The sequence below is a fragment of the Patiria miniata genome, unplaced genomic scaffold (genome assembly GCF_015706575.1).
Source record: "Patiria miniata isolate m_02_andy unplaced genomic scaffold, ASM1570657v1 HiC_scaffold_2, whole genome shotgun sequence".
In the NCBI taxonomy this organism is placed as follows: Eukaryota; Metazoa; Echinodermata; class Asteroidea; order Valvatida; family Asterinidae; genus Patiria; species Patiria miniata.
In genome coordinates, this window is record NW_024037058.1 from 6,510,936 (window position 1) to 6,655,114 (window position 144,179).

Here is a 144,179-nt window from a genome sequence, read left to right on the forward strand (position 1 = left end):
GTTGGTGTCAGAACCCCAGGAGCTAGAATCGTCTCACCATGAGCCTAGGACCTGGGGAAGAAGGGAGGGGGAGAATACAACATCAAATTCCACTGATAAAATACTGTAACTATGGTCACCCATGGTTATTTTTGTAAACAGTTTTGCACATATTTCATGTTGTTCGAATGTTTAAACATTTAGTCAACATTATCAGGCTGCTGCTAACAATGCAAAGAATTCATTTTACATTCTCCTGGATCAGAATCTCCTTGTCATTCCTCTGTTGGATAAAATCCTCCTCCTTGGTGACTTCATATAGGGATCTTGTACAGGGACCACATTCAGTCTGGAGTGGTGTCATAAACAAGCATCAGTTGTGACAACAGATTGCATCAAGTCAACCTGCACGCTGACTGAGACCTCACGATCACCAATACATTATGTCAGATGTCTGATAAGTTTATCTTAATTTTTTTTATGAATACCTCATTTTAGCATCCTGAAAAAATCCATCTAGATTTCAAATTCAGAAAAACAACTTCTAAGGAAATTTTGCATGCATGCAGTGTAGCTCACGACGGAAAAAGTCCAGTATTTCAGACATTTATGGGGATACATAACCCCATCAGATTTCTTTAACTCTTTCAGGAATCTGGATGTTAATCTGGCAGAATCCTATTTAATTTCTATTTAAACTAGGTTTTTACCCTTTTTTTCTGCTAGATAATTGGTAAAAAATTCTATTTTTCAAACTGCATACTATTTTTCGTCTATTTTATTTCAATTATCCTTTCTTAAATTTATTCAGTTGTATTTTTTGCTTATTTCATGTATGTAAAGGACTGCTAAAAAATGCTCATTTATCAAATGTAGGCAAATGATTTTGCATTACCGCCATGTGTGCACATTTCCAACATGAGAGATCATATGCCATATGGATTTCTATGCTCTACATGAACATGTATATTAAGTTGTAACCATTGTTTGGATACTACTTTTTTAAATAGCGTCCTTTTTTTTTTTAAAAAGCAACCTATGTTACCACGATATTTTTTTACTATTATGTCCCCCTTTTTTGGGTGGTGGCGAAATATTTGGAAAAAATAGATTAAACAAAATATATCTTATTCAATCGGAATTCAAAGAAAAAAAATTCTCCATTAGTTTTTCAACCCAAGTGAGCAAATAGATTGCTGTAGGAACAAAACTAAATTAACACTTAAACATTATTTTCAGGCTGAAATTTGAAAATCACCAGGGCTGCTTACTGCACAAATAGCATTTGTCTTCTGATTCTATATTTGTGGGGTCACGGGGTCATGGAAACACTGACTGATATTTCTACACAGGAAACCTGCACCGGATGTGAGCAAGAAAGTATCTGGTACAGTACATGTATACACGGACTCCAACAGCTTCTTAAAATAGAACTGGGAGTTTACGCCCTGTGTGCAATGATAGTTCAACATTCATGTTCATGTACAGTGTATTGCATTCACATCAAACTGTGTAAACTACAGATACTGCAACATCTTTCAGAAGGATAATTCTAAATTGCTTTCTAAAACTAACTTCAATTCAGGTAAGTGTATATATTTGTTAAGAATTATGGAATAATATGCCAGTTTGTGCAGCATTGATCTTACCAAAGAGAGAGTCAATGCTCGAATGCATAATACTCTCAGATTTGCACAAAAACTTCCCTGTTCAGTCTACCTTGAGAGGACTAAAAATATCCTTGATCCAAAATTTGAATCTGAATCTGAAATGAAAGTTTATAAGTTGAACAAAGAACTTTAAGTGGGGGTTAACCTATGACTTGCGGATTACCATACTGACACTCTTCTAACTGAGCTATTGCAGACCAGCCCTATGTTGGCGGTTCCCCAATATGAAATTGTCTTTGTTCAACGGGTAAGCCATGAATGTGTTTATGAATGCAGCCAGGGTTCATGCCTGAAGTCAGGATGCTAGCAATATTAGCAATGCTGCAAACCAAGATAACTCAGAGAGGATACGGCTTTTTGTTTCAAACTTTCAGATAATCTAAACGTTTGGGAAACTGTGCAGGTACATTGAAATAAATTTAAATTCTTAACAATTTAAACCAGTGTGGTAATCATAGTACTGTTTTGTGCAAATTAACCAAACTGCAAATAAGAATACTGAGGAAAACACATTCTACACCATTGTCAATTAATTTAGAAGAGAAACTACTATTTTTCCATTGTTGTTTTCCAAAACATACTTTACAAACAAAAAAGATCAATTTTGACAAAATTTACTGAATCTTTGTGTTGGGAGAGAAAGAGGGTTAAAGGGAAAATACAACATTTGCAAACATCAAAAAATAAAACTACCAAATCATTTTGAAATACCTTGCTGGACTGTTAGTGAATGACAGTGTAAAGCATCCTGTTAAATCATGGCACCTGGTATACTGTCATTTTCAAGAAAAGTGGTATTTTTGTATCAATTTCCAACGCTGATCGGCCGATCAGCGTTGGAAAAAACTGGCTTTTTTCAAATACTGGCCCCAGTTGACCATCGCACTTGTTTGCAATCGATTACATACCTATGAACGGGTACAAGCCAGCTAGACTGGTTCCCTAACCTTACAATTCCCCAATATATGTAAACTTCTCTGTTTCTTCTTAAATGGAGTCAGGGAACCAGACTACAGGAAAATGATTGTTTTTCTTGGTTTTTATAGCATTTTCGAACCCAAAACCTCAAAAAAGTCAGTGTAACTATATTTGCTATATATTTCCAACCCCCCAATTCCATTAATTTCTGAAAATTACAGCAAAAGCAAATGATGTATACATGTATTCCCTTTAAAAGAAACAAAAATTATTAACGCTTATTCTTGTGGTTGTGGACTTGTGGTAAAAATGAAGGCTAACTAAATCAAGTTTTCAAGTTTTAATCAATTTTTGATTTGGCAAAATAAATTGAGGGTCAAATCATTTAAATTAACTGATTCCACTTAATTACAAAGTGTTAAATGTTGATAACACATTCAAACACCCCTAAATGTACTTCATCAGCATGGACTCAACTTACATTATGTAGGTTTGCATAATCATTTTTACCCAAAATCATTGTTTTCATTGAAAGTCAAGATCCAAGTTTAAAAGTTTTTCTTCAAAGTTTGAATTTTAAAGACAGCACACTCATGTTTGCTTAGACCATTCATTGATATGTTTACAGTAATATTTTGAATCAACAATATTAAAGTCCTAATTGATAGTCTTATTCCTAACGTTTCTCCATAACACTTTTAGATTGAGATTTATATAATCCCTTTTAAAGGTGCAAGGCCTGATTTCTGTTTTCCAACTTGTATGAAGGATCATCAATCAAACACTATAAGTTACACAAGGATCAGTGCTGCGGGTTTTTATGAAATCAGCAAGCCCATGGAGAGCTGTACTAATATTTTTTTTGTAAGTGTCTTCAGTTTTAACGTACCATTGAACTGATGGAGATTACATGTAGATGAAATCAAGTTAATTTTATTTAATCACTGATTCAATAAAAAAATGAAAATCAAAAGCATTTACCAATTTATTGAGTTTTGTGGATGTTGGGTATTATAAGTGATGGGTGTAAAGGTGCAAGGGGCGATTTAGACACATTTTTAGACATACCAACAATTTGAAAGTTAAACAAATAAAATAAAAATCTGATTCAAATTAACAAAATTTGATTTAATTTTAAAGCAAATAAATCCGATTTTGTTATTTTTTTTTTAATCAAAAAAATAAATAAAAATCGCCAACCCTGGTCTTAACTTTTGTTGTTGCTAACAGCAATATATATATTTCCCAGGATTGGTATTTTATACATAGGTATGCTTGTTAATTGTTTTCTTTGTACTTGATAGCATTCCAGGAAAGCCACCAGATAGTGATTAAGCTCGTTTTTGGCAATCCTTCAGGGGTGTTATCAATATTTTTCTGGGTCTTTTGGTTTTGTTTAGTCTGCGTTACACTGGCCTGTTACCTAAAGTGTTTGTATTGTATTGTGTGTCTGTCTGTGTTCTTACCTTAGAAATGGCAAATAAAATGAAATGAAATACATATTACCCTTAATATACATGCACTGAATTGTGTTTTGGTAAATGGTTGAAACAAATGTTGAATTGAATTGAATGACCACCAAAAGGGGGAGGGCCATGCATCCCACTCTGACCCCGCCCCCTTACCCAACAGGTAAGGAGGTACCGTTAAGAACTAAGTGTCCCCTTCAGAAAGTGGGGCCACCCAATGCACTCTGGATTTATATGTACTGAATATATAAAATAGTGGGCTACAATTGACACCCAAGAACTGAGGAAACAAAACATGTTGACAATGTGGGAGTGGATCATTTCATATTGAAGTCAACTTTTGATACTTTTATCCATTCATATAGGTTCAAGAAAAAACGTGTCTCATCAAGTGGTCAAGATGGCATCCAATGTCACAGCTCAATCAGTGTTGCAGAAGATTAGTGTGGATCATCTAGAATGCTCCATCTGCACCAACCATTTCAGGCAGCCCAAACTGCTGGACTGTTTGCATAGTTTTTGTCTGCAATGCCTCCACGATCTGACACAGAGCCAATATCCTAGTGGTACCGGTACAAAGCTGCAATGTCCTCTATGCAGACGTGAAACCATGTTGAAAGGGTCTGGGGTTGCTGATCTCCCTAATAACTTTGCATTCAGTGCCCTGGTGGAGGAAGTTACAATGCAGAAAAAGCTACTGGAAGGTCAAGGGTCAGAGATCAAATGTCAAGCCTGTGATGAGGAAAATCAGGCAATTTCAAGATGCATGGACTGTGATCATTTCCTCTGTCAAGATTGTCAAAAGGCACATGGACGTATGACTGTCATGAAAACTCATAAAATGTATACAATGGCTCAACTTCGTTCAGGAGAGATTGTCTACAAGAGTAAACTTAGAGAAGAAGTTCCCAAATGTGGCAATCATCCAGATCAGAATCTGAATGTCTACTGCAACTTATGTGAGCAAATCATATGCACAACTTGCTCTGTACTTGATCATGCAAAACACTCACTCATTGGATTAACTGAGGCTGCAGAGAAATGCAAGAAGAAGGTCACAGAAATGGTTCAAAAAAGTGAGAGCAGAAAAACAGAATTGAGCACAACCATAGGAGAGACCTCCAAATCTCAAAAAGAGCTGGACACCATGTTTGCCAACACTCAAAACAAAATCTCCAAAAAGGCTCAACAAGAGATTACAAAGTTCAAGCAGGAGATTGCAAAGATCCAAAAGGAAGAACAGAAATTGTTGAAAGAAACAGACACGATTTATAAAGACAAACGCAAAGCTCTTGAAGCTGCTCAAGCAACCAACAGCAAAGAGGTGTCACAGACAGAGCACAAGCTGGAGGAGGTGAACCAACTCATGAATCAAGCAAGTTGCTACGAGATTCTTGAACTTCAGCAGAAGCTCTTGCATAACCTTAGTGAATTGACAGGGAAACAGCCACAGCAAGTTCCTGACAAGTTGACCTTCATGGACTTTGAAGAAGGTGAGAGGTCACTTGGGAGACTCATTCTGGAGGAGCCACGGGCTGCAGAAAAGCTAAAGCTAAGACCTGCAAGATCATGTGTGAAGGAGAAATGGGAACTGAAGACTGAAATCAAGAACTTTGAATTACCAAATGCATTTATAACACATGTTGAAGCACTCTCTAACAATAAAGTAATGGCACTCTCTATTAAATCAAACATATTATTCCATAAAACCAATATGTCACCTACCATACATCCAATCATCACAGTCTCACTGCCGGGAAGTCAACATGAGAGAACTCCAATTCCACAAAGGCTGCAAATCAATGGCCTCACCAATGTCACGTGTATTGCAGTGAGCAAGGATGACAAGCTCCTTGCTCTAGATGGTCCAGTAGTCAAGGTCTTCAACAAGCAACATCAGCTCCTCCATCAGTTCACACCAGGTAGAGGGTCAGACAGCCAACCAACATGCCTTGCAGTGGATGACAGCAATCTGATAGCAGTGGGTTACAAAGGCAAGAATGAGATATCTCTACACAACCCAGATGGATCCCTCATCAGGAGACTGCCTGCTCCTAGGATAGCGAATTGTCTGACAATGTACAATCAGTGCCTTATCTACTCATGCTACCCAACATGGTTCAACAAAATGTTGTTATGTGTAGACTACTATGGTGCCAGTGTATTCTCAGTGGACATGACCAGTATGCAGAGGGGTTTGTTCCCTACTGGTGTGTGCTGTGACAGTGATGGCAGCATCTATGTTGCTGTGTGCGGACATCCAACAGGTGACATTCTGCATTACAGTCCTGATGGCAAGTACATTGGATGTGTCATCAAGGGATGTGGTTCTCCACGTGGCATCACATTCACATCAGATGGTGATCTGGTAGTGGCTGCAGGACAGTCTGTAAAGGTCTATCACCGAGTGTAAGGACAGATTAATTAAACTGGAGCTATCCAGTGTATCCACCAACCACTTCCATCAGACATTGAATATTGTTAATTATCACTGAAAAGAACCTTGAAGTTCATCCCTCGAATAAGGCATTCAATAATACTCTATATTTGGTTTATTTCTAAGGTATTTGCTCTCCGTACGTGTTGACTCTCATACCTTAACCACTTCCCCTTTAAAAAATCTTGGACTTCAACACCCACTCTACTTGCTACTTCCTATAAAATCACAGATCTGGGGGCCCAATAATGACAGCAAAGAAATGACCCTTCACATTGTTTGCAAATAGGGCAGATTGCACATTTTAAAATTATTAAAAAACGAGAGGGAAAATATTACCACGAGAGGCAATTCAATTTTTTCGGATTCATCTCAGCAAATGCGAAGTCAATGCATGATGTGTTTTAAAAGTATAAGATATAACCCTGCTCCTTTCTGAAATGTAAAGATTTCCTTGGATTTTGTTATTCAATATTTCCAATTAGGGGGAAAATTGTTGAGTTAACAAAAACACAACTTAGTTTCAAATTAGAAAGATTTCGCACCTCCGTGTACATGAGACAAAAGTAAATACTCAAAAGCAACTGAACGAAATATGTGATTTTGAACTAAAGTGATAGTTTCAAAGTAAATCAAATGCAATCCCTTGGTTGTCTCTTTTACAGTGCTTTCCGAGTGCATCATAGGTTCTGTAACATTACAATAATAGTTTAGTTTATTCCATAAAGGATTGAGGCTTTTGCTTCTTTGAATAAGTATTAATTTGCTAAATGCTGATAGACCAAGTAGTCTAAATGAAGCAATGAGCATTTGCTTTAATTACAGAATATTTCTCCAAGAGAACGCAGCTTCCATGACAACAATGACATTTCAGCATAGATCCCAAGTCTGTTATTTTACCAATCAGCATCTGGAACTTTTTAAAGGTACGAGTAGTGCAACTAGGATTAAGCTTCTAGGGGGCACCTGGGGGTTCACCAATTTTTTAAGGGGGGAACTAAAGGTAACATTCTAAAGGTACCAGAGGCGTAAGTAGGGTTGGAAGGTTTTTGTAAGTAAAAGTATAATGTTATTTTTCATTGGCTTTTGTTTTTTCAAAGACTTAAGAATAGTACTTTCTATTAAAAAGGTGGATACAATGAAAATGGAATGCCATCGGCGATTTCTTGTGTGGAAAAGGTCAAGACACACTCAGATTTACAGTATTTTAGGGGGAACACTGGGGTATTGAAAACATCTCAATAGTAAACTGTTTATATTGTGTATGATTGGCCCAATAGATTATAGCAGGCAGCTATTGAAAACGTACATTTGTACATGTACAAACTCAACTACCCAGAATGTAATCAAGTTGTGCGGTTCTTCTAATACGTTGTAGATTAAATGAGATTAAAAACATTGTTAATTTGTGAAATAAATGAATAAGTACAAGTCAAAGGCAGATTGCATAAACATAGGTCATTTTTTTCATATTTCAGGTTTCTTTATACATGTTTTGGAAAATATGCAAACAGATTTACAATTTTTTTCTGTTGAACACGTCAACATCACATCCTTAGCATCACGTAACATATCGTTACAGCCCATGTGACACAGCCCGTTTTTTGCTAACATAATTAATAACATAAAAGCATAATAGATTGTGTTTTGGTTTTACTAGATGTACATGACAAGGGGTTTAAGAACCAATATAGAAGGCGCCTGCTGAATGGTCTCGAGGTCAATTAGACGCAGTCTTGTTTTGCAGAATAATCATCGAATCTCTCGGATATCATAGACCCTTGCTGTACAAGGGGATATTACATAGACTACCTTAGCACCTATCCTCCTACAATTAATAAGAACAAGTCACAATGCAGTGGGTGTGTGCCAACAAGCGTTTGCCTCAAGAGGCCAAAAGTGTAGTAATTTCTACAAATGAACTTACCTGTACATGGAAGTACATTGGGGAATCTGTTCTTGTTTTTGCAGACAGGTTTCTTGGCTTCCTCACAGTTGACTGCCACTGACATTTCATATAGCACCTACATTTCAAAGTGAACAAATTGACAGACAACACACATTACATTGCTTTTTCTCTCTCTAGCTTGGACTTAATTTACGAATCAAGTTATTTTTGGCTGACTTAATCGTTTGCATATTCATTCTTCAGCAAGTGCATGGACAACATAGCCATACACCAGTATGGCAGAAATATAGAACCGAGTCTGTGACTCGGACTTGAGTTTGACTTGAGTTGCAAATTCTCAGACTTAACTTCAAGTTACAATGGATGATGACTCAAACTCGGCTCTCATGACTCAACTCATGACTCAGACTAGACATCGGGGACATGTCACCGGTGACTCAATGAAACATTTTTGGCAAAACTGTCTGGTAAATACCTTTAGCTATTGCTGATCGAGTGCAAAATTTGGGTAAAATAGAGCCCTTGTATTCTGATACATTCTGCTTTGCAGATATGAAAATGGGAAGATCTGATAAACCTCACTTGAAGTTCTATAGACTTCAGAAATTCATGCAATTTGTTTGAGATTTTTAAATTTGTGAGTTCTCGAAATACCGCTGAGCCAAACTTTTACCTCAGATTCGCCTTGAATTCCTTCACAGGGTCTTACTTGTCTATCTGTTTTTGCAGTGTGGTAATGGTGTTCGGTAGTGACTGACCCAATAAGCATCAAGCTTGGCCGGTCTGTTGAGCGTCATGTGTCATATCTCGGCGTCCCTGACCACGCGGTCTTGGTCCTTCTAGAGGGGATGTTGGTGACAGAACCCCAGGAGCTAGAATCGTCATGGTCATGGGCCTGGGACCTGGGGGAGAAGGGAGGGGGAGAATTTTACTAATAAAATACTGTAAAATACTAAAGAATCTGGGACAGAAAAAAAATGCGACAAGACTACGTCTCAATACCCTTAGGATTTTCAGCCTCCCCCCACACCCCGTTTCACATTCAAACACAAGTAAAGAATCATTTCCATAGCACAAAGAAGCTTCATGTGTTTTGTTAGGTTTTCTTCAATCCTATCACAAACTTATGAATGTCAAACTCATTGTTTGATTTTAATATTTTTAAAAATGTCCTTGTGCAATTCGTCTTATAATTCCTTGTGATAATTTTTTAGTGAAATTTGTTTTTTAAGTTTTTTGGATTGAGAAATTATGCACTTGCTCTTGTGTTTAGTAAGGAACATGATAGTTTTCACCAAGTTGTTTTCTATTACCACACCACAAAAAAATGAATAACTGATACACGGTGAAGTGCAGATATACCGTACACTGCTATACCAAACATTTGGCTATAATGAATATCGCCCTTGAATCCTGATTTTGTGTGTGTGTACAAAACGTACCGAACACCGTTGTTGAAAAATATCAACAGAAGAGCGACAAGTGACTATTATTCTCCAAGGAATAGAAGGGAAAAGCCACCCGTTCCTGTAGGTAGTAAACTCAAAACTGTGTAATTACATAATTCAATAGTTGGCACGTGTTCAAAGTCATCTTTCAGTAACTACCAGGGCATGCAGAGTGAAGTTCTGATGGGCGCTATCTTTTGAAAATGGAGTAGGCCTACAGTAGCACTGGCAGCCTCAAATCGCTGTTCCGAATGATCGCTATTACAAACAATTTCTGTAGATCCCGCGATTTTCGTTATAGCGGCACTCCACTGTAATGATCAATTTCTCAAGTACAAGTATCTTGACAGAGTTTTTTGTGGGCCTCAAGAAACTAGGACGGAAAAAATGTGACAGGACCTTTCTTATGCTATGATTTTAAGCCTCGCCCTTTTTGAGCAACGATAGACTGATTCAAAACCACATCATTGCTGAACATACCTGTTTATCAGTCTGTGATGTGTAGAGGTGGGCGTGGCTCTCCCCAATCTCAGCATTCATCTCAGCAATGGACCAATCAGCCTAGGGAAGGCACAAAATATGAATGAATATTCAAAATTAGTGATGCATGAACTGAACCCCAGTTCCATAGAAGAGAAAGCTTTAGAAATGTGAGTTTTGGAAATTTAAAGCACTGCTGATGCTGAAAAACTGAAAGAAATGACAAGTTTATTGTTATGGTGAAAGCAAGCGTAGTGCTGTTGAATGCTATACATGCATGTAAATTGTCAAACACCAACTGCAGAGTAACTAAAATGTATATAAATATAAAGAAAGTGAGAAAAAAAACACCCCAAAAAAACCAGGTTCCAAAACTAATTACAGTCGGTTCATTGTGTACCTCTTTTTTTATTTGTTTATTTTTGTCTACACAACAGACTTGAGTATCCTGACTGGAGACAAATCAAAGGATATTAAAACAGGTGTCATCTGCAATAACAGTCAGTTTAGGTCTGCATCAGGTAATTGACCCTGTGGCTTCTTTATGTTTACCTTTCTGATAAACCTGTCCATAATCTTGCTAATTACAAGCTCTTAGATATAAAACACAGTCAGCATTCTGTATTTGATTTTACTATGAGCATGTTCCAAAGCTCTACAGAAGTGGAATCTGGGGACTGCAAATATTACCAGTCCAGAACCTTTGGATCCATTTGAGATAAAACACTGCATTTGATTTTACTATGAGCACGTACCAAAGTTCTACGTTATCGGAATTGGGGTCCTGGTACTGCAAATATTACCAGCCCAACACCTTTGGATCCATTAGATATAAAACACTGCATTTGATATTACTATGAGCATGTACCAAAGCACTAAAAAAGAGGGATCTGGGGACTGCAAATGACTGTATTCAAAATCAGGTGACATGGTCTGTGTTGATACAGAGGGGCGTATACATAGATCGCCATCTTTGTTCATTTCAACCAGCATATAAGCCGTTTTAGTGTAAGCGACATCAGAATTGGCACAGCAGTGGCTAATTGTATGAATCCATAAGGTAGGGTTTTAAGTTGGTTTATGTGTAAGTCTGTCTTCACAATGGAACTATTAAGCAAACAATTGATTTACATCGCTAACGACACAAAAATATGTATTGGAAATTAAGGCGGATCTGTAATGTAAAACATGTCAGAATTAATGCTACAGTAGAATATGTGAATTTAGTAATTGTATTCATGACAGAAAAAAACAAGTGACAGCTCCTTGTTTGTACTTAGTTTTACAAAAATAATCTTGATGATTTGGCACAAATGCTCCTTACTGATTAAAACAAATATCAAAACCGATGTAAGGATGAGTTTTCATTTAACAAAATAGTACACCTTTCTTTATCAATGTGGACTTGTTCCGGCAATTAAGTGTACGCTTTAAAATACAGGCAAATTATAAGACCTAAAACATTGTTTTATGTTATGTGAACCGTCTGTTTTAATCCGCTTCATTCAGAGCTGTAGCTATGTCTTCATATTCAAGTCAATCACAAGTCATATTTGTAAGGGCAACTCACAAACTAGTTAAACCATGCCAAAGACATTCTTCGTCACTGAAAACCTGTTACTTGTCATCATATGTGGCACTGACTTGTAATGATTATTACTTCAACTCCCCTTAGGTGTGGAAAATGTCAAATACATGTCACAGCTGAAACAATAATGTTGCATTTTTAGGATAAACTGCTCTATCTTACAATAACAATGTAAACCAAACAAACTGCTATTTTCTTGTGAAAAAAATCAGTAAACATCAGGTTGTATCATGCTTATAGTAGGGGAATAATTTTTCAACCTCCTTAATACTCAACTTGACATAATTGTTTCACTTACATATACATGTAACTAATTAATACAACTATGTGATCATTTAGAGTTTAATTACATGTAATTTCAAAAACATTTACTCAACGTGCTTCATTTGCAGGTTCAAGTTCAGTCTACATGTAGGCCTACACCAATCACATCAATTCAACCAGTGAAGATGGCATCTAATGTTACAGTTCAATCAGTGTTGGAGAAGATTAGTGTGGATCATCTGGAATGCTCCATCTGCACCAACCGTTTCAGGAAGCCCAAACTGCTGGACTGTTTGCATAGTTTTTGCCTGCAATGCCTGCAAGGGCTCAGACAGAGCCAAGATCCTAGTGGTACAAAGCTGACATGTCCTCTGTGCAGACGTGAAACCATGTTGAAAGGGTCTGGGGTTGCTGATCTCCCTAATAACTTTGCATTCAGTGCCCTGATGGAGGAAGTTGCAATGCAGGAAAAGCTACTGGAAGGTCAAGGGTCAGACATCAAATGTCAAAACTGTGATGAGGATAATCGGGCCATTTCGAGATGCATGGACTGTGATAATTTTCTGTGCCCAGAATGTCAAAAGGCTCATGAACGTATGACTTTCATGAAATCTCATAAAATCTACACACTGACTCAACTTCGATCAGGAGAAATTGTCTACAAGAGTAAACTAAGAGATGAAGTTCTAAAATGTGGCAAGCATCCAGATCAGAATCTCAATGTCTACTGCAACTCATGTGAGCAAGTCATATGCACAACTTGCTCGGTTCTTGATCATACAAAACACTCACTTACTGGATTACCTGAGGCAGTAAAAAAATGTAAGAAGAAAGTCGCAGAAATGGTCCAAAAAAGTGAGACTAGAACAACAGAATTGAGCACCACCACAAAAGCAATGTGCCAATCTCAAAAAGAGCTGGACATCATGTTTGCCAACACTCAAAAGAAAATCTCCAAAAAGGCTCAACAGAAGATTACAAAGCTGAAACAGGAGATTGCAAAGATCCAAAAGGAGATTGCAAAAATCCAAAAGGAAGAACAGAAACTGTTACAAGAGACAGACATGATTTATAAAGACAAACTCAAAGCTTTTGAAGCTGTTCAAGCAACCAACAGGAAAGAGGTGACACAGACAGAGCACAAGCTGGAGGAGGTCAAACAACTCATGAATCAAGCAAGTTGCTACGAGATTCTTGAACTTCAGCAGAAGCTCTTGCATAACCTCAGTGAATTGACAGGGAAACAGCCACAGCAAGTTCCTGACAAGTTGACCTTCATGGACTTTGAAGAAGGTGAGAGGTCACTGGGGAAGATCATTCTGGAGGAAGAGCCACAGGCTGCAGCAAAGCAATCACCAAGACCTGGAAGATCGTGTGTGAAGGTGAAATGGGAACTGAAGACTGAATTCAAGAACTTTGAATTAGGAAATACACAGATACGACATGTGTCAGCACTCTCTGACAATAACATAGTATTAACCACTTGGATTAATGCATTATTCACAGTGTCACTGACCAATAGTCAACATACACCATCTCCTATCCCACAAAGGCTACACATCAATGGCCTCACTAATGATGTAAGGTGTATTGCAGTGAGCAAGGATGACAAGCTCCTTGCTCTAGATTGTCCAGTAGTCAAGGTCTTCAACAAGCAACATCAGCTCCTCCATCAGTTCACACCAGGTAGAGGGTCAGACAGCCAACCAACATGCCTTGCAGTGGATGACAGCAATCTGATAGCAGTGGGTTATCAAGGCAAGAAGGAGATATCTCTACACAACCCAGATGGATCCCTCATCAGGAGACTGCCTGCTCCAATGATTGGAGGTTATCTGACAATGTACAATCACCGCCTTATCTACACAAACTATGGCAACCAAAGGTTGGTATGTGTAGACTACTATGGTACCAGTGTATTCTCAGTAGACATGACCAGCAACATGCAGGGGGGTTGGGGCCCTACTGGTGTGTGCTGTGACAGTGATGGCAGCATCTATGTTGCTGTGGATGGATATCAAACAGGTGATGTTCTGCATTACAGTCCTGATGGCAAGTACATTGGATGTGTGATCAAGGGATGTGGTCATCCATATGGCATGACATTCACATCAGGTGGTGATCTGGTAGTGGCTGCAGGACAGTCTGTAAAGGTTTATCACCGAGTGTAAGGACAGATTAATTAAACTGGGGCTATCCAGTGTATCCACCAACCACTTCCATCAGACATTGAACATTGTTATCACTGAAAAAGAACTTGAAAGTACACTCCCTCTAATAACATTCTACAATACTGTATATTTGGTTTATTTCTAAGGTCTTTGCTGTCTGTATACATGTACTTTGGAAAATCTTGGACTTCAACACCAAGCCTACTTCCTTCAAAATCTTAGATCTAGTGGCCCAATAATGAGAGCAAAGGAATGACCCTTCACATTGTTTGCAAATAGGGCAGAGTGTACATTTTAAAAATATTACAAACGAGAAGGAAAGTATTACCATGAGAGGCACTTCAATTTTCTCAGATTCGTCTCAGCAAATGCAAAGTCAATGCATGATGTGTTTTCCAAGTATAAGATATATCCCTGCTCCTGTATGCAATGTAAACATTTTGTTAAATTGTTTTATTGGATTTTTCAATTATTTGGAAAATTGTTGGGATTAAATGAATGCAACTTATTTTCGAATGAGAAAGACTGTGCACCTCTGTGTACACAAGACAAAACTAAATACTCAAAAGCAACCGGATGAAATATGTGTGATTTTGAACTCAAGCGATAGTTTAAAAGTAAATCATATGCAATCCCTTGGTTGTCTCTTTCACAGAGCTTTCCGAGTGCCTCATCAAATTAATGTTAGTTTCATCACATTTACAACCAAGTTGAAATGAAAACCTTGTGCATTCTACTGCAATGATACATGGATGTTTGTAGATGAAGTAAGTATGATGGATGTACATTTGTAAAGTTAAATCTTGGTTGTTGTTTTTTCTTAAATGTGATTTTTTTTAAATTCTACAATTCAAGATGCATTTGGAACATTCCATAACTTTGGGGTCCACTTTTCCCTGTCCCTGTGCGTCTGACATCTAAGATTTTGTAATAGAAGATGCACTCCTTTATGTGTGTACTCTTCCTCCAAGAATGCTTCTGTGAATCAAAAGACCTACCCAACAAATATTAATTAGTTTGAAGTCATTTTTAATTGCAGTGAATGGCAAATGATACATTTGGGACGTGCAGACAGAAAAAATGTCCGACTTTGGACCCTAAATGTATAGAATGACCTACTTGTGAGAGGTTCCGTATCACTACAATAATAGTTTAGTTTATTCCATAAATGATTGAGGCTTTTACTTCTTCGACTAATCATTGATTTGCTACATGCTGATAGACCAAGTAGTTTAAATGAAGCAATGAGCATTTGCTTTAATTACAGAATATCTCTCCAAGAGAACGCAGCTTACATGACAACAATGCCATTTCGACAAAGATCCAAAGTCTGTTATTTTACCAATCAGCATCTGGAACTTTCTAAAGGTACCAGTGGCGCAACTAGGGTTGGAAGGTTTTTGTAAGAAAATACAAGGATAATTTTATTTTTTCATGGGCTTTTGTTTTTTCGAACACTTTGGAATAGTAGTTTCTATTGAAAAGGTATATATGATGGAATGTCATCGGTATTTTCTTGCGTGGAAAAGGTCGAGACACACTCAGATTTACAGTAGTTTAGGGGGAACACTGGGGCATTGAAAACATCTCAATAGTAAACTGTTTATATTGTATATGATTGGCCCAATAGATAGCGGGCAGCTATTGAAAACATACATTTGCACATGTACAAACTCAACTACCCAGAATGTGATCAAGTTGTGCAGTTCTTCTAATACTTTGTAGATTAAATGAGATTAAAAACATTGTTAATTTGTGAAATAAATGTATTATGTACAAGTCGAAGGCAGATTGCATAAACGAAGGTCATTTTTTTCATATCAACATGTTTTGGAAAATATGATTTACCAAACGGATTTACGAATTTTTTAGTTTGAACACATAAACATCACATCCTTAGCATCACATAACATATCGTTACAGCCCATGTGACACAGCCTAATTTGCTAATATAATTCACAACGTAAAAGCATTTTAGATGTTGTGTCTAGGTTTTACTAGATGTGCATGACAACAGGTTTAAGAACAAATGTAGAAGGCGCCTGCTGAATGGTCTCGAGGTCAATTAGACGCAGTCTTGCTTTGCACAATAATCGACGAATCTCTCGGATATCATAGATCCTCGCTGTACAAGGGGATATTACATAGACTACCTTAGCACCCATCCCCCTACAATTGAGAACAATTCACAATGCAGTGGGTGTGTACTGTTAAAAAGCGTTTGTCTCAAGAGGCCACTCTTTAGGCAAAAGTATAGTAATTTCTACAAAATGAACTTACCTGTACATGGAAGTACATTGGGAAATCTGTTCTTGTTTCTGCAGACAGGTTTCATGGCTTCCTCACAGTTGACTGCCACTGACATTTCATATAGCACCTACATTTCAAATTGAACAAATTGACAGACAACACACATTACATTGCATTTTGTCTCTCTAGCTCAGACTTCAATTACGAATCAAGTTATCTCTTGCTGACTGAATCGTTCGCGTATTCATTCTTCAGCAAGTGCATGGACAACATAGCCATACACCAGTATGGTAGAAATATAGCATTGAGTTTGTGACTCCGACTTGAGTTTGATTTGCACTGCAAATTTTCAGACTTAAACTTCAAGTTACAATGGATGATGACTCAAACTCGGCTCTCATGACTCAACTCATGACTCGAGACATGTCACTGGTGAGTCACATTTCACCGACTCAAAGAAAGCTTTTTGGGAAAACTGTCTGGTAAATACATTTATCTATTGCTGATCACGTGCAAAATTTGGTTTGTTGTCGGTAACAATTGGTTGAAATAAAGCCCTTGTATTCTGATAAACTCTGCTTTGCAGATACGAAAATGGGAAAATCTGATAACCTCACTTGAAATTCTATAGACTACAGAAATTCATGCCATTTTGTGGAGACTTTTAAAGCTGTGAGTTCGTAAAATAATCACTGAGCCAAATTTTTACCCCAAATCGCCTTGAATTTCTCCACAGGGTCTTGCTTGTCCATCTGTTTTTGCAGTGTGGTAATGGTGCTCTGTAGTGACTGACCCAATAAGCACCAACCTTAGCCGGTCTGGTGAGCGTCATGTGTCACATCTCGGCGTCGCTGACCACGCAGTCTTGGTCCTTCTAGAGGGGATGTTGGTGTCAGAACCCGAGGAGCTGGAATTATCATCATCGCTTTTGGGGACATGGGCCTGGGCTGGGGGAAAGGATAAAACAAATTTCAAATTACGCTAGTATAATACTTGTAATAATGGTCATCCATGTTTATTTTTGTAAGCATGTTTGCAGAGCATTTATGCAGTGTTCACATGTTTAAACATTTAGCCAACACTATACAAAGGCTGATGCTGATAATGCCAAGGACTCATTTTATAATTTATTATCTCCTGGATCAGAATCTCCTTGTCATTCCTCAGCAGAGTTGTAATGAGTCACTGTTTTTCTGTGACTCGAGTCGAGTCAGTCATTTTCAAGAAGTGAATCGACTGAGTCGAGTCAAGTCATTTTAAAGAAGTGACTTGAGTCCAGTCCAGTTATAGGTCCAAAAGGTTGAGTCGAGTCATTTCAAAAAAGTGAGTCAAGTCGAATTGAGTCATTAGGTCAACAAGGTTCAAGTCGAATCGAGTAGAGTCAAGTCAAATACTTAGCCAATTTAGTCAAGTCAATTTGAGTCACGAATATCTGAACACTATTTACAAAGAAAGACAAGAAAGAAAGTCACTTGTCTCAATAACAGTCTCGAGAACTGAAACTTTGATCCTTTCTAGTTTGGTTTCAGGTCTAGAATATTTTTTGCTGATGGCTGACGTCAAAACCAAATTGCATTATTCAAAACTGTTTCTGATAAGATAAGAATGAAGTTTGCATGGTGAGGATAACAGCAAGGTAATTTGCGGTGGCACCATGCATAATAATCTTTTGTGAGTATGCGGTGGTTCTGAGAAGAACCAGTTTAAACTCAACGTTTTGGCCAGCACACTCAGTCTGTCGTCAGGAGACCCTCCCCCAAAAAACCTGCATTCTGATATGTCTATGGCTGTTTGTTCAGAATGTGATACAACAAACAACTAACAAAGTATGATCACATTCGCAACAAAAGAACATCGCAACAAAAGAACAAATCGCAACAAAAGAAAAAAAAAAATGGCTGCTGCGGTAAGAAAACTTCTTCATGTTCTTGCAAGCAACTGCAGACTTTTATCAATGTGTCTTAAAACCAAAAATCTATGTCGTTAACGCAACATCTCTAATGGTTGTTTACAGCAGTGAATTCAACAACATGACAACCATGCTGAAATGGATCTTCTTGTAATGTTATAGTTGGCTTTGCATTTTATGTTTTCCTGAAATTGTATACAGATATTGTGAAACAGAAAGTGGCTCGATATAGTCACTGACTCGGGGTTTTAATCTAAGGCCTGATTTTCATTGTGGATTTTGTTGGAGATATTTTAATCTCTTTGGGTTTGAAGAGTTTAATTAAATCAAATATGGAATCAAGAATTATTTAATCATTCTGTAGTCCAACCTACTCATTTCTTTTGCCCTTCTGTCAATTGGTTGCTCGTCTTTTGTTGTAAAGGGAAACCATGTTTGAATGAATTTTCAACACGTCACTTCTAATCTTTATGTAAAAATTCTATTTTAGGGCAGCTGCAACCCTCTTTAAAAGGCTTTTCTTTTCAATTTTGTGCACAAACAAATACACAATGCAAGGAGACTCCTTCCTAGCATTTACATTATTGATCGCGATAGGGACAGCTAGGAACCAGTTAAACATACGAGGAGCTAGTCATGGTTTGATGGCAAATCATCCAAAATTTCTGTAATTTTTCCAAAACTGAGTGTTGGGGGAGCAATTTTCTCCATTTGATGTATCATTTAGAAGTGAATAAAAAAAAATCCCCCAAAAAGTTTTGTTTCCTTGGTAAAATCTTTGATTTCAAGGTAAAACTTGAAAAGAGCACTCATTTAGTGATGAGTTTCACAAGATCACTTTCAGACCCTAATCTAACACATGAGCTGAAAGTATTTGACCAAAAAGTTGCAATTCTTAAGAACTGTACTCATGTCAAATCTGCACTTTTTTGAGATATTGTGTGTCCGACTAGACAAGTGATGACATAAAGAAATATCCACACGAAAATAGCCCAACCAGCCTTAATATATGAGCAGTAATCTGATTTGAAGGCTTCTTGCTCTGGGAATTTAAGAAAATTTGATATTTTTTTCCTGACTTATTCCAATTTTGTCTATTGTATTCTTAACTCCCACATTGCCCCCCCCCCAAAAAAAATAACCCTACAAACCTTTGATTTTGCATCTGGAACCCTCCTAGGAAAAGTTTTACTTTGGATTACTTTTGTAGCTCTAATAACAGAAAAATAAAATATACATTCTTCCATGCTATCACGAAACTGAATCACTATTGGGCGACAAACAACTGAAAAATATAATATATAATTAAAAACTAGAGGTTCGCGTTTGTTGTTACAAACGCAGAGTGGTCGGGTAGACAACCATTTCATTAGACATTCTCCAATTAAATTATGAATATGTTTATGTCAGAAAAAAAGGACCAAGAACTTCAACATTTCCAGTACCAATTATTTTGTACAAAAAGAATGCGTCTTTTAAGGTGTGATAAATTTCAGTAAACAGTTGGGTACACGTACAAGTTATTTCCGGTTTGATGGCGTCATCAGTCAAACAGGGAAGGGAAAACACTTGTTTTATCATTAAGTAAAAATAACGCATTAAAATGTGGAAATTAAGTGTATGTAATAATAACAGTTAACTTCCAGTTTGATGATGTCACAGTATTTGGAAGCAAAAGGTCAACATTAAGTGTAACAGATGTCATTTTTGGAGGGGGCAAAAAAACAAGGTCATGAGACAGGGATCAAATGATTGATTTAAACTTAAAATAAAATGGTTATTGTTGAATTCTCCCTACAGTAATTTCCGGTCTGATGACGTCATGATTATGAAACCTTGCAAATTCATTTGCGGTTGCTCACGGGATATATAGGGTCAATATATCATAAAAATTTGATTGAGGGTTTTAACATTTTAAAAGATTAAACTGTTTTCTATGTGCCGCTGGAGGGCGCCCTTTTGTGGATGACGTCAAAATAATGTTTTTGTGATTGGCATTCCTCACTTAACACTTCCATAACGTATTTGTCTGTAGTAAAATGCTTCCGTTTTAGAGTTAGATTCAGTTTCTATTTCACTTCCGGTAACACCGGAAGTAAAGGTCAAGCAGTTTTGTGCCCGGGAATAAGAAATGTTGCTCAAGGCACCGTCTACAACCTCACGAAAAAACGAACACGATACCCTATTTAGTTCAAGAGATATAGGTCAAAGTATTTTGTCAAATTGTGCAATCAAAGCGCTTGTAATTTGATACCTGATGATGTCATGATGACGTAACAACAGTTATAACATCTTCGTAACATGGTACAAGTTCACACAAGGTTTTATGATCATACCGTAAACCGTTTGGAAGAAATTGTGCTTTGTTTCGATTTCAGGCTAATGTCTTCATTTTGAATTCACCTAACTTTGACCTTCCGGTAGACCCGGAAGTAAAGGTCAAGTGAGTTCACGTACATGACAAAAAATGTTTATCAATTTATGGTCTATCTGTTTACAAGATTGGAGCATAATTGATTATTTTGTTGAAGAGTTATAGATGAAAGAAGATCGTCATTTTTTCAACGAAAATCGCTTGTAATTTGACACCCGATGACGTCATTATGACGTCAGTGTAATATGCACCACTCTGAGTGAGGGTCAATATATGTTTAAAGTTACAAGTTCATATCATATACTGTTTAGGAGAAAACCCGCGGAAACGTGCTATGCAGAAAAAAAAGAAAGAAAGAAAGAAAGAAAGAAAGAAAGATTAATCGCAACAAATCCAAAGAGTGGTCGGGTTGTGCCCGACCACTCAATAAAGTCAGTCAAGTTCTGAGGGCAGTGCTTTATTCAAAAGTGAACAAAAGATTGCTATTGAAAAAAAAATTGAAAACACTTTTTTTTATTAGGCTGAAATTTAAAAATAACCAGGGCTGCTTAGTCCCAAAATAGCATTGGTGACTTCTGATTCCATTTTTGTGGGCCGGGGCACCAGGGTCATGGAAACACTGACTGCTATTTATGCACAGGAACTGCATTGATGTGTGCATAAAAATCCGCACAGTACAATGTATGTACAAGTGGACTCAGTCCAATAGGTTCTAAATATAGAACTGGGAATTTACACACTGTGTGCAATCATATTTAAGCATTCATGTACATGTACAGTGTATTGCATACACATCAAACGGTGTAAACTGCCTACGTTGTGCGCCATCTTTCAGAAGGATAGTTTCAAATTTTCCTTTTAAACTAACAAAAAGACTTCAATTCAGGTAAGATACTTCATATTGTACCGTGGTTGTACCCATATTACATGGCATTTGTCAAAAATCTTAATTGCCAGTACCGATATGTGCAGCATTGGTCTTACAAGAGGGAGTAGTCAATGCTCAAATACAATACTCTTGACAAAAATGTCCCTGTTGTCAGTCTACCAGCTTGAGAGGACTAAACATATCCTTGATCCTACATTTGAACCTCACTATAAAAGTTTAACAGTTGAACAAAGAACTTGACCCTGTGGCTTCTTTCTGTTTGCTATTCTGATAAACCTGTCTGTCAAATTGTTAATATTAACAGCCTATAGACCTTTGGATTTGTTAGATGTAGAAAACAGTCGCATGCTGTGTTTGATTTTACTTGTACAGCTCGTACCACAGCGCTACATAAGTGGACTCCAGGAACTGCAAATGACTGTACTCAACATCATGTGACATGGTCCGTGTTGATACAGAGGGGCGTATATGTACATAGATCGCCATCTTTGTTCATATCTGCCATTGCCGTAAGTGACATCAGAATGGCAGTGGCTCATTTCATGTATACCTGAAGGTAAGATTTTTATTTAATGGGTCTACCTGTAAGTCTATCTACACATTTGATATAAATCAACAGCATCACATTATCTCGTATGAAGGCCATGTACATTTAAATTCAGTATTTGCCAATTACAACTTTGCGTATTTGATGGAAATTCAGGTGGATCCGTCAAACCTGTTAGAATACAGACATGTGGAATACACAAGTCTTGTATTCATGACAGAAATAAGTGACATGCATTGTTTGTACTTACATGCAGTCTTACAAAACAACTGTTAGGCCTTTAAGAAGATTCGGCACTGGTATTGCTGAGTAAATTACAAAAAAATAATAATAAAACCAAAAATCAAAATGATGGAAGGCAACTCTTTTTTTTTTTTAGGTTAGTGCACTTTTCTTACAGAAAAGTGGACTTTTTTGACACGTCTACAATTGAAATATGGGCCAGTTAAAGTACTTGAAATATTTATATTTTCTGGTGCAGGCAATATTTGGTTGCAGTAACTCCTGCCCACCTCGACTCAAAACACCCAGCTGACCCAGGCAAGCTCAAAAGGTGGAGTGGTAAGACGTTTGCACTAAACAGGAGGTACTGGGTTCGAGTCCAACCTGAGTAATAGTAAGACTGACCTTTTGTATACAAGTGCCCTTTTTACACCAGCATTTACCCCCCCCCCCCCATTTGTAAACCTTTATTTTTAAAAATGAGGGTTTTTTTTAAACCAGTGTCCTTTTTGTTACCAGCACCCTCTTACGAGTGCCCTTTTTTTAAATTTCACGCAATCGGCGTTAATTGTGCCATCCTGATAATTGCCACATATGGTTGCAAACCAGTAAATCGGACCGAAATTGCCTACGCCGGCCAAATTACGATTTGCATGCCCTCAAAATCTTCAGTATTTGAGCATGCTGTGGGTCATGAACTTGAGGGTTTGTAAAAAATATGGGTGGAAGCCGTGCACAGGACTGTGAACTTGTAGTTCTGTTCAATTTGGATGAAATTGGGGCCCTTAAAGCGCTCTATTTTGCATTGGAGTGTAGGCATTGTTTTTCAAAATGGCGATGGGCTTCAGGACTATTTTTAGGGGTGATCATCTTCGGATGGAAATTTCACCTAAAAGTCATCAGTTGACCCCCCAAAAATTGAAAAAGAAATGAAAAATGATGAAATAAGCTTCAATTTGATGTGTGTCTCGAACACCTTGGAGAGTTGTGAGTATTTTTCCTGAATTTCAGAAGTGGGAGCATTTACCATTGGGGTCTATGGAGAAGTTTATTTACTGGTCTGTATCCATGATCATCCGGTTTGAACAGCACCCTCATAGGAAGATAGTACTAGCCCCCACTCCCAATTTTTTATTTTACAAAAAAGATTTTACAGCGAGTGCTCTTTTCATTAACTTTTTACAACACCGAGTATAGTAGTATGTTTATTAAATTACGTCGGTGAAGGGCAAACCCCAGTCTTAGAAAAAAAATGCGACTTTTTGTGAACTGTTTCATTCAAACCGGTAGCCACGTCCTCATCAAGTCAATGAAAAGTCATTTTTTTGTCAGGTCAACTCACAAACTATTTATAAAACAAACTGTGCCAAAGGCATTTTTCTGCCATTGAAAACCTTTTCACATGCGACCTACTTTTATTTTAACTTGTTATGAACTTTATTACAACTTACATTAGGCGTAGAAAATGTCCCAGCTGAAAAACAGCTGAAAAGAATTCTTTGATGTTACATTTTCAGGACAAAGTATGCTCTTTCATGAACATGGTAACCCTACTATACAAGTTGCTATTTTCTTTTGGGAAAAAATAACTAAAATCAGGTTTGAATCAAGCACATAGTACATGTAGTATGTGAATAAACTTCAATTTTATGAATACTCTACTTGACAGAATGTTTTAAACTTTACATGTAGGTTATTTAAACCAAATGATCATTAGAAGTTGAAATACATGTAATTCCAAAACCTTTTACTTAATGTGCTTCATTTGTAGGTTAAAGGTCATACTATCACACCAAGCCCAACAGTGAAGATGGCATCTAATGTTACAGCCCAATCAGTGTTGGAGAAGATCAGTGTGGATCATCTGGAATGCTCCATCTGCACCAACCGTTTCAGGCAGCCCAAACTGCTGGACTGTTTGCATAGTTTTTGCCTCCAATGCCTCCAAGAGCTCAGACAGAGCCAAGATCCTAGTGGTAAAAAGCTGACATGTCCTCTGTGCAGACGTGAAACCATGTTAAAAGGGTCTGGGGCTGCAGATCTGCCTAATAACTTTGCATTCAGTGCCCTGGTGGAGGAAGTTACAATGCAGGAAAAGCTACTGGAAGGTCAAGGGTCAGAGATCAAATGTCAAAACTGTAAAGAGGAGAATCAGGCAATTTCAAGATGCATGGACTGTGATCATTTCCTCTGTCAAGAATGCCAAAACGCTCATGAACGTATGACTGTCATCAATTCGCACAAAATCTGTACACTGGCTCAACTTCGATCAGGAGAGATTGTCTACAAGAGTAAACTAAGAGATGAAGTTCCCAAATGTGGCAAGCATCCAGACCAGAATCTCAATGTCTACTGTAATACATGTGAGCAAGTCATATGTCTCATGTGTACTGTTCTAGATCATGAAAAACCAAAACACTCCTGTATTGGCTTACCTGAGGCTTTTGAGAAATGTAAGAAAAAGGTAGAAGAACTTGTTGCAAAAGTTGGTAAAAGCAAAACAGAACTGAACACCACCATAGAGAAGACTTGCATATCTCGCAAGAAACTCAACATCACGTTTGCAAAGACCAAAAAGAAAATCTCACAAAAAGCTGACCAAGAGGTTGCCAAGATCCGACAGGAGGAGCAGAAACTGTTAACGGAGAGTGACAGGATTTACCAAGAAAGAGTCACAACATTTGAAGCTGCTCAAGCCAATAACAGCAAAGAGGTGACACAGACAGAGCACAAGTTGGAGGAGGTGAAACAACTCATGAATCAAGCAAGCTACTATGAGATTCTTGAACTTCAGCAGAAGCTCATGCATAACCTCAGTGAATTGACAGGGAAACAGCCACAGCAAGTTCCTGACAAGTTGACCTTCATGGACTTTGAAGAAGGTGAGACGTCACTTGGGAAACTCATTCTGGAAGAAGAGCCAAAGGCTGCAGCAAAGCAATCACCAAGACCTGCAAGATCATATGTGAAGGAGAAATGGGAACTGAAGACTGAAATCAAGAACTTTGAATTAGGAAATGCATGGCTACGACATGTGTCAGCACTCTCTGACAATAACATAGTATTAACCAATTGGAATAAAACACTAGTCACAGTATCACTGACCAATAGTCAACATACACCATCTCCTATCCCACAAAGGCTACAAATCAATGGCCTCACTCATGTAAGGTGTATTGCAGTGAGCAAGGATGACAAGCTCCTTGCTCTAGATGGTCCAGTAGTCAAGGTCTTCAACAAGCAACATCAGCTCCTCCATCAGTTCACACCAGGTAGAGGGTCAGACAGCCAACCAACATGCCTTGCAGTGGATGACAGCAATCTGATGGCAGTGGGTTATGGAGGCAAGGATGAGATATCTCTACACAACCCAGATGGATCCCTCATCAAGAGACTGCGTGCTCCAATGATTGGAGATTATCTGACAATGTACAATCACCGGCTTATTTACACAAACCTGCCTAAGAAAAGGTTGGTATGTGTAGACTACATGTACTATGGTGCCAGTGTATTCTCAGTAGACATGACCAGCAACATGCAGGGGCGTTGGTTGCCTACTGGTGTGTGCTGTGACAGTGATAGCAGCATCTATGTTGCTGTGTATGGACATCGAACAGGTGATATTCTGCATTACAGTCCTGATGGCAAGTACATTGGATGTGTGATCAAGGCATGTGATCATCCATGTGGCATCACATTCACATTGGATGGTGATCTGGTAGTGGCTGCAGGACAGTCTGTACAGATCTATCACCGAGTGTAAGGACAGATTAATTAAACTGGAGCTATCCAGTGTATCCACCAACCACTTCCATCAGACATTGAATATTGTTAATTATCACTGAAAAGAACCTTGAAGTTCATCCCTCGAATAAGGCATTCAACAATACTCTATATTTGATTTATTTCTAAGGTATTTGCTCTCTGTACGTGTTGACTCTCGTACCTCAACCACTTCCCCTTTAGAAAATCTTGGACTTTAACACCCAGCCTACTTGCTACTTCCTATAAAATCACAGATCTGGGGGCCCAATAATGAGAGCAAAGAAATGACTCTTCACATTGTTTGCAAATAGGGCAGATTGCACATTTTAAAATTATTAAAAAACGAGAGGGAAAATATTACCACGAGAGGCAATTCATTTTTTTCAGATTCATCTTAGCAAATGCAAAGTCAATGCATGAAGTATAAGATATAACCCTACTCCTTTGTGAAATGTAAAGATTTCCTTAGATTTCGTTATTCAATATTTCCAATTATGGGGAAAATTGTCGAGTTTAAAAAAACACAACTTAGTTTTAAATGAGAAAGATTTTGCACCTCCGTGTACATGAGACAAAAGTAAATACTCAAAAGCAACTGGACAAAATATGAGATTGTGAACTAAAGTGATAGTTTCAAAGTAAATCATATGCAATCCCTTGGTTGTCTCTTTCACAGTGCTTTCTGAGTGCCTCTTCAAACTAATATTAGTTTCATTACATTTACAACCAAGTTGAAATGAAAACCTTGTGCATTCTACTGCAATGATACATGGATGTTTGTAATGGATGTGGTTGGTATGATGGATGTACATTTGTAAATTGATATTTTTTTCTGCCTTTCTCATATGTGATTGTTAACATACTACAATAGAAGGTGCATTTAGAGCATTCTATGAATTTGGGGTTCAGTTTTTCCTGTCCCTATACGTCTAGACTTGGTCAAGGTGCTAGTTGTTTTTTTTATCCGGCCGTAGCGCGGTAATGCATGCAGTCATAATGTCTATGTGCTATGCATGCAGTACAGTGCATTAAAAATACAGCGCGAAAAAGCGACCTCACGCGGCCACTATTTTTATGCAAATCAGTTGGACCCAACAACAACTGGATGAAATATGTGTGATTTTGAACTAAAGCTATAGTTTCAAAGCAGTGGCGTAGCCAGGAATTTTTCAGTGGGGGGGGGGGGGGGGGGGGGGGGGGCTGGAACATTTCATGGGGGGGGCATCATGTAGATCAATGATAATTTTTTTAGAAACTCAAAATCTCAGTGGGGGGGGGCCACTGGGGGGGGGACAAGGCTTCATGGGTGGCAAATGATAATCTAGGAGGTTACAGGGACAAAAAAATGTTCGAATTTGGGCCCTAAATGCATAGAATGGCCTACTTGTGAGAGGTTCCGTATTATTGCAAAAATATTCTAGTTTCTTCCATAAACTATATTGAGGCTTTTGCTTCTTTGAATAAGTATTGGTTTGCTACGTTCTGATAGACCAAGTAGTCTAAATGAAGCAATGAGCATTTCCTTTCATTACAGAATATCTCTCCAAGAGAGCATAATTTCAGTGGTTTCCCCAACATTTATACTTGTACATAATCGTAGAGGGGATTATCAAGTAATCAGATTGGTGAAAACTCCAAATGTCTAGAAATCTTAAGCGAAAAAGTGACACATGAATGATCAAAATTTGTTGGCACCTTAGCAACCACTTTACAAGGGAAATATCACAACATGGAATTGTTTCTCCAAAATGGATTTCTAGCAATAGCATTTTTAGGGCATGCTTATAAAAAAAAGTACAGGCGTAAAAACTGTAAAACTTGACATCTAACAAGTGGAAGAACTGATATCGTATGGTTGCCGAGGGAGCAGTCAAGTACCCATCACACCTATAGATAACTTATAAATATCGCACACGCTATGGGAGTGACATGTACGTGATCTGGAACTTTCTAAAGGTATCAGCGGCGTAACTAGGGTTAAGCTTCTAGGGGGCACCTGGGGGTTCAACACTTTTTTTTGAAGGGGGGGGGGCAAGGAAGGTTACATATACGTTTGTTGTATGCAAATCAAGATTTCAAATGGAGGGGGGGGGGGGGAGAGACATGTGCCCCATAGTTACACCTTTGAAAGATACACAGAAAGATGGATTTATAACATCATATCAGGTTTAACAGTCCCTTACATATTTACAATTAAAACTAGTTACGAACCAATAAAATATTTGGATGGTATCAACCCCCTTTAATTGTCTTATACTGCAGTCCACTCTTTTCTGAATAAATTGAAATACAAAATGGTTTTGTAGGAATGAAGCCTTAACACTAGTCTGAATATCACCCATTGTGTCACCCTCTCTGTCTCTGGCCCAACGTCTGATACATCTAGGCATGCAAATTTATGCGACCCCGTGCGCCAGCCAATCAGAGTCAACATGACATCATTTCATTCCAAAATCAGGACTAAGCTGTTGATTGGTAAATGTTGATACCATGTTTTTGTAATACAACAACTGGCATAGAGACCTAAATAAAACTCGACATTGGCTTTCAAAACTGTTACCATACGAAACTCTCTTTGTGGGCGAGACATAAATGCGCAAGAGGGCATTCACATTACGCGCGTTATTTAAAATATGATGTGATGATAATGCAAGGTCACATTCGCGCATCACGTAATATATCAATACAGGCCGCTTGACACAGGCTGTTTTTGTTAACACAATTCACAATGTAAAAGCAAAATAGATGTCATGTTTGGTTTTATTTAGATGTACATGACAATAACTGGTTACTGATGACCCATAATTATATGCTTGCATATAATAGACCCCTGCTGTGAAAGGGATTTTCCATAGACTACATCAGCACCCGTCCCCCTACAATTAAGAACAATTCACAATGCAGTGTGAGTGTGCCAACAAGTGTTTGCCTCAAGAGGCCACTTTTCAACTTAACGGTATATTTAAAAAGTATACTAACTTCTACAAAATGCACTTACCTGTACATGGAAGTACATTGGGGAATCTGTTCTTGTGTTTGCACACAGGTTTCTTGGCTTCCTCACAGTTGACTGCCACTGACATTTCATATAGCGCCTACATTTCAAAGTGAACAAATTGACAACACATATTACATGACTTTTTCTCTTTCTTGCTCGGACTTCAATTACAATTAACAATTGTTGACTGGTGTTATGTTGGATATGACAACACCCTAGGTGTGTATTTCACCTCTGGTGCTATGCACACCGAGGGGGTTATAAACGGCATATCCCACATCACAGCAGTCAACAATTGTTTTGTTACATCGTATCAGAAAGTCAATATGATAAATGCTTGTAACCTACCCTGCAAGAAATATAAAAAATCAGTGTGGTGTAACCGGTGAAAACTGCAGGCGTACCCGAGACTGAGTGGTTGTGCATATGCATTGCACGCAGCTCAGTCCAGCACGCGTACAGGTCCTACACGCCGTCACGCAACACGCATTGTACATGTTTATGAGCCATTGTACATATGTTTTTATAGACTAGACATGTGGCCGTTTTCGACCAATGACATTACAGTATCCGAGCACACAATATAATAAACATATATCAAGTTATGTTTTGCTGGCTTAAACGTTTAGGCCGTCAGCTGGATGTTAAAATTCATTCGTTTCGCTCCAGCAATCTAGATTTTCTTGACAGTTCTACTGAAATACACAACGAAAGAATGATATTGTAGAAGTTCTCCACATTTTGTCCTGCAGTTTTTGATAATTTGACTAGAAAAGCAAACTATTTGCTCATTGTGAAAGTTCAAAAACGTACCGCACTACGTTAAAACAAATCCGCGTATGACACAATCGTACCATGTGATGTGAACTGTCCAAAAAGACATCAGATAGGAGGTCGTAGGTCATGACACCCAACAAACATGGTGGCGTCCATTGCCGATGGTGCTCAACATTTGACGTAAACATCAACGATGCAAATGTATAAGTGTTTTAATGCATCTGTCAAGTTTGAGGGAAAACCAAAGGATCTAATGTCCGGGGTTATGATAAGTTCACTGCCAAAGGGGGGCTTGCAGAGTTTCGACGTCCGTATAGTTTCAAATTGCACCTCACAAACATAAATTTGTGATGACTACATGTACATGATAATGTCAAGAATCCAACTACAAAAAAGAATTTAGAATTCAGCATGTTCTGTTTGCAAGATATGGCTTTAGGTTTAATAATTCATAAATTCATTACAAATCATATGATCATGTCATAGTGATGTCACATCGATCATGTATCGCCTAAAACATCCCGGTCTACCTACATACCAAATCTGAACCAAATCGGACTTGCAGTTCTCTAGAAATACATATACATGTAGGAACTTAAAATGTGCACCAATAGAGATGATGTCACGTGACCCCTGATGAAGTCATGATTACGTCACTCTTCTGGAGACGAGTTACTATGGAGTCTATACATAAGTTGAGTTTTATGGGAAACAACTTTGTCTTTATTATACCAAAAGTATTTGGTGGAATAAACCATGTACAAAGTATAGATGGTCGGAACATAATTGATAATTTTGTTCACGATTTATAGGTGAAAGAAGATCGTCATTTTTTTCAATCATAATTGCCTGTACATTGTAATTTGACACCCGTTCATGTCATCATGACATCAGAGTAAAAACATGCACCACTAGGGATGAGGGTCGATATGTCGAAAGTTACAAGTTCATACCATAATGCCGTTTAGGAGAAAACCTGAGGTGTGAATTATTGTCCAGAAAGAAAGACAGAAAGTAAGAAGAAGATTGATCAGAACAATAAACAGTGGTCGGGTTGTGCAAAGTCATTTTTTTAACTCGCCACCATGACTGAACTCGGGGAACAACCATGGAGCTATAACATGAACGGATACAGGCACCGGCGGCGGAACCGGGGGGGGGGGGGGGGGGGGGGGGCAGGGCAGGGGCAGTTGCCCCCCCCCCCCCACTTTTGAATAGGTAGCTATTTTGCCCCCCCACTTTTTACCAGGAGTGATTTTTAAAAATGATACAAGAGGTAAAAAATGATACAAGAGGTGAAAAAGATTTTTGAACACGTGTCTCATTTACAGGGCCCTATTAATTAATAGTATTATGTACTACAATGTAATATTGGTTAAAGTGGTCAGAAATTGCCTCAGATCGCACCACAGAGCATCTAGAATCCAAATTTTTTTCGGGGCCCTTAAGCGGGCCTGAACGGCCCGAACCCCACGCCTCAAGGGCTTCGCGCTTCACGCTCGCATCAGTTCTGATCAAGGTATGTTCCCCCACTTTTGAAAAGCGATTAACACCCCTGGTTTGGGTTGAAATTTGACAATAGGCCTCATACATAAGTGAGTATGGTGACACAAAATTAGAAAAATGATGCGAAAAATAGGGATATACCGTAATTTTCGGAATATAAGCCGCGCGGTGTACATAATATAAGCTGCAAAAATCTGCAAATTAAGATCTGAAGTCGGCGTATAAGCCGCACCCACCGCGCGCAGCGGTTTCAATTTTGTAAGGCCTCCAAATTCTAGTCAAAAAGCTCTGAACCAGTTCCAGTTACACTACAGAAGCTGTAAAAAGGGCCACAAAATTTATATCAAATCGTTTTCAATCGATACTCTTACAAACAAAAATGGAAATTGATGATGAGAAATAAACACCAGGAACTGCTGCCGGCTGCCCCGTCCCGGTCCCCAGCCTTAAAAGTTATTGCATGGCCGGCCAGGCAGCCTGCGCTGCGCCGGTGAATGACAACATTTTCCCGCAGTACGTGAGAGAGTATGCAACCCACCGTGTGTTGTCTGACTGGAGTGCTACAAATCTTGCTTTTGTGGCAACAGATGCTGACTTGTTTTGTCCTAAGAATAAACAGGTCCGTTTTTACCTCAAAACTTTTCAAATTTTTGTGATTACTAGCGAATAGTAACGTAAAAAAAATCAAGTTTCGATCGTAACTTTCTTCAAAAATAGTCAAAACCAAAGACCCTTAGCGCCGTGGGAAACGATGCCGACATTTTTATGGACGAATCCATTAATTTTGTAAGGGGTGATTTAGTCCCTGTTTTGAGTTTTACATCGTTTCTTGAATTCGTTTCAAGAAATAAATATATACTGTGACGTTAAACAACTTATTATCTAATGAAGAAATGTTTCGAACACCATAAAAGTATTAGTCGTCTTTTTTCGTTTTTTTTTTAAAAGGGGTGATTTAGTCCCTGTTTTGAGTTTTTCATCGTTTCTTGAATTCGTTTCAAGAAATAAATATATACTGTGACGTTAAACAACTTATTATCTAATGAAGAAATGTTTCGAACACCATAAAAGTATTAGTCGTCTTTTTTCGTTTTTTTTTTAAAAGGGGTGATTTAGTCCCTGTTTTGACTTTTTCATCGTTTCTTGAATTCGTTTCAAGAAAAAATATATACTGTGACGTTAAACAACTTATTATCTAATGAAGAAATGTTTCGAACACCATAAAAAGTATCAGTCGTCTTTTTCCTTTTTTTTTAAATGCAGAAAATATTGGCAATTATTGTTCCCAAGAAAGTACACCCCTTCAATTCCACAAATGGTGTGGTCTGCTGGGGAAGCATGCAGCTAGCTGCACACCACCCATGGTATCACGTACGGCTGGTCACAAGCGTCGAAGACGGCAGTCACCGTACTTTTTACCGCGCCGTACCTTGGTTTCGGTTTGTTAAAGACTTTTTAATTGATCATTCATTTCAGCAACACCTCTCTTCTAGTTATACCAGTACATTAACTACACATGTGAATCTTATTTTTATTCTTCAAGGCTCAGCGTATAAGCCGCCCTGTGTATAAGCCGCAGTAAACATTTTCATGGGCAAAATCAAGCTGCGGCTTATATTCCGAAAATTACGGTAGGAATAGTCCACATGCATAGGTTAGCAGACATTACGTAGGTCACACTTTCGATTCGGACCAACTTCACACTTTTCCCATTTGCTTTGATTTTGCTTTAATTCTGCTCCGGGAACAGTAACTGGACCTTGCCCCCCCCCCCACTTTTAAAAGTGTTCCGCCGCCGATGGATACAGGTCAACTTGTATGCAACAAACTTGTACGCAGGACAACTCGTACGTGACAAACTTGTACCCAGGACAACTCGTACCCGGACCAACACGTTCACGGTCCAATTCCTACACGGGCCAACTCATACGTGTTCATGAGCATAGACTAGCGTAGTACACACTGTCCTGGCCCACACCGTGTGCTATACGACAAGACAATACCACCCGTAGTGAGAATTTAAATCGTGTATCCGGTCTGCTGCATTTGTAGACTTTAACATACGCTGCTAAATACAGTGCACTGCGCTAATGTGTAAATCAAATCATTGTATGTCTGGACAAATTCTCCATGCTAGTCGGTGCTTTTTGCCCAACTCATACTCGGTAGTCATTCAGCCTACACATGGTGTGCCTGATTGTGTATCGCATTCTCCTGCACTCTGGAAACAAACAGTTATGTTTGCTTTTGGAATTCCAAAAATATATTTAACTAAAAATTAAGTGCCAATAAAATTATTTGTGGTCGATGATTCTCGACTCCATCCAATCGGGAAACGGTATCGTTCAATTTATTTCACTTGGCTTATTTCACGTACGAGTTGGCATGCATACGAGTTGACTAATCTGTGTATGAGTTAACTTGCATATGAGTTGACATTTTGTAGTTCCCACACACTCTTTTAAAGTTTAGGTCTTCTTAAAAAAAATGGCACAAGACATCAGATAGCCCCAGTAGTGTGGCCGCGGTATTACTGCGCTGTACCTCATGGCCACACACCAGGTTCCCTAAGCTATCGAGGAGTTTGTCCGAAACAAATCACAAATCTTTTACATACAGTTGTATTCTGTGATGTCTCAGCTTCTTTCCTCCGGGTTGTTTAGTTGTCCTCATATCAAATTTTTTCGAGAAATTAAAGCATCTTTCTGAAACCCATATGCACCCAAAAATTGTCTGTTGATAGCAGCCATTTTTAATGTAAGAAGCAATGACCCAAAAGCTGTGACGTCGCATATATGCAAATCAATCTTGTCACTCAGGCGTGCAAGTTGCGATTCAACAGCTGTTTCTTGTACAATGGATTCGGTTGAGAATGAGGGACTGTACAAGAAACAGCCAGCCGCGGCCTCACTAGTGGGCCTTTGTATCATTTAAATTTCGGTATTGGATTTGGAGTTTATATTTCTGTGGAATTGCCCATAACTGTTTGGTTTAGAGTATTAAATAAACCAAGGTTTCACTCACCTATATTTTTATTCACATGTAGACTGCATGCAGATTTTTCTCAAGTCAAGCAGCAAACCTCCAAATTGTCACAAAAGTCTAAACTCGATCTTTGCAGTTCATTTAAATTCAAGTTCATGATGAAATGAACCCGTGGCAAGCAACTCATGGGGCAACTAAGTTCCAGTTCAAGTGACCAGTCAAAACTCAGTTCATTGGTTTTCCCGTGCATCACTTGATTTGCTGAATTGAAGTGCGGTCTCAGCAGGCTCGTCATGCAGACTCCGCTGGGCCTGCTGTCCCGGGAGGAAGCCGTGCCGATTCGGTGGTCGGTGGTGACTGCCGCTCTTTACCCGGAGTTAATCATTTCGAGACTAGTTTTTGTAAATTGTAGCTCACAACAATTTCCACTCGCCAAGCTGGTGCAGAAGACTCACCCAGCACTCAGTAAGTTGCTGAAAAGGATGTAAACATGTAGCTAGCTGCAGAGAAGTAGAAGTTTGAAGCACAAAGTAAATATATCCACGGCGGCGGCCTGACGGAGGTACAGAAAAAGGCCAGACTGTGTGGGCGAACGGTGCAAGAAGTCCCAGCCAGAGTACAGCGGCGTGTTTGCACGTACATCGTGGTAGTCTGGTTCCCAGGCCAAAATATTCTGACTATTTCTTACGAGTTCTTTCTGATTATTTGTTTATTGTTGATCGAAATATTTACACGACTTGTACTTTTTTATACGTCGCCTAGAAACTTCTACTCAATTCAATAGCGCCCCCTGTTGAGCACTTCGGCATAATTTTGTTGATATAAAGCGCGCGCCACGTGCATATTAAGTAATTTCAAATTACAGGCAACAACCAGTGTACACAACGCCCCCATTCCCTTGATTAGATTTTGTTTTCGGATATAGCGCCCTCTATACGATCTGAAGCGATGGACCCCCAAAAAAGCAATGTAGCGCCCTCTATCTATTGTGTTGAATGAACTTTGCTGACAAGAAGTGAATATCTAATAAAAGTTATAAAGATCATGGAACAAAACCAAACACTGTGAAGTGATTACAATTTTTAGTAATTGGATGAGGTTTTTATATTTCTTTTAAATAAGGCTCATTTTAGCATACTGCTGACGTATTTCAGAGAGAAAAACAAAATCGTTTCTATAGATACGTTTGGCTTATTTTAACCTTATTGAACATCTAGTCAGCCAAGGAATTTCGGTGTTTTTTTTTTCTCTGAGGTGGAGTTCAAAGACTCCGTTTATTCCGATTTATCTTTGCATATCACAACAAAGAACAGATAACAAACAAACATAATTAACAAAGTAAAGCAAAAAAAAAATACAATCATGAGGTAATGGAAAAAATACAAAACAATTAACATATATCAATATAAACCCAATAAACCTGGAAACATATAAACAGGAAACACTTAGGCAAAACATTAATAAGTAAACAAAATTCAAAACAAAACAAAAATTATTTAGCAAATAGAAACATCAAAGGACAATAGACACAGATAAACATGCAAAAATTACATCTAGGTGTGTCACCTTTTTCTGTGGTTGATCCCTATATGTTTGTGTTCTATAAAAAAGTCACATTTTGAGCTTTTTAAAGATCACCTTTGACCTCATTCACATCCAGCAAGAATTGGAGCTATTTCTGGTATAGCAGCTGCATTGTAGCGATAGACACGCCAAGTTTATAATAAACTTATGACGACTAGAATTAAGCCTAAGAGCCAAATCTTCTTGATATTACATTGACATTTTCAGATATTTCTTGAGAAAGGTAAACGATGATTGTGAACATTTAGCCCTATAATACCAACATGTTCTTATCCAGAGTGGCTTAAAAAGCACTTTAACAAAAATAAATAATGAACATTTATAAAGCGCCAAAATCCGCCTAAAAAGACACTTAAAGCACATCACAAAATTAAAAAATAAACCATTATTATAATAATTAAGTAAGAAACAAAATTGTACTTGTAACGTAACAAGGTGTGAAAATATCAATACAAAGAATTAAGATGTCAAAGATAACAATAGTAAACAAAAATTCGTCAGGTGCCTGGAAGAAGGTCGTAATTAGGCAAAGTTGGTCAAAAGATCAAATTCGGGTTTTTCGGGTAATCAATAAAGCTTGGATATATCTTTCATTTGATATACGTATTGTCTCAAGGGGCTACTTCATTCTGACATAATTAACAATAAACAAACGACGGAAGGAGGTTTCCATTATTTGTGCCCAGCAAATGGTCGTTAGCGCGTAATTATAATGTAACCAAGTTCCAAGCAGGCTAACATCCCACTTAAATGGGTACGCAAAGCCAAGTTTCTTCCCCACAAAAGGATCTTAGGATTCAACATGCCGCTTAAGCGCAAGTTGAATGCAGGGTGAGTTCACATTTAAGGCAGATGGAGTTCCTGGTAAAAGGTTGTAAGCAGAACAATTTAAATAACTTCAAAATTAAGTAATATTTTGAAATAAAAATGTTCAATATGATTTTCAATATTAAATACTTTCATGGGCCCAAATTTCAGCCTGATGTGATTTTTCATTTAGAAATGGGAGCACAAAACCTTTCAACTCAATAATCTCCAAAAGTGCGTTTTGCGTGCCTGGGCTGCTTACATCATTTTCCTTGGCACACAACGATTTCAAGATGGCAGCACCCCATGCAGGGGGTCAAGCCAGGTCAACTTATTCCACTTCTCCAGATCACCACCTCCAACTTGGGGTGGGGGAAACTCAAACGAGACCGGATTCAAAGGCGGGGACCAATCGAGCAGGGCTTGTAGACTGGATTGAACAAGTTGATGGTGGACTCTTGCTGCGGCCCCGCCCACTGCCCCGCCCACATCAGCATAACAATTATTATCACTGTCATTGATGGTGGACTCTGCTGTGGCCCCACCCGCTGCCCTGCCCACAGCAGCCTAACAATTGTCATCACTGGCGTCGATGGTAAACTCTGTTATGACCCCACCCACTGCCCCGCCCACAGCAGCGTAACAATTGTTATCACTGGCTTGATGGTGGACTCTGCTGTGGCCCCGCCCACTGCCCCGCCCACATCAGCATAACAATTATTATCACTGACGTCGATGGTAAACTCTGTTATGACCCCACCCACTGCCCCGCCCACAGCAGCGTAACAATTGTTATCACTGGCTTGATGGTGGACTCTGCTGTGGCCCCACCCACTGCCCCGCCCACAGCAGCATAACAATTGTCATCACTGACGTCGATGGTAAACTCTGTTATGACCCCACCCACTGCCCCGCCCACAGCAGCGTAACAATTGTTATCACTGGCTTGATGGTGGACTCTGCTGTGGCCCCGCCCACTGCCCCGCCCACATCAGCATAACAATTATTATCACTGTCATTGATGGTGGACTCTGCTGTGGCCCCACCTGCTGCCCTGCCCACAGCAGCATAACAATTGTCATCACTGGCGTCGATGGTAAACTCTGTTATGACCCCACCCACTGCCCCGCCCACAGCAGTGTAACAATTGTTATCACTGGCTTGATGGTGGACTCTGCTGTGGCCCCACCCGCTGCCCCGCCAACAGCAGCATGTCATTTGTCATCACTGGCATTGATGGTGGACTCTGCTGTGGCCCCGCCCACTGCCCAGCCCACAGCAGCATAACAATTATCACTGTCATTGATGGTGGACTCTGCTGTGGCCCCACCCGCTGCCCCGCCCACAGCAGCATAACAATTGTCATCACTGGCGTCGATGGTAAACTCTGTAATGACCCCACCCACTGGCCCGCCCACAGCAGCGTAACAATTGTTATCACTGGCATTGATAGTGGACTCTGCTGTGGCCCCACCTGCTGCCCCGCCCACAGCAGCATAACAATTGTCATCACTGGCACTGATGGTGGACTCTACTGTGGCCCCGCCCACAGCAGCGTAAAAACTATCATCACTGGCGTTGCCGGGCCGATCCTGGGAGCACCGGTTTGGGGGCGGGGAGGGCGGTAGTCATCTGGTAGGAGGACTGGCTCCTCGTCATCTTACCCTTGACCTTTCTGATGACCAGAGTGATGAGGATGATGACAATAATGAGGAGGACTAAGCAGCGGTAACGGCAATCACTGCAATCATCGGTCCATTTGCCAGGCCTAAAAAAATAACATATTTTATAAATTATATTTTTAGCTTTGCATTTTATACCTTGACAATGTGTTGCTGACGTTTTCATGGTCTTTAAAGCCATCAGATACAGAATTCCAACATTGTATTGCTGCATTGCTGGGGAAGTGTCCAATTCTTGTTTTTTTTTAAAATATAATGTTGCACGGATTACAAATGACCCAGGACTTAGTGCTGCATTCCCCACATAAGTTCATGCACGTCAGTGAAATATGACATCCATGGGAGTGTCACATGTGCACCCAGATGCATAAATGTCAGGTGAATATGAATATTCATTGTCCTGATTCATAGCCAATCAGAGTGCTCCATCCAATTTTGTTAGCTTGCCATGCCGTGTGTACAATGGGGTTGCAGATTATTCAAGTTGGTAATTGGAATCAACGTACACGCATATCGAGTTTTCACGAAGAGACAATTTTGGCAAAATCAGATGAAATCATTGAGATCATGAGAATCAATAAAGGGAAAATTTCACCCAAGTCGTATTTTCAGTTTTCACGAAGAGACAATTGTAGCAAAAATGCACGTTGTTCTAAGGGGACAAAATAACGCGCGTGTGCGATTTTGAGTTTTCACGAAGAGACAATTTTCAAGCGCGCGCAAGCAAAATGATGCGTGCGGGCAAAACGAAGCGTGCGTGGGATTTTGAGTTTTCACGAAGAGACAATTTGGGAGTGTTTGGATAGCGGAGAGTTTGAGTTTACAAGAAGAGACAATTGGATCATTGTCAATTTTCCCTGCAAAACCAATCGCCTGTGGAATTTTGAGTTTTCACGAAGAGACAATTAACTATGAACGTTAATTGCTCCGCAATTAATTGGTCTTTTGACTCGCAATTGGTACAATGTGTAAGTGTGAGATTTCAGCTTACTATCGGTACAAAAAAATAATCAACATGTCCTCTAAAAGAAGCCGAAATCTTCAGTTTAAAAGGGGTTCAACTTAAAAGTCGATTTTCTCAAAACTATGTTTCAACGCCCCGTGGCCACAATTCTCTCTTCGTGAAAACTCTAACGATATGAGGTCAAAGATGTAGGAATCGTTCCTGCGTGTTTTTATACCACGCACTTCACATAACCCCAGGACGTTATGTGGTAGTCAATGCTGCTGGTACAGTACGGTATGCCATGGTGCAGGCGGACCAAACCCGGCCAATTACCGACTTGATTCAAGTCTAGGCTATGAGATTGGCCAATTACCTGAGTGAGTTCTGTTGCCGCATATGGTTCCTTCAATGCTTGAAAGCTCCAAGGCAAAGCGCATGTGTTGCATCCTGGCCATGGCTTCCTGAAATGTTAAGAAAGAAAACCATACATAAAAGATCAACTTCTCTGATAAAGCAACTTTCGCAATCAAACCACCATACTAGCTGCAGCACGCAGACAACTTGTGGCAATTCTTGAAAGGACATTTGTGATGAAATTAGTTCATGAACACATTTTGTGCAACTTTCTACTCCTCTTCAATGAATTATCTATTTCACATCCCTTTTTATTGAAAAATGCACTCCTTATAGGCATTTCACAAAAGAAAACATTTGTGGGAAAGGTTTGCTCAGTTACTGCCATGTCCTGACACAACAAATCACCAACGAAATCACGAAAGAAATGAAAATTTACGCAAGCAAACTTTCCAAAATTCTAGTAACTTTTTGTGCTGAAGTAGACGTAACATTGAGGTCTTCGCCCAGAATGAATCATCACAGTTTTGCTAATGAATATGGAAATTTGCATTTGCATCAAAGCAAAAAGCACCAAAATACCCTTGGAAATATCCTGGCATAATGAAAATGGAAAAAGGTTAAATGGGACACAAATGAAGCTGCATTTTCAATGATTGCATTAAAAAAAATTTAATTGATTGGGCCCTTTAAAAAAAAAATTATTTGCAAAGGATTATGTGCATTGTACTACTACCCCCACAATGATTACACTCATGCTATAAGCCAAGCAGCCAAATGAATCTTATGGACATTCAAATGAAAAGGAGTTAGCATGCTCTGTGTGAGGACCAGTGCGTAAATTTCATACCGTGTGAGGACTACAGACTATGTATTAAAGTCCTCAATCTGTTGTCGAGAACAGTACTCGCATGTACATGTATGTTTGTGTGCTTCGTCTATGGGGGAATTAAAGGTAGAGTAGATCATTTGCAGCTATCCAAACAAGAAACTGACCAAATTATTGTTGAAAGCTTACTTGGTTTAAATATAGTAATGGCAATAAACTCCCTGTGAAAATATTCTTTCTTGCATGCTGTCATTTTCAGAAAAATGACAGCAAAAGAAGGCAATTTCCAAGATACATCAAGTGAGTAGTAAGGTTTGTAATTTGAAGAATCTGTGAACGGGTGCGTGTAAGCACTGACATGACACACAAGCACACGCCATTGCTAACTATCATTTATCGGTTCGTTGCGTGGCATAGTGTAGCTGCAATGGGCTGAATGAGAACATGTCCCGGATGCTGATTTTGGGCGCAATTCAAAACATGACTCTGCAACTTTGGATTTGAAATCGAGATCCCAGTATATTGGGTTCTTGGAATGTACAGCAATTACTGAGCTAAAATGTTTTCAGGTTAGTTGTTAAACATCTGCAGATTTTGAACAGTTTTGTAGCATCAAGCAAAAAAAATGCCTCAATGACAGGACCTCTCTTACCCTTATGACTCTACGCCCCGCCCTTTTTGAGCACCCATATACTGATTTCAAATAGACTGACACCACTTTATTGCTGAACATACCTGTTCATCAGTCTGTGATGTGTAGAGGTAGGTGTGGCTCTCCCCAATCTCAGCATTCATCTCAGCAATGGACCAATCAGCCTATGGAGGGCACAAAAGATGAATGAATATTCAAAAATAGTGCTGCATGAACTGAACTGGGATGCAATAAAAGAGAAAGCCTTAAAAATGTGTGTTTTGAAAGTTGTGTAACAAAGCACTGCTGATGCTGAATCACTGAAAGAAATAACAAGTTTTGTTATGATGAATATAATTTGAATGAACTACACTGTAAGCAAGCGTAGTGCTGTTGAATGCTATACATACATGTAAAATACCAACTGCACACGAGCTAAAATGTAGATAAATAAAAAGAAAGTGACAGAAAATAAAACCCACAACAAAACAAAACTACGTTCCAAAACCAATTACTGTCGGTTCATTTTTTACCTCTTTTTATATGTTTATTTTGTCTACACAACAGACTTGAGTATCCATGGGCATCAATCAGAGGGGATGGGGGGACAAGTCCCCCCTTCCCACTTTTTATTCATTAAAATATATCATTTGTGTCCCCCCCCCCCCACTTTTTTGTCCCCGAATTGAAATTGTTGCCAACATAATGATTCTATAGCTCACAATAGCTGATGACTCCAAACTCAAAAATAGATGATTATTTTGCTCACAACAATTTGAAGTGGTCAGAAATTGCCTCAGATCACACCACAGAGCGTCTAGAATACAACATTTTCCGGGGGCCTTAAGCTGGCTCTAGACCCCATGCTGTTAGGGCTTCGCGCTCGCATTAACTCTGTTGAAGAAATGCCCCTCCCCCTACTTTTGAGAATCTGGAAATTCCACAAGCGATAGACACCTGTGTGAGTATCCCGACTGGAAACATATCAAAGGATATTAAAACAGGTGTCATCTGCAATAAGAGTCAGCTCAGAATAACTGCATCAGGTAATTGACCCTGTGGCTTCTTTATGTTTACCTTTCTGATAAAACTGTCCATAATCTTGCTAATTACAAGCTCTGGACTCTTGGATCCATTAGATATAAAACACAGTCAGCATGCTGTATTTGATTTCACTATGAGCACGTACCAATTAAAGCTCTACGTAAGTGGAAAAGTGGGGACTGCAAATATTACCAGCCAAACACCTTTGGATCCATTTGATATAAAACATTGCATTTGATTTTACTGTGAGCACGTACCAAAGTGCTATGTTATCAGACTTTGGGTACTGGTACTGCAAATATTACCAGCCCAACACCTTTGGATCCATTTGATATAAAACACTGTATTTGATTTTACTATGAGCACGTACCAAAGCTCTACAGAAGTGGAATCCAGGGACTGCAAATGACTGAACTCAAAATCAGGTGACATGGTCTGTGTTGATACAGAGGGGCGTATACATAGAACGCCATCTTTGTTCATTTCAACCATTGCCGTAAGTGACATCAGAATGGGCAGATAGCAGTGGTTCATTTCATGTGTACCTTAAGGTAAGATTTTGTGGGTCTACCTGTAAGTCTGTCTATACATCTGATATAAATCACCAGCATCACATTATCTCATATGAAGTACATGTACGTAATAACTCAGTATTTGCCAATTACAAGTGTATACGTATTTACTGGAAATTCAGGTGGATCCATCAAACCTGTTAGAATACAGACATGTGGAATACATGAATATCCTTATATTTATGACAGAAATAAGTGATGTATTGTTTGTACATTTACATGTAGTCTTACAAAACAAGTGTTGGACCTTTAAGAAGATTCGGCACAGACGTAGCTTAGTGAATCACAAAATAATAATAAAACAAACAAAACAATAAAACTGATGTGAAGGTAAATGTTTTTTTAATGATATTTCTTAACTCTAAAAGGGCTGGGGGGGGGGGGAATCCCTCAACATTTTCAGCGATAGCCTCTAAAAAAGAATTTTTTCAGGACCCGAGCTGTTATGACTTTTAAGCCTCAAGCTTTGTGCATCTTCTGATACCAAAAACATACAAATCAGACCACAGGCTGCTGCGTTGCTATGCGCCATGAAAACTGAATTTTCCCATATACATGATGTACACAGAGCAGAATTGCCATTCCTACATATGAATAATTAATTAGCCATAATACCCTTTGATCTATAGTCATGAAATTTCTTGGGTATGTTTAAGAAGAGTTGCTCTATGCATGTACGGAGTTTCAAAATTTTTCGTCACTCGATGGTTGAGCTGAGTGATGGTCAAAATAACCCACCCCTTTCAGGGTTAAAGGAAAGTGGACTTTGAGTCTACGATTTGAAATATGAGCCAGTTAAAGTACTTGAAATATGTTGGGTTTTTTTTCGGTGCAGACAATATTTGGTTGCAGACTCCTGCCCACCTGGACTCAAACCACCCAGCTGACCCAGGCAAGCTCAGAGGTTGAGTGGTAAGACATTTGCACTGAACAGGAGGTACTTGGTTTGAGCCCCACCTGAGTATTAAACAGTAAGACTGACCAGATTTGATATACAAGTGCCCTTTTACATCATCGTTTATCAACCCCCCCCCCCCCCCCATATTTGTAAAGAGTGCCCTTTGTTTTTCAACAAGGTCCTTTTTTTAAATCAGTGCCTTTTTGGTTACCAGCGGCCATTTACAAGTGCCCTTTTAAAAAAATTCCGCGCGACCGTCGGCATTTGTTTTTCATTGAAAACTTTATTACTGAGACCTACTTTTGTTTGACTTGTTATGAACTTTATTACAACTTACTTGAGACGTAGAAAATGTCCTGTAACAGCTGAAAATAATTCTTTAATATTGCATTTATCAGGACAAAATGTGCTCTTATATGAACAAGGCAACCCTATTACACATTTGTTGTAACTAATTGTTACTTTCTTTTGGAAAAAAAAACATAACATCAGGTTTGAATCAAGCATATACTATGTGAATAAACCTTCAATTTTATGAACACTCTACTTGACAAAAAGTTTTCAACTATAAGCTATGGCTCTAAACTTATTTCAACCAAATTATCATTTGAAGTTGAAATACGTGTTATTCCAAAACCTTTTACTTAATGTGCTTCATTTTCAGGTTAAAGGTCCATCCTATCGCACCAAGCCCAACAGTGAAGATGGCATCTAATGTTACAGCCCAATCAGTGTTGGAGAAGATTAGTGTGGATCATCTGGAATGCTCCATCTGCACCAACCGTTTCAGGCAGCCCAAACTGCTGGACTGTTTGCATAGTTTTTGCCTGCAATGCCTCCACGATCTGAGACAGAGCCAAGATCCTAGTGGTACTGCTACAAAGCTGACATGTCCATTGTGCGGATGTGAAACCATGTTGAAAGGGTCTGGGATTGCTGATCTCCCTAATAACTTTGCCTTAAGTGCCATGGTGGAGGAAGTTACAATGCAGGAAAAGCTACTGGAAGGTCAAGGGTCAGAGATCAAATGTCAAGCCTGTGATGAGGAGAATCAGGCTATTTCACGATGCATGGACTGTGATCATTTCCTCTGTCAAGAATGTCAAAAGGCACATGAAGGTATGACTTTGATGATGAAATCTCACAAAATCTACACACTGGCTCAACTTCGATCAGGAGAGAGAGTGTACAAGAGTAAATTAAGAGACAAAATTCCTAAATGTGGCAAGCATCCAGAGCAGAATCTCAATGTCTACTGCAACTCATGTGAGCAAGTCATATGCACAACATGCTCTGTAATTGAGCATGCAAAACACTCACTCACTGGATTACCTGAGGCAGTAGAAAAATGTAAGAAAAACATAGATGAACTTGTTGCAAGAGTTGGCGAGGGTAAAACAGAATTGAACAACACCACGGAAGAGATGTGCAAATCTCGCAAAGAGCTTGACACCATGTTTGCCAACACTCAAAAGAAAATCTCTAAAAAGGCTCAACAGGAGATTACAAAGATCCAACAGGAGGTTGCAAAGATCCAAAAGGAAGAACATAATTTGATAAAAGAGACAGAAAGGATTTATAAAGGCAGAGTCAGAGCATTTGAAGCTGCTCAAGCCAATAACAGCAAAAGGGTGACAAAGAGAGAGCACAAGCTGGAGGAGGTCAAACAACTCATGGATCAAGCAAGTTGCTATGAGATTCTTGAACTTCAGCAGAAGCTCTTGCATAACCTCAGTGAATTTACAGGAAAAAAGCCACAGCAAGTTCCTGACAAGTTGGCCTTCATGGACTTTGAAGAAGGTGAGAGGTCACTTGGGAGACTCATTCTGAAAGATGAGCCAAAGGCTGCAGAAAAGCCAACGCCAAGACGTGCAAGATCATGTGTGAAGGAGAAATGGGAACTGAAATCTTATTTCAAGAACTTTGGATTAACAAATGCATTGATAACACATTGTGCAACACTCTCTGGCAATAAAATACTTGTACTATCTAAAAAATATTATGGAAACTATGATGCACTATTTACAGCATCCATTCCAAACAGTCATCAGGACAAATCTCCTATCCCACAAAGGCTACAAATCAATGGCCTCACTGATAATGTAAGGTGTATTGCAGTGAGTAAGGATGACAAGCTCCTTGTTCTAGATGGTCCAGTAGTCAAGGTCTTCAGCAAGCAACATCAGCTCCTCCATCAGTTCACACCAGGTAGCGGGCAAGACAGCCAACCAACATGCCTTGCAGTGGATGACTTCAATATGATAGCAGTGGGTTATGAAGGTGATGATGAGATATCTCTACACAACCCAGATGGATCCCTCATCAGGAGACTGCCTGCTCCAATGATTGCAGGTTATCTGACAATGTACAATCACCGCCTTATCTACACAACATACAACAAAAGGTTGGTCTGTGTAGACTACTATGGTGCCAGGGTATTCTCAGTATACACGACCAGGGGTCGTTGCCTTACTGGTGTGTGCTGTGACAGTGATGGCAGCATCTATATTGCTGCGGAGGGATATCTAACAGGTAACATTCTGCATTACAGTCCTGATGACAAGTACATTGGATGTGTGATCAAGGGATGTGGTGATCCACGGGGCATCACATTCACATCGGATGCTGAGCTGGTAGTGGCTGCAGGAGAGTCTGTAAAGATCTATCACCGAGTGTGAGGACAGATTAATTCAACTGGGGCTATCCAGTGTATCCACCAACCACTTCCATCAGACATTGAATATTGTTAATTATCACTGGAAAAGAACCTTAAAGTTCATTCCCTTGAACAACATTCTACAATACTGTATATTTGGTATATTTTTAAGGTCTTAGGTCTCTGTATGTGTTGACTCTAATACCTTTAACCACTTCCCCTTTGGAAAAATCTTGGACTTCAACACCCAGCCTACTTCCTATAAAATCTTAGACCTGGTGGCCCAATAATGAGAGCAAAGAAATGACCCTTCACATTGTTTGCAGAGTGTACATTTTAAAAATATTACAAACAAGAAGGAAAGTATAACCACAATTTTCCAAAAATTCCTCTCAGCAAATGCAAAGTCAATGCATGATGTGTTTTCCAAGTATAAGATATATCCCTGCTCCTGTATAAAATGTAAACATTTACTTAAATCTTTTTATTCGATTTTTCAATTATTGTGAAAATTGTTTAGTTTAAATGAATGGAACTGTTTTTCCAATGAGATCAGATTTTGCACCTCCGTGTACATGTGACAAAAGTAAATTATTCAAAAGCAACTGGATAAAATGTGTGTGATTTTGAACTAAAGCGATAGTTTTAGTTTAAAAGTAAATCATATGCAATCCCTTGGTTGTCTCTTTCACAGTGCTTTCTGAGTGCCTCATCAAATTAATATTAGTTTCATTACATTTACAACCAAGTTGAAAATGAAAACCTTGTGCATTCCACTGCAATGATACATGGATGTTTGTAAATGTGGTTGGTATGATGGATGTACATTTGTAAATTGAAAACTTGTTTGTATGCCTTTTTTAAATGGTGTTTTTAAATAATATAATAGAAAATGCACGGGAACATTCTATGAATTTGGGGTCCACTTTTTCCTGTCCCTTTATGTCGGGCATCTACGATTTTGAAATAGAAGATACAACCCTTTATGTGTACTCTTGGTCCAAGAATGCTTCTGTGAATCAAATGACATGCCCAACAAATATTAATTAGTTTGAAGTCATTTTTAATGCCACTTGAATGACAAATTATACATTTCAGAGGTTACAGGGACAGGAATGTCCGACTTTGGACCCTAAATGTATAGAATGACCTACTTGTGAGAGGTTCCGTATCATTACATGTGGGCCAAGTTTGTCAATCTTGGCTTCTTTGGAAAGGATACATCATAAGAAATCAAAACGTACCATTATTTTTCATGTCGGAGCAATTTCAAGTATGATGAACTTTTGACATTTACTTTGATCTTGAGTAGACCTTGAGATGAAAGTGGATGAAAATTACCGGTATACCCCATCATGCATGTTTTTCTACAAAATATCCAAAAAATTGGGGGTATAACAGTTTTTTGTTTGCTTTCTACCTCATTTCAAAGTTGGCAAACTTGTTGCAAAGTGTACATTAAAAGCAGGCACTGTGTTGGTGTTGGAAATGTGTAGATGTGTATAAAGGTTTATTTCACCATTTCTATTCCACTTGGAAAGTAATTGCCACAAGAAGGCAAATTAATATTCTCAGAACCTCAGCAAACACGTTCAAATGACTGCATGTAACTTTTATTTCAAATAAGAAAGATTTTGTACCTACATGAGACAAAAGTAATTACCAAGAAGTACTTGGATGAAAAATTCATGTATAATCAATTTGAATGTTTAATAACAAATCATATGCAGTCCCTTGGTTGTTTCATTCACACATTTTTTTCTGAGTGTCACATCAAATCAATGTATCATACATTAACATCTCTGTAGCAATGTCAACTATTTGTATTGAAACACAACTTGTATAAAACTTTTAGTAATACATGGATGAATGCAAATGTTGCTTAAATTAATAATAGGGTTGTATATTTGTAAATCCATATTATTCTTTTTGTGGAATGATAAGACAACAGATGATGCATTTGGATCATTCTATACATTCGGGGTCCACTTTTTGCCTGGTCCATACATCTGTCACCTGTTATTTTGTAATTGGGGATGCAATCCTTCATAATTTATGTATTCTTCTTCCAAGAGTACTTATGTGAAGCAAATAACCTGCCCCCAAATATACAATTGTTTGGAAGTAATTTTTTTATGCCACTTGAAAGGAAAATGTTACAGGGACAGAAAAAAGTCATTAGTTGGACTCTACATGTATACAGAATGACCAACTTGTTTTGCATCTTGAATAACTTCATGTATTGGTATCGGGTTGCTAACTAAACCAAGTTACCTTCTCTCTTGGCCTGGCCGGCTTTGGATCAAAGTTTGAAAGAATGGAAGGAATTGCAGATATATATTATGAGGTTGGCGCATGGCCTATAGAAAGCCAGTGTGCAATGTATATTGAGTTAACACATCTGGGGTCAGACTTGTATTTACGCTATTGGTTTTCACATACAATTAATAGCATGAATGTGGCGTACCCTTCAAAGCTTTAAATGTATGTCTATATAAAATTACATGATGACATCATTAATGACGTCACCTCAACTTTTGTATATTGCCCTGGGTTGTATATAACACATCCCTATGCATAAACATACAAAGTTTCAATGCAACATGCTTTTCAGTTCTCTTGAGATAGGACTTTGTCAGAAACAAATTCAGCAACAAAGTAATCACTAATCAGTGATACTCATGCATGCTTTGTTCACAGGGGGATATCCTAAATACTGGAAACATCCTTTTACATGTATATCACAAACAGGACTGGAATTGATAAATATTCCCCTGCATATTAGCTCACACATAAAAATGATTTCATTGTTACTGATAATTGAAGGATTCTGTTCTTATTACTTGGTTACAGTGCAGAAGAGTGCAGGATTACAATAACATGTAAACGCTGTTCAGCACAAACAGTCAATCGGAACTAATCGCATAGACTTCCATTGTTAGTTGCCAGTGCCATAAATTGCAGCACTAGCTCATCTTGGAAGTCAGGTCAAATCTCATTGTACAATTATACATAATCCACTTATGATGTATAACACTTGTAACCAACCATCACTGCCTACCATTTTCATGCCCAAGTTTTCACCCAAAAAAGTGTAATAAAACAAATAATCTTACTCTAAGGAAAGGGAAATATTACGTAGAATATTCTCAATTTTGAGAATCAAACAGTGATAGCAATCTCAAAAATAATGTACATTATGTAAAGAGCATGGTAGTTGTCACATTTATTTGATTTAATTACTGAACTTTTAAATAAAAAAATCATTCAAATTGCAAATTTATTTGAAATAATTTGATAACTGATTATCACTGGTCCACCAATATTCAATAAAGTCTTTGTAAAGAAATGTAGCAATTCATAGAATTTTGTTTTTACTTTCCCTGTAAAGACAGCCCCAGCTTTCTTTAGGGAAAGAAAAAAGCCAAGCTGTTGTTGATTTGGATGCAGTAATACTGTGAACCAATTTATCTGAACATATCGTCACCATTTTGTCAATGTGATGAATCCACTGAAACCCAGATTTTAAGGAATTTCAGATTTTTTGATATTCTAACATTTTATGATACAACTCTACAAAATTCCAAAATTTTGAAACACAAAACTGTATCGTTCATAATATTAAGACTAATTACACCACGAGGTGAATGTGTGACAACTTCATTTTATTTTCGTTTTTGACGAAGTGATGAATCTCTATTTGTCACTGAGTCTCAGTGATCTTACACATGTACAATATTTAAATGTATGAAGCCTGTACAATTTGCATTTTGATAAAGTGAGAAATCTGCCTTTGAAAGTATATAACTTTTGTACTCATGCACACGACAGATCTGTGTACAAACACAATGTGTGTACATGTACATATGATCAGTAACATTTCCGTTTTGAATAAGTGATGAACATCTTTTATGTCTCCTGATTATACTTTTATAAAAACAGAGACAACTGTTTGGATATTTCACTAATGGGCTATTGCATCAGTTACATATGTATATATATATACTTTTCAATTTTAGGGGAGAAATGTACAGTGTGTATCAAAATAAATGCAAACAAAATATACCAGACGTAGAATGTGTAACCAACATAGATAATATATGTATGGTTTGAAAGATATGCCTTTACACTTTAAAATGAGACATCAAACGTTCAAATCTGATAATTTTTGACAGAGTTATGAGTAATTTTCCAAGAGAGGTCAAATTGACCGTGGGACCAACATTTCACTTTTAGGCAATGGGACAAAGGTAACATAACTGCCTCTGTGTGGATATTTGCCTGGCCTACAAAAAAATGTCTTAAGCGAGTTAGCACAGTTTGAAATGCTTTCTTGCTATAACCTCATGCTAAAATGTTTAGCATGTAAACATGTTTACAAACTGATCGCAAGAAAGTGTTTAGAATTGTGTTTACTTGCAAAACACATTTTTTTTTGGCCGGCCAGGCAATTTAAAAATTCTGCAGAACTGCTTTAGATGCAACAGTGTGTTAAAAGTATATATGCATATCAATTTGGGTGATTGTTTGTATTCTTAGAGCTTGCTAATATCATTATCATTTTACTTGGTTGTTATTACGTTTCTACCAATTGTAAGTACTTATTCAATTTGGATCTAGGCGAAGAAATTGATGTGACTATATTGCCTTGCAGTAAGCAATTTCATTAAAAAGGTGCAGCAAACCTTGCACATTTCATATCTAGTAATTTAAAGCTAAAACAACTTTTTGGGCAATTTCTGAAATCAAGGGAAATCATTCATTGTCTTAGAATCCTGTTGGTACAAATGTATATCCTAAATTTCAACTTGGATCCAAGGCTAGTTAAATTTTGGCATTTGGCTCGGCCAATCAAAGGGACCCGTTTCAATTTACAGAGAAGCTTAGAATGTTTATAGAGAGAAATGGAAGTAGCTCAAGCATACTGTATATATACTAATTTTTGTCGAACATTTTTTGCTGCTCTAATTTTTTGTGTGAAATAGAACAGCCATCTTCATGACTTAAGAGGCTTTAGTTAGTTTTGCTAATTTAACAACGTAAAGGTTATTCTTGATAAAGTTTTTGTTTTCCAAAAACTTCAGAAGAATTTGCTATTTCATACAGTTTGAAAGACAATGGTTTTCGTATGTGCATATAATTTCCATCTCCATTTGCGATGTTATCAAGCTAAATAAGTCGTTTGTAGGGAATTGTTATTGGGAGATACAGGCAAAAATAGGACCACTTCATCACATCTCTTGGTCACATCTCTTGGTGTTCCAACTTCCATAATTTTTGATCTAAAGATGGATTAGCATGCGGTTTTCACAGCAGTAATGCTGAGACTGTGCTCTTTTCAAATCTGTATTAAAAAAATGTGACCAGGGTTGACAAACGACTCATGTAGCTTGATGGCATCATGCATATATTTTAATGCATATCTCACTGGTCCCTTATTCACGATGTAAAAGCAAATTATTTTGTCTTCACTTCTATGTAACTTAGACTGGCATAACCATGTGTCCCCTTCATTCTTTGAGCAAATGTTAATAAAGTAGATATCCAAAAATTGGACGTCTGAAGTGTGTACTGCTGGCTTAGTCTATGACATCATTAACAGTTACAGTTAACAGTTACATTTATAGGAATAGGGGTGTCAATATTTTTTATGATACAAATGTATTGGTTCGATCAAAACATGATCAAAACTGTATAGTGAAATTGTAAAAATACGTGAAATTGTAAATATGTATCCCTATTGAATCTGATAGCGTGTACAACAAGTGAGTAATAATCGGCCAAATTGAAAAATTGAGTCTGTTTTTAAATCATCCATAATGAACTCATTTTAGAGGCAAGAAACCTTTAGAAGGATTATTGACAGTTTTTCATTTTCTTTGCAAGGTTGACACCAAAACAATAATGCTCCTTTTGGAGAGTTACTTTTAAAAGTATTTTTCAAAACCCTAAGTTACGTCATCAAAAAAAATATCTCATTTTGTGATTGCATATCAAGTTTCTGCATTGCAATTATTCATGCACTAGTAAAGACACTGTTTGCAGTATTCAAAAAAATCATGAAAATTCCTTTAGAAATGTGAAAAAGGAATATCACTTGAATAAGACACCATACAATGCTGTATTTAGGTTTAAAGATTTCCAAATGGGACTGACAGCAGGAATAACTATAATGTTCTATATGTTGCATTGTAATCTAGTCATTTATATGTCATGCATATATTCCCTTTATTACAAAAATTTCAGCAAAGATCCAAAGTCTGTTATTTTACCAATCAGCATCTGGAACGTTCTAAAGGTACCAGCGGCATAACTGGGTTAAGCTTCTAGGGGGCATCTGGGGGTTCACCAAGTTTTTGAGAGGGCACTGAAAGTAACGTATACATTTTTGTGTGTGCAATTAAAGATTTTTAATGGGATGCACATCCCCCATATTTATGCGACTGAAAGGTACACAGAAATATGGAATTCTAATATCACATCCGGTTTAACAATACAGTTTTACAACTGACACTAGTTACGAACAAAACAAAAAAGTTTGAATGGTATCAACCCCCTTTAATTGCCTAATGTTGCAGTCCACTCTTTTCTGAGTAAAATGAAATAAAAAATGATTTTGTAGGAATAAATCTAGTCCGAGTATCACCCGTTGTATCACCCTCTCTGTCTCTGGGCCAATGTCTGATATATCTACGCATGCACATTTATGCGACCCCATGCGCTAGCCATGAGGTGACATGACATCATTTTATTCCGAAATCTAGACTTAGCTGTTGATTGGTCAATTTTGATGCAATGTTTTTGTAACACAACAACAGGCATAGAGATCTAAAAAACAACAACTGATATTGGCTTTCAAAACTGTTATCATGCGCGAACGCTCACCGTAGGTGAAAGGCGCAAGAGGGCATTCTCCTTACGCCCGTTATTTAGAATGTTTTATGATGATAATTCAAAGTCACAGGATGTTCGTGCATCGCGTAACATATCGATACAGTCCGCTTGACATAGGCTAATTTCGCTCACATAATTTACAACGTCAAAGCATAATAGATGTCGTGTCTAGGTTTCATTATATGCACATGACAATGGGTTACTGAAGACTCGATATAGAAGGCGCCTGCTGAATGGTCAGAATATCGAGGTCAATATGCAGTCTTGTTTTGCATTAATTAATCGCCCAATCTGATGACATATCATAGATCCTCTGTCTTTTTAAATGTATGAACTTACCTGTACATGGAAGTACATTGGGGAATCTGTTCTTGTTTTTGCAGACAGGTTTCTTGGCTTCCTCACAGTTGACTGCCACTGACATTTCATTTAGCACCTGAAGTTTAAAGTAAACAAATTGACAACACATGTTACAATGCTGTTTCCCTTTCTAGCTCGGACTTCAATTACAATTGACAATTGTTGACTAATGTGATGTGGGAGCAGTGGTGTATCCAGAGAGGAGGGGCAGGGGAGGGGAGGGGGCACCTTGTCCCCTGCCCCCAGCGGATTTTTTGAAAGATATTTTTTTAGTAACTATTTCCATAAATGGTTAGAGAGTTCTGACACGAAAAAAAAGAAACCAAGCTCCGAAATCATTACAATGAGCCGTGAAAATTGGCATATATTTTCCAGTATGCATAATAGTGGTCAGTTTTGAAGAGCACCCCCATTTGGAAAATGAGTACCAGCCCGACCCCGCCCCCCCCCCCCTTGGATTTTACGGAGGCCAAGTGTTCGGGAATGTCTGTGTGTGATTGCCCCCTGACATCAAAAGCTGGATATGCCACTGTGTGGGATATGACGTTTTTAACACCCAAGGGCTGCATTTTGCCTCGGGTGCTATGTACATGTATGGCCAACACACTGCACAATGGGGCACAGGCACTGATCTCTATATAAAGACTGGATAGCGGATATGCATACAACATTCACACAGTAGACTTTGCATATTGACCAATTCGCCCCCGGTCTCACGAAGATAGCCGCGTATAGCACGAACGTTCTACGCGTAAATACGCGCGCGTTGTATCAACAGTTGACGCGCATTTTGGTCACGTACACATATTATGATGTTCTAAAAGGGACACATTTCCGTAGTGATTATTATTTCAAAACGCCGAAAAAGTTATATTTGCGGCATTTTAGTAACCACGACGTTAGAAAAATTGTAGTTAACCTTGGTCAGTGGTGGTGGTCAAAATATAAGTCAAGTGAACCGCGACGTTATAAAAGAAATCATGCTGTCTATAAAAACGACAACTTGTCCTTTGTAGATCACCAGCCGGTCTCACCAAATTCGTACATTGTGCGGCTCTTTATTAGCTATCCAGTCTTTATATAGAGATCAGTGGGCACAGGTTGCATTTTGCAGTCCATGTCCAGTACACACATCACCTATAATGAACTCACTTGGGATGCAAGAAACCTTGAAAAGGATAATTTACATGTTTTTTCTTTGAAAGGTTGACACCAGAAGAAACAATGCTTCTTAGGGAAAATCTGTAACTTTAAAAGCATTTTTGAAAAACTTAACTAAAGTCATCACAAATATCTTATATTGTGATCCCATATCAAATGTCTGCATTGTAATTATTCCTGCACAGTATAGACACTGTTCACAGTCTTCAAATAATCATGAAAATTCCTTTAGAAATGTGAAAAGGAATATTATGAGTATAAGATACCATACAATGCTGTATAGGTTTAGATTTCCAAATGGGACTGACAGGAATATTTAACTTACAATGTTCTATATGTTGTTCTGTAATCTAGTGAGTGTCATGCATACATTGGCATATATTCCCTTTGCTACGGATATTTCATACAAATGTACAAACATGTACATAGGCCTACAGTTCAATATATTACATATGTGTTAAATTCACATTTCCGCTTCAGTGTAACACAGTGACTGGAACAGGCCCTTGCTAAATCTATTGTTACCAGAAACTGGGCCTTTGAAGGGTTCACAAAATAACAATACCTGTTGACTAGTCAATAGAAGTTCAACTGTGTGACCTGTGATCCATTGCAGTCTGGTGTATTTATAGAATTGGGAATTTACAGGCAGTGAGCAATGCTACACCCTACAGACATTCAAGTCAATCCAGAGAGTGAGAATCCACCAAATAGTCCACCAGTTTCTTCATCAAACTGCCAAATTGATTGCAGAAATATCTTCCAGAATTGGCATAGGAATCTGTGCAGACATTTGACTAGCAATTTGTACTTCAGTTTCCTTCTCTGATGCACCATGAGCAGTGTGTTAAACCAGTCCCAAGAAGTTAACGAAAGCACAAAATGCAGCAAGCTGAATTTATGCAAACCTACTAACTAGGGTATCAGCAGATTAGTCCTATTTTTCAGTTTATAAATATGTAAACAACTTTTTTGGATTACACATTCACTGATCTTTTCCTATTTTTAATTTCTCTGCCAAAAGAACAAAAGAATCAATGTTTGGCCAATTTGCAATTTTTATATATTTCTGCCAAACGAGATATAATAGCAGTGATGAAAAAAAAGTATGAAATTGACCATTAACAGCATCACCAAACAGCCTGAAAAGCATCAGTTTCTGTATTAAAAGTTTCTCCGGCCACCGACACATTATCTTAAATCTTTTTATTCGATTTTTCAATTATTGTGAAAATTGTTTAGTTTAAATGAATGGAACTGTTTTTACAAAGAGGAAGATTCTGTACCTCTGTGTACATGTGACAAAAGTAAACTATTCAAAAGCAACTGGATAAAATGTGTGTGATTTTGAACTAAAGCAATAGTTGAAAAGTAAATCATATGCTTGGTTGTCTCTTTCACAGTGCTTTCTGAGTGTCTCATCAAATTAATATTAGTTTCATTACATTTACAACCAAGTTGAAAATGAAAACCTTGTGCATTCTACTGCAATGATACATGGATGTTTGTACATGTGGTTAGTATGATGGATGTACATTTGTAAATTGAAATCTTGTTTGTACGCCTTTGTTAAATGGCGTTTTTAAATAATATAATAGAAGATGCATTGGAACATTCTATGAATTTGGGGTCCACTTTTTCCTGTCCCTATTTGTCTGGCATCTACGATTTTGTAATAGAAGATGCACTCCTTTATGTGTGTACTCTTCCTCCAAGAATGCTTCTTTGAATCAAATGACCTACCCAAGAAATATTAATTAGTTTGACGTCATTTTTAATGCCACTTGAATGGCAAATGATAAAATTCAGAGGTTACAGGGACAGGAAAAATGTCCGACTTTGGACCCTAAATGTATAGAATGACCTACTTGTGAGAGGTTCCATACCATTACAATAATAGTTTAGTTTATTCCATAAATGATTGAGTCTTTTGCTTCTTTGAATAAGTATTGGTTTGCTACATGCTGATAGACCAAGTAGTCTAAATGAAGCAATGAGCATCTGCATTAAATTACAGAATATCTCTCCAAGAGAATGCAGCTTCCATGACAACAATGGCATTTCAGCAAAGATCCAAAGTCCGTTATTTTACCAATCAGCACCTTGAACTTTCTAAAGGTACCAGCGGCATAACTAGGGTTAAGCTTCTAGGGGGCACCTGGGGGTTCACCAATTTTTTGAGGGATGCACTGAAGGTGACATATAAGTTTTGGACGCGTAATTCCTTCTAAAAAATATTCTTCAAGAGCCACAGGTTTGTGGGCGCGTAATTCCTTCTAAAAAATATCCTTCAAGAGCCACAGGTTTGTGGGCGCGTAATTCCTTCTAAAAAATATCCTTCATTAGCCACAGGTTTGTGGACGCGTAATTCCTTCTTAAAAATATCCTCCAAGAGCCACAGGTTTGTAGGCGCGTAATTCCTTCTAAAAAATATCCTTCAAGAGCCACAGGTTTGTGGGCGCGTAATTCCTTCTAAAAAATATCCTCCAAGAGCCATAGGTTTGTGGACGCGTAATTCCTTCTAAAAAATATCCTTCAAGAGCCACAGGTTTGTGGGCGCGTAATTCCTTCTAAAAAATATCCTTCAAGAGCCACAGGTTTGTGGGCGCGTAATTCCTTCTAAAAAATATCCTTCAAGAGCCACAGGTTTGTGGGCGCGTAATTCCTTCTAAAAAATATCCTCCAAGAGCCACAGGTTTGTGGACGCGTAATTCCTTCTAAAAAATATCCTTCAAGAGCCACAGGTTTGTGGGCGCGTAATTCCTTCTAAAAAATATCCTTCAAGAGCCACAGGTTTGTGGGCGCGTAATTCCTTTTAAAAAATATCCTTCATTAGGCCAAAAAAAAAAGTCTCCGGTTTCTGGTATGCGCGCGCATTGCCGTAGCCATGCGCGTCGGCAAAATGAAAAAGGTTTTTTTTCAATACAAGATGATGGCTCAAAACCGCCAAACTCACTGGTTTGACTCGAATCCTGCTGTTGCACAATTTTAACGTGTTTTTAGATGGGGTTATGATTGAGAATAAGCTTTATGTGGCCTCTCTGGACTCCCATATATTTGCACTAAGTTTAGTCGGGCACCATTTGCAGTCATCGGCCGACATTTGAAGCCAAAAAAAAAAAAAACAGGTAAAAAAAAAAAAAAAAGCCGCGTCGCCGCACCACTTTTGGGACAAGCTCCATACCAGAAACCGGAGACTTTTTTTGGGGGGGGCCTTAGCCACAGTTTGTTGTTTGAGTGAACCTTAAGTCCACTACAGTCCCTAACGTACCTCATGATACGCCAGACGTTCAGATAGTCGCCGTGGAAGAAAGTGGGTTTTAAAACCGTTCAGGAATGTGCCCGTTGGTGGACTTGACGACCGGTTAAAGATCCAGTAATGTCAAACCCGGCACGAGGGGATAGGTAGTTCAAAGACACAGAGAGCACACAGAGAGGAAACAATAAGAACTCAAAATGCACACGATATACTCACAGTTCTGTGGTTATAATTTATTACATTTCGATACTATTTTAAAATTATTCAGCTAAGGGAATTCCGGTTGTCTTGAAGAAACAAAGGTACCAAATTGAGTTTTTAGTAATATTATAATTTATACTTGAAGGAACAAAAGTACTAAATGGAATTTTTAGAAATATTATAATCTATACAATATTTTACAAATAACCAACAAGGTTAGGAATGTTAAAAATTGTATTCACTTGGAGGTTAGCAGATATGGTGTGAGTATATCATGAGCCTATAATTTTTACAGTTTTTACAGATAAAACTTGAAGGCTGAGTTTCAAAGAAAATTATACAAGACTGTTTACAATTATAATGTCTAATGAGGTTATCGACTGTTTTTAATCGATACGTATCAATCGTTTATAACTATTTATATTTTTGATTTAATACAAAAGAAGGTTGTATGTGTTTAAGGGCGTGTGGTAAATTATAGGAAAAGTGTGAAAACAATAACCGATATGAATGAATTAAAAAAAACTTTATTTGGGTAGAGGTAACACCGTACCATGTTTCACGTAGTGAGCTGCTACCCGTAATTTAGTTGAAAGTTGTTATTTTAATGAGTGAACGCGATCTTTTTCATAGTGAATTACATTCCGGTATAGGAATGGCTGTCGGTGGATATTTTTTTGCTTTTATAGAAGGAATGACGCGCCCACAAACCTGTGGCTCTTGAAGGATATTTTTAAGAAGGAATTACGCGTCCACAAACCTATGGCTCTTGGAGGATATTTTTAAGAAGCAATTACGAGTCCACAACCTGTGGCTTTTGAAGGATTTTTTTTTTTTTTTTTAGAAGGAATTATGCGCCCACAACCTGTGGCTCTTGAAGGATATTTTTTAGAAGGAATTACGCGTCCACGACTTGTCGCTCTTGAAGGATATTTTTTAGAAGGAATTACGCGCCTACAAACCTGTGGCTCTTGGAGGATATTTTTTAGAAGGAATTACGCGCCCACAAACCTGTGGCTCTTGAAGGATATTTTTTAGAAGGAATTACGCGTCCACAAACCTGTGGCTCTTGAAGGATATTTTTTAGAAGGAATTACGCGTCCACAAACCTATGGCTCTTGAAGGATATTTTTAAGAAGGAATTACGCGTCCACAAACCTGTGGCTCTTGGAGGATATTTTTTAGAAGGAATTACGGGTCCACAAACTTGTGGCTCTTTGAGGATATTTTTTAGAAGGAATTATGCGTCCACAAACCTGTGGCTCTTGAAGGATATTTTTTAGAAGGAATTACGCGTCCACAAACCTGTGGCTCTTGAAGTATATTTTTTTAGAAGGAATTACGTGCCCACAACCTGTGGCTCTTGAAGGATATTTTTTTAGAAGGAATTACGCGCCCACAAACCTGTGGCTCTTGGAGGATACTTTTAAGAAGGAATTACGCGTCCACGACCTGTCGCTCTTGAGGGATATTTTTAAGAAGGAATGACGCGCCCATAAACCTGTGGCTCTTGAAGGGAATTCTTAATAAGGATGTATACATCTCAATTATATTAAAATTTAAAATGGGTAGAGGTAATATCACGTCTTATAAACGTGGTGATATTCATGCGTGCTTTGTTCGAACTAAAATTCTCAGGGTATCCAAAATATCCAAAACCTCCTTTCATATCAGAACTAAAATTGGGAAAACAAGTATCCACCTGTATATTAGCTCACATACAAATCTATTTGTTTGTTTGCTGAAAACTGAATGATTCAGTGCTCATTGGTTGGTTACTGCAGAATTTCTTTGCCAATTACAAGTAATAGCTGTTAGCATAGACAGTTAATCGTAAGCATAGACTTACATTGTTATAAGTTGCCAGTGCCATAAATTGCAGCAGTCATCTTGGAAGTCAGGTCAAATCCCATTGTACAATTATACATAATCCACTTACATTGTATAACACTTGTAATGAACTATCATTGCCTACTATTGTTCATACACAAGTTGTCGCAAACAAAACTATATTACAACCAATGATCTTACTCTAAGGAGAGGAAAATGGGAGGTAGAACATTCTCAGTTTTTGAGAAATTAAACCGTGATAGACATTAAGCCATCGTAAACATAGAAAGGATGTACATTGTGTGCAAAACTCGGTAACGCTCACATTTACTTGATTTTATTATTGACCTTTTAACCCAAAATATCATACAAATTGCAGATTTCTTTAAAATACAGTAATTTGATATACTGATAATCACTGGTTCATAAATCTTGGATAAATGCTCAGTAAAAAAAAAATGCAGCAATTCATAGAATGGTTTTACTCTTCCTGTTTCAATTGAGACAGCCAAAGCTTTCTTTTTTTAGGGGAAAAAAAGTCAAGCTATTATTGACACGGCTTTTTTTTTTTCCCTGTTTTTTTTGCTTCAAATGTCGGCTGATGACTGCAAATGGCGCCCGACTGAACTTAGTGCAAATATATGGGAGTCCACAGAGGCCACATAAAGCTTATTCTCGATCATCATCCCCCATCTAAAAACACGTTAAAATAATGCAGCAGCAACCAGTGAGTTTGGCGGTTTTGAGACGTCATCTTTCATTGAAAAAAAAAACTTTTTCATTTTGCCGACGCGCATGGCTACAGAAACCGGAGACTTTTTTTTTTTGGCCTAAGAAACAGAAGACTTTTTGTATTAACTTGAAACCCATTCTGTAAATTATCATACATGTAACTTGACATTTCTTAAGAACTTCTTTGGATGCAACAATGTGTTAAAAGTACATATATATTCAATTTGAGTAAATGATTGTATTTTCAGAGCTTGCTAATGTCATCATCATTTTACTTGTTTGTTATTACGTTTCTACCAATAATAATCCCAAATTCTGACTGGGATCTACACCAAGAAAGTGATGTGACTGTCTCACTCAGTGAGACCTTACATTAATTACCTCACAGTGAGCGATTTCAGTAAAAAAAAATGTGCAGCAAAACTTGAACATTTCTTTTCTTGTAATTTAAGCCAAAAAAACCAAACCTTTTTTTTTGGCAATTCCTGAATTCAAAGAAAATCACTCATTGTCTTAGAATCCTGGTGGCGTATTCTAAATTTGAACTTGGATCCAAGGCTAGTTGAATTTGGACATTTGGCTCGGCAAATCAAAGGGACCCATCTCAATGTACAGAGAAGCTTAGAATGTTTATAGGGAAAAATGGAAGAAGCCAGAGCATACCGTCTGAGAATACTGTCGGAATTTTTTTTTTCGTGAAACATTTTTATTCCTCTCATTTTAAAGTGAAATAAAGCAACTTTCATCATGACTTAGGAGACTTTAGTTAGGACAAGTCAACCTGGATAATTTGACAACATATCCACCTTCTTAATCTGTTACTTCCTAAAAACCAGACGAGTTTGCCATTTCATACAGTGTGAGACAATGGTTTTCGTAAGAGCATATATCTTGTTGTTTCTAAAGAAATAATAATTTTATCACCATATAAATATTCATGTATTATGTATTAATCAGATTTTCATGATGGGAAACTTTTGTCTTCACATTGTTTTTTTTATGATTAGACTGACTTAATCATGTATCCCCTTCATTCCTTGAGAAAACGTTAATAAATTAGATATCCTAACAATTCATGTCTGAAATGTGTACTGCTGGCCTAGTCTATCACATATATTAATGAACGGTTGAATTTGTAGGAACAGGGGTGTAACCATTTGTCATGACACAAATGTATTGGACACTTTTATCACAATATGATCACAAGTAGTATAGTGAAATTTAAAAAAATACTTACAATTCTAAATATTGATTCCTTTTGAATCTGATAGGGTGTACAACAAATGGATAATAATCGGCAAATTGAAAAATTGATTCTGTTTTTAAATCATCCATAATGAACTCATTTAAGACGCGAGAAATACAGGCGCGGTTTTACGGGGGGGGGGGGGGGGGGGGGGGGGCTCGGGGGCTGTAGCGCCCCCCCCCCAAATTTTGTCTAGCCCCCCCCCAAAAAAATAAATTCCGTAAACAAAATTGCATTAGCAAAAACAATGATTGTGATGTACATGCGAACGGTCTCCCCCTAAAGAAGAAATAGCCGTGACAAGGATGCATTAGTTAATATATTGTGAATGATTTAGGATTTTATTGGTGCTCCCCATTGAAAATATGGCATGAGCCCCCCCCCCCCCCCCCCCCCCCCCCCCCTCCCTATTGATTTTCGGAGGCCTATGTGTCTGGAAACAAATAACCGGTCAACATTTCAGCATGCCTCCCTGAAAAAATTCTCGATCCACCGTGCTAGCCCCCCCCCCCAAAAAAAATATTGGTTCTAGAACCGCGCCTGGAGAAATATTTACAAGGATTATTTGCAGTTTTTCATTTTCTTGGCAAGGTAGACAAAAAAACCCAACAATGCTCCTTTTTGGGAGAATTTGTTTCTTCTTAAAAGCATTTGTCAAAAACTTAATTCAAGTCATCACAAATATCCCATATCCCGTATCATATCTGCATTGAAAATATTGATGAACAGTATAAACACTATATGGTCTGCAAATAATCATGAAAATTCCTTTAGAAATGTGAAAATAAATATTACATGTATGGAAGATACCATAAAATGATGTACTTTTGTTTCAAGATTTCCAAATGGCACTGACAGGAATAACCAACTTTTATCTAGTGAGTGTCATGCATATATTTGCACATATTCCCTTTGATACAGAAATTTCATACAAATGCACAAACATGTAGATGTACATGTAGACCTACAGTTCAACATATTACATGTGTTCAATTCATATTTCCGCTTCAGTGTAACACAGTGACTGGAACAGGCCCTTGGTAAAGCTATTGTTACCAGAAACTGGGCCTTTGAAGGGGTTCACAAAATAACAATACCTGTTGACTAGGCAATACAAGTTCAACTGTGTGACCTGTGATCCACTGCAGTCTGGTGTATTTATAGAATTGGGAATTTACAGGCAGTGAGCAATGCCACACCCTACAGACATTCAAGTCAATCCAGAGAGTGAGAATCCACCAAATAGTCCACCAGTTTCTTCAAACAGCCAAATTGATTGCAGAAATTTCTTCTGACATCATTCAGGTACGTTTAGTTGAGAATAAGCTTGACAAATGCAACCACAATTGGCACAGGAATCTGTGCAGACATTTCGACGATGTTTTCACCAAGTGACAAAAACCTGCAAAATTGATTTTGAGTTTTGCCGGCCAATTTATTGCACTTGACAAAAAGAAGAATTTGGCCGAGTTTCAAAGCGAAATATTGTTCACTTTTGTGATTACCGTAAACAAACATTTGACAAAATACCTGAAATCCGTGTTTTTCTGTTTGCACAAAGTGACAAAAAACTTACCTTTTAGCAGGGCCAGGGGAATAATGCATTTCTCTACACACGCGTTAGGGTGGGAGTGGACACGCACGACGTGAACGATGTTGATAAAGAACAGACGCGCGCGCACGCGCTGCAGTGACATCAGACGCGCAAATGTAACAATTTCTTAGAATGTTTCATGTTTTCACAAAGTTACGAAGAGTGTGTACAACTTTATGGGACAAAAAAGTGAGGCCTCCGTGTTTTGCTGTTTTCACTAACTGATAAAAACTTTAATTGATCTTTTTATAAATGAATTACAGTTTAATTAAGAGAGACTTCTGATAAATAACTTTAAATCAGCAAAGAACAAAGCATACATTACTTGACAATGCAAGAATTTTCTCAATCCATAACTAAAAACTAGTCGGAAAGGTGTTTTGAAAAAATGATTAACTTTAAAGGCGATTATCTCGGAATGACCTTTTTGCATGATATTGGGGTTTTTGTCACTTTGTAAAAACACTGTCGATTTGACTACCGATTTGTACTTCATTTTCCTTCTATAATGCACCATGAGCAGTGCATTAAACCAGTCTGAAGAAGTTAACGAAAGCATGAAATGCAGAAAACGGATTAGACCTATTTTTCTGTTTATCAATAAGTAAACAACTTTTTTGGATTACATATCCGCTGATTTTTTCCAATTTTCAATTTCTGTACCAAAAAAAACAAAAGAATCAATGTTTGGCCAATTTTTAATTTTGTATTTCCACCAAACGTGATATAATAGCATTGATGAAAAAAAATGACAGCATGAAATTTACCATTTACAATATCACCAAACAGCCTGAAAAGCATCAGTTTCAGTATTAAAAGTTTCTCCGGCAACACATTATCCGCGTTTTGCTAGAAATACAGCAGGCATATGGGCAACTTCTGTGGCTAGCAATACGGCATAAAGCTGTGCCTGGTGCAGTGGATATTGTGAGTTTATCCTGCTCGCAACCCGTTCAAGATCGGACAACTTTTGTATATGTTTCTCTTCATATTTCTTAGATCAAAAATAAACATTTTCTTTTTGAATTCTGTGCCCCAGAGGATTTTTTTTGAGAAAAAAAAAGAGTTGGAATTTCACTATCAAGTTTGATTCTGCCGGTTTGTGCAGGTGCAGTTTTGTAACTTATCAATGCTTATTACAACTATATCATCATTTGCAGTTTGAATACTCCAAAACCTTTTTTATTAATGTGCTTCATTTTCAGGTTAATCTGCCCCTTTCACATTTAACCAAAAAGTGAAGATGGCATCTAATGTTACAGCTCAATCAGTGTTGGAGAAGATTAGTGTGGATCATCTTGAATGCTCCATCTGCACCAACCGTTTCAGGCAGCCCAAACTGCTGGACTGTTTGCATAGTTTTTGCCTGCCATGCCTCCAAGAGCTCAGACAGAGCCAAGATCCTAGTGGTACAAAGCTGACATGTCCTCTGTGCAGACGTGAAACCACGTTAAAAGGGTCTGGGGTTGCTGATCTCCCTAATAACTTTGCATTCAGCGCTCTGGTGGAGGAAGTTACAATGCAGGAAAAGCTACTGGAAGGTCAAGGGTCAGAGATCAAATGTCAAAACTGTGATGAGGAGAATCAGGCTATTTCAAGATGCATGGACTGTGATCATTTCCTCTGTCAAGAAGCAGAGCAACCACCAAGACCTGCAAGATCATGTGTGAAGGAGAAATGGGAACTGAAGAGAGAAGTCAAGAATTTTGAATTAAGAAATGCACTCATAGCACATGTTGCAGCACTCTCTAACAATAAAATACTTGCACTATCTAGAAAATTAAATGGAAACAGTGATGCACTATTCACAGTTTCATTTCTATATAGTCATCAGAAACAATCTCCTATCACACAAAGGCTACAAATGAATGGCCTTGCTGATGTAAGATGTATTGCAGTGAGCAAGGATGACAAGCTCCTTGTTCTAGATGGTCCAGTTGTTAAGGTCTTCAACAAGCAACATCAGCTTCTCCATCAATTCACACCAGGTAGAGGGTCAGACAGCATACCAACATGCCTTGCAGTGGATGACAGCAATCTGATAGCAGTGGCTGATGAAGACAAGGATGAGATATCTCTACACAACCCAGATGGATCTATCATCAGGAGACTGCCTGCTCCAATGATTGAGAATTATCTAACAATGCACAATCATCGCCTTATCTACACAAACTTGCCTAAGCAAAGGTTGGTATGTGTAGACTACTATGGTGCCAGTGTATTCTCAGTAGAAGTGTCCAGCAACTTGCATGGGGATGGGTTGCCTTCTGGTGTGTGCTGCGACAGTGATGGCAGCATCTATATTGCTGTGAGCAGATATCCAACAGGTGATATTCTGCATTACAGTCCTGATGGCAAGTACATTGGATGTGTGATCAAGGGATGTGGTTATTCACCTGGCATTACATTCACATCAGGTGGTGATCTGGTAGTGGTTGTAGAAAAGTCTGTAAAGGTCTATCACCGAGTGTAAGGACAGATTAATTAAGCTGGGGCTATCCAGCGTATTCACCAACCACTTCCATCAGATATTGAACATTGTTCTGAAAAATAACTTTGAAGTTCATTCCCTCAAATAACATTCATAATACTGTAGCGGTACTGCCTCGGACGACTGCCCCGGCGAGTAGCCTCAACGGTCGGGTACGCAGATCTGTTTCGGCGGAGATTTACCGCCAGGCCCGCAGCAGACTACCAAAACAACACCCTTTCACGCACTCACTCCACTCACTGGGCTGCCAGATATCTCGGGGAAGGAATGGGACACTGGACACGGATTTGCGCCTACCCTTAGCTTTGGTGATTTATTCCTCATTCCAGTTCCAGCCTACCTAGGTGCTTCGCCTACGTGATCTTATACTAAATCACTTGCCTTACAAACTCAGAGATTACTTAATTATCTGGATTATGATGCAGGATTCATTTATCAATTACACTCACACAAAGTTGGAGGCTCCCTCCACTGTGACTATAGATGATTGGTTATTGGTTAATTGTGGAAGATCAGAACTGTGCAAGTACCCTTCCCAAGACCGCGCTCGGGTTACGGCCACAGCAGAAAGAGAGCGAAGCTGAGTGCGCGGCTGCTTATATACACTGGCGCTATTGAATGGTGCCCCCATAAACCTGGGTGAGTGCATGCGCACCTCGCTGGCTACCAGTAAAGAACTAAAGTGCGCCCTCTATAAAATGTATTGCGCTACAATACTGTATATCTGGTTGATTCCTAAGGTCTTTGGTGTCTGTACGTGTTGACTCTAATAATTTAAGCCTATATATACGTCCTATAAAATCCTAGATCTGGTGGCCCAATAATGAGAGCAAAGGAATGACCCTTCACATTGTTTGCAAATAGCGCAGTGCACATTTTTAAAGTATTACAAATGAGAAGGAAAGTATTATCAATGAGATGGAAAGTATTACCACAAAAGGCAATTTAGTTCAATTTTCTCAGATTCGTCTCAGCAAATACAAAGTCAATGCATGATGTGTTTTCCAAGTATAAGATATAACCCTACTCCTGTGTAAAATGTAAACATTTCCTTAAATTTTGTTATTCGATTTTTCAATTATTGGAAAAATTGTTGAGATTAAATGAATAAAACTTATTTTTGAAAGAGCAAGATTTTGCACCTCCGTGAACATGAGACAAAAGTAAATACTCAAAAGCAACTGGATGACATATGTGTGATTTTGAACTAAAGCAATAGTTCAAAAGTAAATCGTATGCAATCCCTTGGTTGTCTCTTTCACCAAACTACCGTACTGCATCATCAAACTGCCTCATCAAACTACTATAAGTTTCATTACATTTACAACCAAGTTGAAAATGAAAACCTTGTGCATTCTTACAATGACACATGGATGTGGTTAGTGTACATTTGTAAATTGAAATCTTGTTTGTTGCCTTTCTTAAATGTGAGTTTATTGAAAACGACAAAATAATATGAATGTGGAATATTCTATAAATTTGGGGTCCACTTTTTCTTGTCCCTATATACGTCTGGCATCTAAGATTTTGTAATTGAAGATGCACTCCTTTATGTGTGTACTCTTCCTCCAAGAATGCTTCTGTGAATCAAATGACCCACCCAACAAATATTAATTAGTTTGAAGTCATTTTTAATGCCACTTGAATGGCAAATTATACATTTCGGAGGTTACAGGGACAGGAAAAATGTCCGACATTGGACCCTAAATGTATAGAATGACCTACTTGTGAGAGGTTCCATATCATTACAGTAATAGTTTAGTTTATTCCATAAATGATTGAGGCTTTTGCTTCTTTGAATGGGTATTGGTTTGCTACATGGTGACAGACCAAGTAGTCTAAATAAAGCAATGAGCATTTGCTTTAATTACAGAATATCTCTCCAAGAGAACACAGCTTCTATGACAACAATGGCAAATATCCAAAGTCTGTTATTTTACCAATCAGCATCTGACGTACATTTCAGCTGCATTTTCCACTGGGCATGTATGACTCCTAGGGTTATTTGCATACATAATGAGGGCTGCCTATTTTACACCGATTATGCGACTCAAAAAGATATCTTTGTATTTTATCATTTATAGACCACTTAATTTGGAAGCCGTTGTTATTGTATCACTAGTTAGTTCATTCACTGTATATTTTGTCAAAGACATTTTTAAAAACGTTTTCTGAGAACATAGCAAAAATGATTTCATGGAACAACCGTCTTTTCTCAGTTGTCGTTTGTTTACATTTAGGACCATTTTGTTTTCGACAAACAACATAATTTCAGAGGTTTCCCCAACATTCATACTTGTACATAACGGTGGAGGGGATTATCAAGTAATCAGATTTGTGAACACATTTTCACTTGATGTCTTTTATCTTTTGATTGACCGCATTTGTATATTGTCCAAATACTCTCAAATATTGAGTAAGTAACTACGATCTAAGAAAACTAGTCAGCTTTGTTGATGTCTGGTACCACGTATCGCGAGCAAAAAAATAAACATTGAAACAACACTGTTTGGTCAGCTTTTAAAAGTGCTCATTTTTTCAAAACAAAAAAATGTAGCCAAAAGAAATCTATTGTATGTTAAAGATTGCCTCGTGGGGTTTCACGTTAAGTATTTTATTGCCCGTGAAAAATTCAAATGTCATGAAAAAAGCCAAACTCAGAATTGTTTTGGATCTTGGCAACCGCTTGTGACAAGGGAAAAACCACCACTTTTTTACCCAAAATGAATTGCTAACAATAGCATTTGTAGGGCAAGCTTAATACAAACGAAATGTTAAAAGTAAATATTTCTTTACATTACGCATGTCAAACAGTTGACAAGACACCTGACATCTAACAAGAGGAAGCCCCTGGATGCCAGGGCCGACATAGTATGGTTGCTGAGGGCGCAGTCAAGTTCCCGCTGCAACTATAGATAAATTATCAATATCACACATTCTATGGGAGTGAAACGTACGTGATCTGGAACTTTCTAAAGGTACCAGCAGCGATACTAGGGTTAAGCTTCTGGGGAGGCACCTGGCGGTTCACTGAAGGTAACTAGTTTGTTGATTGCAATTCAAGATTTCAATGGGGGGGGGGGGGGGGGGGGTGGGAGACACATGCCCCATAGTTACACTTTTAAAAAGTAAACAGAAATAAGGAATTCAAACATCATATCAGGTTTAACAGTCCCTTACATATTTACAATTAAACTAGTTACGAACCAATAAAGGTTTGAATGGTATCAACCCCATTTAATTGCCTAATGTTGCAGTCCACTCTTTTCTGAATAAATTGAAATACAAAATGGTTTTGTAGGAATGAACCCTGAACACTAGTCTGAGTATCACCCATTGTATCACCCTCTCTGTCTCTGGCCCAACGTCTGATATGTCTACGCATGCAAATTAATGCGACCCCGCGCGCCAGCCATGAGTCGACATGACATCATTTCATTCTCAAATCTGGACGTAGCTGTTCATTGGTCAATTTTGATGCCATATTTTTGTAATACAGCAACGGACATAGAGATCCAATAAAACCCGACATTGGGTTTTAATACTGTTAAGTGGGCATTCACATTATGCGGTTTATTTCAAATATTATGTGATGATCATTCGAAGTCACAGAACGTCTTGACACAGGCTGTTTTTTTTTTTACACAATTTATAACATAAAAGTATAGTCGTGTTATTAGATGTACATGACAAAACCAAAGACCCGATATAGAAGGTACCCACTGATGAATGGTCAGAATCTCGAGGTCAAGATGCAGTCTTGTTTTGCATAATAATCACCAAATCTCTCTTGCTGTGCAAGGAGATATTACATAAACTACCTTAGCACCTATTAATCCTACAATTTAGAACAATTCACAATGCAGTGTGAGTATGCCAACAGGTGTTTGCCTCAAGAGGCCACTTTCCAACTTAACAGTCTTTTGAAAAGTATACTAACTTCTACAAAATGAACTTACCTGTACATGGAAGTACATTGGGGAATCTGTTCTTGTTTTTGCAGACAGGTTTCTTGGCTTCCTCACAGTTGACTGCCGCTGACATTTCATTTAGCACCTGAAGTTTAAAGTAAACAAATTGACAACACGTTACAATACTTTTTCTCTTTCTAGCTCGGACTTCAATTACAATTGACAATTGTTGACTAATGTGATGTGGGAGCAGTGGTGTATCCAGAGGGGAGGGGGCAGGGGAGGGGGGCAGGGGAGGGGATGGTGGGCACCTTGTCCCCAACCCCCAGCAGCTTTTTTGAAAGATATTTTTTCAGCAACTATTTCCATAAATGGTTAGAGAGTTCTGAGTTACGGAGGCCAAGTGTTCGGGGATGTGTGAGTACAGTTGCCCTCCTGACATCAAATGCTGGACACGCCACTGTGTGGGATATGTCGTATTTAACACCCAAGGGCTGCATTTGGCCTCGGGTGCTATGTACATGTATGGCCAACACATTACACACTGGGGCACAGGCTGCATTTTGCAGTCCATGTGCAGTACACACATCACCCATAATGAACTCACTTTCGATGCGAGAAACCTTTAAAAGGATTATTTACATGTTTTTGTTTACTTTGAAGGTTGACACCAAAAGAAACAATGCTTCTTTGGGAAAATCTGTTACTTTAAAAGCATTTTTGAAAAACTTAACCTAAGTCATCACAAATATCTCATATTGCGATCCCATATCAAATGTCTGAATTGTAATTATTCATGCACAGTATAGACACTGTTCACAGTCTTCAAATAATCATGAAAAGGAATATTACGTGTATAAGACACCATACATTATGCTGTATTTAGGTTTAAACATTTTCAAATGGGACTGACAGGAATAACTAACTTGTATGTTCTGTACAGTGTCATGCATACATTTGCATACATTCCCTTTGCTACAGAAATTTTATCCAAATGTACAAACATGTACATGTAGGCCTACAGTTCAACATATTACATATGTGTTAAATTCACGTTTCCGCTTCAGTGTAACACAGTGACTGGAACAGGCCCTTGGTAAATCTATTGTTACCAGAAACTGGGCCTTTGAAGGGGTTCAGAAAATAACAATACCTGTTGACTAGGCAATGCAAGTTCAACTGTGTGACCTGTGATCCATTGCAGTCTGGTGTATTTATAGAATTGGGAATTTACAGGCATTGAGCAATGCCACACCCTACAGACGTTCAAGTCAATCCAGAGAGTGAGAATCCACCAAATAGTCCACCAGTTTCTTCATCAAAACTGCCAAATTGATTGCAGAAATATCTTCTGACATCATTCAGGTATGTTTAGTTGAGAATTAAGCTTGACAAATGTAACCACAATTGGCATAGGAATCTATGCAGACATTTGACTACCATGTACTTCAGTTTCCTTCTCTGATGCACCATGAGCAGTGTGTTAAACCAGTCTGAAGAAGTTCTAAAAGCACAAAATGAGAAATCTGAATTGATGCACACCTACCAACTACATCCGGTACCGATAGATTAGTCCTATTTTTCAGTTCATATATGTCAACAAGTTAAACTTTAGGCCATTTTTTGGATTACAGATCCGCTGATTTGTTTTCCTTTTTTAAAGTTCTCTGCCAAATGAAAAAAAAAAAACCAATCATTGTTTGGCCAATTTTTAAGTTCATATTTCAGCCAAACGTGATAGAATGCATTGGCATTGTTAAAAAAAAATAAGAGTATGAAATTGACCATTTCCAATATCACCACACAGCCTAAAAAGTGTCAATGTCTCCAATTCTCCGGCCACACCAGGGCGTAACTGGGGTGAAACATCTGGGGGCACCCGAGGGTGCAAACATTTTTTTAACGGGGGCACTGAAAGTTATTAAACTGCAGCTTGCCTTTTTCAGTTTGGACCGATAGAGGCCTATATGGACGTAAATGCTATAGCTGTTGAAACACAAACCACAGGGAATAAACTACATCTTACCAATAATAACTAAAACAACTGGATTATTCTGTTTTTGTGGAGCCGTTTATTTAGGAGTTAGGGGGTCCGCCATTTTGAACATACAGATACAACATAGTTTGCACTCCAGCATTATAATTATGTCCAATTCCCAATGAGCATGTGCTGGAGTTACTCAAGCTATCTCTAACTAACGTTATTTATACAACACCTGAATAAATCCCAGTCATCTGATTGGTGGTTCTTTGATCACATGTCATTACATTATTCATACCAATGCACAGCGCAATGGAAGTTCTATTGCACTGTGAATAGAACTTCCATTGCACGGTGTCACTGCTGCTTGTGGCGGCGCTGTTTTAAATCGAGATAAATTGAATATGAGTGTTCTTAACCTGTTGAACAGTTTGCATTAAAATAAATATCATCAACTTATGGAACTTTTAAACAGTTTTTAACCTGAATAAATTGGCTATTAAAAGTCAACCAATCAGATGACAAGGAATTATTCAGGTGTTAAATAAAACAAATAATGAATGTTTCACGTTCGTGCAATGGAAAGAATAATTTAATTCGGTGACGGATGAAATGTTCCTTTCCACGAGGCGAAGCATGAAATTATTCTTACCATTGCACTCACAAACATTCATTATTTGTATAATATTAGTTTTGTACGACTGAAACAGTGGATTTTGTTCTCAATAAAGGCCTACTTAGAGCCGGGCCAGTAACTACCTCAAATAGCACACTCCCAAGAATGAATGTATAAATGAAATTATGAACAGCTACAAAAATCAGCTTATATAATTATGATGAACATGCTCACAGGGAGGAAATTTCTCGTGAATACCCGCTCAGTAGTATGGCATTCATTGTTTCAAAACGTACAAATAACCGGCAAAATCGATGTGTTCCTGAAATTTACAGTGCATGCACTCGACAATATACAACCATGCGCAATCATTGCGGACATAGTTTGCCGCACAGTTTTGGCATGACAAAAGTGTAAATACATTGGCGTACGCGTACTAATACAGGTTGATACATTACTTGCCTTTAGGTATGAACACCAGTCCAAGAGCCCATTTCGACAGAGCGGTGTATAATTTTTTTTTTCATTTCAAGATTTTAAATGGGGGGGGGGGGGGGGGCACAACCCAGGGGGCACGGACATCCGCTGGGGGGGGGGGGGGGCAGGGGCATGTGTGACCAAGTTACGTCACTTGGTCACACATTGTCTGCATTTTGCTAGAGATACAGCAGGCATATGGGCAACTTTCAAGGCTAGCAATACGGCTTAAAACTGTGCATGGTACAGTGGATAGTGTGTTTATCCTGTTCACAACCTGTTCAAGAATGGACAACTTTTGTATATTTTTCTCTTCATATTTTTTGGTTCAAGAATAAACATTTTATTTGTACAATTTGTGCCAAAAACGATTTTTTGAGAAGAAACATGAGTTTGAATTTCACTATCAAGTTTGATTTTACCGGTTTGCACAGGGGCAGGTTTGTAACCTATGAATGCTTATTACAACCATATCATCATTTGCAGTTTGAATACATGTAAATCCTAAAGCTTTTAAATAATGTGCTTTATTTTCAGGTTAAAGGTCCATCATATCGCACCAAGCCCAACAGTGAAGATGGCATCTAATGTTACAGCCCAGTCAGTGTTGGAGAAGATTAGTGTGGATCATCTGGAATGCTCCATCTGCACCAACCGTTTCAGGCAGCCCAAACTGCTGGACTGTTTGCATAGTTTTTGCCTGCAATGCCTTCAAGAGCTCAGACAGAGCCAAGATCCTAGTGGTACAAAGCTGACATGTCCTCTGTGTAGACGTGAAACCATGTTGAAAGTGTCTGGGGTTGCTGATCTCCCTAATAACTTTGCATTCAGTGCCCTGGTGGAGGAAGTTACAATGCAGGAAAAGCTACTGGAAGGTCAAGGGTCAGACATCAAATGTCAAAATTGTGATGAGGAGAATCAGGCTATTTCAAGATGCATGGACTGTGATCATTTCCTCTGTCCAGAATGTCAAAAGGCTCATGGACGTATGACTGTTATGAAATCTCATAAAATCTACACACTGGCTCAACTTCAATCAGGAAAAATTGTCTATAAAAGTAAACTAAGAGATGAAGTTCCAAAATGTTGCAAGCATCCAGATCAGAATCTCAATGTCTACTGCAACTCATGTGAGCAAATCATATGCACAACTTGCTCTGTACTTGATCATGCAAAACACTCACTCACTGAATTAGCTGAGGCCGCAGAAAAATGTAAGAAGAAGGTCACAGAAATGGTCCAAAAAAGTGAGAGAAGGAAAACACAATTGAGCACCACCATCGAGGAGACATGCAAATTTCGCAATGAGCTGGACACCATGTTTGCCAACTCCAAAAAGAAACTCTCCAAAAAGGCTCAACAGGAGATTACAAAGGTCAAACAGGAGGTTGCAAAGATCCAAAAGGAAGAACACAAATTGATGAAAGAGATGGACAGGATTTATCAAGAAAGAGTAACAACGTTTGAAGCTGCTCAAGCTAAGAACAAGAAAGAGGTAACACAGACACAGCACAAGCTGGAGGAGGTGAAACAACTCATGAATCAAGCAAGTTGCTATGAGATTCTTGAACTTCAACAGAAGCTCTTGCATAACCTCAGTGAATTGACAGGGAAACAGCCACAGCAAGTTCCTGACAAGTTGACCTTCATGGACTTTGAAGAAGGTGAGAGGTCACTTGGGAGACTCATTCTGGAGAAAGAGCCAAAGGCTACAGCAAAGCAATCACCAAGACCTGCAAGATCATGTGTGAAGGACAAATGGAAACTGAGGACTGAAATCAAATTAATATATTCAATTGCAACACAGGCTGCAGCATGCTCTAACAATAAAATACTTGTTTTAGACGATTGGAATGATGAACTTTTCACAGTTTCACTACCTCCTATCCCACAAAGGCTACAGATCAATGATTTCACTGATGATGTAAGGTGTATTGCAGTGAGCAAGGATGACAAGCTCCATGTTCTAGATGGTCCAGTAGTCAAGATCTGCAACAAGCAACATCAGCTCCTCCATCAGTTCACACCAGGTAGAGGGTCAGACAGCCAACCAACATGCATTGCAGTGGATGACAGCAATCTGATAGCAGTGGGTTATGAAGGCAAGAAGGAGATATCTCTACACAACCCAGATGGATCCCTCATCAGGAGACTGTCTGCTCCAATGATTAGAGGTTATCTGACAATGTACAATCACCGCCTTATCTACACAAACAGGCCTAACACAAGGTTGGTATGTGTAGACTACTATGGTGCCAGTGTATTCTCAGTAGACATGACCAGCAACATGCAGGAGGATGGGGACCCAACTGGTGTGTGCTGTGACAGTGATGGCAGCATCTATGTTGCTGTGAATGGATATCAAACAGGTGACATTCTGCATTACAGTCCTGATGGCAAGTACATTGGATGTGCGATCAAGGGATGTGATGATCCACGTGGCATCACATTCACATCAAGTGGTGATCTGGTAGTGGCTGCAGGAGAGTCTGTACAGGTCTATCACCGAGTGTAAGGACAGAATTAATTAACCTGGGGCTATCCAGCGTATCCACAAAACACTTCCATCAGACATCGAACATTGTTCTGAAAAAGAACATTAAAGTTCATTCCCTCAATAAAACATTCAATAATACTGTATATTTGGTTTATTTCTAAGGTCTTTGGTGCTTGTATGTGTTGACTATTATACTTTAAGCCTACTTCCTATAAAATCCTAGATCTGGTGGCCCAATAATGAGAGCAAAGGAAGTACATTTTGAAAGTATTATCAATGAGAGGGAAGGTATTACCACAAAAGGCAATTTAGTTCAATTTTCTCAGATTTGTCTCAGCAAATACGAAGTCAATGCATGATTTGTTTTCCAAGTATAAAATATAACCCTACTCCTGTAAAAAATGTAAATATTTCCTTAAATTTTGTTTTTCGATTTTTCAATTATTGGGAAAATTGTTGAGTTTAAATTAATGCAACTTATTTTTGAATGAAAAAGATTTTGCACCTCCATGTACTCAAAAGCAACTGAATGAAATATGTGTGCGATTTTGAACTCAAGCGACAGTTTCAAAGTAAATCATTTGCAATCCCTTGGTTGTCTCTTTCACAGTGCTTTCTGAGTGCATCATCAAACTAATATTAGTTTCATTGCATTTACAACCAAGTTGAAAATGAAAACCTTGTATATTCTACTGCAATGATGCATGGATGTATGTAATGTGAATAATATAATGGACGTACATTTTTGTTCTGAAATCTTGGTTGTTTGCCTTTCTTAATTAAATTTTTGTAAAATACTGCAATAGAAGATGTACATTATATGAATTTGGGGTCCACTTTTTCCTGTCCTTTTACCTCTTGCATCTACAATTTTGTAATTGAAGATGCACTCCTTTATGTGTGTACTCTTTTTCCAAGAATGCGTCTGTGAATCAAATGACCTACCCAACAAATATTCATTAGTTTAAAGTAATTTTTGATGGCACTTGAATGGCAAATTATACATTTCTGAGGTTACAGGGACAAGAAAAATGACCGACTTTGGACCCTAAATGTATAGAATGACCTACTTGTGAGAGGTTCCGTATCATTACAATTATAGTTTAGTTTATTCCATAAATGATTGAGGCTTTTGCTTCTTTGAATAAGTATTGGTTTGCTACATGCTGATAGACCAAGTAGTCTAAATGAAGCAATGAGCATTTGCTTTAATTACAGAATATCTCTCCTAGAGAACGCAGCTTCCATGACAACAATGGCATTTCAGCAAAGATCCAAAGTCTGTTATTTTACCAATCAGCATCTTACATACGTTTCAGCTGCATTTTCCACTGGGCATGTGTGACTCCTAGGGTTATTTGCGTATGTAATGAAGTCTGCCTATTTTACATCGATGATGCGACTCAAAAGTATATATTTGTATTTTATCATTTATAGACCACTTAATTTGGAAGCTGTTGTTATTGTATCACTAGTTAGTTCATTCAATGTATATTTTGTCAAAGACATTTAAAAAAAAGTTTTCTGAGAACACAGCAACAGTGATTTCATGAAACAACCATCTTTTCTCAGTTGTCGTTTGTTTACATTTAGGACCATTTTGTTTTTGACAAAAACATAATATCAGTGGTTTCCCCAACATTTATACTTGTACATAATGGTAGAGGGGATTATCAAGTAATCAGATTTGTGAACAGATTTTCCCTTGATTTTTTATCTCCTGATTTACCGCATTTGGATATTGTCTAAATGCTCTCAAAATATATTGAGTATGTAACTATGATCTTAGAAAATTAGTCAGGCTTGTTGGGGTCTAGTACCATGTATTGTGAGCACAAAAAACAAACACTACAACACTGTTTAGTCAGCTTGAAAATTCTTCTTTTTTATCAAAAAAAAAATGTACTAAAAGAAATCTTTTGTATGTTAAAGATCGCCCCATGGGGTTTTATGTTCAGTATTTTATTGTCCTGTGAAAACTTCAAATGTTTAGAAATCCTAAGCGAAAAAGTGACACATGAATGATCAAAATTTGTTGGCACCTTAGCAACCACTTTACAAGGGAAAAATCAGAGCATGGAATTGTTTTTCCAAACTGAATGTCTAGCAATAGCATTTTTAGGGCATGCTTATACAAACAATATTAAAAGTAAATATTTCTTTAAATTATGGGCGTAAAGACAGTTAAACTTGACATCTAAAAGTGGAAGAACTGATATTGTATGGTTGCCGAGGGTGCAGTTCATTGGTCAATTTTGATGCCATGCTTTTGTAATACAACAAACGCGCATCACGTAACACATCGCTACAGGCCGTGTGACAGAGCCTATTTTTGCTGACACAATTCACAATGTAAAAGCATAATGGATGTTGTCTCTAGGTTTCATTAGATGTACATGAAAACAGGTTACCACAGACCCGACATAGAAGGCGCCCGCTGAACGGTCTCGAGGTCAAGACACAGACTTGTTTTGCAAAGTAATCGCCGAATCTGCTCGCATATCATGGACTCTTGCTGCATACGGGGATATTCCATAGACTACCTTAGCACCCATCCCGCCTACAATTAAGAGCGATTCACAATGCAGTGCAAGTGTGCTAACAAGTGTTTGCCTCAAGAGGCCACTTTTCAACTTAACAATCTTTTGAAATGTATATCAACTTCTACAAAATGAACTTACCTGTACATGGAAGTACATTGGGGAATCTGTTCTTGTTTTTGCAGACAGGTTTCTTGGCTTCCTCACAGTTGACTGCCACTGACATTTCATATAGCACCTACATTTCACAGTGAACAAATTGACAGACAACACACATTACATTGCTTGTTCTCTCTCTAGCTCGGACTTCAATTACGAATCAAGTTATCTCTTGCTGACTGAATTGTTCGCGTATTCATTCTTCAGCAAGTGCACGGACAACATAGCCATACACCAGTATGGCAGAAATATAAAACCTAGTCTGTGACTCGGATTTGAGTTTGACTTGAGTTGCAAGTTACAATGGCTGATGACTCAAACTCGGCTCTCATGACTCAACTCATGACTCAGACTAGACATCAGGGACATGTCACTGGTGAGTCACATTTCACTGACTCAACAAAACATTTTTGGCAAAAACTGTTTGGTAATACATTTAGCTATTGCTGATCGAGTGCAAAATTTGGTTTGTTGTTGGTAACAATTGGTTGAAATAAATCCCTTGTATTTTGATACATTCTGCTTTGCAGATACGAAAATGGGAAGATGTGATGACCTCACTTGATATTCTATAGACTACAGAAATTCATGCAATTTTTGTTGAGACTTTCAACGTTGTGAGTTCTCCAAATATCACCGAGCCAAACTTTTACCCAAAAGTCAGCTTGAATTCCTCCACAGGGTCTTGCTTGTCTATCTGTTCTTGCAGTGTGGTAATGGTGTTCGGTAGTGACTGACCCAATAAGCACCAACCTTAGCCGGTCTGGTGGGCGTCATGTGTCACATCTCAGCGTCGCTGACCACGCAGTCTTGGTCCTTCTAGAAAGGATGTTGGTGTCAGAACCCCAGGAGCTAGAATCGTCGTCCCCATGGGCCTGGGACCTGGGGGAGAAGGGAGGGGGAGAATACAACATCAAATTTTACTAATAAAATACTGTAAAAAAAGTCAACCATGTTTATTTTTGTTAACAGTTTTGCACATATATTTCACGCTGTGCCAATGTTTAAACAACAGCCAACATTATCAGGCTGCTGCTGACAATGCCAAGAAATCATTTTACATTCTCCTGGATCAGAATCTCCTTGTCATTCCTCTGTTGGATAAAATCATCCTCCTTGGCGACTTCATATAGGGATCTTGTATAGGGACCACATACACAGTCTGGAGTGGCATCATCAACAAGCATGTAAATTGAATGTGTGATGGCACTACATTCACATCAGGTGGTGATCTGGTAGTGGCTGCAGAACAGTCTGTACAGATCTATCACCGAGTGTGAGGACAGCATATTTACACCAAGGGAATATGGTATAGAAAAGGAATGTTGCCTATGTCTGTTAAATGAACAGAACACAGGCTTTTCTGCACTTTAAAAAAATGTGTGTATATATTAAAGTAATTTTCTGTATTGCTGATCGATGTCATGCGCCACACAAATTTCTCTGAATTTTATCATCTGCCAAAAAAGAAGTTATCTTTAAAATATATATTGATTTCTTCAAGCGGAAAAGCAAAAATCAGCAACAAAGCAATCAGTGATACTCATGCATGCTTTGTTCAATTTAAAATTCTCCAGCGGTTATCAAAACTATCCAAACCTCTTTTCATATCACAGACAGAACTGAAATTGGGAAATATAGTTATCCCCTGCATATCATGTGCGAAGCTCACATCTAAATGTATTTCTTTAGTTGCTGGTAACTAAAGAGTTTTGTGGTAAGTACTTGGTTTCTAGTAAGAATTTCTTTGCCAATACTGTTAGCACAGACTGTAAACATCAGCATAGACTTCAGTGACTATAGTTGCCAGTGACATCAATTTGTGGGTCGTGATCTTGGAAGACAGGTCAAATCCTTTTGTACAATTGGACATAATCCAGTGTTATAGGACTGGAGTCCAAGAGTCAGACTCGAGTCATATTTTTCAAGACTCGGACTCGACTCGCCAGTCACAATGGAAAATGACTCGGACTCGGACTCGACCATGATGACTCGGACTCGAGCTTGGTGATGCGTGACTCGAGTCACACATTTTCATCAAAAGAAAACAAAACATAGGGATTGGAAAAGATCATTGAGGAATAATGTTTGGATGATAAAACATGGAGGGAAGGGAAGGAGAAGGGGTTTTTAGGGATGGGAATTAAAAGGAAAACACATATTGGGTCTAAACAACATGTATACACAAGGTAAACTGTACATGTATACACTGGGATTTACTTAAACGACAGAATGGATGATTGAAAAATAATTTTAAAAAAATGTGATTAGTTTCGTGAACAACTAAGAACAAGTGACTCGAGACTCGGACTCGGACTGGGACTCGAGGCTTGTGACTCGAGACTCAAGGCTTTTGACTCAGGACTCGGACTCGATGTTGGTGACTGGACTACAACACTGACATAATCTACTTATAACCACTGATGCCTGACACTGTCTTGCTATTCATGGCAGGCAGTGGGTATTGGTAATATCTACTTTTTTGTATATTCTTTGCCGACTGTTCTGAAAATACATGTTTTTAGTTTGGAATGCTGGAGCATTATATAAATAAATTTCTATGTCAGAAAATGTTTTTTTGCCACAAACTTTGGAAAATTCCTCACACTAGGAAAATGAACGTGCTGTATACTACACGAATATTATATAATCAACCTGCTAGCATGTGGCCAGTGAGTTTTGGAGCGACCGCAGTATATCTGTACCACAAGACCTATGCCCAGTAGGCCTACTTCTTGACGTACTCACGTTCATATCGCTAACAAGTGTAAGGGTTGAATCGATCACGATGGTGCAATAAAATGATGAAAACAGTCCAATTTCCATAACGAAGCTACAGTTTGAGTTTTAACAAACAAAGCGTTGTTAGCGTGACGTCAGATAGTCAGAGTCTTTTGGTCTGGGAACCACAGACGTCTTTATAGTGCATAATAATTTGGAATCGCACTTATGATCTGGACATAAGGAGTGCCCGGAGCATCAGTGCGATACTAAATTATCCGCAGCATTTATCACATGGCCTCGTGATTGGCCCGTCTGATGCCCGCGATATGAACTACAAAAACGGTGTCTGTGGTCGGTTTTCAACCAAAAGGCTCCGACATCACGCCAACAACCCTTCGCGCGCGTGTACGTTAAAACATTGAAATATAGTAATGGCAATAAACTCCTAACTAATATACTAATAACTTTCTGGCATGCTGTCATTTTCAGAAAACAGTAAAACAAGGCAATTTCCAATGAAACATCAAGTGAGTTGTAAGGTTTGTTCATGTAATTTGAAGAATCTGTGAATGGGTGTGTGCAAGCATTGACATGACGCACAAGCATTCACCATCGCTAACTATTATTTATTGGTTCGTTGCATGGCATCGCGTAGCTGCAATCGGCTGAATGAGAACATGTCCGGGATGCTGATTTTGGGCACAATTCAAAACGTGACTCTGCAACTTTTGAAATCGATTTGAAATCGAGATCCCAGTACATTGGGTTCTTGGAATGTACAGCAATTACTGAGCTAAAATGTTTTCAGGTTAGTTGTTAAACATCTGCAGATTTTGAGCACTTTTGTAGCGTCAAGCAAAAAAAAACTGCCTCAATGACAGGACCTCTCTTACCCTTATGACTCTACGCCCTGCCCTTTTTGAGCACCCATATACTGATTTTAAATAGACTGACACCACATTATTGCTTAACATACCTGTTCATCAGTCTGTGATGTGTAGAGGTAGGCGTGGCTCTCCCCAATCTCAGTGTTCATCTCAGCAATGGACCAATCAGCCTATGGAGGGCACAAAATATGAATGAATATTCAAAAATAGTGCTGAATGAACTGAACTGGGATGCAATAGAAGAGTAAGCTTCAATAATGTGAGTTTTGGAAATTTTGTAACAAAGCACTGCTGATGCTGAATCACTGAAAGAAATACATGTAACAAGTTTTGTTATGATGAATACAATTTAAATGAACTATGCAAGCACAGTGCTGTTGAATGCTATATATATGCATGTAAAACACCAACCGCACACTAGCTAAAAAATGTTGATAAAATATAAAGAAAGTCAAGGAAAATAAAACCCTCAACAAAACAAAACTACGTTCCAAAACTAATTACTGTCGGTTCATTTTTTACCTCTGTTTATTTGTTTATTTTTGTCAACACAACAAAATTGAGTATCCGTGGGCGTCAATCGGTGGGGGATGGGGGGACAAGTCCTCCCTCCCCACTTTTTTAAAGTCGGAGGATATCATATCATTTGTGGTCCCCCCCCCCCCGCCACTTTTTTTGTCCCCGAATTAAAATTGTTGCCAACATAATGATTCTATAGCTCACACCGATTCCCAAACGTCGACAAATGAAAAACGACGCTGCTGAGGATCCAATAAATTACAGGCCAATAACAAACTTGTCCTTCTGCTCCAAAATCTTGGAGAAAGTTGTTGCTCAACAATTGACACAATACATGTCTGATCATCAACTGAACGAGCCCTATCAATCCGCCTACCGTAGATGCCACGGGACGGAGACTGCTCTCACGTGCATCCAGAATGACATTTTACTAAGTGTTGACCAGGGCAAAGTAGCTATCCTGGTCATGCTGGATCTCAGCGCGGCTTTTGATTCACTTGATCACCAGATACTTCTTCAAAGACTTCAGTCGCATATTGGTTTGTCGGAGGATACTCTACGCTGGTTTAGATCGTACCTCTCTGACAGATCCCAAACTGTCAGAATATGCAAAGACAACAAAACAGGTTCTGCAACTTATCAGCTTAAGTACGGTGTCCCACAAGGTTCAGTATTGGGACCACTGTTGTTCAACGTGTACATGCTGCCCATGGGTCAAGTGATCCGCAAGCATGGCCTGACTTGTCACTTTTACGCGGATGACACCATGCTTTACATCTCAAAATCACCGACATCTGATGACGCTGCAGTCAATGTCAATGTCATTGAGAAATGCTGTACCGACATAAAATGGTGGATGGCCTACAACTTCTTGAAACTAAACACTGACAAGACCGAAGTTCTTGTTGTTGGCACGACTACGAACCTGAAGAAAGTTTCTGCTGTAGACATTGATATTGGAGGTCACTGTATAACATCCTCCAAACAGTTGAAAAATCTTGGGGTCATCTTTGATTGTAATTTAAACATGCAAAGTCATATTCGTGAGGTATCTCGCAATGCATATTACCATCTGCATAATATCAGTAAGATAAAACAATACCTGGATTATTCTGTCACTGAGCAGGTTATCACCATGCTAGTCATGTCTAAGATTGATTATTGCAATGCCTTGTTTGCAGGTTTACCCCAGTCCACACTTGCACCATTACAACGAGTACAAAACAGTGCTGCCAGGATTCTCACAGGAACCAGAAAATTTGAGCATATCACCCCTGTACTTATGAAACTGCATTGGCTTCCGGTGAATTATAGAATCATGTATAAAATTTGTCTCTTAGTTCATAAATGTTTAAATGGTCTAGCCCCTGACTATCTCAGTGAATTACTGCATACTACTTGTTCCATTTCACGTAGAAACACACGATTGTCATGTGATAAAACCAGACTACAGCACTGTAACACCAGATTATGCACATTTGGGGATAGAGCTTTTTCCGCCATTGCCCCTAAATTATGGAACCAGCTGAACTCGTGCCTCAGGGAAACAGAAAGTATCGATGTTTTTAAATCCGGGCTGAAAACTTATTTCTTTCGAAAGGCATTTTTATGATCTTATAGACACATGTATTTGTAGTTGTTGTGGTTTTTACTATCCCCTGAAGGTTTATTTTAGCACTTATTTTCCCATTCTTAATTTTCTTTAGGAATTAAGTTTTGGTGTATGTCTCTTTTAACAAACATTTTATTGTATATGCGGTCACAGCTGGTCTGTTTTACATTTACTTACCTTTGTAATTTAAAATATTGTATATTTCTATATTTACTTGTCATTTTTGTTTGTAATTTCATGCTGATTTTAAACTGATTTTTACATTTTTCTTGTTAATTCTAATAATTACTTTGTGTTTAAAGGGATTTTCTATATGTTACTCTGTAAGCGCCCTGGAGCATTGTTTTTTCGATGGATTGGGCGCTATATAAATCTTTGCTTATTAAATCTTTGCTTGCTTTGCTTTGCTTATTATAGCTCACAATAGCTGATGACTCCATGATGATTAGTGATGATTATTTTGCTCACAACAATTTGAAGTGGTCAGAAATTGCCTCAGATCACACCACAAAGCATCTAGAATACAACATTTTCCGGGGCCCTTAAGCGGGCTCTAGACCGCATGCCTGTTAGGGCTTCGCACTCGCATTAACTCTGTTCAAGATGTGCCCCTCCCCCTACTTTCGAGAATCAGTAAATTCCACAAGCGATAGACACCTGTGTGAGTATCCTGACTGGAAACATATCAAAGGATATTAAAACAGGTGTCATCTGCAATAACAGTCAGCTCAGAATAACTGCATCAGGTAATTGACCCTGAGGCTTCTTTATGTTTACCTTTCTGATAAACCTGTCCATAATCTTGCTAATTACAAGCTCTAGACTCTTGGATCCATTAGATGTAAAACACAGTCAGCAGGCTGTATTTGATTTCACTATAAGCACGTACCAAAGCTCTACATAAGTGGAATCTGGGGACTGCAAATATTACCAGCCCAGAACCTTTGGATCCATTTGATATAAAACACTGCATTTGATTTTACTATGAGCACGTACCACAGTGCTACGCTATCGGAATTTGGGTACTGGTACTGCAAATATTACCAGCCCAACACCTTTGAATCCATTTGATATAAAACACTGTATTTGATTTTACTATGAGCACGTACCAAAGCGCTACATAAATGGAACCAGGGACTGCCAATGAGTGTACTCAAAATCAGGTGACATGGTCCGTGTTGATACAGAGGGGCGTATACATACAGTAGATTGCCATCTTTGTTCATTTCAACCATTGCCGTAAATTACACCAGAATGGGTAGATAGCAGTGGCTCATTTCATATGTACCTGAAGGTAAGATTTTGATTTGGTGGATCTACCTGTAAGTCTGTCTGTACATTTGATATGAATCAGCAGCATCACATTATCTCATATGTCATGTACATGTAAACTCAGTATTTGCCATTTACAAGTGTATACGTACATGTATTTACTGGAAATTCAGGTGGATCCGTCAAACCTGTTAGAATACAGACATGTGGATTACATGAATCTCCTTGCATTCATGACAGAAATAAGTGACGTGCATTGTTTGTACTTACATGTAGTCTCTTACAAAATAAGTGTTAGACCTTTAAGAAGATTCGGCACAAGTGTAGCTTAGTAAATCACAAAATAATATAAAACAACAAAAAATAAACCCAATTTGAAGGTAAGCCTTTTTTTTTTTAAATTAGTGCACTTTTCTTGCAGAAAAGTGGACTTTTTTGACAAGTCTACAATTGAAATATGGGCCAGTTAAAGAACTTGAAAAATGTTTTTTTTCGGTGCAGACAATATTTGGTTGCAGACTAATGCCCACCCCGATTCAAACCACCCAGCTGACCCGGGCAAGTTCAGAGGTGGAGTGATAAGACGTCTGCACTAAACAGGAGGTACTGGGTTCGAGTCCCACCTGAGTATTAAACAGTAAGACTGGCCTATTTTAAAACAAGTGCCCTTTTGTTAAACCAGAGTGCCCTTTTGTTACCAGCGGCCTTTTAAGAGTGCCTAGCTGTTTGGAATTTCATGCGACTGTCAGCAATTGTGCCACCCAAAAAGTGCCACATATTGTCCATGATTGCACAAATTTTCAGGAAAAAATACGTTCTTACATTAAAGGGAATATACAACATTTGCAAACATCGAAAAATAAAGCTACCAAGTTTTTGCGAAATACCTTAATAGGATGTTGGTAAATGACAGTCTAAAGCATCCTGTAAAATTATGGCACCTGGTATACTGTCATTTTCAAGAAAAGTGTTATTTTTGTATCAATTTCCAACGCTGATCGGCCGATCAGCGTTGGAAACAACTGGCCTTTTTTTTCAAATACTGGCCCCAATTTACCATTGCACTTGTTTGCAATCGATTACAAACCTATGAACGGGTACGAGCCAGCTAGACTGGTTCCCTGACCTTACAATTCCCCAATGTATGTAAACTGCTCTGTTTCTTCTTATATGGAGTCAGGGAACCAGACTACAGGAAAATGATCGTTTTTCTTGGTTTTTATAGCATTTTCGAACCCAAAACCTCCAAAAATTCAGTGTAGCTATATTTGCTTTATATTTCCAAACCCCCAATTCCATCCATTTCTGAAAATTACAGCAAAAGCAAATGATGTATATTCCCTTTAAAAAGGTAACCCTATTACACATAGGCATAGCCAACAGGGGAGGGGGATTAGTAAGGGTGTTATTAATTCCCCCTCCCCCCAAAAATATTTTGTATTGACTGCCTTTTCCATTGAAATGCCCTTTTTTTCACCAGCGCTTACCCCCCCCCCCCCAATAATTGTGAAGAGTGCCATTATTTTGTTAACAAGTGCCTGTTTGACAAAAAGTCAGGCATTTTGTGTGCCAGGGGCCTTTACGAGTGCCTTTTATCTTTTTAATTTAGCGCGTGTATTGCCCTAAAAAGTGCTTTATGTTGTCCGTTAGTGTGCAACCTCGTTGGTTTTGAACAGCGCCCCCATCGTAAGATGATACCAGGCCCCCCCCCCCCCACCACGTATGGGAGAATTTTTATGGGAGGGGGGGGGGGGGTTAAACATTTCTTTTTAAGAAATGTTTAACACCCCCCCCCCCCCATAAAAATGACCACAAGTTACACATTTTGTTGTCACTAATTGCTATTTTTTTCTGGAAAAAAAATAACATCAAGTTTGAATCAAGCATGTAATAAACCTTCAATTTTATGAATACTCTACTTGACAAAAAAATTTCAACTTTGCATCTAACTTATTTCAACCAAATTATCATATTAAGTTCAAATATATGTAATTACAAACATTTTACTTAATGTGCTTCATTTGTAGATTAAAGGTCTCTCATTTCACATCAAGTGGAGATGGCATCAAATGTTACAGTGCAATCAGTGTTGGAGAAGATTTGTGTGGATCATCTGGAATGCTACATCTGCACCAACCGTTTCAGGCAGCCCAAACTGCTGGACTGTTTGCATAGTTTTTGCCTGCAATGCCTCCAAGAGCTCATACAGAGCCAAGATCCTAGTGGTACAAAGCTGATATGTCCTCTGTGCAGACGTGAAACCATGTTGAAAGGGTCTGGGGTTGCTGATCTCCCTAATAACTTTGCATTCAGTGCCCTGGTGGAGGAAGTTACAATGCAGGAAAAGCTACTGGAAGGTCAAGGGTCAGAGATCAAATGTCAAAACTGTGATGAGGAGAATCAGGCAATTTCAAGATGCATGGACTGTGCTCATTTCTTATGTCATGAATGTCAAAAGGCTCATGGGCGTATGACCCTAATGAAATCTCACAAAATACATACACTGACTGAACTTCGATCAGGAGAGATTGTCTACAAGAGTAAACTAAGAGAAGAAATTCCAAAATGCGGCAAGCATCCAGATCAGAATCTCAATGTCTACTGCAACACATGTGAGCAAGTCATATGCCTTATGTGTACTGTTCTCGATCATGGGAATCCAAAACATTCCCTCATCGGCCTATCTGAGGCTTTCGAAAAGTGTAAGAAAAAAGTTGAAGAACTTGTCTCAAAAGTTAGTAAGAGTAAAACAGAACTGAACACCACCATAGAGAAGACTTGCACAACTCGCAAGAAACTTGACATCATGTTTGCAAACACCAAAAAGAAAATATCAGAAAAAGCTGACCAAGAGGTTGCCAACATCCGACAGGAGGAGCAGAAACTATTAACAGAGACTGACAGGATTTACCAAGAGAGAATCACAACGTTTGATGCAGCTCAAGCCAATAACAGCAAAGAGGTGACACAGACAGAGCACAAGCTGGAAGAGGTGAAACAACTCATGAATCAAGCAAGTTGCTGTGAGATTCTTGAACTTCAGCAGAAGCTCTTGCATAACCTCAGTGAATTGACAGGGAAGCAGCCAGAGCAAGTCCCTGACAAGTTGACCTTCATGGACTTTGAAGAAGGTGAGAGGTCACTTGGGAGACTCATTCTGGAGGAAGAGCCAAAGGCTGCAGCAAAGCAATCACCAAGACCTGGAAGATCACGTGTGAAAGAGAAATGGGAACTGAAGACTGAATTCGAGAACTTTGGATTAATAAGACATGAATTCATAAAACATGTGGCAACCCTCTCTAACAATACAATACTTGCACTATCTAAAACAAGTCCTGGAAGTTTTTTGGCAACGTTAGCAAGAAACAGTCATCATGCACTATTCACAGTTTCAATTGCCAATAGTCATCAAGAAAGAATTCCTATTCCCAAAAGGCTACAAATGAATGGCCTCACCAATGTTGTAAGGTGTATTGCAGTGAGCAAGGATGACAAGCTCCTTGCTCTAGATGGTCCAGCAGTCAAGGTCTTCAACAAGCAACATCAGCTCCTCCATCAGTTCACACCAGGTAGAGGGTCAAACAGCCAACCAACATGCCTTGCAGTGGATGACAGCAATCTGATAGCAGTGGGTTATAAAGACCAGAAGGAGATATCTCTACACAACACAGATGGATCCCTCATCAAGAGACTGCCTGCTCCAATGATTGGAGATTATCTGACAATGTACAATCACCGCCTTATCTACACAAACTATGACAACAAAAGGTTGGTATGTGTAGACTACTATGGTGCCAGTGTATTTTCAGTAGACATGTCCAGCAACATGCAGTGGGGTGGGCACCCTACTGGCGTGTGCTGTGACAGTGATTGTAGCATCTATGTTGCTGTGTATGGATATCTAACAGTAACAGGTGATATTCTGCATTACAGTCCTGATGGCAAGTACATTGGATGTGTGATCAAGGGATGTGGTTGTCCAAAGGGCATCACAATCACATCAAATGCTGATCTGGTAGTGGCAGCAGAACAGACTATAAAGATATATCATCGTCCTTGAGGACATAATTACACCCAGAAAAAAGCCCTGCTATAGGGTCATTCCATGTCAAATCACTCCCCAAAAAAGAAAAGTAAACACCACCTCCTTCAAATTAGTTCACATTAAGTGTATGGGGTACTTTGGCAAAATAAGCTAAAATCTTAAGTTTAAGAGCCATCGGACTACGGTTTTCAGGCTACAAAAATAAAGTACTGCCCACAATTTTCTGCCACTTTAAATTTTGGTCAAAATTGGCATGGCTGCCAATTTTCAAATGACCATATCTTCATCACATGTGGACCAAGTTTGTCAATCTTGGCTTCTTTGAAAGAATACATCATAAGAAATCAAAATGTACCATTATTTTTTATTTTGGAACAATTTGAGGTATATGACAACTTGACCTTAAATCTGACCCCATACATCATGTGATGTTGAGATGAACTGGATACAAATTATAACCCAACAAGCACAGTTTCTTCAAAATATAGAAAACAAATTAGGTGTATAATACTTTTTGTTTGGGTTACCTCTTCTCAGAGTTGGTAAACTCATTGCATAATGTACTTTAAAAGCAAGGATTTTTGGTCCTAAAATGTGTACATATGTACAAAGGGTTTTTTTTTGACCGATTCTAAATCCACTTAGAAGTACATGTAATTACCACAAGATGACAAACTAATATTCTGAGAATATCAGCACACAGTCTGCAAATATATCATATCATATGATATATATCAGATATCATCTCACTGAGAAAGAAAATCCTTCAATTTTTACTCAGTTTCTCAATAGATGGGATAACTCTAAACAGCTTTCATTACGATTAAATCGTCACCGTTTTCACAAATGGGGCGAATTTCATGAAAATTGTCTGTTTTTCGAAATTTGGTTTTGGTGAAAACGAATAAATATATGAATATCTACAACCTAGTGAAGCTATAATTTCAAAAAATTTGTTAAAACCTTAATTAACCTAATTAACGAATGGGCGAATTTGCCACAAGTGCCGTTTTGCATTTCGCGAAGGGGAGAATTTCCGCACTCTATGGTATTAATACATTTTCAGTAAATAAATACATTGTAATACAATGACACGCTATCATCAAAGGGGCACATTTCAGGCGTGCGCAATAACACGTTTTCACGAAGGGGCAAATTTCAAGGGGCACACGCAGTGGGGGCAGAATCTGTGCATACTGTACAAAAAATGCATTGACTCCGACCACAAAAGGGCGAAATCTGCGCGCGCTCACGAAGGGGCGAATTTGCTAATTGGTCATTTTTTTCCCCATTTTCACGAACAGCCACTTTTCTTATTTGATTAATTCTGCAAATATTATCACCTATTTTTCTTAAAGTTTGCCACATCTTCTTTCCTCTGATACCTAAATCTTGCATATTTTATGCATCTTTAAGTTTCAAATTGTCAAATGAAAAAAGGACCAACTTTAAACGTGATTATCTTGAATGTTTGTTCAGACAGTGAAATACTAAATTTGCCTCTTCGTGAAAACGGTGTCGACATGACTGCAACTTACATTTCAAATAAGAAAGATTTCGTACCGACACAAGACAAAATTAATGATCAAGAAGCAACTGGATGAAATATTCATGTAGAATCAATTTTAAAGTTAAAAAAAAATCATATGCAGTTCCTTGGTTGTTTCTTTCACACATTTTTGTTCTGAGTGTCACATCAAATTAATGTATCATACATTAACATCTCTGTAGCAATGTCAACTATTTGTATTGAAACACAACTTGTATAAAACTTTTAGTAATACATGGATGAATGCAAATGTTGCTTAAATTAATAATAGGGTGGTATATTTGTAAATCCATATTATTCTTTTTGTGGAATGATAAGACAACAGATGACGCATTTGGATCATTCTATACATTGTACATTCGGGGTCCACTTTTTGCCTAGTCCATACATCCGTCACCTGTTATTTTGTAATTGGGGATGCAATCCTTCATAATGTATGTATTCTTCTTCCAAGAGTGCTTATGTGAAGCAAATAACCTGCCCAAACAAATACAATTGTTAGGAATTATTTTTATTTATGCCACTTGAAAGGAAAATGTTACAGGGACAGAAAAAAGTCATTAGTTGGACTCCACATGTATGCAGAATGACCAACTTGTTTTGCATCTTGAATAACTTCATGTGTTGGTATCGGGTTGCTAACTAAACCAAGTTACCTTCTCTCTTGGCCTGGTCGGCTTTGGATCAAAGTTTGAAAGAATGGAAGGAATTGCAAATACATATTATGATAAATATTCCCCTGCATGTTAGCTCACACATGAAAATGATTTTATTGTTACTGACAATTGAAGGATTCTGTTCTTATTACTTGGTTACAGTGCAGAAGAGTGCAGGAATACAATAACATGTAAACGCTGTTCAGCACAAACAGTCAATCGGAACTCATCGCATAGACTTCCATTGTTAGTTGCCAGTGCCATAATTACACGTGTACAATATTTAAATGTATGAAGCCTGTGCAATTTGCATTTTGATAAAGTTACAAATCTGCCTTTTAAAGTGTATAACTTTTGTAATCGTGCACCACACGACAAATCTGTGTACAAACACAATGTGTGTACATATACGTGTGATCAAGTAACATTTCCGTTTTGAAGAAGTGATGAACATCTTTTATGTCTCCTGATTAAACATACTTTTATTAAAAAACAGAGACAACTGTTTGGCTATTTAACTAATGGGCTATTGCATCAGTTATATTTTTCAATTTTAGGGGAGAAATGTACAGTGTGTATCAAAATAAATGGAAACAAAATATACCTGACGTAGAATGTGTAACCAACATAGATAATATTGGTATGGTTTGAAAGATACGCCTTTACACTTTAAAATGAGACATCAAACGTTCAAATCTGATACATTTTGACAGAGTTATATGGGTATTTTCCAAGAGAGGTCAAATTGACCGTGGGACCAACATTTCACTTTAAGGCATTGGGACAAAGGTAACATAACTGGCTGTGTGTGGATATTTGCCTGGCCTACAAAAAATGTCTTAAGCGAGTAATATCATATAGTAATATAGTAATATCATTATCATTTTGCTTGTTTGTTACTACGTTCTACCAAATGTAAATACTTATTCAATTTGGATCAAGGCAAAGAAATTGATGTGACTATATATAACCTTGCAGTAAGCAATTTCATTAAAAAAAGGCGACCTTGTGCGCCAGCCATGAGGTGACATGACATCATTTTATTCCGAAATCTAGACTTAGCTATTGATTGGTCAATTTTGATGCAATGTTTTTGTAACACAACAACGGGCATAGAGATCTAAAACAACCAAACTGATATTGGCTTTCAAAACTGTTATCATGCGCGAACGCTCACCGTAGGTGAAAGGCGCAAGAGGGCATTCTCCTTACGCCCGTTATTTAGAATATTTTATGATGATAATTCAAAGTCACAGGACGTTCGTGCATCGCGTAACATATCGATACAGTCTGCTTGACATACATGTAGGCTAATTTCTCTCACATAATTTACAACGTAAAAGCATAATAGATGTCATGTTTAGGTTTCATTATATGCACATGACAATGTGTTACCGAAGACTCGATATAGAAGGCGCCTGCTGAATGGTCAGAATATCGAGGTCAATATGCAGTCTTGTTTTGCATTAATTAATCGCCCAATCTGATGACGTATCATAGATCCTGTGTCTTTTGAAATGTATGAACTTACCTGTACATGGCAGTACATTGGGGAATCTGTTCTTGTTTTTGAAGACAGGTTTCTTGGCTTCCTTATAGTTGACTGCTGCTGACATTTCATTTAGCACCTGAAGTTTAAAGTAAACAAATTGACAACACATGTTACAATACTTTTTCTCTTTCTAGCTTGGACTTCATTTACAATTAACAACTGTTGACTAATGTGATGTGGGGAGGGGAGGGGGGCAGGGGGAGGGGATGGGGATGGGGGCACCTTGTCCCCAGCTCCAGCAGCTTTTTTGAAAGATATTTTGTTCAGTAACTATTTCCATAAATGGTTAGAGAGTTCTGACACAAAAAAAAGAAAAGAAACCAAGCTCCGAAACCATTACATTGAGCCGTGAAAATCGGCATTATTTTCCAGTATGCATAATAATTGTCAGTTAATAATTGTCAGTTTTGAAGAGCGCCCCCATTTGGAAAATGGATACCAGCCCCCGCTCACCCCCCCCCCCCCCCCAACTTTTGGATTTTACGGAGGCCAAGAGTTCGGGGATGTGTGAGTGCGGTTGCCCCCCCCCCCCCCCCCCTTAACATCAAAAGCTGGATACGCCACTGTGTGGGATATGACGTATTTAACACCCAAGGGCTGCATTTGGCCTCGGGTGCTATGTACATGTATGGCCAACACATTACACACTGGGGCACAGGCTGCATTTTGCAGTCCATGTGCAGTACACACATCACCCATAAGGGACTCACTTTCGATGCGAGAAACCTTTAAAAGGATTATTTACATGTTTTTGTTAACTTTGCAAGGTCGACACCAAAAGAAACAATACTTCTTTGGGAAGGATTGTTACTTTAAAAGCATTTTTGAAAAACTCCACTAAAGTCATCACAAATATCTTATATTGCGATCCCATATCAAATGTCTGAATTGTAATTATTTATGCACAGTATAGACAACTGTTTACAGTCTTCAAATAATCATGAAAATTCCTTTAGAAATGTGAAAAGGAGTATCAAGTGTATAAGATACCATACAATGCTGTATTTGGGTATAAAGATTTCAAATGGAACTGACCGGAATAACTAACTTTTAATTTTCTAAATGTTGCATTGCAATCTAGTAAGTGTCATGCATACATTTGCATATATTCCGTTTGCTACATGAATTTCATACAAATGTACAAGCACGTACATAGGCCTACACTTCAACATATTACATACAGTATGTGTTCAATTAATATTTCCGCTTCAGTGTAACACAGTGACTGGAACAGGCCCTTGGTAAATCTATTGTTACCAGAACTGGGCCTTTGAAAGGGTTCACAAAATAACAATACCTGTTGACTAGGCAATACAAGTTCAACTGTGTGACCTGTGATCCATTGCAGTCTGGTGTATTTATAGAATTGGGAATTTACAGTGAGCAATGCTACACCCTACAGACATTCAAGTCAATCCAGAGAGTGAGAATCCACCAAATAGTCCACCAGTTTCTTCATCAAACTGCCAAATTGATTGCAGAAATATCTTCTAACATCATTCAGGTATGTTTAGTTGAGAATAAGCTTGACAAATGCAACCACAATTGGCATAGGAATCAGTGCAGACATTTGACTACCAATTTGTACATCAGTTTCCTTCTCTGATGCACCATGAGCAGTGTGTTAAACCAGTCCGAAGAAGTTAACGAAAGCACAAAATGCAGCAAGCTGAATTTATGCAAACCTACTAACTAGGGTATCAGCGGATTAGTCCTATTTTTCAGTTTATAAATATGTAAACAACTTTTTTGGACTACACATTCACTGATCTTTTCCTATTTTTAATTTCTCTGCCAAAAGAACAAAAGAATCAATGTTTGACCAATTTTCAATTTTTATATATTTCTGCCAAACGTGATATAATAGCACTGATGAAAAAAAAGTATGAAATTGACCATTAACAGCATCACCACACAGCCTGAAAAGCGCCAGTTTCTCGATAAAAAGTTTCTTCAGCCACACATTATCAGTGTTTTGCCAGAGATACAGCAGGCATAAGTGGCTAGCAATACGGCACAAAACTGTGCCTGGTGGAGTGGATATTGTGCATTTATCCTGATCGCAACCCGTTCAAGATCAGACAACTTTTGTATATGTTTCTCTTCATATTTCTTAGTTCAAAAATAGACATTTTCTTTTTGAATTTTGTGCCCCAGAGGATTTTTTTTTAGAAGAAACTTGAGTTGGAATTTCACTATCAAGATTGATTCTGCCAGTTTTGTTACTTATCAATGCTTATTACAAGAATATCGTCATTTGAAGTTTGAATACTCAAAAACCTTTTATCTAATGTGCTTCATTTTCAGGTTAAAGATATATCTACCCCGTTCACATTTAACCAAACAGTCAAGATGGCATCTAATGTTACAGCGCAATCAGTGTTGGAGAAGATTAGTGTGGATCATCTGGAATGCTCCATCTGCACCAACCGTTTCAGGCAGCCCAAACTGCTGGACTGTTTGCATAGTTTTTGCCTGCAATGCCTTCAAGAGCTGAGACAGAGCCAAGATCCTAGTGCTACAAAGCTGACATGTCCTCTGTGCAGGTGTGAAACCATGTTGAAAGGGTCTGGGGTTGCTGATCTCACTAATAACTTTGCATTCAGTGCCCTGGTGGAGGAAGTTACAATGCAGGAAAAGCTACTGGAAGGTCAAGGGTCAGAGATCAAATGTCAAAACTGTAAAGAGGAGAATCAGGCAATTTCAAGATGCATGGACTGTGATCATTTCCTCTGTCAAGAATGCCAAAAGGCTCATGAACGTATGACTGTCATCAATTTGCACAAAATCTATACACTGGCTCAACTTCGATCAGGAGAGATTGCCTACAAGAGTAAACTCAGAGAAGAAGTTCCAAAATGTGGCAAGCATCCAGATCAGAATCTCAATGTCTACTGTGACACATGTGAGCAAGTCATATGTCTCATGTGTACTGTTCTTGATCATGGGAATCCAAAACATTCCCTCATTGGCCTATCTGAGGCTTTTGAAAAGTGTCAGAAAAAAGTTGAAGAACTTGTCTCAAACGTTAGTAAGAGCAAAACAGAACTGAACACCACCATAGAAAAGACTTGCACAAACCGCAAGAAACTCGAAGTCATGTTTGCAAACACCAAGAAGAAAATCTCAGAAAAGGCTGACCAAGAGGTTGCCAAGATCCGACAGGAGGAGCAGAAACTGTTAAAAGAGACTGACAGGATTTACCAAGAGAGAATCACAACGTTTGATGCAGCTCAAACCAATAACAGCAAAGAGGTGACACAGACAGAGCAAAAGCTGGAAGACGTGAAACAACTCATGAATCAAGCAAGCTGCTATGAGATTCTTGAACTTCAGCAGAAGCTCTCGCATAACCTCAGTGTACTGACAGGGAAACAGCCACAGCAAGTTCCTGACAAGTTGACCTTCATGGACTTTGAGGAAGGTGAGAGGTCACTTGGGAGACTCATTCTGGAGGAAGAGCCAAAGGCTGCAGCAAAGCAATCACCAAGACCTGGAAGATCATGTGTGAAGGAGAAATGGGAACTAAAGACTGAAATCAAGAACTTTGAATTAAGTGCATCATCACCCATATCACTTATTGCAGTACCCTCTAACAATAAAATACTTGCACTATCCAAAACGATTCTTGGAAATAGTGGAACACTATTCACATTATCACTGACCAATAGTCAACATGGACCACCTCCTATTCCACAAAGGCTACAAATCAATGGCCTCACTGATGATATAAGGTGTATTGCAGTGAGCAAGGATGACAACCTCCGAGTTATAAATGGTCCAGTAGTCAAGGTCTTCAACAAGCAACATCAGCTCCTCCATCAGTTCACACCAGGTAGAGGGTCAGACAGCCAACCAACATGCCTTGCAGTGGATGACAGCAATCTGATAGCAGTGGGTTATGGTGGCAAGAATGAGATATCTCTACACAACCCAGATGGATCCCTCATCAGGAGACTGCCTGCTCTAATGATTGGAGATGATCTGACAATGCACAATCACCACGTAATCTACACAAACTGGCTTAACAAATGGTTGGTATGTGTAGGCTACTATGGTGCCAGTGTATTCTCAGTAGACATGACCAGCAACATGCAGAGGGGTGGGCACCCTAAAGGTGTGTGCTGTGACAGTGATGGCAGCATCTATGTTGCTGAGTGGGGATATCCAACAGGTGATATTCTACATTACAGTCCTGATGGCAAGTACATTGGATGTGTGATCAAGGAATGTGATGATCCAAGTGGCATCACATTCACATCGCATGGTGATCTGGTAGTGGCTGCAGGACAGTCTGTACAGATCTATCACCGACTGTAAGGACAGATTAATTAAACTGGGGCTATCCAGTGTATCCAGTGTATCCACCAACCACTTCCATCAGACATTAAACATTGTTATCACTGACAAAAAACTTGAAAGTTCATTCCCTCAAAAAACATTCTACAATACTGCATATTTGGTTTATTGCTAAGGTCTTTGGTCTCTGTATGTGTTGACTTTAATAGCTCAACCACTTCCCCTTTGGAAAACCTTGGATTTCAACACCCAGCCTACTTCCTGTAAAATCTTAGATCTGGTGGCCCAAAAATGAGAGCAAAGGAATGACCCTTCACATTGTTTGCAAATAGGGCTGAGTGCACATTTTAAAATATTACAAATGAGAGGAAAGTATTACCACAAGAGGGCAATTCAATTTTCACAGATCCATGGCGGCAAATGCAAAGTCAATGCATGATGTGCTTACCAAGTATAAGATATAACCCTATTCCTGTATGAAATGTAAACATTTCCTTAATATTGTTATTCGATTTTTCAATTATTGGGGAAATTGTTGAGTTTAGATGAATGCAACTTACATGTATGTTCGAATGAGAAAGATTTGGCACCTCTGTGTACATGAGACAAGTACATTACTTAAGAGCAACTGAATGAAATATGTGTGATATTGAACTCAAACGATAGTTTAAAAAGTAAATCATATGTAATCACTTGGTTGTCTCTTTCACAGTGCTTTCTGAGTGCCTCATCAAATTAATATTAGTTTCATTACATTTACAACCATGTTGAAAATGAAAACCTTGTGCATTCTACTGCAATGATACATGGATGTTTGTAAATGTGGTTAGTATGATGGATGTACATTTGTAAATTGAAATTGTTTGCCTTAGAAGTTCTCAAATGTGATTTTTTTAAATACTACAATAGAAGATGAATTTCGAACATTTTATGAATTTGGGGTCCAGTTTTTCCTGTCCCTGTGCATCTGACATCTACGATTTTGTAATAGAAGATGCACTCCTTTATGTGTGTACTCTTCCTTCAAGAATGCTTCTGTGAATCAAATGACCTACCCAACAAATATTAATTAGTTTGAAGTCATTTTTAATGCCACTTGAATGGCAAATTATACATTTCAGAGTTTACAGGGACAGGAAAAATGTCAGACTTTGGACCCTAAATGTATAGATTGACCTACTTGTGAGAGGTTCCGTATCATTACAATAATAGTTTAGTTTATTCCATAAATGATTGAGGCTTTGCTTCTTTGAATAAGTACTGGTTTGCTAAATGCTGATAGACCAAGTAGTCTAAATGAACTTGAAGCAATGAGCATTTGCTTTCATTACAGAATATTTCTCCAAGAGAACGCAGCTTCCATGACAACAATGGCATTTCAGCAAAGATCCATTTAAGTCTGTTATTTTACCAATCAGCATCTCACATACATTTCAGCTGCATTTTCCACTGGGCATGTGTGACTCCTAGGGTTATTTGCATACATAATGAGGGCTGCCTGTTTTACACCGATGATGTAACTCAAAAATATATATTTGTATTTTATCATTTATAGACCACTTAATTTGGAAGCCGTTATTATTGTATCACTAGTTAGTTCATTCACTGTATATTTTGTCAAAGGCCTTTTCAAAAACGTTTTCTGAGAACATAGCAACAATGATTTTATGAAACAACCCACTTTTCTCATTTGTCAGTTGTTTACATTTAGGACCATTTTGTTTTTCGACAAAAGCATAACATCAGTGGCTTCCCCAACATTTATACTTGTACATAATGGTAGAGGGGATTATCAAGTAATCAGATTTGTGAAAACATTTTCTCTTGTTTTTTTTTTATCTCCTGATTGACCGCATTTGAATATTGTCCAAATGCTCTCAAAATATGTTGAGTATGTAACTATGATCTTAGAAAATTAGTCAAAAAAAACAAACAAACACTACAACAACACTGTTTACGGTCAGCTTTGAAAATTGCTCATTTTTATCAAAACAAAAAAAAAATGTAGTAAAGAGAAATCTTTTGTATGTTAAAGATCACCTTATGGGGTTTTATGTTGAGTATTTTATTGTCCTGTGAAAACTTTAAATGTCTAGAAACCTTAAGCGAAAAAGTGACACATGAATGATCAAAATTAACCACTTTACAAGGGAAAAATTTAAACATGGAATTGTTTTGGTAATCCTGATCTTTAGGACCCCGTTCCATATAAGAGAACGAAGAAGACACTTTATGTTTCCGGACTTACCTCAACATTTTACGATGATACAAGCAGGAAAAGTCACTCTGTGTGCTGAAAATCATCTACATAGTTCGCTAAAATACCATGTTGAATATGAACAAGCTTAATTTGTGGAAAGAGGGCAGGGTTTTGATTTATGAGGGAAATTATGGGGTAAAACGGCAACGAAGACTGCCCGCACGAGACGAAAGAAACAAAATGGCGACCAATGCCACTAATGATTCTGATTGGCTAATTTTTGCGAGGGAAAAATTGCTTGGACTGTGACCAATTCACCTGTACTAGCGTACAGATACTGACTGTAGCAAAGGGGGTGAGTCCACAACTGGGAACAGCAGCCTCGCTATCGCGCACTCATCACAGCAGACGTCAAAGTGGAACGCGACAGTTACGGCACATTTCTCATGTTTTCGACTGCCAAAAAAGGTAGGAAAGTCACCTTTTCTGTGTAAAAGTGTTTCAAAATTACAAACAAACATGAGTTTATCTGTAGAAACACGACTGCTTTAGTCTGGGAGAGTAATTTTGGTACTGAAAAGTCAATTCCAAAAGTTAGTTTCCAACGGAGCTCGTAATGTAAATAGAGGTGTCCTAAAGATAAGGATTACCATTGTTTTTCCAAACTGAATGTCTAGCAAAAGCATTTTTAGGGCATGCTTATACAAAAAATATTGAAAGTAAATATTTCTTTAAATTATGGGCGTAAAGACAGTTACACTTGACATCTAAAAGTGAAAGAACTGATATTGTATGGTTGCCGAGGGTGCAGTCAAGTACCCACACACCTATAGATAACTTATAAATATCACACATTCTATGGGAGTGAAACGTACGGGATCTGGAACTTCCTAAAGGTACCAGCGGCGTAACTAGGGTTAAGCTTCTAGGGGGCACCTGGGGGTTCACCAATTTTTTGGAAGGGGGGGGGGCAAGGAAGGTTACATATACATTTGTTGCATGTAATTCAAGATTTCAAATGGAGTGGGGGGGGGGGGGAGAGACACGTGGCCCATAGTTACACCTTTGAAAGGTACACAGAAATATGGAATTCTAACATCATATCAGGTTTAACAGTCCCTTACATATTTACAATTAAAACTAGTTACGAACCAATAAATGGTTTGAAAGGTATCAACCCCCTTTAATTGTCTTATATTGCAGGCCACTCTTTTTTTAATAAATTGAAATACAAAATGATTTTGTTGGAAATGAAGCCTTAACACTAGTCTAAGTCTCACCCGTTGTATCACCCTCTCTGTCTCTGGTCCAACGTCGGATATATCTACACATTCAAATTGATGCGACCCTGCGCGCCAGCCAATTAATCAGAGTCGACATGACGCCATTTCAATCTGAAATCTGATGATGCCATGTTTTTGTAATGCAACAACGGACATCTAGATCCAATAAAACCCGACATTGGCTTTCAAAGCTGTTGCATATATAGGCTATGCGAACGTTCATTATGGACAAGATGTGAATGCACAAGAGTGCATTGTCGTCACGAGTCTTATTTAAAATACTATGTGGTAATCATTCAAAGTCAAAGGATGTTTGCGCATCACGTAAACATATTGATACAGGCCGCTTCACACAAGCTTTTTTTTCTACCACAATTCACAAGGTAAAAGCGTAATAGATTATTATATGTGCATGATAAGGATAACGGAAGACCCCATATAGAAGGTGCTCGCTGAATGGTCAGAATCAAGAGGTCAAGACACAGTCTTGTTTTTCATAATTAATCGCAGAATCTACTCGCATATAGACCCTTGCTGCAGTGTTGGAGCACTCGTACTCGAACTCGAACTCGAGTACAACTCGAGTATCAATAAAAATACTTGGCCCATACTCGATCATAAGTACTCGAAAAAAGTACTCGGCACGTACTCATAATTTTGGACTCGTCCCATAACTTGACAAACTGTACTTGGTGAACTCAATCCAAGTCGCGCAGTACTCGAAATAAAATTCGGGTTTTTTTTCGATACTAATTTTTCGATACTACACTTTGACCAAAAAAATCACAGAGTGTACATGGATATGAAAATGATAAGTATTGCGCTGTATTCTTTATCGACTCTAAATCAAGCATTCGTGAATGGGTATTGGCAGCGCTCACAGTATCACTGGTGCACATTTTTTACTGTCCTATTCCTACTGAATACTACAAGAATACCAGCAAAATAAATCGCAACCTTCTTTCCATGGGCTGCATGTACGATCATTACACGAGGCATTTTCTAACTAACATTCTCTGGCGCATAGCGGTGAGTTCGATCCAGACGTAGACATGTCTTTTTCGTCAGAAATTATATCTTAGGGGTATAGAGATCACAAGGAATGTTTCGCTAACGGACAGAAGCAGCACAGCACGGTATGCAAGTCATGTGGGCTGCAGATTTCGGAGAAGTCTGGAACAACTTCCAACTTCGATAAGCATCTTCGACGCAATGAATCAAGAATTCCAAGCAAAAACAACACTTTTTAATATGTGTATGTGTTAATTTCTTGGAATACTGGGTAATTACTTAACATCTCACATGTATGTAAAGGCGCTGAATTTCATAATGCTTTAGTTTAAAAATGTACTCGGGGTGTACTCGATATCTTTGTACTCGTATTCGGCCCATACTCGTCACTGTGTGTACTCGGAAAACTTGGTACTCGAGTTTTGGTACTCGACTACAACACTGCCTTGCTGTGTACAGGGATATTACATAGACTACCTTAGCACCAATCCCCCTACAATTAAGAACAATTCACAATGCAGTGTGAGTGTGCCAACAAGTGTTTGCCTCAAGAGGCCACTTTTCAACTTTATTTAAAAGTAAACTAACTTCTACAAAATGAACTTACCTGTACATGGAAGTACATTGGGGAATCTGTTCTTTTTTTTTCAGACAGGTTTCTTGGCTTCCTCACAGTTGACTACCACTGACATTTCACATAGCACCTACATGTACATTTCAAAGTGAACAAATTGACAGACAACACACATTACATTGCTTTTTCTCTCTCGAGCTCGGACTTCAATTACGAATCAAGTTAACTCTTGCTGACTGAATCGTTCGCATATTCATTCTTCAGCAAGTGCATGGACAACATAGCCATACACCAGTATGGCAGAAATATAGAACCGAGTCTGTGACACGGACTTGAGTTTGACTTGAGTTGCAAATTCTCAGACTTAACTTCAAGTTACAATGGCTGATGACTCAAACTCGGCTCTCATGACTCAACTCATGACTCAGACTAGACATCGGGGACATGTTACTGGTGAGTCACATTTCACTGACTCAATGAAACAGTTTTGGCAAAACTGTCTGGTAATAAATTAAGCTAATGCTGATGGAGTGCAAAATTTGGTTTGTTGTTGGTAACAATTGGTTGAAATAAAGCCCTTGTATTCTGATACATTCTGCTTTGCAGATACGAAAATGGGAAGATCTGATAACCTCACTTGAAGTTCTATAGACTACACACATTCCGAGTGGAGTTACCCAGCCCTGAATTTTATCATTGGGTTGTCATGTAGGGCTGGAGCTAATTTTTCACGTAACCGAGCAGTGTAAGCAGGTCCCAAAAAAAATTGAGAAAATTTGTGGAAAATGTTCAATTTTGTCCCCGTTACACACTAATTGCAACTGCAACTCACCCCAAACTTGCCTGGAATAACCATTACCCTACACAGGTCCTTGAAGTAAAAAACGATCCACGATGAAGAGTCAGCATTGTACACATGTAGGCATGGCCAGGACCGCAATTGGTTTGTGCACAAAAAAAATTGTGTACAATGAATGGCAGTCGATTACCAGGCACAGAGCGCTGTCAACTACTCGTTTTTGCCGGCTGCGCTGGCTGTTGGCGCATGACGTCACGCGGAAGCGTAACTCCCGATGACTGTTTCATGCACTAATATGAGGTTTACCACTCGCATCACAGCTTTGGTACTGTGACCGCAACCGATGCATGAAACAGTCATCGGGTGTTACGCTTCCGCGTGACGTCATGCGCCAACAGCCAGCGCAGCCGTCAAAAACAAGTAGATGACAGCGCTCTGTGCCTGGTAATCGACCCCCATTCATTGTACACAATTTTTTTTGTGCACAAACCAATTGCGGTCCTGGCCATGCCTGCAAGGTTGTCAGGTTAGCGGTTATTCCTCCTTTTTTCACTGCAATTGTAGGCTGAATCTTCATCGTGGATCGTTTTTTTTACTTCAAGGACCTGTGTAACGGTTATTCCAGGCAAGTTTGGGGTGAGCTGCAATTGCAATTAGTGTGTAACGGGGACAAAATTGAACATTTTCCATTTTTTTTGGGACCTGCTTACGCTGCTCGGTTACGTGAAAAATTAGCTCCAGCCCTACATGACAACCCAATGATAAAATTCAGGGCTGGGTAACTCCAGCTAGGTCGAACCCTGAAATTTCGTGACATTTTTTTGAGACTTTTAAAGTTGTGAGTTCTTGAAATATTCACTGAACCAAAGTTTTACCCCAAAGTCAGCTTGAATTCCTCCACAGGGTCTTGCTTGTCTATCTGTTTTTGCAGTGTGGTAATGGTGTTCTGGAGTGACTGACCCAATAAGCACCAACCTTAGCCGGTCTGTTGAGCGTCATGTGTCGCATCTCAGTGTCGCTGACCACGCGTTCTTGGTCCTTCTAGAGGGGATGTTGGTGTCAGAACCCCAGGAGCTGGAATTATCGTCATCGCTTTTGGGGACATAGGCCTGGCCTGGGGGAAAGGATAAAACGTCCAATACAATACTGTAACTAATAGTGGTCATCCGTGTTTATTTTTGTATAGAGCATTTTCGTAATATTATAAAATACCTTAGGCCCCCCCCCCAAAAGTCTTCGGTTTCTGGTATGGAGCTTGCCCCAAAAGGTGCGGCGTGTGGCTTTTTTTTCTTTTTCACTTATTTTCTTCTTCAAATGTTGGCTGATGACTGCAAATGGTGCCCGACTAAATTTAGTGCAAAACATAAAGGAGCCCAGAGAGGCCACATAAAGCTTATACTCGATCTTAACCCCATCTAAAACATGTAAAAATTGTGCAGCAGCAGGATTCCAGTCAAACCAGTGAGTTTGGCGGTTTTAACACATCATCTTACATGGAAAAAAAACTTTTTAATTTTGCCGACACGCATGGCTACGGCGACGCGCACGCAGACCAGAAACCGGAGCCTTCTTTTTGGCCTTAGCGAAGACAGTCTAAAACGTCCTGTCAAATCATGGCACCTGGTGTGCTGTCATTTTTAAGAAGAGTGGTGTTTTTTTTTATCAGTTTCAAACACGTCATGGTTGGCTGACCAGCAATGGGAAAAACTGTTTGTTTTTTGTTTGTTTGTTTTTAAATACTTCCCCCAATTAACCATATTTAGTTAGTCCGAATTTTGTAATTCGCAATTAATTACACATCTATGAACGGGTAGAAGCCAGCTAGACCGGTTCCCTGACCTTATACAATTCCCTGACATCTATAAATTGCTCCGTTTTATCTTAAGTGGGGTCAAGGAACCAGAATACAGGAACATGATTGTTTTTCTTGGTTTGTCCAGGATCTACGAACACAAAACTTCAAACAAGACAGTGTAACAATATTTGCTATAAATACTAAACCCCAAATCCATCGTTTCTGAAAATTACAGGAAAGCAAATGTTGTGTATTCTTTGCAACACAAGCATTCCATGATGTTTCCATAACATGAAAATTTCATTGGTGTTTTTATTGAGTAAACCTTTATCTACCATAACATAGTTATTCCACTAAATTCTTGCAAGAAACTTCACAGACTTTTATCACTGTGTCTTGAAAATGTATGCCTTAAAACGTAACATCTGTAATGGTTGTTCACAGCAGTGAACTCAACATGTGGAAATGGATCTTCGTGTAATTTTATAGTTGGTTTTGCATGTTTTCCTGAAATTGTAAACTGATATTGTGAAACAGAAAGTTGCTCGATATAGTCACTGACTGGGCAAATTCCACTCTGGATTTAATCTGAGGCCTGATTTTCATTGTGGATTTTGTTGGAGACATTTTAATCTCTTTGGATTTGAACAGTTTAATTAAATCAAATATTGAATCAAGAATTATTTAATCATTCTGTAGTCCAACCTACTCATTTCTTTTGCCCTTCTGTCAATTGGGTGCTTGTCTTTTGTTGTAAAGGGAAACCACGTTTGAATGAATTTTCAACACGTCACTTCTAATCTTTATGTAAAATTTCTATTTCAGGGCAGCTGCAACCCTCTTTAAAAGGCTTTTATTTTGGATTAATTTTGTGCACAAACAAATGCACAATGCAAGGAGACTCCTTCCTAGCATTTACATTATTGATCGCGATAGGGACAGCTAGGAACCAGTTAAACATACGAGGAGCTAATCATGGTTTGATGGCAAATCATTCATAATTTGTGGGGTAATTTTTCCAAAACTGAATGTTGGGGGAGCAATTTTCTCCATTTGATGTATCATGTAGAAGTGAGTTAAAAAAAAATTATCCAAAAAAACCTTTTGTTTCCTTGGTCAAACCTTTGATTTGAAGGAAAAACTTGAAAAGAGCACTCATTTAGTGATGAGTTTCACAAGATAACTTTCAGACCCTAATCTAACACATGAGCTGAAAGTAGATTGACAACTAGGTTGCAATTCTTAAGAACTGTACTCATGTCAAATCTGCACTTTTTTTTAGACATAGTGTCTCGGACTAGACAAGTGATGACATAAAGAAATATCAACACGAAAATAGCCCAACCAGCCTTAATATATGAGCAGTAATCTGATTTGAAGGCTTCTTGCTCTGGGAATTTAAGAAAATTTGATATTTTTTTCCTGACTAATTCCAATTTTGTCTATTGTATTCTTAACTCCCACATTGCCCCCCCCCCCCCCAAAAAAAACCCCTTACAAACCTTTGATTTTGCATCTGGAACCCTCCTAGGAAAAGTTTTACTTTGGATTACTTTTGTAGCTCTAATAACAGAAAAATAAAATATACATTCTTCCATGCTATCACGAAACTGAATCACTATTGGGCGACAAACAACTGAAAAATATAATATAATTAAAAATAAAGTCAGTCAAATTCTGAGGGCAGTGCTTTATTCAAAAGTGAACAAAAGATTGCTATTGAAAAAAAAAATTGAAAACACTTTTTTTTTATTAGGCTGAAATTTGAAAATAACCAGGGCTGCTTAGTCCCATAATAGCATTGGTGACTTCTGATTCCATTTTTGTGGGCTGGGGCACCAGGGTCATGGAAACACTGACTGCTATTTATGCACAGGAACCTGCATTGATGTGTGCATCAATGTACGTACAGTATGTACAAGTGGACTCAGTCCAAAAGCTTCTAAATATAGAACTGGGAATTTACGCACTGTGTGCAATCATATTTAAGTATTCATGTACACATGTACATGTACAGTGCATTGCATACACATCAAACGGTGAACTGCCTACGGAAGTTGTGCGCCATCTTTCAGTAGAAGGATAGTTTCAAATTTTCCTTTTAAACCAACAAAAAGACTTCAATTCAGGTAAGATACTTCACGTTGCACCGTTGTTGTACTCATATTACATGGCATTTGTCAAGAATCTTGGAGTAATTGCCAGTACCGATATGTGCAGCATTGGTCTTACAAGAGGGAGTAGTCAATGCTCAAATGCAATACTCTTTGAAAAAAATTCTCTGTTGTCAGTCTACCGGCTTGAGAGGCATATCATTGATCCTACATTTGAGCCTCCAATAAAAGTTTAACAATTGAACAAAGAACTTGATAAAGTGGGACTATAACCTGCATATTACTGGATCAACACACAACTGATATATCCCAGACCAGCCCTATGTTGGCGGTTCCCCAATTTGAAAATGTCTTTATTCAAGGGGCACTATAGACAGAAGCCGTGAATATCTAAAATGCCATGCAGCCAGGGATCATGCCCAAAGTCACGTTAGCACTGCTCTTTTTGTTTTTCTTATCTGTTTTTTCCTATATATGCTTTATCATGATTTTCTCAATGCTATATTGTATTTTGGTTGTGGCTGACTAGATATAAATGTTAAGTATTGTTTTCAATGGAACCAAAAAAAGGGGGAGGGAGGGCCATGCACCTCAGTCTGCACGCGCTCTCCTATGCAACACTAAATTGGGGGGCGGGAATTAATAAATTAAAAACAATTAGTTCCCCTCCAGGGCTTGGGGCTGCCTAAGTTTATTTCAATGCTTTGAATTAATAAAATATTACGAAAACAAAATTTACAACATTTGTTTCTATTAGTAACGAAGAGTAGGAACACAAACTTTTGGGGGAGCTAAACTTATTTTTTGGGAGTCTAATTGCAAGTGCCTCCCCGCACATTGGAGTTTTGTCAATCAACTGAATTAATTAGATATTACAATTCTTAAGTCGCACCACGAAATAACGTATCTTGATTTTTGGCCAAATTTAGTTTATACATAGGAAACAGGAAGTGGAAATTCTGCTCATCTTGTTTTCATGCACATTACTATGTGTTGCAACAATACATACAAGATCTTAATACTTGTTTTAATTGGAAGTGACAAGAAAGTGGTAGTGTTTCAATTATTAGCAAATCCTTTCATCAATACATGTAAGAGGGCGCTATTTTGCTTTGGTCACAAAAAGGCACTTGTTGTCATCAGTGCATATGAACAGTACAAAAATTAGTCCTTAAAAATTACCCACAAAAAAGGTTTTGAAGAAATATTGGCCACTGCAATTGTCCAAACAAGCCATTTCCAGAACAGGATAAAGAAGTAAAAAGTGGAACCTACTCCAAGAAAATGAAAGAAAGTTTGATATAACGGTGCACAAATTTGTGCACTACTGTTCTGCTTTGAATAACATCATGCTTTGGCTCATGAATATGAAATGTCATTAGCATAAAAACTAAAATGTCGAATTTCCCCCACAAAGGAGGTGGAAAATTATAGTTACATGGCAAGAAAGCTGTCTTAAATGTATTAAACCCATAAAAAATCATAAAAATCCTATTACATGTTCCCTTTTAAACGATTTTATTTCATTAAAAGTGCTAATTCTCATAAAGTTTTACTTCAATCTGAGTTCCAATTAACTAAGAATGCTTATTAGACTCTGCACCGGGTACATCTGTAAAAAATAAAACAATGTTTCACCAAGAAGTGTTGTATCGTGATACGCCACTTCACTTTGCACGCTAATTCCCATAGTGCTGTGACGTATCTTAACAGCACCAGCATGAAAAGTGTGAATTCATCCTTTCACAAACTGTCCTATCCTCATATCTACCACGTGGCCACTATTACGCGCTATGCTTGAAGTACAATCAAGTCAGTTTTACAAAGTGACGTGTATCTTGGGAACTGAATATCTTAAAAACTAAGCAACTCAGAAGCAAGCGGATTGCACACGATGAAGTTGAAACTATAATGGTCTAGTTGAAACAAAACCGATTGAACTCTTAAACAGGAAGTATAAGTAATGAGCCGACCAAAATATGACCAGATTTATATCAGTTTTCTCAAAACACCAAAAACTGCAAAATGATGGTTCATGGTGCGACTGATGAATTGATACCCATGGACCTAGGAAACAACACATTTTGACAATGTTAGAGGTGATTCATAGGATCATTTAATAGATTGAAATCAACCTTTGACACTCTTATTCATTCTTTCTTAGGTTAAAAACAAAACTTGCTTCTTCAAGAAGTCAAGATGGCATCGAGTGTTACAGCTCAATCAGTGTTGGAGAAGATTAGTGTGGATCATCTGGAATGCTCCATCTGCACCAACCGTTTCAGGCAGCCCAAACTGCTGGACTGTTTGCATAGTTTTTGCCTGCAATGCCTCCAAGAGCTCAGACAGAGCCAAGATCCCAGTGCTACAAAGCTGACATGTCCTCTCTGCAGATGTGAAACCATGTTGAAAGGGTCTGGGGTTGCTAGTCTCCCTAATAACTTTGCATTCAGTGCCCTGGTGGAGGAAGTTGCAATGCAGGAAAAGCTACTGGAAGGTCAAGGGTCAGAGATCAAATGTCAAGCCTGTGATGAGGAGAATCAGGCTATTTCAAGATGCATGGACTGTGATCATTTCCTCTGTCAAGAATGTCAAAAGGCACATGGACGTATGACTTTGATGAAATCTCACAAAATCTACACACTGGCTCAACTTCGATCAGGAGAGATTGTCTATAAGAGTAAACTAAGAGAAGAAGTTCCCAAATGTGGCAAGCATCCAGATCAGAATCTCAATGTCTACTGCGACACATGTGAGCAAGTCATATGCCTAGCGTGTACTGTTCTCCATCATGGGAATCAAAAACATTCCCTCATCGGCCTATCTGAGGCTTTTGGAAAGTGTAAGAAAAAAGTTGAAGAACTTGTCTCGAAAGTTAGTAAGAGTAAAACAGAACTGAACACCACCATAGAGAAGACTTGCACAACTCGCAAGAAACTTGACAATGTGTTTGCAAACACCAAGAAGAAAATCTCAGAAAAAGCTGACCAAGAGGTTGCCGTGATCCGACAGGAGGAGCAGAAATTGTTAAAAGAGACTGACAGGATTTATAAAGAGAGAGTCACAATGTTTGAAGCTGCTCAAGCCAATAACAGCAAAGAGGTGACGCAGACAGAGCACAAGCTGGAGGAGGTCAAACAACTCATGAATCAAGCAAGTTGCTGTGAGATTCTTGAACTTCAGCAAAAGCTCTTGCATAACCTCAGTGAATTGACAGGGAAACAGCCACAGCAAGTTCCTGACAAGTTGAGCTTCATGGACTTTGAAGAAGGTGAGAGGTCACTTGGGAGACTCATTCTGGAAGAGCCACAGGCTGCAGAAAAGCAATCACCAAGACCTGCAAGATCATGTGTAAAGGAAAAATGGGAACTGAAGACTGAAGTCAAGAACTTTGAATTAACAAATGCATATATAGCACATATTGCAGCACTCTCTAGCAATAAAATACTTGCACTAACTAGAGGAATTTTTGAACAAAGAAGTGCACTATTCACAGCTTCACTTCCCAATAGTCATGAGGAACGATCTATCATACAAAGGCTACATATCAATGGCCTCACTAACTATGTATGGTGTATTGCAGCGAGCAAGGATGACAAGCTCCTTGTTCTAGATGGTCCAGTAGTCAAGGTCTTCAACAAGCAACATCAGCTCCTCCATCATTTCACACCAGGTAGAGGGTCAGACAAACCAACATGGCTTGCAGTGGATGACAGCAATCTGATAGCAGTGGGTTATGAAGGCAAGAAGGAGATATCTCTACACAACCCAGATGGATCCCTCATCAGGAGACTGCCTGCTCCAATGATTGGATATTATCTGACAATGCACAATCACCACCTTATCTACACAAACTATGACAACAAAAGGTTGGTATGTGTAGACTACTATGGTGCCAACAACAAAAGGTTGGTATGTGTAGACTACTATGGTGCCAGTGTATTCTCAGTAGACATGACCAGCAACATGGATGGGGACCCTACTGGTGTGTGCTGTGACAGTGATGGCAGCATCTATGTTGCTGTGAGCAGATATCCAACAGGTGATATTCTGCATTACAGTCCTGATGGCAAGTACATTGGATGTGTGATCAAGGGATGTGGTTATCCACGTGGCATCACAATCACATCAGGTGGTGATCTGGTAGTGGCTGCAGGACAGTCTGTAAAGGTCTATCACCGAGTGTAAGGACAGATTAATTCAACTGGGGCTATCCAGCATATCCTCCAACCAGCTTCCATCAGGCATTGAACATTGTCACTGAAAAAGAACTTGAAAGTACACTCCCTCTAATAATATTCTGCAATACTGTATATTTGGTTTATTGCGAAGGTCTTTGGTCTCTGTATGTGTTCTAATACCCTAACCACTTCCCCTTTCAAAAATCTTGGACTTCAACACCAAAACCACTTCCTATAAAATCTTAGATCTGGTGGTCCAATAATGAGAGCAAAGGAATGACCCTTCACATTGTTTGCAAATAGGGCAGAGTGCACATTTAAAAAATATTATCAACGAGAGGGAAAGTACTACCATGAAAGGGCAATTCAATTTCCTCAAATTCATCTTAGCAAAATGCAAAGTCAATGCATGATGTGTTTTCCAGTACAGTAAACTCCGGCTGAACTGGCACTCTCGGGACTTACAGGAATGGTCTTTTGCACACATCATTCATTGCACTCATTGGCTTCGATCTCCTTAATGCTTGAGTTGAATTAATCCAGCAAATTAATCCTTGAATTGTATCATCATGTTTGGGGTATTGCACAGTAACGAATTAAATGCGCACGCATTGACTGCAGCAGTAGTCATTCAGTAAGACGACCCCCAAAATGGACAGAGCGAATGCGTACAGTCAGAAGGGGTACTGGTATTGATATGATGTATGCAGCAAAGATCCTATATCACCGCGTAGTGGTATGCAGTAGGACACTCTTTTTCGACACTGATGTATGCAGCGATCACAAGCTGTGCGAAATCGCTTTTCACTCGACACTTTGCCAACCACAGTACAGGAAGTTGATGCCAATGCGTGAGTTGTTGAATGCCGACTTACACAAACGATTTTGTAATGCTTTTATGGAGAGGGGACCGAGAGTAACACGACGACTTGAGCAAAATGGTGACTTATAAAAGCCGACTTAGAAATAAAAAATTCAATGGAAATGCATTACTGACAATCGGGATTTTAGTCAGACAGCCGACTTGAGCAATTTGACGAGTTGTACGATGTCGGTTTAGCCAGAGTTTACTGTATAAGATATAACCCTGCTCCTGTATGAAATGTAAACATTTCCTTAAAGTTTGCTATACGATTTTTCAATTATTCACAAAAATTGTTGAGTTTAAACAAATGCAACTTAGTTTTGAATGAGAAAGAGTTTTCACCTCCGTATACATGAGACAAAAGTAAATACTCAAAAGCAGCTGGATGAAATATTTGTGATTTTGAACTCAAGCGGGAGTTAAAAGTAAATCATATGCAATCTTTCGGTTGTCTCTTTGACAGTGCTTTCTGATTCCCTCATCAAATAACTATTTAGTTTCATTACATTTACAACCAAGTTGAAATGAAAACCTTGTGCATAACACTGCAATGATACATGGATGTTTGTAAATGTGGTTAGTATGATTGATGTACATTTGTAAACTGAGATCTTGTTTTTTTTTGCCTTTCTGAAATGTGATTTTTTTTTTTACTTTAAATACTACAGTTTAGATGCATTTGGAACATTCTATGAATTTGGGGTCCACTTTTTCCTGTCCCTATATGTCAGGCATCTACGATTTTGTAACAGAATGCTTCTGAAAATCAAATGACTCACCCAAGAAATGTTAATTAGTTTGAAGTCATTTTTAATGCCACTTGAATGGCAAATTATATAAATTCAGAGGTTACAGGGACAGGAAAAATGTCCGACTTTGGACCCTAAATGTATAGAATGACCTACTTGTGAGAGGTTCCATATCATTACAATAATAGTTTAGTTTATTCCATAACTGATAGAGGCTTTTGTTTTTTTTAATTAAATGCTGATAAACCAAGTAGTCTAAATGAAGCAATGAGCATTTGCTTTAATTACAGATTCTCTCTCCAAGAGAATGCAGCTTCCATGACAACAATGGCATTTCAGCAAAGATCTAAACTCTGTTATTTTACCAATCAGCATCTGGAACTTTCTAAAGGTACCAGCGGCGCAACTAGGGTTGGAAGTTTTTTTTGTAAGTACTAGGATAATTTTATTTTTCATAGGCTTTTGTTTTCTCAAAGACTTTGGAATAGTAGTCTCTATTGAAAAGGTGGATACGATGAAAATGGAATGTCATCGGCATTTTCTTGTGTGGAAAAGGTCAAGACACACTCAGATTTACAGTATTATAGGAGAAACACTGGGGCATTGAAAACATCTAGTAAAGTGTTTATATTGTGTATGATTGGTCCAAAAGATTATAGCGGGCAGCTATTGAAAACATACATTTGTACATGTACAAACTCAACTACCCAAAATGTAATCAAGTTGTGCGGTTCTTCTAATACTTTGTAGATTAAATGAGATTAAAAACATTGCTAATTTGTGAAATAAATATATATATATGTACAACCATTAATTATAAGTACACTACATTGTAACTTCTACAAAATGAACTTACCTGTACATGGAAGTAAATTGGGGAATCTGTTCTTGTTTTTGCAGACAGGTTTCTGGGCTTCCTAATACAGTTGACTGCCACTGACATTTCAAATAGCACCTACAGTTCAAAGTGAACAAATTGACAACATACTACTTTTTCTCTTTCTAGCTCGGACTTCAATTACAATTAACAATTGTTGACAGGTGTGATGTGGGATATGACAACTCCCTAGGAGTGCATTTCACCTCTGGTGCTATGCACCCCGAGGGGGTTAAAACGGCATATCCCACATCACAGCGGTCAACAATTGTTTTGTTACATCATATCAGAAAGTCAATATGAAAAATGCTTGTAACCTACTATGCAAGAAATATTAAAAATCAGTGCGGTGTAACCGGTGATAACTGCAGGCTTACCCGCCAGACATGAGACTGAGTGGTTGTGCATACATTGCACTCAGCTCAGTCCAGCGCGCGCACAGGTCCAACACGCCCATGCACAACACGCATATGAGGTTAGCCATTGTATGTATGTTTTTATAGACTAGACTTGTGGCTCGTCTCGACCAATGACATTACAGTATCCGAGCAACTGATATATTAAACATATCAAGTTATGTTTTGCTGGCTTAAATGTTTAAGCCGTCGGCCGGATGTTAAAATTCATTCGCTTCCCTCCAGCAATCGCCGGTCTAGATTTTCTTGACAGTTTTACTGAAATACACTACCAAAGAATGATATTGTAGAAGTTCTCCACATTTCATCCTGCAGTTTTTGATAATTTGACTAGAAAAAGCGAACTATTTGTTCATTGTGAAAGTTCAAAAACATACTGCACTACGTTAAAGCTATAGTCCATCATTTGCAGCCATCCGAAAAGTAACTGGCGTAATTATTGTTGAAAAACAAACTTGGTTCAAAGATAGTAAGGAAACTAAACTCCCTGTGAAATTATTCTTTCTGGGAAGCTGTCATTTTGAAGTAATTAACGAAAGAAGGCAGTTCCAACGGTGATTCTTAAGAAGCACCGTAGGAAAATTTAAATTAGTAGTTCGTTTTGTTATTCAGCGCAGCGCGCACAAGTATTAGAACGACGCACACGCGCGCGCGGTTGTTATAATTTGTCGGATCAGTGCGCTACGTCGCGTAAAGCTGCAATTCAAAACAATTCAAAACATGATTCAGTAACTTTTGATTTGAAATTGAGATCTTAGAATGCTGTTTTTCTCGGAATGTACAGCTGAAGCTGAGCTGAAATTTCATCAGATTAGTTGCCCAGTATCCTTCATTAGATTTTGAACTCTTTTGTTGCTTCAAACGAACAAAATGCACAAATTACAAATGATGGACTGTAGCTTTAAAAAAATCCTTCACGTATGACGCAATCATACCACGTGACGTGAACTGTCTTACATGTATAAGACATCAGATAGGAAATTGTAGGTCATGACACCCAACAAACATGGCGGCGTCCATTGCCAATGGTGTGTCAACGTCTCACGTAAACATCAACCGATGCAAGTGTATTTGTTTTAATGCATATAGAATATGTCAAGTTTGAGGGAAAAAACAAAGGATCTTATGTCCGGGGATATTAGGCCTATAAGTTCACTGCCAAAGAGGGGATTGCAGAGTTTCAATATCCACATTTCAAATTGCACCTCACAAACATAAATTTGTGATGACTACATGTACATGATGATGTCAAGAATCCTACTACAAAAAAGAATTTAGAATTCAGCATGTTCTGTTTACAAGATATGGCTTTAGGTTTAAAAATTAATAAATTCATTACAAATCATACGATCATGTCATAGTGACGTCAAATTGATCCAATCGTCAAATCGATCTAAAACACATCCCGGTCTACCAACATACCAAATCTGAACCAAATCAGACTTGTAGTTCTCTAGATATACATGTAGGAACTTAAAATGTGCACCAATAGAGATGATGTCACGTGACCCCTGATGACGTCATGATGACGTCACTCTTCTGGAGACGAGTTTACTATGCAGTCTATGCATAAGTTGAGTTTTAAGGGAAAACAACTTTGTCTTTATTTTACCAAAAGTATTTGGTGGAATAAACCATGTACAAAGTACAGATGGTTGGAACTTAATTGATCATTTTGTTCAAGATTTCTAGGTGAAAGAAGATCATCATTTTTTTCAAACAAAATTGCCTGTACATTGTAATTTGACACCCGTTCATGTCATCATGACATCATGCACCACTAGGGATGAGGGTCGATATATGTCAAAAGTTACAAGTTCATACCATATACTGTTTAGGAGAAAACCTGAGGTGAATTATTGTCCAGAAAAAAAAGAAAGAGAGAAAGAAGATTTATCAGAACAATAAACAGTGGTCGGGTTGTGTGCGGCCACTCAATAAGTCATTTTCTTTTTACTTGCCACCATGACTGAACTCCGGGCATATACAACAATGGAGCTTTAACATGAAACGGATACAGGTCAACCTGTACGCGACAAACTTGTAGGCAGGACAACTTGTACGCGGACCAACTCGTTCACAGTCCAACTCCTACACAGGCTAACTCATACGCATGAGTAGACTAGCGTAGTACAAGTACATGTGATGTACTGAAACTTTTGTTCCGGGTCACATGGATCTAAATTAGGGCAAGAATTCCATACATGAATATGGACATCACTAACTTTTCCATGCAGTGACCAGCAGCCCTCCGGAAGCGATAAAATGTCCTAAACTTAGGCAAATTTAGCAGGGAAAATATGGAGGCATTTACTGACAAAACACTGAGAATTCTTCAGACCAGTCTCATAGGGTTTGTGCACAGGGTGCCAAGTGATGTCCAGGTATGGAATTCTTTTGGAAGGTCGGCATGATGTTTATTCTGAAGGGGAGCATTTGATGTTACTGCGTGGTCCCAATTGGTTGATTTTGAAATCAGCTTTTTATTGCTTATACATTTTCCCCCCTGACCATCACACACTGTTCTGGCCCACACCGTGTGATACGACAAGACAATACCACCCGTAGTGAGAATTTAAATCGTATATCCAAACGGTCCACTGCATTTGTAGACTTTAACATACACTGCTAAATACATTGCACTGCACTATGTGCAAATCAAATCATTGTATGTATGGACAAAAACAAACTGCATGTAGATCGCGCACGGTCGTGTCCCGGCCCCTGCTTCACGTACGTGTTTGTATGTGTACATGATGTACGTCCATAGTCCCATATACGGAGTAATTGCAGAATACCCTGCCACTTGGAAATACACCCCTAAAATCACTGGCTACGAGGTTGGAATCACTGCAAAAGAAACAATTCAAGTCCATTGCCAGCTACGCGGATACTGAGTGGGGGTCCATTATTTGAGAACGAAGCAACACAAAACGAATGAGAGTTCCTGAAAATAATTTTAAGTCCAAACCAACCACCCTGTTGGCGGCTACGAGGCTTTGGAGTGGGAGTCTTCTTGAATATGCTTGAGAACGAAGCAACACAAAAGGAATGGGAGTTGCTGAAAAAATTCTAAGTCCAAACCAATTACCCTGTTGGCGGCTACGCGGTCACGAAGTGGGAGTGCAATGGAGCATGACGCATAGTACATACAAGTAGCGCTGAGAATGTTTATTGAGGTCAATCAACCGTGACCTCGTAGCCTGCTATGAGGTGGATAGATCGAGTGGCGGGGTATTCTGCAATTGTGCCCCATATACAATGCGTTGGTAGATAAAAGCCATAAGCGTTTTTGAATGATCGCTGTATGATGTCTGTTCAATAGTGGTTGAATTTCACAGATTTTCAACCCAAAAAATATTTGTGAGTATGATTGAAGCCCCATTACGTCATCTTTGATATGTGGAAATGCCAGTAGGTGCTTTCAAAGGTATTTTTGTCAAGTATTTTGCGTGATTTTTGTGGTGAACTTTGAAATTGTCACTTTGACAATATTTCCGGCACAATTGCAGAATACCCCGCCACTCGATCTATCCACCTCGTAGCCGGCTACGAGGTCATGGCTGATTGACCTCAATAAACATTCTCAGCGCTACTTGTATTGTCTATGCGTCATGCTCCATTGCACTCCCACTTCGTGACCGCGTAGCCGCCAACAGGGTAGTTGGTTTGGACTTAGAATTTTTTCAGCAACTCCCATTCATTTTGTGTTGCTTCGTTCTCAAGCATATTCAAGGGGACTCCCACTCCGTAGCCTCGTAGCCGCCAACAGGGTGGTTGGTTTGGACTTAAAATTATTTTCAGGAACTCCCATTCGTTTTGTGTTGCTTCGTTCTCAAATAATGGACCCCCACTCAGTATCCGCGTAGCTGGCAATGGACTTGAATTGTTTCTTTTGCAGTGATTCCAACCTCGTAGCCAGTGATTTTAGGGGTGTATTTCCAAGTGGCAGGGTATTCTGCAATTACTCCATATTTCCGTTGTGGGATGCTTGTACGACAGACCAATATCCCAAATGTCAAAAAAGGAGTTCTAGCGCCCCAGTTAGTGGGACTAGGTTTAGAGTGTTAAATAAACCAAGGTTTCACTCACCTATATATGGTGTTATTCACAAGTAGACTGCAAATTTATCTCAAGTCAAACAACAATCCTCCAAATTATCACAAAAGTCTAGACTCAATCCTTGCACTGGCAGTTCATTTAAATTCAACTTCATGACGGCAAGCACCTCGTCATGGGGCAACGAAGTTCGAGTTCCAAGTGACCAGTCAAATCTCAGTTCATTGGTTTTCCCATGCTGCCGTGCATCACTTGATATGCTGAAGTGCGGTCTCAGCAGGCTCGTCATGCAGACCCCGCTGGGCCTGTCCCGGGAGGAATCCGTTCCGATTCGGTGCGGAGGCCTCTCTGTTCCTGGAGTCAATTCGAGATTTGTGAGCTTTATGTAGCTCAATTTAACGAATTCCACTCGCCAAGTTGGTGCAGAAGACTCACCAAGCACTCAGTAAGTTGTTGACAAACCTGTAAACGTGTAACTGGCTGCATAGAAGCAGAAGTAGAAGTAAATAAATCCTCGGCGCGAAGGAGGTACAAAAACAGAAAACAGAAAACCGACCAGATTGGGTGGGCGAACGGTACAAGAAGTCCCAGCCCAACCTCGTACCCAGGGTGTCGAACAGTACGCGCCCATCACTACTATTGGAAACGAGGTTGGAAATAAAGTAAGCACTGGGGACGAGGTTGGTCCCAGCCAGAATACAAGTACAGCAGCGTGTTTGCACGTACGTCAAGGTAGTCTGGTTCCCAGACCAAAAGATTCTGACTATTTCTCGATTTCTCACGAGTTCTATTCCTGTTTATTTGTTTATTGTTGATCGAAATATTTACACGACTTGCAATTGTACTTTTGTACGTCGGCCAATTGAAGAGCGCCCCCTGTTGAGCACTTCGGCACAATTTTGTTGGTATAAAGCGCGCGCCACGTGTATATCAAGTAATTTCAAATTACAGGCAAACAATGCCCCCATTCCCTTGATTGGATTTTGGTTTCGGATATAGCGCCCTCTAACGATCTTATGCAGTGGACGACAAAAAAGCAATTTAGTGCCCTCTATCTATTGTGCAGAATGAATTTTGAAGTGAATATTTAATAATTACAAAGATCATGGAACAAAAAAACATTGTGAACTGATAAAAAGTTGATTGGATGATTTTTTTTTTAATTTCATTTTAAGAAGGCTAAATTTAACATAATAATGCTGACATATTCCAGAGAGAAACAAAACAATTGTTTCTATAGATATGTTTGGCTTCTTTTTACACTATTAGACATCTAGTCAGTCAAGGTTTTTTGTTTCTTTTTTTCTCTGAGGTGGAGTTCAAAGACTCCGTTTATTCCAATTCATCTTTGCATATCACAACAAAGAACAGATAACAAACAAACATAATTAACAAAATCAAGCAAAAAAAACCAACCTCAAACAAACAATTAACAGCTAATGGAAAAAAATAGAAAACAATTAATATACCATTATAAACCTCATAAAACTGGAAACATATCAACAGAAAATGTTAAGGCATAAAATTAATAAGTAAACAAAATTCAAAACAAAAAACAAAAGTTATTTAGCAAATAGAAACACCAAAGGACAATAGACACAGATAGACATGCAACAATTACATCTAGGCGTGTTACCTTTTTCTGTGGTCGATCCCTATATGTTTGTGTTCCATAAAAAAAGTCACATTTTGTGCTTTTTAAAGATCACCTTTGACCTCATTCACATCCAGCAAGAATTGGAGCTATTTCTGGTATAGCAGCTGCATTGTAGCGATAGACACGCCAAGTTTGTAATAAATTTATGACGACTAGAATTAAGCTTAAGGGCCAAATCTTCTTGATATTTCACTGAAATTTTCAGATATTTCTTGAGAAAGGTAAACGATGATTGTCACCATTAAGCCCTATAATTCCAACATGTTTTCATCCAGAATGGCTTAAAAAGCACTTTAACAAAAATAAATAATGAACATTTATAAAGCGCCAAAATCCGCCTAAAAAGACATTCAAGGCACTTTACAAAATTAACAAGTAAACCATTATTATAGTAATTATATGGAAACAAAATTGTATTTGTAATGTAACAAGGTGTGAAAATATCAATACAAAGAATTAAGATGTCAAACATATAAATAGTAAATAAAAAAGCTTAATAAAGACACAACTCAACAAAACATGAAAAATGTACTAGAACAAATCAACATACACCCCCCCCCTCTTTAAAATAGAAAAATCTGCATTTTTGTTACAGAATGGAATCATATAGGAAAAAATATATAAGTATCCAAATGAACCCCCCCCCCCCCTTATAAAGATTGGAGGGAAAAAACAAAGCCGAGATATTATCTGGTAAAAAAAAAAAAAAAAGCCGCGTCGCCGCACCACCTTTTGGGCAAGCTGCATACCAGAAATCGGAGACTTTTTTGGGGGGGGGGGGCCTTATGGTTGTTGAGAGGGTTTTTTTTGGTGGGATTGATGTGAGAAAACTCTAAAATAAATTTATCTAAATCATTGCTGTCAACAAAAAAAATTTGTCAAAAAATCTGGCTGGATACCCCACTGATATTATTGGTAATTGAAACATAAGTAGGGCACATGTGACTCAAAGGGAGATATCCTCTGTTAGGGTTGAATCTCCTCTTTAAAATGACACCCTGATCATGTCCTTACATTCACTGTTGACTGAGCAGTGAGCAATTTTATGAAAGGGTCTATTTAGAGGCTTGCGCCACTTTTTAATTGTGGTTTTGTTGTGTCAATTGTCACAGAGTGAAAGGCTAGATTTGCCAATCAAGGGAGGTCTCTAGATAGACCCTTTCATAAAATTGGTCACTGCTCCGTCAACCGTGAAGGACATGACCATGGTGTCATTTTAAAGAGGAGATTCAACAGAGGATATCGCCCTTTGATTCGCATGTGCCCTATTTCCGTTGCAATTAGCAATAATATCTCGTTTTTTGGTTTTTTTTATCCACCCTGTATACACATACGAACATTATACAAACACACATGCATAAATTTCGTCGGGTGCCTGGAAGAAGGTCGTAATTGGGTGATGTTGGTCAAAAGATCAAAATGGGTTTTTCGGGTAATCGATAAAGCTTGGAAATATCTTTCATTTGATATACATATTGTCTCATGGGCCTACGTCATTCTGATGTAATTAACAGTAAACAGTTAAACAGTTAACAGTTATTTGTGCCCAGCAAAATGTTGTAAGCGTGTAATTATACTGTAACAAAAGTTTCAAGCGTGCTAACGTCCCACCTAGATGGGTACGCAAAGCCAGTTTTGTTTCCAGCAAAGGGGCATTAGAATTAAACACGACGCTTAAGTGCACGTTTAATGCAGGGCGAGTTCACTTTTAAGGCAGATGGAGTTTCCGGTAACAGGTCATAAGCAGAAATATTTAAACAACTTCAAAATTAAGCAATATTTTGAAATAAAAATATTCAATATGATTTTAATTATTAAAGACTTCAATGGGCCCAAATTTCAGCGTGATGTGATTGTTCATTTAGAAATGGCAGCACAAAACCTTTCAACTCGATTATCTCCAAAAGTGCGTTTTGTAGGCCTGGGCTGCTTACGTCATTTTCCTTGGCACACAACGATTTCAAGATGGCAGCACCCCATGCAGGTGGTCATAGCCAGGTCAACTAATTCCACTTCTCCAAATCACTATTTCCAGCTTGGGGTGGGGAAACTCAAACGAGACCGGATTCAAAGGCGGGGACCAATTGAGCGAGGTCTTGTAGACTGGACTGAACAAGTTGATGGTGGACTTTGCTGTGGCCCCGCCCACTGCCCCCCCCCCCCCCCACAGCAGCGTAACAACTGTCATCACTGGCGTCGATGGTGGACTCTGTTATTGCCCCGCCGGCTGCCCTGTGCCCCGCCAACAGCAGCGAGACACTTGTCATCACTGACATTGATGATGGACTCTGCTGTGGCCCCGCCCACTGCCCCACCCACATCAGCGTTACAATTGTTATCACTGGCATTGATGGTGGACTTTGCTATGGCCCTACCCACTGCCCCGCCCACAGCAGCAAAACAATTGTCATCACTGGCGTCGATGATGGACTCTGTTGTGCCCCCACCCACTGCCCCGCCCACAGCAGCATAACAATCGTCATCACTGGCATTATGGTGGACTCTGCTGTGGCCCTACCCACTGCCCCGCCCACAGCAGCAAAACAATTGTCATCACTGGCACTGATGGTGGACTCGGCTATGGCCCCGCCCACTGCCCCGCCCACAGCAGCGTAATAATTGTCATCACTGGCATTATGGTGGACTCTGCTGTGGCCCTACCCACTGAACCGCCAACAGCAGCATAACATTGGTCATCACTGGCACTGATGGTTGACTCTACTGTGGCCCCACCCACAGCAGTATAACAACTGTCATCACTGGCGTTGCCGGGCCGATCCTGGAAGCACTGGTTTGGGGGCGGGGAGGGCGGTAGTCATCTGGTAGGAGGACTGGCTCCTCGTCCTCTTACCCTTGACCTTTCTGATGACCAGAGTGATGAGGATGATGACAATAATGAGGAGGACTAAGCAGTGGCAACGGCAATCACTGCAATCATCAGTCCATTTGCCAGGCCTAAAATAATAACATGTAATATGTTATAAGCTATATTTTTAGCTTTTCATTTCTAACGTTGACTGGCCCGGCTGCGCCATTGTGGAAGTTTTCATGGTCATTACAGCCATCAGATCCAGAATTCCAACATGGTATGGATGTATTGCTGAGGAAGTGTCCAATTCTTGGGGTTTTTTTTTAGAATGTTGCACGGATTCCAAACGACCCAGGAATGAGTGTTGCATTCCCCACATAAGTTCATGCATGTCAGTGAAATATGACATCCATGGGAGTGTCACATGTGCACCCAGATGCATAAATGTCAGGTGAATATGAATATTCATCGTCCTGATTCATAGCCAATCAGAGTGCTCCATCCAATTTTGGTAGCACGTCCATGCCGTGTGTACAATGGGGTTGCAGATTATTCCAGTTGGTAATTGGAATCAACGTACACACATATGAGGTCAAGGATGCAGGAATCGTTCCTGCGTGTTATTATACCATGCACTTCACATAACCCCAGGACGTTATGTGGTAGTCAACGCCGGGACGTTATGAGGTAGTCAACGCCACTGGTACAGTATGGTATGCCATGGTGCAGGCGGACTTAAACCCGGCCAATTACCGACTTGATTCAAGTCTAGGCTATGAGATTGGCCCATTACCTGAGTGAGTTCTGTAGCTGCATATGGTTCCTTCAATGCTTGACAGCTCCAAGGCAAAGCACATATGTTGCATCCTGGCCATGGCTTCCTGAAATGTTAAGAAAGACAACTTCTCTGATCAGCCACTTGTGGCAATTCTTGAAAGGACACTTGTGATGAAATTAGTTTATGAACAAATTTTGTGCAACTTTCAACTCCTCTTCAATGAATAATCTATTTCACATCCCTTTTTATTGAAAAATGCACTTCTTATAGGCATTTCACAAAAGAAAACTTTTGTGGGAAAGGTTTGCTCAGTTACTGCCGTGTCCTGACACAACAAATCACCAACGAAATCACCAAAGAAATGAAAATTTACGCCAGCACATTTTCCAAAATTCTAGCAATGTTTTGTGCTGAAATAGATGTAACATTGAGGTATCCACCCAGAATGACATCACAGTTTTGCTCATGAATATGGAAATTTGCATTTACATAAAAACAAAGAGCACCAAAATACCCTTGAAAATATCTTGGAATAACGAAAATTGAAAATAAGGAAGGACACAAAGGTACATTATCAAGGACTGCATTAAAAAGAATTCCATTGCATGGCGGGTCCTTTAAAAAGTTTGTTCTTTTCTAAGGATTCTATGCACTACTCTCCTGCTGTAAGCCATGCAGCTAAAATAAACCTACCGGTATGCGCTTGTGGATATTAATAAAAAGGAGTAAGCATACTCTGTGTGAGGACCAGTGTGTAAATTACATACCGTGTGAGGACTACAGACTATGTATTGAAGTCCTCAATCTGTTGTTGAGAACAGTACTCGCATGTACATGTATGTTTGTGTGCTTCGTCTATGGGAGAATTAAAGGTAGAGTAGATCATTTGCAGCTATCCAAAAAGTAACTGACAAAATTATTGTTGAAAGTTTTAATACTTGGTTTAAATATAGTAATGGCAATAAACCCTCTGTGAAAATATTCTTTCTGGCATGCTGTCATTTTCAGAAAACAGTAAAACAAGGCAATTTTCAATGAGACATCAAGTGAGTTGTAAGGTTTGTTCATGTAATTTGAAGAATCTGTGAATGGTTGCGTGCAAGCACTGACATGACGCACAAGCACGCGCCATCGCTAACTATTATTTATTGGTTCGTTGCATGACATCGCGTAGCTGCAATCGGCTGAATGAGAACATGTCCGGGATGCTGATTTTGGGCACAATTGAAATCGATTTGAAATCGAGATCCCAGTATATTGGGTTCTTGGAATGTACAGCAATTACTGAGCTAAAATGTTTTCAGGTTAGTTGTTAAACATCTGCAGATTTTGAGCACTTTTGTAGCGTAAAAAAAAAATGCCTCAATGACAGGACCTCTCTTACCCTTATGACTCTACGCCCCGCCCTTTTTGAGCACCCATATACTGATTTCAAATAGACTGACACCACATTATTGCTGAACATACCTGTTCATCAGTCTGTGATGTGTAAAGTTAGGCGTGGCTCTCCCAAATCTCAGCATTCATCTCAGCAATGGACCAATCAGCCTATGGAGGGCACAAAATATCAATGAATATTCAAATTTAGTCATGCATGAACTGAACTGGGATGCAATAAAAGAGAAAACCTTAAAAATGTGAGTTTTGGAAATTTTGTTACAAAGCACTGCTGATGCTGAATCACTGAAAGAAATACATGTAACAAGTTTTGTTATGATGAATATAATTTAAATGATATATGCAAGAGTAGTGCTGTTGAATGCTATTGATATGCATGTAAAACACCAACTGCACACTAGCTTAAAAATGTTGATAAATATAAAGAAAGTGAAGGAAAATAAAACCCACGACAAAACAAAACTACGTTCCAAAACTAATTACTGCCAGTTCATTTTTACCTCTTTATTTGTTTATTTTTGTCTACACAACAGACTTGAGTATCCATGGGCATCAATAGGTGGGGGATGGGGGGACAAGTCCTCCCTCCCAACTTTTTTAAAGTCAGAGGATATCATATCATTTGTGTTCCCCCCCCCCACTTTTTTTGTCCCCGAATTAAAATTGTTGCCAACATAATGATTCTATAGCTCACAATAGCTGATGACTCCAAACTCAAAAATAGATGATTATTTTGCTCACAACAATTTGAAGTGGTCAGAAATTGCCTCAGATCACACCACAGAGCATCTAGAATACAACATTTTCCGGGGCCCTTGAGCGGACTCTAGACCCCATGCCCGTTAGGGCTTCGCGCTCGCATGAACTCTGTTCAAGATATGCCCCTCCCCCTACTTTCGAGAATCTGGAAATTCCACAAGCGATAGACACCTGTGTGAGTATCCTGACTGGAAACATATCAAAGAATATTAAAACAGGTGTCATCTGCAATAAGAGTCAGCTCAGAATAACTGCATCAGGTAATTGACCCTGAGGCTTCTTTATGTTTACCTTTCCGATAAACCTGTCCATAATCTTGCTAACTACAAGCTCTAGACTCTTGGATCCATTAGATATAAAACACAGTCAGCATGCTGTATTTGATTTCACTATGAGCACGTACCAATTAAAGCTCTACATAAGTGGAATCTGGGGACTGCAAATATTACCAGCCCAACACCTTTGGATCCATTTGATATAAAACACTGTATTTGATTTTACTGTGAGCACATACCAAAGTGCTACGTTATCGGAATTTGGGTACTGGTACTGCAAATATTACCAGCCCAGGACCTTTGGATCCATTTGATATAAAACACTGCATTTGATTTTACTATGAGCACGTACCAAGGCTCGTACCAAATGAGTGTACTCAAAATCAGGTGACATGGGCTGTGTTGATACAGAGGGGCGTATACATAGATCGCCATCTTTGTTCATTTCAACCACTGCCGTAAGTGACATCAGAATGGGCAGATAGCAGTGGCTCATTTCATGTGTACCTGAAGGTAAGATTTTTATTTAGTGGGTCTACCTGTAAGTTTGTCTATACATCTGATATAAATCACCAGCATCACATTATCTCATATGAAGTACATGTACATGTAAACTCAGCATTTGCCAATTACAAGTGCATATGTATTTACTGGAAATTCAGGTGGATCAGTCAAACCTGTTAGAATACAGACATGTGGAATACATGAATCTCCTTATATTCGTGACAGAAATAAGTGACGTATTGTTTGTACTTTACGAACAAGTGTTAGACCTTTAAGAACGTAGCTTAGTGAATCACAAAATAATAATAAAACAACAAAAAATAAAACCGATGTGAAGGTCAATGTATTTTTGATGAAATTTCTTAAAGGAAAGTGGACTTTGAGTCTACGATTTGAAATATGGGCCAGTTAAAGTACTTGTAATATTTTTTTGGGGTACAGACAATATTTGGTTGCAGTAACTCCAGCTCACCTCAACTCAAACCACCCAGCTGACCCAGGCAAGCTCAAAGGTGGAGTGATAAGACGTCTGCACTAAACAGGAGGTACTTGGTTCGAGCCCCACCTGAGTAACAGTAAGACACCCCTTTTGTATACAAGTGCCCTTTTAACTCTAGCGTAACCCCCCCCCCCCCAATATTTGTAAAGAGTGCCCTTTTTTTTTAAACAATGCCTTTTTTTTTAAACAGTGCCTATTTTGTTACCAGCAGCCTTTTACGAGTACCCTTTTGGGAATTTTGGGCGACTATCAGCAATTGTGCCACCCTGAAAAGTGCCACATATTGTCCATGATCGTCTGGTTTGAACAGCGCCCCAATACGAAGATGAGCCCCCCCATCCCTTTCACTTGTGACCTACTTTTGTTTGACTTGTTATGAATTTTATTACAATTTACCTTTTTGTATCGATTTCCAATGCTGGTCGACTGACCAGCATTGGACAAAACTGACACTTTTCAAACCCCCAAGTTAACAGATTTAGTTTGCAATTAATTACACTCCTATGAATGGGTACAAGCAAGCTAGACTGGTTCCCTGATCCAATTCCCTGACGTCTATAAACTGCTCCATTTCATCATTTTGGGTCTGGAAACCAGTCTACAAGAACAGGATTGTTTTTTGTGGTTTTTCTAGTATCTACAAACACAAAACTTTAAACAAGTCAACATAACAATATTTGCTACAAAATACTAACCACAAAATACATCCATTTCTGAATATTATAGTAGAAACAAATGTTGTGAATTCCCTTTAACAAGGTAACCATATATTGTACATTTGTTGCAACTGATTGCTATTTTCTTTTGAACAAAACTAAACAACAGCAGTTTTAAAACAAGCATATACATGTAGCATGTGAATAGACCTTCAATTTGTGAATAATGTACTTGACAAAAAGTTTTCAACTTTACATCTGACCTATTACAACCATATAATCATTTGAAGTTTGAATACATGTAATTCCAAACCTTTTATTTGTAGGTTAAACGTCCATCCTATCACACAAAGCCCAACAGTGAGGATGGCATCTAATGTTACAGTGCAATCACTGTTGGAGAAGATTAGTGTGGATCATCTGGAATGCTCCATCTGCACCAACCGTTTCAGGCAGCCCAAACTGCTGGACTGTTTGCATAGTTTTTGCCTCCAATGCCTCCAAGAGCTCAGACAGAGCCAATATCCTAGTGGTACAAAGCTGACATGTCCTCTGTGCAGACGTGAAACCATGTTGAAAGGGTCTGGGGTTGCTGATCTCCCTAATATCTTTGCATTCAGTGCCCTGGTGGAAGAAGTTACAATGCAGGAAAAGCTACTGGAAGGTCAAGGGTCAGAGATCAAATGTCAAAACTGTGATGAGGAGAATCAGGCTGTGTCAAGATGCATGGACTGTGATCATTTCCTGTGTCAAGAATGTCAAAAGGCACATGGACGTATGACTTTGATGAAATCTCATAAAATCTACACATTGGCTCAACTTCGATCAGGAGAGATTGTCTACACGAGTAAACTAAGAGATGAAGTTCCCAAATGTGGCAAGCATCCAGATCAGAATCTCAATGTCTACTGCAACTCATGTGAGCAAGTCATATGCACAACATGCTCGGTACTTGATCATGCAAAACACTCACTCACTGGATTACCTGAGGCAGTAGAGAAATGTAAGAAGAAGGTCACAGAAATGGTCCAAAAAAGTGAGAGAAGAAAAACACAATTGAGCACCACCATGGAGGAGACGTGCAAATTTCGCAAGGAGCTGGACACCATGTTTGCCAACTCCAAAAAGAAACTCTCCAAAAAGGCTCAACAGGAGATTACAAAGGTCAAACAGGAGGTTGCAAAGATCCAAAAGGAAGAACACAAATTGATGAAAGAGATGGACAGGATTTATAAAGAAAGAGTAACAACGTTTGAAGCTGCTCAAGCTAAGAACAAGAAAGAGGTGACACAGACACAGCACAAGCTGGAGGAGGTAAAACAACTCATGAAAGAAGCAAGTTGCTATGAGATTCTTGAACTTCAGCAGAAGCTCTTGCATAACCTCAGTGAATTGACAGGGAAACAGCCACAGCAAGTTCCTGACAAGTTGAGCTTCATGGACTTTGAAGAAGGTGAGAGGTCACTTGGGAGACTCATTCTTGACGTAGAGCCACATGCTGCAGAAAATCCAATGCCTAGACCTGCAAGATCATGTATAAAGAAGAAATGGAAACTGAAGACTGAAGTCGAGAACTTTAATTATTATATGCATTGATAGCACATGTTGCAGCACTCTCTGGCAATAAAATACTTGCACTATCTACAATTGAAGACCTTGCAATTTTCACAGTTTCAATTCCCAATAGGCATCAGAAACGATCTCCTATCCCACAAAGGCTACAAATCAATGGCCTCACTAAAGATGTAAGGTGTATTGCAGTGAGCAAGGATGACAAGCTCCTTGCTCTAGATGGTCCAGTAGTCAAGGTCTTCAACAAGCAACATCAGCTCCTCCATCAGTTCACACCAGGTAGAGGGTCAGACAGCCAACCAACATGCCTTGCAGTGGATGACAGTAATCTGATAGCAGTGGGTTATGCCGGCAAGAAGGAGATATCTCTACACAACCCAGATGGATCCCTCATCAGGAGACTACCTGCTCCAATGATTGGATATTATCTGACAATGTACAATCACCGCCTTATCTACACAAACTGGCAAAACAAAAGGTTAGAAAGTGTAGAATTCTATGGTGCCAACAGTGTATTCTCAGTAGACATGGCCAGCAATAGGCTCAACAGGAGATTACAAAGGTCAAACAGGAGGTTGCAAAGATCCAAAAGGAAGAACACAAATTGATGAAAGAGATGGACAGGATTTATAAAGAAAGAGTAACAACGTTTGAAGCTGCTCAAGCTAAGAACAAGAAAGAGGTGACACAGACACAGCACAAGCTGGAGGAGGTAAAACAACTCATGAAAGAAGCAAGTTGCTATGAGATTCTTGAACTTCAGCAGAAGCTCTTGCATAACCTCAGTGAATTGACAGGGAAACAGCAACCGCAAGTTCCTGATAAGTTGACCTTCATGGACTTTAAAGAAGGCGAGAGGTCACTTGGGAGACTCATTCTGGAGGAAGAGTCAAAGACTGCAGCACAGCAATCACCAAGACCTGCAAGATCATGTGTGAAGGAGAAATGGGAACTAAAGACTGAAATCAAGATTACTGAATTAAGTGCAGTTTCATCCGTATCACTGATTGCAGCACCCTCCAACAATAAATTACTTGCACTATCCAAAACACTTCTTGTAAAAAGTGAAAAACTATTCATAGTATCACTGACCAATAGTCAACATGGACCACCTCCTATCCCACAAAGGCTACAAATCAATGGCCTCACTGATGTAAGAAGCATTGCAGTGAGCAAGGATGACAACCTCCGAGTTCTAGATGGTCCAGTAGTCAAAGTCTTCAACAAGCAACATCAGCTCCTCCATCAGTTCACACCAGGTGGAGGGTCAGACAGCCAACCAACATGCCTTGCAGTGGATGACAGCAATCTGATAGCAGTGGGTTATGCTGGCAAGAAGGAGATATCTCTACACAACCCAGATGGATCCCTCATCAGGAGACTGCCTGCTCCAATGATTGGATATTATCTGACAATGTACAATCACCACCTTATCTACACAAACTATAGCAACAAAAGGTTGGTATGTGTAGACTACTATGGTACCAGTGTATTCTCAGTAGACATGACCAGCAACATGCAGGAGGATGGGGACCCTACTGGTGTGTGCTGTGACAGTGATGGCAGCATCTATGTTGTTGTGTGCAAGTATACAACAGGTGATATTCTGCATTACAGTCCTGATGGCAAGTATATTGGATGTGTGATCAAGGCATGTGATCATCCATGTGGCATCACATTCACATCGGATGGTGATCTGGTAGTGGCTGCAGGACAGTCTGTAAAGGTCTATCACCGAGTGTAAGGACAGATTAATTAAACTGGGGCTATCCATGCAGTGTATCCACCAACCACTTTCATCAGATATTGAACGTTGTTATCAATGAAAAATAACTTCAAAGGTTCATTCGCTCAAAAAACATTCGACCATACTGTGTATTTGGTTTATTTCTAAGGTCTTTGGTCTCTGTATGTGTTGACTCTAATACCTCAACCACTTCCCCTTTGGAAAATCTTTGACTTCAACACCCAGCCTACTTCCTATAAAATCTTAGATCTGGTGGTCTAATATGAGAGCAAAGGAATGACCCTTCACATTGTTTGCAAATAGCACAGTGCACATTTTTAAAGAACTACAAATGAGAGGGAAAGTATTACCAATGAGAGGGAAAGTATTATCCATGAGAGGGAAAGTATTACCAATGAGAGAGAAAGTATAACCACGAAAGGCAATTTAGTTCAATTTTCTCAGATTTGTCTCAGCAAATACGAAGTCAATGCATGATGTGTTTCCAAGTACCCTGCTCCTGTATAAAATGTAAATATTTACTTAAATTTTTTTATTCGAATTTTCAAGTATTGTGAAAACTGTTTAGTTTAAATGAATGGAACTATTTTTCCAATGAGAAAGATTTTGCACATCCATGTACCTGTGACAAAGGTAAATTATCCCAAAGCAACTGGATATAATGTGTGTGATTTTGAACTAAAGTGATAGTTTAAAAGTAAATCATGTGCAATCCCTTGGTTGTCTCTTTCACAGTGCTTTCTGAGTGTCTCATCAAATTTGTATTAGTTTCATTACATTTACAACCCAATTGAAAATGAAAACCTTGTGCATTCTACTGAAATGATACATGGATGTTTGTAAATGCAGTTAGTATGATGGATGTACATTTGTAAACTGAATTTTTTTTTTTTTTTTTTGCCTTTCTTAATTTTTTTTTTTTATAAACTTTTAAATACTTCAATAGAAGATGCACTTGGAACATTCTATGAATTTGGGGTCCACTTTTTCCTGTCCCTATACGTCTGACATGTACGATTTTGTAATTGAAGATGCACTCCTTTATGTGTGTACTCTTTCGTCCAAGAATGCTTCTGTGAATCAAATGACCTACTCAACAAATATTAATTAGTTTGAAGTCATTTTTAATGGCACTTGAATGGCAAATGATAAATTTCGGATGTGCAGGGACAGGAAAATGTCAGCCTTTGGATCTTAATTGTATAGAATGACCTAGTTGTGAGAGGTTCCGTATCATTACAATAATAGTTTAGTTTATTCCATAAAGGATTGATGCTTTTGCTTCTTTGAATGAGTATTGGTTAGCTAATTAATGCTGATAGACCAAGAAGTCTAAATGAAGCAATGAGCATTTGCTTTAATTACAGAATATCTCTCCTAGAGAACGCAGCTTCCATGACAACAATGGCATTTCAGCAAAGATCCAAAGTCTGTTATTTTACCAATCAGCATCTTACATACGTTTCAGCTGCATTTTCCACTGGGCATGTGTGACTCCTAGGGTTATTTGCGTATGTAATGAAGTCTGCCTATTTTACATCGATGATGCGACTCAAAAGTATATATTTGTATTTTATCATTTATAGACCACTTAATTTGGAAGCCATTGTTATTGTATCACTAGTTAGTTCATTCAATGTATATTTTGTCAAAGACATTTAAAAAAAAGTTTTCTGAGAACACAGCAACAGTGATTTCATGAAACAACCATCTTTTCTCAGTTGTCGTTTGTTTACATTTAGGACCATTTTGTTTTTGACAAAAACATAATATCAGTGGTTTCCACAACATTTACACTTGTACATAATGGCAGAGGGGATTATCAAGTAATCAGATTTGTGAACACATTTTCTCTTGCTTTTTTTATCTCCTGATTGACCGCATTTGAATATTGTCCAAATGCTCTCAAAATATATTGAGTATGTAACTATGATCTTAGAAAATTAGTCAGGCTTGTTAAGGTCTAGTACCACGTATTGCGAACAAAAACAAACAAACACTACAACAACACTGTTTACGGTCAGCTTTGAAAATTGCTTATTTTTATCAAAACAAAAAAAATGTAGTAAAGAGAAATCTTTTGTATGTTAAAGATCACCTCATGGGGTTTTATGTTCAGTATTTTATTGTCCTGTGAAAACTTCAAATGTCTAGAAATCTTAAGCGAAAAAGTGACACATGAATGATCAAAATTTGTTGGCACCTTAGCAACCACTTTACAAGGGAAATATCACAAAATGAATGGGGCATGCCTATACAAAAAATATTTAAAGTAAATATTTCTTTAAATTACGGGCATAAAAACAGTTAAACTTTACATCTAAAAAGTGGAAGAACTGATATCGTATGGTTGCCGAGGGTGCAGTCAAGTACCCACCACACCTATAGATAACTTATAAATATCGCACATTCTATGGGAGTGAAATGTACGTGATCTGGAACTTCCTAAAGGTACCAGCGGCGTAACTAGGGTTAAGCTTCTAGGGGGCACCTCAGGGTTCATTAAAATTTTTTGAAGGGGGGGGGGCAAGGTAGGTAACATATAACATTTGTTGTGTGCAATTCAAGATTTCAAATGGAGTGGGGGGGGGAGGAGACACGAGGCCCATAGTTACTCCAATGAAAGGTATAAAGAAATAAGAATTTTAACGTCACATCAAGTTTCAACAGTCCCTTACATATTTATAATTAAACTAGTTACGAACCATTAAAAGGTGTGAATGGTAGCAACCCCCTTTAATTGCCTAATGATGCAGTCCACTCTTTTTGAATGAATTGAAATACAAAATGGTTTTGAAGGAATGAAGCCTGAACACTAGTCTGAGTATCGCCCGTTGTATCACCCTCTTTGTCTCTGGTCCAACGTCTGATATATCTAAGCATGCAAATGTATGCGACCCCATGCGCCAACCAATTGGAGTTGACATGACATCATTTCATTCTGAAATCTGGACTAGGCTGTTCATTGGTCAATGTTGATGCTATGTTTTTGTAATACAACAACCAACATGGAGATCCAATAAAACCCGACATTGGCTTTCAAAACTGTTAGCATACGCGAACGCTCATTGTGGGCGAGACGTGGGCGAGAGGTAAACGTGCCAGAGGGCATTCTCATTACGCCCTTTACTTAAAATATGATGTGATGATGATTCAAGGTCACGCTCGTGCATCACGTAACATATCATTACAGGCCGTGATCACGACCTGTAAAATAGACTGTGTCTCACGCCTGAGACACAGTCTATTTTTGCAGACACAATTCACAATATATAAGCATAATGGATGTCGAGCCTAGGTTTTATTAGATATACATGACAACAGGTTCCCGAAGACCCGACATAAAAGCCACCTGCTGAATGGTCTTGAGGTCAAGACGCAGACTTGTTTTGCACAATAATCGCTGAATCTGCTCGCATATCATGGACTCTTGCTGCATACGGGGATATTCCATAGACTACCTTAGTACCCATCCCGCCTACAATTAAGAGCGATTCACAATGCAGTGCAAGTGTGCTAACAAGTGTTTGCCTCAAGAGGCCACTTTTCAACTTAACAATCTTTTGAAATGTATACCAACTTCTACAAAATGAACTTACCTGTACATGGAAGTACATTGGGGAATCTGTTCTTGTTTTTGCAGACAGGTTTCTTGGCTTCCTCACAGTTGACTGCCACTGACATTTCATATAGCACCTACATTTCAAAGTGCACAAATTGACAGACAACACACATTACATTGCTTGTTCTCTCTCTAGCTCGGACCTCAATGACGAATCAAGTTATCTTTGGCTGACTTAATCATTTGCATATTCATTCTTCAGCAAGTGCACGGACAATATAGGCATTCACCGGTATGGCAGAAATATTGAACAGAGTCTGTGACTTGGACTTGAGTTTGACTTGAGTTGCAAATTCTCAGACTTAACTTCAACTAACAATGAATGATGACTCAAACTCAGCTCTCATGACTCAACTCATGACTCAGACTAGACATCGGGGACATGTCACTGGTGAGTCACATTTCACTGACTCAACAAAACATTTTTGGCAAAACTGTCTGGTAATACATTTAGCTATTGCTGATCGAGTGCAAAATTTGGTTTGTTGTTGGTAACAATTGGTTGAAATAAATCCCTTGTATTCTGATATATTCTGCTTTGCAGATACGAAAATTGGAAGATCTGATAATTTCAATTGAAATTCTATAGACTACAGAAATTCATGCAATGTTTTTGAGACTTTTAAATTCTCCAAATATCACTGAGCCAAACTTTTACCCCAAAGTCACCTTGAATTCCTTCACAGGGTCTTGCTTATCTATCTGTTTTTGCAGTGTGGTAATGGTGTTCGGTAGTGACTGACCCAATAAGCACCAACCTTAGCTGGTCTGGTGAGCGTCACGTGTCACATCTCGGCGTCGCTGACCACACGGTCTTGGTCCTTCTAGAGGGGATGTTGGTGCCAGAACCCCAGGAGCTAGAATCGTCGTCCCCATGGGCCTGGGACCTGGGGGAGAAGGGAGGGGGAGAATACAACATCAAATTTCACTGATAAAATACTGTATTAAAATATAGTCACCTGTGGTTATTTTAGTAAACAGTTTTGCACATATTTCATGTTGTTTGAATGTTTAAACATTTAGCCAACATTATCAGGCTGCTGCTGACAATGCCAAGAACTCATTTTACATTCTCCTGGATCAGAATCTCCTTGTCATTCCTCTGTTGGATAAAATCATCCTCCTTGGTGACTTCATATAGGGATCTTGTACAGGGACCACATACACAGTCTGGAGTGGCATCATCAACAAGCATGCAGTTGAGACAACCGATTGCATAAACTCAACCTGCACGCCGATTGAGACCTCACCAAACCCACTACCTATGTCAGATGTCCGATAAGGTTAGCCCTATTTTTTATTAAAACCTCAAGACTTTCAATATTTTCAGCATCCATAGCAAAAATAAAGTGAACAAAATCCATCTAGATTTCAAATTCAGGAAATACAGCTTCTAAGAAAATTTTGCATGCACATGTGTAGCTCACAACTGAAGAAGTCCAGTATTTCAGACCTTGATGCGGGATATATATAACCCCATCAGATTTCTTTAATGAACTCTTTCAGGAATCTGGATCTTAATCTGGCAGAATCCTATTTAATTTATTTTAATATATTTTTATCATATAACATCAAAATAAGTTGGTACAGATGAACTTTTTTCTTCCTATTTTTCTTGTGGCCATCCTATTTTATATCTATTTTTCGAACTGCGTACTACTTTTCGTCTATTTTATTTCAATTATCCTTTCTTAAATTTATTCAGTTGTATTTTTTTGCTATTTCATTGATGTATATGACTGCTAAAAGATGCTCATTTATCAAATGTAGGCAAATGATTCTGCATTAACGCCATGTGCGTGCATTTTCAACATGAGAGATCATCTGCCATATGCTCTACATATTAAGTTGTCACCATTGTCTGTGGGCACTATTTTTTATAAATAGCATTCTATTTTTTTAATAGCAACCTATTTTACCACTATATTTTTTTACTTTTAAATGTTCCCCTTTTGGGAGGGGGGGGGGGCAAAATACACTGGAAAGAAATAGATTAAAAAAATATATATTTTAATAGGAACAAATGTATTTTTTCTCTATTTGTTTTCAACCAAAGTGAGCAAATAGATTATTAGGAAAAATTTATTGACACCAACAAATTCTCTTCAGGCTGAAATTTGAAAATCACCAGGGTTGCTTACTCCAAAATAGCATTGGTGACTTCTGATTCTATTTTTGTGTGGGGCACATGGGTACATGCAAACACTGACTGCTATTTATGCACAGTAAACCTGCATTCATGTGTGCATAAATTACCCCTACAGTACACGTACATGTGGACTCCAATAGCGTCTATAAATAGACCTGGAAATTTATGCACTGTGTGCAACATACTTAGGCATTCATGTACATGTACATGTACAGTGTATTGCATTCACATCAAACGGTGTCAACTGCCTACGTTGTGCGCCATCTTCAAGAAGGATAGTTTCAAATTTTCTTCTAAAACTAACAAAAAGACTTCAATTCAGGTAAGATACTTGATGTTGTACCGTTGTTGTGCCCATATTACACGGCATTTGTCAAGAATCTTGGAATAATTGCCAGTACCGGTATGTGCAGCATTGGTCTTACAAGAGGGAGTAGTCAATGCTCAAATACAATACTCTTGACAAAAATGTCCCTGTTTAGTCTACTGGCTTGAGAGGACTAAACACATCCTTGATCCTACATTTGAACCTCAAATAAAAGTTTAACAGTTGAACAAAGAACTTGATAAGGTGGGGTTTGAACCTATAATCTGCAGAATACTGTATAACACTCAACTGAGCTATTTTGGACCAGCCCTATGTTGGTGGTTCCCTAGTTTGAAATTGTCTTTGTTCAAGGGGCACTAGACAGAGGCCGTTAATGTGTTTACGCCATGTAGCCAGGGATCATGCCCAAAGTTTGCACTGTTTTTTTTTTTTTTCATATCTTTTTTTTCCCCTATACATGCTTTATCATGATTTTCCTCAATGCTATATATATTTTGGTTGATATAAATGTTAAGTATTGTATTGAATGGAATTAAAAAAGGGGGAGGGAGGGCCATGCACCTCAGTCAGCCCGCGCTCCCTTACGAAACAAAAATATTGGGGGTTTTAAAAACTTTAAAGCAATTAGTTTCTCCTCCAGTGAGTGGGACCGCCCAAAAGCCTCCCTGTACATTGGAGTTCATGTCAATGCTTTGAATTAAAAAAATATTACATGTAAGCAAAAAGCATTGACATCAATTTTTATTATTACTTTTTTTTGGGGGGGGGGGGTGTTAAGAGAGGGGCCATCTAATTGCAAGTGCCTTCCTACACATTGGAGTTATGTCAATCAACTGAATTAGTAACATATTACAATTCGTCACCGTTTTCGCAAAGAGCCACATCTGTCAACAATTACATATTTTTTCTCCAATTTCTTTTCTTCACTACTTTAGTTTAAAAAATGTGACATGTTTGTGTAAGCAAAACATCATTAATTTCCAAGTGATGTTAATGTTGCAAGGGGCAGAAATCTCAATAAATGCATTTTGCGTTTTCATGAAGAGCCAAATTTTGGCCCCTTGAATGTGTACAAAACCTATTGCACAGATAGGCACAAAAGTAGGTCAAGTGAGATTTTTGTTTGCACGAAGAGCCACATATATCTTTGTTACATTCTCAGCAGCACGGGCTTACACAGGCACACCCCTTCCATATGGAAAAACACATTGAACAGAATGGGCCAAAATGTAGGAAACTTGAAGTTTCGTTTTCACGAAGAGACACACATCTTTACTAATTAATTTTCGCTAATTAACAACTGTATTAATTCTACATACTGAGTTCACATAAAAATTAAGTTCTCACGGAACCATATGTTGCACAAAGTTGTTGCGAAGTAGTATTTTTTGCAGTTTTAGAGGAGGAGAAAATTCTTTTGTGATTATCTCGAAAACACATTTTCTTCAAAATCCACATGTGGCTCGATCTTCGTGAACACGGTGATGAATTGATACCCATGAACTGAGGAAACAAAACATGCTGACAATGTCTGAGATGATTAATATAATCATTTTATATATTGAAGTCAACCTTTGACACTCTTACTCATTCTTAGGCTAAAAACAAAACTTGATTCTTCAAAAAGTCAAGATGGCATCTAGTGTTACAGCTCAATCAGTGTTGGAGAAGATTAGTGTGGATCATCTGGAATGCTCCATCTGCACCAACCGTTTCAGGCAGCCCAAACTGCTGGACTGTTTGCATAGTTTTTGCCTGCAATGCCTCCAAAAGCTCAGACAGAGCCAAGATCCTAGTGGTACAAAGCTGACATGTCCTCTATGCAGACGTGAAACCATGTTGAAAGGGTCTGGGGTTGCTGATCTCCCTAATAACTTTGCATTCAGTGCTCTGGTGGAGGAAGTTACAATGCAGGAAAAGCTACTGGAAGGTCAAGGGTCAGAGATCAAATGTCAAAACTGTAAAGAGGAGAATCAGGCCATTTCAAGATGCATGGATTGCGATCATTTCCTCTGTCAAGAATGCCAAAAGGCTCATGAACGTATGACTGTCATCAATTCCCACAAAATCTGTACACTGGCTCAACTTCAATCAGGAGAGATTGTCTACAAGAGTAAAATCAGAGAAGAAGTTCCCAAATGTGGCAAGCATCCAGATCAGAATCTCAATGTCTATTGTAATACATGTGAGCAAGTCATATGTCTCATGTGTACTGTTCTATATCATGAAAAACCAAATCACTCTTGTGTTGGCTTACCTGAGGCTTTTGAGAAAAGTAAGAAAAAGGTAGAAAAACTTGTTGCAAAAGTTGGTCAAAGCAAAACAGAACTGAACACCACCATAGAGAAGACTTGCATATCTCGCAAGAAACTTGACACCATGTTTGCAAACACCAAAAAGAAAATCTCAACAAAAGCTGACCAAGAGGTTGCCAAGATCCGACAGGAGGAGCAGAAACTGTTAAAAGAGACTGACAGGATTTACCAAGAGAGAATCACAACATTTGAAGCTGCTCAAGCTACAAATAGCAAAGAGGTGACACAGACGGAGCACAAGCTGGAGGAGGTGAAACAACTCATGAATCAAGCAAGTTGCTATGAGATTCTTGAACTTCAACAGAAGCTCTTGCATAACCTCAGTGAATTGACAGGAAAACAGCCAGAGCAAGTTCCTGACAAGTTGACCTTCATGGATTTTGAAGAAGGTGAGAGGTCACTTGGGAGACTCACTCTGGAGGAAGAACCAAAGGCTGCAACAAAGCAATCACAAAGACCTGGAAGATCATGTGCAGAGGAAAAATGGGAACTGAAGACTGATTTCAAGAACTTTGGATTAACAAATATATCTACATGCTTATCACGGGTTGCAGCACTCTCTAGCAATAAAGTACTTGCACTATCCAATGCAATTTTTAGTGAACATGCAATATTTACAGTTTCAATTCCCAATAGTCATCAGAAACAATCTCCTATCACACAAAGGCTACAAATCAATGGCCTCCAAAATAATGTAAGGTGTATTGCAGTGAGCAAGGATGACAAGCTCCTTGCTCTAGATGGTCCTGTGGTCAAGGTCTTCAACAAGCAACATCAGCTCCTTCATCAGTTCATACCAGGTAGAGGGTCAGACAGCCAACCAGCATGCCTTGCAGTGGATGACAGCAATCTGATTGCAGTGGGTTCTAGAGGCAAGAATGAGATATCTCTACACAACCCAGATGGATCCCTCATCAGGAGACTGCCTGGTCCAAAGATTAAGGATTATCTGACAACGTACAATCACCGGCTTATCTACACAACAGACTTTACCAAAAGGTTGGTATGTGTAGACTACAATGGCGACAGTGTATTCTCAGTAGACATGACCAACAACATACGGGAGCATAAGAACCCTACCGGTGTGTGCTGTGACAGTGATGGCAGCATCTATGTTGCTGTGGGGAGATATCCAACAGGTGATATTCTGCATTACAGTCCTGATGGCAAGTACATTGGATGTGTGATCAAGGGATGTGGTTATACACGGGGCATCACATTCACATCAAATGGTGATCTGGTAGTGGCTGCAGGACAGTCTGTAAAGGTCTATCACCAAGTGTAAGACAAATTAATTAAACTGGGGCTATCCAGTGTATCCACCAACCACCTCCATCAGACATTGAACTTTGTTATCACTGAAAAAGAACTTTAAAGTTCATCCCCTTGAACAACATTCTACAATACAAAATATTTGGTTTATTTCTAAGGACTTTGGTCTCTGTATGTGTTGACTCTACATGTAATACCTCAACCACTTCCCCTTTGGAAAATCTTGGAACTCAACATCCAGTCTACTTCCTATGAAATCTTAGATGTGGTGGTCCAATAATAAAAACAAAGGAACGACCTTTCACATTGTTTGCAAATAGTGCAGAGTGTACATTTTCAAAGTATTACCAACGACAGGGATTGTACTGATCACAAGAGGCAATTCAATTTGTGTCAGCAAATGCAAAGTAAATGCATGATGTGTTTCAAAGTACATGTATAAGATATAACCCTACTCCCAGGGTTGGATCCAGGATTTTCCAAAAGGGGGGGGGGGGGGGGGCGTGAAATATTTTGAAACCTGTGCAGAATTTTGTTGTGACACACCAACTCGTGAAGCCATGTCGTGGGGTTCAAGGCACGTCGTGGGGTTCAAGGCCCGTCTAAGGGCCCCCAAAAATGTTGACCTTTAGAAACTGTCTAGTGCATTTTAGAGCAAATCTGGGGATCTCTGCATTAGATTTTTCCTCAAAATTCAGAGGAGATTTTTAATATTTTAAAAAATGAAATATTGAATAATCATTTCACAAACATTTCAACTTCCTAAACTGGAAATTGGAAAAGTGGGCCTATATGGATTAAAAGTAAGTTTCAAGTTGAGAAATAAGTCGGAAGAACCAAAAAATCTGATTCCTATCACATTCCTATCGCGCCACGAGAGTTATCGAGACTGTCCATCAAAACTTTTTGATAAAAATTTGCCTTACCTAATATGAAAACATATTCAAGGTGGATGTACTTTAAAATAATGAAGAATTTTCACGCCACTATGCTCAATTATGACAATGTTTGTTACAGTCAGCCGCTGGCCAGCACTGGTCGTATATTGCGTCGCGCACACGGCGCACTATCGGTACAGTGCATACAGCAGCACTGTGTACTGTGTAGCGGACCCAGAAATGACCGAAAGTGCTGTGGGCTGAAAAGTTTGCAGAAACTCACTATGGTGTATCACGTATGAGCAGAACAATCTCGTCATAAATATTCATTTTAATGGAGAATACATACACAGAAAAGAGATCACATTCTGGGAATTAATTTGAAGAAATTCTCTTTCTCCATCGATGTTCGTTTGGTATTTTCTTTGAGCCAAATTCAACGCAACGTATATGAAGCCTGTAGTCACTGGTTCCAGTCCTACATCATAGCTTTGATTCTGTTAACACGCGGTGGGAACCAGTGAATGGCACGATGGCACTGCACTGCACTGCCACATGCCATACGGAACATCGTACAGCGGCATGGCTTTGATGTTGTGAATGTGCAATTTGATAACACATGCATCAGAAATACAGGCATTTCCCGTCAAGATTTAGCATGTCCAATTGAAATCAATAATAGCGTGTGTAACATTTTTATTCTGAAGAAAAAAGGAGGGAGCATGCACCCCCCACGCCCCCCCCCCTGGATCCGCCCCGACTCCTGTATAAAATGTAAACATTTCCTTAAATTTTGTTCTTCGATTTTTCAATTATTGTGAAGATTGTTTAGTTTAAATGAATTCAACTTATTTAAATGAGAAAGATTTTGCACCACAGAGTACTCAAAAGCAACTGGATGAAATATTCGTGGTTTTGAACTCAAGCGATACATGTACATGTAATTTCAAAGTAAATCATATGCAATCCCTTTGTTGTCTCTTTCACAGTGCTTTCTGAGTGCCTTATCAAATTAATATTAGTTTCATTGCATATTTACAACCAAGTTAAATATGAAAATCTAGCATTCTACTGCAATGATACATGGATGTTTGTCAATGTGGTTAGTATGATGGATGTACATTTGTAAATTGAAAACTTGTTTGTTCGCCTTTCTTAAATGTGATTTTTAAAATACTGTAAAAGAAGATGCATTTGGAACATTCTATGAATTTGACATCCACTTTTTCCTGTCCCTATACGTCTTGCATCTCGATTTTGTAATAGAAGATGCACTCCTTTATGTGTGTACTCTTCCTCCAAGAATGCTTCTGTGAATCAAATGACCTACCCAACAAATATTAATTAGTTTGACGTCAGTTTTAATGCCACTTGAATAGCAAATTATAAATTTCAGAGGTTACAGGGACAGGAAAAATGTCTGACTTTGGACCCTAAATGTATAGAATGACCTACTTGTGAGAGGTTCCGTATCATTACAATAATAGTTTAGTTTATTCCATAAATGATTGAGACTTTTGCTTCTTTGAATAAGTATTGGTTTGCTTAATGCTGATAGACCAAGTAGTCTAAATGAAGCAATGAGCATTTGCTTTAGGTACAGAATATCTCTCCAAGATAACACAGCTTCTATTACAACAATGGCATTTCAGCAAAGATCCAAAGTCTGTTATTTTACCAATCAGCATCTGGAACTTTTTAAAGGTACCAGCAGCATAACTAGCAGTTTTTTGTAAGTGAAAGGATAATTTTATTTTAATGGTCTTTTGTTTTTCAAAGTCTTTGGAATAGTAGTTTCTATTGAAAAGATGGATACAATGAAAATGGAATGTCATCGGCGTTTTCTTGTGTTGAAAAGGTCAAGACAAACTCAGATTTACAGTATTTTAGAGGGGAACACTGGGACATTGAAAACATTTCAACAGTAAACTGTTTATATTGTGTATGATTGGCCCAATAGATTACAGCAGGCAGCTATGGAAAACATACATTTGTACATGTACAAACTCAACTACCCAGAATGTAATCAAGTTGTGCGGTTCTTCTAATACTTTGTAGATTAAATGAGATTAAAAACATTGTTAATTTGTGAAATAAATGTATAAGTACAAGACAAGTCAAAGGCAGATTGCATAAAGGAACTTCATTTTTTTTTCATATTTCAGGTTTCATTTTGCATGTTTTGGCAAATATGCTAACCTATTTACAATTTTTTTTCGTTTAAATACGTAAACATCACATCCTTAGCATCACGTAACATATCGTTACAGCCCATGTGACACAGCCTAATTTGCTAACATAATTCACAACGTAAAAGCATAATAGATGTCGTGTCTAGGTTTTACTAGATGTACATGACAACAGGTTTAAGAACAAATGTAGAAGGCGCCTGCTGAATGGTCTCGAGGTCAATTAG

General features: G+C 38.6%; 6 protein-coding genes and 1 long non-coding RNA gene across 9 annotated transcripts; 5 read left to right on the forward strand and 2 right to left on the reverse strand.

The window, feature by feature from the left end:
* The first annotated feature begins 12,347 nt into the window (after window positions 1-12,347).
* LOC119726192 (E3 ubiquitin-protein ligase TRIM71-like) lies at window positions 12,348-15,070 on the forward strand. The gene has a single exon (XM_038197793.1). The coding sequence runs from the start codon at window positions 12,348-12,350 to the stop codon at window positions 14,331-14,333; it is 1,986 nt and encodes a 661-aa protein (XP_038053721.1). The 3' UTR covers window positions 14,334-15,070.
* Window positions 15,071-38,241: 23,171 nt separating this feature from the next.
* Window positions 38,242-78,551, reverse strand: LOC119726193. 3 transcript variants are annotated; one of them, XM_038197794.1, is made up of 5 exons: window positions 78,490-78,551; window positions 70,286-70,382; window positions 41,493-41,573; window positions 39,948-40,035; window positions 38,242-38,714 (listed from the first exon to the last, which is right to left on the reverse strand). In XM_038197794.1, exons 2-5 carry the CDS (start codon window positions 70,373-70,375, stop codon window positions 38,665-38,667), a joined length of 309 nt encoding a protein of 102 aa, XP_038053722.1. In that variant the 5' UTR covers window positions 70,376-70,382; window positions 78,490-78,551; the 3' UTR covers window positions 38,242-38,664. The 3 variants fall into 3 exon arrangements, 2 of the variants coding, with proteins under 2 accessions (XP_038053722.1, XP_038053723.1); XM_038197795.1 differs by lacking the exons at window positions 70,286-70,382; window positions 78,490-78,551 and adding an exon at window positions 53,792-53,835; XR_005270802.1 differs by lacking the exons at window positions 39,948-40,035; window positions 70,286-70,382; window positions 78,490-78,551 and adding an exon at window positions 53,792-53,843.
* Window positions 78,552-78,559: 8 nt separating this feature from the next.
* LOC119726194 lies at window positions 78,560-82,281 on the reverse strand. Its single transcript, XR_005270803.1, has 3 exons — window positions 82,208-82,281; window positions 79,161-79,389; window positions 78,560-78,586 (listed from the first exon to the last, which is right to left on the reverse strand). It is a non-coding gene; the product is annotated as an uncharacterized LOC119726194 (long non-coding RNA).
* A 5,186-nt stretch (window positions 82,282-87,467) lies between these two features.
* Window positions 87,468-97,643, forward strand: LOC119726896 (E3 ubiquitin-protein ligase TRIM56-like). Its single transcript, XM_038198746.1, has 3 exons — window positions 87,468-88,733; window positions 96,064-96,633; window positions 97,372-97,643. The coding sequence occupies exons 1-3, from the start codon at window positions 87,581-87,583 to the stop codon at window positions 97,641-97,643; spliced, it is 1,995 nt and encodes a 664-aa protein (XP_038054674.1). The 5' UTR covers window positions 87,468-87,580.
* A 12,286-nt stretch (window positions 97,644-109,929) lies between these two features.
* Window positions 109,930-111,011, forward strand: LOC119726897 (E3 ubiquitin-protein ligase TRIM71-like). Its single transcript, XM_038198748.1, has 2 exons — window positions 109,930-110,551; window positions 110,982-111,011. Exons 1-2 carry the CDS (start codon window positions 109,958-109,960, stop codon window positions 111,009-111,011), a joined length of 624 nt encoding a protein of 207 aa, XP_038054676.1. The 5' UTR covers window positions 109,930-109,957.
* Window positions 111,012-127,543: 16,532 nt separating this feature from the next.
* LOC119726195 (E3 ubiquitin-protein ligase TRIM71-like) lies at window positions 127,544-129,323 on the forward strand (the record flags this gene model as incomplete). Its single annotated transcript, XM_038197796.1, has 1 exon — window positions 127,544-129,323. A coding segment is annotated over exon 1 (1,077 nt), but the record flags the coding sequence as incomplete, so codon positions are not given.
* Window positions 129,324-138,902: 9,579 nt separating this feature from the next.
* Window positions 138,903-140,898, forward strand: LOC119726898 (E3 ubiquitin-protein ligase TRIM56-like). The gene is made up of 2 exons (XM_038198749.1): window positions 138,903-140,307; window positions 140,806-140,898. The coding sequence occupies exons 1-2, from the start codon at window positions 138,931-138,933 to the stop codon at window positions 140,896-140,898; spliced, it is 1,470 nt and encodes a 489-aa protein (XP_038054677.1). The 5' UTR covers window positions 138,903-138,930.
* The last annotated feature ends 3,281 nt before the right edge of the window (window positions 140,899-144,179 follow it).

Excerpts from the sequence above, each read along its gene's own strand:
- LOC119726192 (XM_038197793.1), top strand. The coding sequence starts at position 12,348 with ATGGCATCTAATGTTACAGTTCAATCAGTGTTGGAGAAGATTAGTGTG.
- LOC119726193 (XM_038197794.1), bottom strand. The coding sequence starts at position 70,375 with ATGAAATGTCAGCGGCAGTCAACTGTGAGGAAGCCAAGAAACCTGTCT. Across the intron at positions 41,574-70,285 it reads CAATGTACTTCCATGTACAG|GCTGATTGGTCCATTGCTGA; the intron begins GTAAGTTCATTT and ends TGCCCTCCATAG. Across the intron at positions 40,036-41,492 it reads CATCACAGACTGATGAACAG|GAAGCCATGGCCAGGATGCA; the intron begins GTATGTTCAGCA and ends TTAACATTTCAG.
- LOC119726896 (XM_038198746.1), top strand. The coding sequence starts at position 87,581 with ATGGCATCAAATGTTACAGTGCAATCAGTGTTGGAGAAGATTTGTGTG. Across the intron at positions 88,734-96,063 it reads ACCAAGACCTGGAAGATCAC|AATGCCAAAAGGCTCATGAA; the intron begins GTGTGAAAGAGA and ends TCCTCTGTCAAG. Across the intron at positions 96,634-97,371 it reads ACAACTCATGAATCAAGCAA|GCTACTATGGTGCCAGTGTA; the intron begins GCTGCTATGAGA and ends TGGTATGTGTAG.
- LOC119726897 (XM_038198748.1), top strand. The coding sequence starts at position 109,958 with ATGGACTGTGATCATTTCCTCTGTCAAGAATGTCAAAAGGCACATGGA. Across the intron at positions 110,552-110,981 it reads TCAAACAACTCATGAATCAA|CGAGCAAGGATGACAAGCTC; the intron begins GCAAGTTGCTGT and ends GGTGTATTGCAG.
- LOC119726898 (XM_038198749.1), top strand. The coding sequence starts at position 138,931 with ATGGCATCTAGTGTTACAGCTCAATCAGTGTTGGAGAAGATTAGTGTG. Across the intron at positions 140,308-140,805 it reads TCAATGGCCTCCAAAATAAT|GGATGTGGTTATACACGGGG; the intron begins GTAAGGTGTATT and ends TGTGTGATCAAG.